Genomic DNA, 131,500 nt, shown 5'->3' on the forward strand with positions numbered 1-131,500 from the left:
TGGCGCAACAAGGTGTTCCTAGGTTTTTTAATCAGTCATATGGGTGTGTTTGGGGCGTAACATCATTTTAAACCAACATCATGACATCTGTCATTCCCTTTAACGGCGCAAACCGCGTATATGTCAAATAAATGCATCGGTATTTTGGCATTCAACGGCGCATTTGAAGGAGGCTGCTTGCGAGACCGTATGGAATGTCATTCTTAAACCATGCTTTACTAAAACCTAGCATAGCCTTCACGCATTTGCACTCGTCTATTATTTGAACTCATTGGCAAAGTGAAACTAGCTTCACCAAGGAGTCAGTTAACGACAAGACAGTTATATGCAGTTACTTTCACTATTGACTGACAATGGGTTACCACCGAACACATAGGCTGGAAAAAGCAACACTTACCCTAATATTGCTCAAATGACTGAATAAAACAATATTTATCCTGCAGAGGAGTTGCTTATATCTCGTGACAGTGCGTCTTCAGCTGTGCTCCATACGTGTCTCTCGCCTCTCCCCTAATCACTTTTAACCGTCATTACCAATTTGCAAATGATGGTGAATAACTACTCATCATGAGATGTACAGTATTTCGTAATATCTTTATTCTAATTATGTTTCCCATTGTAATCGTGCAATTTGTAATGCTTTGCATGGATGTGCGCTGGTGTGCGTTCATGAATGATAGAAGGATGGTGCGTGCACCTGCCAATATGACTGTTGACATGCGCTCTTAAAATAGCATATGAACAACTCGCCATTGACTTCTGACCAGGTTCTGACATTTTTTTTCATTCTTACAGAATCACAGTTAGGCCTATCAATGTAATACTGGAAGTGAATGTACTGGAAGTGAATATACAAATAAAAAGTAAAAGTAAAAATAAAAACAAAAGTAAAAGTAAAAGAAAAAAAAATACTGGAGAAATTGCTATTGAAAAAAAAAGAGCATATTTTGTGTGTGTGTGTGTGTGTGTGTAAGTGTGTGTGTGTGTGTGAGGCGGAGTGCGGGCGTTCTGGGATCCTGCCTTCTGTTCAGATCTGGCCACAAGTCCTCGTCGACATCCACCCTTGAACTGACCCCACCTCAATGTATCTGCATGCAGGTACTGTATGTGGTTGGCATATACATTCTTCAATAGGTTTTAGAAATGGGGAGTAAAGGGGCAAATACAGAACTGTACAAAGATACTCAATGTAAATGTACTCTCTTGAACAGGTACACAATAATTTACCCTAATGTCTGTTTGTTTGTAGTGTTAAGCCTCAGACCAACAGTTTTCTCTGTTTTCCCAATGATAACAGGAGATTTCACTTCTGAACAGTCTAATGTAAGAAATTGTGTGTAATGTTGCAGAATTGCAAACAATGTGCAAAGCAGAAAATGTGTTAAGCTATGGTTACAGGGTGTTTAAGGTTTGCCACAAGAAGTATAGGCTTTGATTCTTATTAGTGTGTAAGCAATGGGCAAAAACTGTAACAGTGGGGTAACAAAAAATCAAAATATGTGACCTATCCTGCTGAAGTCCACCTGTTTACAGGAGTGATGTGAGCTCTTTGGTTAAAGAGGGACGGTAAGAGGAGTCACCTGAGATGGTTTTGTACGGCGCCCGGGAAGGGTCAGGGTAGAGATTTATTTAGGGCAATAGTTTTGTGTTCCCTCGCAGTACTTTTGCATTCCCTCACAATACTTTTGCATTCCCTCGCAAAGATTTTGCATTTCCTTGTGATACTTTTGTATTTCCTTGCAATGCTTTTGCGTTCTGATCACACACAGGAAAGGGAGAGGCTAATGGAGGAGCTTATATGACCCCATAATTGTATACTGTTTGTTGTCTTTCTTAATGGGGTTTTGTAATGTCGGGACAATTTATCTTAGGATAGCTTAATGTTTAAACCATATATTATATACGTTGGAGAGAGATGCCGTTGACACGGCGTGCACTGAGAACGCAATTTAACATGTTGGTTGACGACAGGTAATTTAGGCTTGTTATGTATTGTCCTTTTTATTTTTCTTCTGAGTTGATGTTTATGCTGAGTGAGGCAGGGCTTGATCTGACTTTATCCCGTGCCTTCCTGTTTTGTGTGAACATGTTGGTTGACGACAGGAGCTGCAAACCCCTTAAATAAAAAAGCAGTTAACGCATTGGTGTGAGCGTCTACGTCCTTTGTGGTGGAGCTGGAGAGATCCGCTACAAATTGGTGCCGTGACCTTTGGACACATCATCACCAGTGCCTGTGAAACAAACTCGGTGCAGCTGTCAACATCGGATCACCATCGTTACCAGCACCTGTGGAGTGAACGCTAGGGGGCGTGGTAGGCAGTGTGAAACTGCCGTAATTTGCATGTACGCAACTCAGACATATAGAAAGTGTTAGAATTAGTACACAACGCAGACCTAGGAAAATTATCACAGCTTTCATACACGTAGAGTTATATAAATAATTTTAGTTTAGATACAACACTATATAGGCCTAAGCTACACTGTCACATTCTGATGCTAAAGCTGTAAATGCAATCCCTGATAATGTGGTTAATATAGAGGGTGATGTGTCATGTTCACCTGGGTTTACCACTGGAGTAGGGCAGGATTCTCAGTTGAATAGCATGATCGGGCATGGTGTTTCCATTGTAGGTCCATCAGGATATAATACAAATGGACTAGGTCCGAGCAGTAACATCCCAATTAGTGAAAGTGAGCGCAGGGTAGGCCCAGCAGGAGATAATACAGACGGACTAGGTCCAAGCAGTAACATCCGGGTAAGTAACATCCCAGTAAGTGGAAGTGAACCCAGTGCTTTAGGATATGAACAGGTCAACCAGTGGCAAGTAATGACAGAGTTAGTGAGACAAATGGGTTGTCAGATAGGTGACCAGATTGCATCCAACCTGTCTTCGTCAAGACAAGATACGCCAAGAACAGATAACACACAGTGCTCAGCTCCTGACTTGTCAAAAATGAATGTAGTCTTCAGATCCGACATCAAAAAACCTCCAACCTTCAGAGGAGATAGCTCAGACCGATACACTGCTAGAGAATGGCAAGAGTCGATGCAAGTTTACCTAAATAAGAAGGGCTACAGTACAGCAGAGCAGGGCCAATAAATCCTTAACAAACGAATGGGTCGTGCCAGAGATGTAGTAAGAGCTTGCATCCGTAACAACCCCTTGATTAACATTCAAAGAGACCCACAAGTCATCTTCTCTATTCTCAGACAACATTTTGGGGAAGCAATATTATCCACTACACCAATGAGAGATTTTTATGAAACACTACCTAAACAATCAGAGAGTAGCTTGGATTATTGGATCAGACTCAACAAGGCCATTGATCTGGCAGATGAATCTTTGCAAAGACAAGGGAGGAGAGTAGAGGACGCTAGTCATGTGACATTGATGTTCATAAGGCATTGTCCCGAGCCTGGTCTGTACACAGCCTTCAGGAGTAAGCCATTAGAGGGGTGGAGTGCTACAGAAGTCCAGGCGTTGATAGAGAGCCACCACAAAGACAGACAGTCAGCCAGAATGGACAGATTACAGAGCAATGCCAAATCTGATGAATGGACCCCTGATATGTGTTGCATGACCCAACAGCAGGCCACAAACAGCAACCAGTTGAATGGATTTGACCCAGCGTTGCTTGGGAAGGCAGTATCCCTCCTAGAGCAGATGCTTAGTGCGCAGCATTTATCTCCTGTTAGAACTAGAACCTTTTCTCCCACACCTGTTGCCGGGTCCACAGGCCCATGTAGAATATGCCAAGCCCCTGATCATTCCACAAAGGCACACTGTTTTAAAGAGGGATTGTAGCCTGGCTAGCGCCACCACTTCTCAATGAGACGTGGTCTGGGAACCAAACGTTCATTTTCTCGTATTTGAAAAAAATGCCCAGATCCGTTTATTGGGTGCCACGGATGTCTATCAAATGCGTCTGTGCATAGCTCATCATCGTCTTGCTTTCCCACCTGTTCTGTGATTGGTTCCCTATCTCAGGCGAAAATTTGCTCCATGGTCTCCAGGCTGCCTTAGCAGCGTGAATCAAATCGCGCGCAAGGCAGCATGGGAACACCCAGGCTAGAGGGATTGTGTTTTAAGTGCCACAAGGTAGGACACAGAGGTTTTGAATGTCCTGAGAGAAAGCCAGCAAGACAGAATACAAGGCCCACCGCAACAAGTCTAGAACCCGCTTTAAACAAGACTAAACCGATTCACAGGCACACTGTTTTAAAGAGGGATTGTGTTTTAAGTGCCACAAGGTAGGACACAGAGGTTTTGAATGTCCTGAGAGAAAGCCAGCAAGACAGAGTAAAAGGTCCACCGCAACAAGTCTAGAACCCGCTTTAAACTAGACTAAACCGATTCACACAATTTAAGAGGCTTTGATGGAAATTCTGGCAGACATACCTGGAATACCTTTGCATGTAGATGGGACAAGTATCAAAACAGTGTCTAGAAATTTTATTTGAGACAAACACATTGTACATCTTATTTTTGTACCTATGTACAAAAAATAAATATGCGCTTTAAATATGAAGAACACAGATTATTTTGACTCCCTACTTTTCCTGGCTATCAACATAAAGCAAAACCATCCTGTATATAGTTCTCAAATGTTCCATTTCTTGTGAAATTGACCATTTATATCTATTATACCAAATGTTCAAAGACATACATTTTAGCTGTACATCATAAATGACGTTTTTAGACAAGATAATGAACAACTTCAGAGTTCATAGTCCATTGATCCACAGGGCGCATTAAGACAGAGAAGTTCAAATAAACCATTTGTAGTGTGTACTGATAAATCTATTGAAAGAAGGTTAACATAAATCTGGTAGAGCCTTCAACACTAAAAGATCCTTAAGCATGGAATTTTATCAATTTGTCACTCTCCCAGTAACTGCTTGCCCCTTTTGCATACATCGATAAACTACTAATAATTGTGAATTATACATAAAGCAAAAAAATAAAAAGAATAGTGACGTTTTGTACAATGTGTGCATGAGATATTTAATTACCTTACATTGAATGTAGAGAAATCATAAAGTACTGCAAAGGTTTAAGTCCACCTTGAATACAGTGATTGCATCAGACATTAGGCTGATTTTATAAGATTCCTTAATCCTTATGTCATCTTACTTGAACTTTTCAACTGACCATCCATTTTGCAACATTTTGCCAATTTTAAAACCCAACAAAAACGCATAATAGAGCGTCTTTTGTGGAGGTCCAAGATGCTTTCTGTTTGAATAAGTCCCTTGACAAGTTTCATGACTGCATTTTACTGCAGTCTTACCTCACTTCTGGACACTTGTGAGTTACACTAATATTTTTGGAAAAGGACATAATGAAATACAGAGTAATGAAATGTTTACGGTGTGATGGTCAATTGAAACATGCCTATAATGAAATAAGAGGGTGGTGCAATCTCATGCAATTCAATTACTGATGCAATAACTGCACTCAGGAGAAATGCAAATGTAATTAGGTCTACAACTGGACCATGGAATGTAATTCCATTTTCCATGCTTTGACAGCATTTTGGATAATGGTAATGATGATTTTGAGATTAAATGTTATTCTGAAAGACAGGTCATCATTTCTTCAAATAGATTTCCAGACCTGATTTGAAAAGTGTCAGTGTTCCCTCTAAGGCAAATGCAACAATTATACTGATTGAGTAGGGCAGAGGCTATAGGTAAACAATAGTTTGCGATAGGAAATTATAAGCATTATATATATTTAAAAAAATACAAATAAATAAAAAATAAAAATAAAGCAGCCGCGGAAAAAGACTTCTTGGCCAAAACTAATGCATTTATTGACTGTTGATAACATAGAAGTGACAGGGATGGAACAAGGGTTAGTATGTAGCAGGAAGCTGCTGGTGCTCTAGGCATAGAGGGAACACTGAGGGATTCACTGTTGTCACATAAGGACATCTACATCATCAGCATGGTCCTCATCCTCAGTCACCTTGAGGGACAGCACTTCCTCATTAAGAAAGAGGCCACTGAGACGTTCCTTACGTGCCTGACGCTGTTCTTTAAGCTGCCGTTTTCGCAGAGCCTTCTGCTGAAGCTTCCTTTGTTTTGAGCGTTTCTGGAGAAAATGACAAAAAGAGAAATATAAGGTCCCAAAATTGCTATGCATACAATACATTTATTTCCAAACTGTGTAAATCAGTGAAATAAAATGATCCCACAACTGAGGTTCAGCTGAGTTATGCATGTTTGGAGAAGAGTGATCCATGATCAGCATCCAAGATGACCAAGTGATCCATTTTGAGATGGAATGAATTTCAACCATCACCATCCACAATGTGGAGAATAGCTATAGAAATGTATACGTTTTTGGGTGTTTTTCAGACAATGGAAAAACTTCTGGTGAACTTCTCAAACTAAACGGTAACACCAAAACAAGGGGCTACAATCTTTTTTAGTGAAAAGATCTTTTTTGGTGAAGAGACCTGCATCAATGGGCATCATTGGACCATTAAACCACACAATGATCCAAAACATACAGCCAAACAAGGCAAGAAATGGTTAACTGTGAACAATATCAACTTTTTAGAGTGGCAGAGCCAGAGTCCAGACCTTAATCCATCAAAAAAGTGAGCACAAGGCCAGAGTGATGGCAAATAATCGTTCCTGACTGAAAACCCGGATTGCTGTTAAAAAGGTGTGGTCAAGAATCATTGTGGAGACATGGAGAGGCTTATTAAGTAGATAGTATAAGAACCATTTTGAGAGTTGTGAATGCAAATAACGATGTTTCCATTGATTATTTAAAAAGGGTATGAATCATTTTGGACTTGCCATTTTTCGTAAAAATGTTAAAAAAGATGAAAAACGCTTCTTTTTTTTAATTCCATGTTTCTCCCACATTGTCTTACAAACTTTTGGCATGTGACAGTGTCATTTTCAGTCAGAACAAACATATTGATAAAGAGAAAATCAGCATTAAATCAATATTTGCCAGGGGTATGAATAATTTTGTACAGTTAAGAACAAAATTATATATATATATATATATGAATTAAGGTATATGAAGGTAAATCTAATCAAACCTTAGAGTCACGGATGCGCTCAGCTGCAGTTGGCAGGTTTCCTTCGCTGTGTGCACGGCTTATGGAGTTGTTGGTGAAGTTAGAACCAGCGGAGGTAGCACTGCTGGCTGTGCTTACCATGCTGGCATTGCTACTACTGGTGTTACTCTGGCCACTGGTGGTGCTGCTCACACCACTGGTGCTTCCATTGTTGGTTAAACTGCGCTTCCAGCCCTCTCGTAGACTGCTGTTGCGCTGACGTGGTCCATGATCACAGATGTAGCTCCGCACCTATGCAAAATACAGGCAACTACAGCATTACATAAGCAAGTGAGATCATTACGAAGAATGCCTAAAGTAACACATAGGGTGGGTTGCATCAACAATTATTCATCGGTTTAGGCCTAATCAAGGATTTGTTAACACGCTGTGTTGCACCATTTAATTTTATGCCCAAGTGCTGAGAGGTCCTCTGTAATGTGTGTGCCCAGGAATTTGAAGCTGGACACCCTCTCAAACTTCTCCCTGTTGATGTAGTGGTGCATGATGATCCTGCCTCTTCTTGAAATCGACTATGATTTCTTTTGTTTTCCTGGAGTCAGATTATTTCCTGTGCACCACTCTGTCAGCTTCTGTACCTCCTCTCTGTAGGCAGACTCGTCACCTTTGGTGATCAACCCCACCACAGTCGTGTCATTGACGAATTTGACTGTTGCAGTGTTGTCATGCGGTGGAGCAGTCATGGGTGTACAGAGAGTAGAGGAACAGGCTCAGCACTTGTGGGGCTACTGTGCTGAGTGTCAGAGTGAAGTAGTAGTGAGTGCCCATTCTGACTGACTGTGGCTGCTTTATTAGGAAGTCCTTAATCCATCAGGGGTGTGATTGGCAAAGGTAAAAAAAGGAAAATATACGTAGCACGGAGTGACCCCCCACCCCCCCATGGTTCGAGTACTATTGTGTACTATAGTGTTGGCTACCGTATGCATTTACATCACCTACACTTCATACAATTCATGAGGCAAATCCTATGCAGGGGTGGCACTAGAAAAGGGCCTTAAAGGAAATATGGGCCAAATACTAGGGGGGGGGTCCGGGGGCATGTCCCCCCGGAAGAACATTTTGAAAAATAACCCCTTAAATTATTACATCTGATGACTTTTATGGGAAGTATTGATACATTGAGATACATATATTTCAAACATTATAGCATATTACAATACAGCCTACAGTATAAGGCCTAAAGAAAACTCATTGATGAGAGCAAAGTAGCCTAGGCCTACACAAGACTAAACCAAATATGCCTGAAATATATAGGCCATCATGATCATTTTGCCAACAGTGACGCAGAACCATGGATTTATTCCATTTCTAACATGTTTTGTTTATAACTTAAACCAACATTGAGTTAATGTTGACTCAATTATTTACTATAGGCCTACTTGATGAAAATATATAGCCTGCCCCCTAACAGTCCTCTGGGCCTACTACGTACAAAATAGTGAATCATGTTCACGTGATTATCAGTAATCATGATTATCAGTAATCATGGCCTACTGATATTGATGCTGATTGAAGAGGTTGCAACTTGAAGGTTGTTGATATTTCAGTTCCAAAGATAATCAAATTACATCGATTCCTCTTCTCCCAAAGTAACACTGTAGGCCCTACATCTCTCCTCCTAAAATAAATGGTAGGCTCTAACTGTTTTATGCTACTGCGCCAGGATTGTGTAGGCTACAACACTAGTTTTACAAGTGCACACACTAAATGGAGAGCTAGGGTTAAAATGCGGACTGCGGCTTTAAATAGGCGACTTTTTATCTATCAGCACAATGCTATTTCCACTAAATATTCAGCTCAATATTATGTGCAAGACTAATGTTTACTAAGCATGCCAAAGCTTTGATCTCTTAGCACTGTCACCATAACGTTAGGTTCTCATGGTGAGATGGCATCCCGAAATATGTTTTAGATGACAAACGCGAAATGACGAGGTGTTAACTAAACAATTTAGAAGGCCTAAGGTAGACAGGCTTTGTGGTTAAAACTATGAAAACCAGTAACGTTAGACCAGTGCGCCACAGCTAACTTCAAGTACAGCTTACACACGCAGAAAATAAAATTCAATATCAGCATCTCAAGATTCATTATCGGAAAATCCTGACAGCGAACCCGATGCAAAGCCAAAACGAGAAAAAACAACTTCATACATGAGGTCTTTTTAAATCAATTTGTTGACCTTTACCGTTTCATGGCTTCTGCTGAGAAACTAATTTGCCACACACACACTGAACTTGAATCAAGCATTCTTCAGAACGCAGCTGATCAACCCGTCTACTTTCACTTTCAATGAAATCCACTAGTAAACGGACTAGGCTACTTACGGCGTGATATTCGGAAACAAAACCTGTCGTCATTGTCAGCGGCTTGTTATAGCCTACATAACAAAAAAACCCTCAGCGGATCTATACGAATTGCGTGAGTCTCTTTTTCAGGTCGGAAAAAGAAAAACGGAAAAATAACACCCCTGATCCATAGGCAGGTGTTGTGTTGTATGCCCAGGTCCAATACCTTGAAAAACAGTCTGCTGGGTAAGATGGTATTAAATGCAGAGCTGCAGTACACAAACAGCTTACGTGCGTATATGTCCCCTGCTGTTCCAGGTGGTGTATTAGTGTGGAGGGCATAGGAGATGGCATCTTCCATTGACCTGTTTGCTCTGTAATGGTGGGAGTCCAGGGTGGGTGGCAGAGCAGCCATGATGTGTTGCAGGACCAGTCTCTCCAGACACTTCATGATTACAGGTGTCAATGCCACAGGCCTGTAATCATTGAAGGTTGTTCTAACAGTCTGCTTTGGGACTGGCACAATTGTGAACATCTTCAGGCAAGTGGGGATAGTGCATTGTGCCAGAGAAAGGTTGAAGATATTAGTAAATACATCCCCTAACTCCACAGCACAGTCTCTGAGGACCCATCCTGAGACACCATCTGGGCCAGCTGCTTTCACGTGTTGATTTTACAGTGTCTGTATCCCATCAGCAGACTGGGATGACAAGTGCCTGGCTGTTGGTGGCTGGAGCTGGGTTGATGATCGACTCTGGTTGAGCTGCTCTGCTACTGGGGCGCTGCTGCTGGTCAGGCTGTTGGTGTTATTCTGCCTGGTGATGTGACGTATCCCCTACCATGCCGACAGGGGTCCGAGTGATGAATGGTGGAATCTTTAAATTGACGACATTCTACAACTGTCAATTGTAAACATTTTCAGTAGCTGGGCCCAGGTTGTGGAACAACCTGCCTTTTCATATTAGATCCACACCAACTATTGGTGCTTTTAAAGCCAAGTTAAAAGAACATATGCCATTAATGGCTTTTAAATGAAGAGTGTGGAATGTAATTATATATGCTATATATATATATATACACACACACACACACACACACACACATATATACATATATATATATAGCCTATATATATGTACATATTATTTTAGTTTTATTTTCCTGTTGTGCTTTTTTTGTGTCTTTATTCATTTTGTCTTCTATTATCTATTTTTTTGAGCACTTTGGTCAACCACAGGTTGTTTTAAATTATGCTATATAAATAAACTTGACCATGACTTATTGGCTTTATTACATTAAAAACAGCTGGGCAATTCCACGGAAAATTGACTTTTTGTCACATCCATAACGCCAGTGAAATGCTTTGGCATTTGTATGATGTGAATGATAACATTAATTTTTTGTGCATTTTTTCTCATGTACATTCTTCAGCCAAATATAGCAAATGCTCAAATTTCATGTAATCATTCACATCATACCATACCATCACATTGGATGTTACAAAAAACATAATTTTCCATGGAATTGCCCAGCTACAATTCTGACTTAAGAGTTATTACGTTATTCTGCCTTCATTAGCTACAAATCATAAAATCACAACACTTACAGCAATTTCAGCGTCAAAATGACTAATCAATGCTTGTACCAGATATTAACCCTTAAAACTTACAGCACTTTTGCAGTGTTTTTGCATTACTATGATTTAATGACTTCTTACTGACTATCCTTACTTATATCCTTTTTTTTTTAAGCACAACCTAAGCCGGGGGTGGGCAAACTTTTTGGCTCAAGGGCCACATTGGGTTTTGAAAAATGGCCAGCGGGCCGCACAAGACAAAATGCTCTGCGGGCCAGATGAAAGTGCTTGGCGGGCCGGATCCAGCCCGCAGTTTGCCCACCCCTGACCTTAGCAACGTTAGCTAAGTAACATGTTTAGTATGGTTAACATCATTAGCATAGTTAACATAACTGCTAAAACACATTAACTAAGTTAGCTAAGTAACATGGTTAACATAGGTAACATCGTTAACATAGTTAACATAATTGCTAGAAAACATTAGCGAAGCTAAGTAACATAGTTAGCATGGTTATCATTGTAAGTAGAATTGCTAGCAAACATAAGCTAAGTTAGCTAAGTAATACTATTAGCAACAAACATGATTACCCTCGCAACCATCATAAAAACAGCTTTATTTAGCATTGCAACAACCATGTCTACCTAAGCAAACCCATTGTAACCATCTCTACATTATTGGTTTTAACACTATATTTTACACAATTTTTGCATTTTCATGCACTGGTAATTCCTTGGAATTACATTTCTAGTTTAATATATTGTGCTTTTGACATTAATAGGTTATCCTAAATGTATGCATACACGGTCAGTTAGGCTATTCTCTGCCAAGCAAGATCTCGTTCCTTGGACGCTCAAGTATTGCTCTTTTTTGTTATTACAGCTCTCTCCTCCTCGTAAGCCTCGAGGAGAACTTCACCCCACCTCTGAAAAATACAGTGCTCTTCATTTTGCCGTTTTCACTCATTTTAAAATAACAATAACGTTGGTTCTACTTTATTGATCTGAAAAACACTTAGCTTATCATGATCCCTGAACCCTTCCCTTTCGATAGACACCAGCGGCAGTTCTAAGGGTTAATGGTGTGAGATTGCAGGCTCCTTACCTGTTTGAGCTTCTCATCTGTTAAACGATTCAGCTCAATGATGAATTCACTGTCTGTGGGAGATATCTGTGCCATTGGGTCAATAATCTTTATAATGTCCAGTTGCTCTCGAAGACCCATTTCAGTACTGACTTTGCGGCTGAGGTATTCAATATATTCCACCTAGAAAGCAACACACCAGAGAAAGGTTCATGTACATAACTGAGAATCCATTATAACTAATCTGTGCAGAGGTAGGGTCATTTTTTTTGTGATCACAACACTGTTACTTAACTATTAGAAAATGTTGACATTTTGGCTTTTGAACAAAATTTTACATTGCAGATCTCAGAAGAATCAATAGTTCTCTAAATAACTAGGTACTTTACGTAGTTTAGAATAGTTAGACCTGTTCATCATTGGTCATAGCACTCCATGGAAGTTCATCAAGGTTCCTGTGAAGTTTGCTCCTTCTCTTAGAGATCAGACAAGGTGAGCTTGGTATGCTGGGGATGATGTCAGACAGCACATCACTTCCACTGGCAATGTCACTTCCGGGCAACTAAAACATAAAATCATGACAGGAGTTCACATTTGTCATACTACAGTACAAATACCAGTGTTTACAGGTTCCAACCAGAGGTCACTTTTATCAATCATTACCAATTTGCAAATGACGTTCATGTAGTGTAATGGCAAAGACAACAAAAGGAGGAACATTTCACAACTAATAACCATATGTAAGAATGTGGCCAAAACTGGTACTGCAATCACTTTCAAATTACTGTAGAGAGGTGTATTCCCTCCCCCTCCCCCCTGACTTGAGGTTGCCAACCCGGATGTCGAAACATACTGACTTCGTGATTAGTAGATAGGTGGAAGGTGGCGCAACAGGCCAAAACACAGAATGACATGACAAAACACAACATCAACATCAGTTGAGGGCTGCAACTTCACTTTTTAAATGACAATATCCTGGCCAGACTACTGTTGTCAATGATATAAGTATTTGAAATGAACAGGATTTCTTAATGTCTAGTGACATATTAGGGCCATTTTATGATTAATTGAAATACATTTCTTACATACAGTTCCTTTAACTGGCACCATGATATGGTATAAAAAGACCATCCAAGAGAGGCAAAGCTCAGATAGCTGTATGTATCGGAAACACAGTTACAATTTTAAGCATTTTCAAGCATTTTATCCAAAATTCAAGCACTTTTCAAACCTTGAAAACACAACATTAAAATTCAAGCATTTTCAAGGATTTCAAGCACCCGTACGAACCCTGCTTTAACCCAGGAAGTTAACCCAGAAGCTCCATGGAAGCTCATGTTGTGTTGCTGTGTTCTGCTCAGCTTAGCTTCCTAGCAAGCTATAGGTGTGCTGTATTAGTTCAAGCCATAAAAGGTTGTCGTTAGCATCACACTGCAATAGTTTATTTCAACAATATCTCTAGAGGTGAAATCAACGTGCACACTCTTTCGCTTTCTTTCAGGATACCATCCCTAGAGGCCTCTTCCTCCAGCCTTTCCCTGCTGGTCACCTGCTCGTAAGTAATGTGTAGAGCCTATCAGACATTATTTGGTTTATCTTACATGATCTTACATTACAATTATGTTGTATCCAATAAATTGAGAATAAATATTCTATAAGGTGAATAGCCCATATGATGTAGTGACGCTATCTGCCATATTGAAGCATAATTCCTTGTTGCCTGTGGTTGCAGAAAAGGAGCGCTAAATAGGCTACGCATCATTCAAAAAAATGAGCAGGTGGCAACTAATTTATCTAGTTGACGGCACCTAGCATGGCACATGGCACCTCCCAGCTCCTTTTCTGTCTTTTTAGCAATCCTTTTCCAAGATGGATACTTTGTATCTCTAATGCAGCTTTATGGTCAATACTCTCGTTTGTGCTTTTACATGTCACACACACACCAACCATGTTGCTGCATCTGTAGAATAATAACACTGGCCTGCACTTCCCAACACCAGTCTGCACCTGAGTGCGTGTGCCTCCAAAGGAAGTGAGGTGGTAGTGTTGCTATGTTGCTTGTACACTTTCACTGCCCTCCTAGAACTCTGAGGTCCTCAAATAAACTACTGCTCTCAGTACCTCAGAGTCGTCTAAAAAATAAAGGTGACCGTGCTTTTTCAGTAGCTGGGCCCCAAGTTGTGGAACAATCTGCCTTTTCATATTAGATCCACACCAACTATTGGTGCTTTTAAAGCCAAGTTAAAAGAACATATGCCATCAATGGATTTTAAATGAAGTGTGGAATGTAATTATATAGACTATATATGTACATATTATTTTAGTTTTATTTTCCTGTTGTGCTTTTTTGTCTTTATTCATTTTGTCTTCTATTATCTATTTCTTTTTCTTGAGCACTTTGGTCCACTGTTTTGTTCTTTTGGCAGTATGTAGTATGGAAGGTGAATGACCTACCCATCCTGTGTTTCGGGTGGTTTTCGCCAAACATAGCACTTGGAGTTCAGTCCAAAAAGTTCAATCTTGCACTTGCAATCTTGCAAAAGGAAGCTCTACGAAGTATTAAATCAGGGGGTTGAGGACTTTTCCAACCCTGTTATTCTAGTTTTTCATTTTTTATTAATTTTCAGAACTGTTTTTTGCCTTTTTCCCCATTATTTTGATGTTGTACAGCTAAATTTGTAAATAAAACTGGAAAAAGATTTTTTTTTTTAAATGGGTTTTGATTTCAGGCTGTATGACAAATACAGGGATTAAAGTGAAAAAAAATGAACTTTTTTCAGGCCATAAGTCATACATATCTACCTATAGAGATAGCAACCCTTTTGCGGTCGCGACCTATTGGTTTTTAATGTACAAAAAGATGCAAACAGCAAAGTAAAGGGAGTATTCACCTTATTCACACGGCGGCCATTGTTTAAACCAAAACGAGGCTACAGGGTACACTTACTAGAAAATTAATGCCACCTACAGGTGAATGCATAGAACATAACAATCCTATGGTTTGTGTACCCTGTAGCCTCGTTTTAGCCGCCAATGGCCACCATGTGAATAAGGCGAATTGAGAGTGTTCTTGATTGAGATTTGAGTTTTCCTGATGAACAAAAATATAATTTAGTACCATCCCTGACCATTGCTGATTAGCCATTGCTGTTCTTTTCTACTGCAGCAATATTGTAGAAAGGCTTTAACACACTCTTATTTAATTACTTCAGGCCAAAAGTGTTTAAAGGGGAGATTTTTTTCTTGTTAATATGCAATTCTACACCAAGTAAAATCTATAAAATCAAGTTAAGACTTCCCATTTCCTCATCAAAGTAACGAATCAGAACATTCTAGATATTGTTCATATTTCCATTTGTTGCCTCATCCGCATTTAATGAAAACATGGTAATTTTGAGTTTTACAGACAACTCAGTTTTCCAATGAGCAGCAATACTGTGTGTGCTCATGCAGGAGGTCTGCGCATTTGATAACGACAATCTGGAGATGGTGCTTTTGTCTTCAGCAACAGATTGTATAAGGTTGACAAAAGGGTTGCGATATGGTGAGGGACAGGTCGTGTTGCGCTATGAAAGAACATGCGTAGCCTACTTTCTAACGTAAAAACGGTCAGCCATAGATAAACGTAGCCTACCTCTGTCGTGGTGGCTAGTTGCACCAGGTAGGGAAGATGTCCTGAAGTGCACGAACGTTAACCTTATGGCGGTCTTCTGATTGGTGGCATGCTAAAACGTTTTCATATTGCATCCATAAACAATTTTCTTGCAGCGAACCGCGCAAAAGCAAACCCCTGGCGCTTTAATTTCTTTACACCATGGCTTGTTAGTTCTCCCCCGTTTCCAACAGCTGCCCATCTCCATTTATTTTTTTAACTTTTGACACCTGCTTCCTTTAGCAACAACGCATCCATGACAGTTAGTGGCCTTGCCAAATAGACGCACACAAATCATGACGCTAATATGCGAGGTTCTGGTAGGCCTACTGGTTATGGTTTTGTGCTATGAATGAATAATATTTTATAGCAAAGTTTTAAGTTGACTATTTTAATTGTATGGTTATTTTTTGTCAACATACACTCACAACCTACTGTCGTTAAAAGTGAGGCCTAAGCAAAATAGGCTACAAGGCTGTCTGCGTCACAAACAGACTGACCCCCTTACTCAACAGTTCGCGATGATGACAGTGATATTATTTTTTTTATGCTAACACGCTCAGTCAAAACCTTCTGTCGCAAATTGTGAAAAACATTGTTGTACATGTCATAACAGACGGGATAATAAATTGCATAGGCTACGGTTTATATTGCGTCGCTTTACACATAATGTTAGTTGCATTGATTAAAAACTGTAACAATAATAGTAGCCTACATCGGGTGGCATAGAAGGCTATCTGTTCAAGTCATACTGTAGGTGACACCCAAAATGAATGACCTCCCCTGACAAGAGTTCGCGATAGTAAGAAATTGTCTACATTGATGCACGGAAAGAACACAGCCTACGCTTCTTCTCCGAATTCGCACATAGAGCTCACAATATCATATCCAAAAAAGTTAAACGGATTGGCCAACCTCATCAGCTGTCTCTAATGTGTCACTATAATCCAACTTTTAGACCGTTATAGTCCTCCATATGTGTTCGTGTTCTTTGGAAAAGCAAAGGTGATAGCCACCCCCTCCTATTTTTTTTCTCATCGGATCTGCATCGATCTCAAATATGACATTTCTAAAATCAAATTGACGGAAATCCGTCCTATGACGGAGAACTTTAATCCTTGCAAATAAAGTAACAATTTCAAAGGGGTATGATGATTTTCTATAGGCACTGTATGTCCGACTTCGACATCGTTCAATTAATCCCTTTTGTTTCAAATTTGCGGATAGGCTGATGGTAAGCTTGTTTTTATGCTGGCAACAAAAGGGTTCACAAAAGTTATTCTCTATTCTAAATGCTTACCGCCATGGTGATAAAGAGAAAGAAGTAGGCTATGATATGAAATGTAAGCTGACGGTTGTCAAATTTGCCAAAAAAATACGGGAGAAACAATATGGTTCATGCTCTCTCATGCTGTTTTATTCATGCCGAAAAGGAGGGAGAATTAAACATTAGGCATGTTCCACTTTTGCATAAATAACTCCTGAACGGTTTTGGTCAGGGCTGAAAATGCAACTGTATTTGACAGAGGACAGATTGCTAGTGACAAAATATGAGCTTTCAGTGTGATACGATCTCTTTGTAAATTACGTTTGATTAAAACGTGTGTCATCTGTTCTGGCTATCCCCGCTATTTGGATCTTATCTCACTCAATGAACAACATCTCAACACTATTATTATTTGGAGTATTTGGCTATTACTTGGAGTTTTACGGTATTATTTCTTGTCTTTTTAGGACCTACATTTTTTTTTGCTTTGAAACATTGGTATTTCTTTCAGGACAAGCAAATAATGAAATAATGTTGCAAATCATGTAAACACAATCATACCTGCCATTCAAACTCACTGTCAGACCAGTCCCAGTATGTACTGATGGACGACGACACATCACTGCAGACACTGCCTTCTGGGAACAGATCATAGGAGGTAAACTCTTGGTCATCTAGCAGAGAGAAACTGTCATCCTGGTCTCCAACTGACACTGAGGAGAACAATTCCTCGCTGCATTCTGAACTTGCCACACTTGTGCCACAAGATGTCAGGTTCCATCTGTAAAAAAAAAAAGAAAAAAACAATTTCATTACATGAAATTCCTCGTGCTCAAGAGCCAGCAATACTTTTTAAGTATAAAAACTTTATTTTAAGAATAAAATGCTGTATACTTTTCAAAAATTAATCGCATATATAATTTTGGCTGTGAAAGTATTTTAAATATTTAAATTCAAATGAATCATTGAATAATCAGCATTAGTGACATTAAAGTTCAAAAACTCTTTTATTATTATTTTCACTGTTCAAATAATTGCCATAATAATCTATGATATGACCTAATATGCTGAGGAAATAAATTCAAAGTGCTTCAAATTCAAATAAATTCAAAATCAAGTGCTTCGGGAAGAAGTTTTTTTTCACATACAAGGCATTTCAGGCCACAGATATAACCTAGGGGACACAATGAAAATAAATTAACACTCCCCTCAAGACTTATTTCTTTGCATTGATGTGCGACTAGAGTTGATGAACTCCGGTCATATGCAAATTCCTTGCTGCAGACATTGCAGAGGACTTTATTTTCAACACTTTATTTTTTATCAACACTATCAGGCCATTTTTTAAAAGTAAAATGTTCCAATCAATGATCCAGGCAGCACGTTTTCTTCTCTCTCCTTCATTTTACAGTCTAATTTTTACTGACTAGAATGACTCGTGGTCAAAGGTCATACGGAATCGATTAATCTGCACTAATTTTTTAATCAGTTATTTTTTCTCAAATTAATTAATCGAAATTAATCAGTTATTTTGACAGCCCTACTAAATACACTATATAAGTTAAATTAAGAGGGTGATCAAGCATAAGACGCTTGTAGTGACAGGGCCGGGACTGGTGAGGTGCTAAAGGGAGTGAGTGTCATGGTGAAGGTGCAAAAGGTAGTCCAACATTAGTCCAACAGTGCAAGAGTAAGGTCTAGAGACCAGCATAAACAATATAGACAAATAGGAGAGTAAAGTATAATGTAGACAAGGTAAAATAAAAAAATATTTCAGTGCAAGAACAGGTTGAGGTAACAGGGTTATAGCCAATCATTCATTCAGTATTGTATCATTCAGCATTATTACCGTACAGCAAAAAAAATAAAATAAAATAAATAAACGTACATCAGTGGTTCTCAGGTGTAGGGACCAGGGTCCCAGAGTTAAATTAACATTGGTATCAAAGGGATCTACTACTAGGACCTTGGCCTGAACCTGCGTTCATCTGATGCGGTCTCGTCCTAAGGGTGTTTTGTAAGAATTTAAGAAATGTTTGTATATTTTAATTTTTAAATGCATCAATCGGGTGCACTTTCAAAATACATTCAGAGGTCAGACTTGCTTATCTTTATGCTTATTTTTATGGAAATATTTGTGCTCTAGCAATTACAATTATAATAGCAATGTGTTGCAATTTCAAAACCGGATTACTCAAGAATCACTTATTGCACAGAGGCATGCTGTATATCCTCGTATTCGGTACGGTTTGCTGTTTATTGTGATATTGGGTTTGCCATGTGTTGGGTGTGAAGCGTGCAAAATGCAAATATGATTAAATTGCATGTAAGTTCAATGTTAATTTTCTCGCGAACCATTTATCACAGCAACTTGGCGCTCATATCATTGGAAAGCTTAGATTCCGTTCACATGATGTGTGATATATCTGTATAGGTTTAGTTTAGTTGAACCTCATCTGCCAGGTATTTGACCTACCAGGTTGACACTTCAACGTAAAAAATACTCAATAAATACTCAAAGCATACCTGAAGCTGGGAAAATGTGGGGGGAAATGCGCCTGGGATGACTTGTGAAGTAGCAAATGAGAGAAAATTTAGAAAATTCCACAGACAGGGGGTGCTCTTGAACCCCCTCACCGTCTCTGAAAGCATAACTAGTCGATCATGAGTGGCTCAACAGGTAGATCTATAGATAAACTCATCTTTCAGGCATTTGGCCAACCTGGTACACACTTAAGCGTGAGAAATCGGGGGTGTGGCGTGTGAACCTAATCAAATGTGTAGGTCTCACGGCCAATGCGTGAGAGTTGGCAGCCCTGTGCTAGGCTGGAGATAAAAGTGGTATCGCCGCACTCAGAGAACAGCTGGATGAACTGGATAAAGGTAAAAATTAATTGTTTAACTCAAGGGGGTGTGGAAAATGAGTGTAATTCCCCAAATGGTGGACTATCCCTTTAAGAATAAAATAATAGTAGTAACTAGAAAATGTAATTCCGAGGAATTACCAGTGCATGAAAATGCAAAACATACGATGTAAAATATGCAGAGTTAGATAATGTAGAGATAGTTACAATGGTAGACGTGGTTGTTGCAATGTTAAATAAAGCTGTTTCTATGATGGTTGCTAGAGTAATCATGTTGGTTGCTATGGAAACTGACATAGACTCTTTATATCAATGGTTGCTATGTTGGTTGCCAGGTAGGCGATGGTTTAATATAGTTGGCTGGAGGCATAGTATACTGAGGCATAGGCATAACTGACAGTTGGAATGGCTGAACTGCTAAATAGTTGAGTAGTTTAAACGGTTACATTATTTAATAGTGAATTATTGTAGTGAGGACTTTTATTTTGAAATAGTTGTGTAGAGGAAACAGTTGGCGGGAGTCATAGTTGATGACAACTGACAGTTGGAATGGCTGAACAGTTAAATAGTTGGATAGTTTAAATCAGGGGTCTCAAACTACCGGCCCACGCCCGGCCCGCGACCTACTGTCAAAATAATAATGTAATTCGGCCCTTGAGGGTATTTTTAATTATGACAAACAACAACACGTTGCCATGGCGCCGCCGCGTTCGGACGCCTTTTTGGTTGCTCCGCCTAACTTGTGCTTATATTTACTCTTTTACCTTTTATTAACCCCTAATTTTTTGCACTTTTCCACTGCACTGATTACGTATGATGGCGTTACACTCCGAAACATCGGAAATGAATTGCCTTTTTTGTTTCGGGATGTTTTAATTGACGATTCTACCTGGCCGACTGAGATTCTCCGAGATGCATCAGGGAACCATGGAGACGCATCTCGGCGCAGAAGGAAAAAACACCGAGGAAAACGAGCCGGGGCCCGTAACAGATTGCGGAATAGAGCTCATAGGCCTCCACTGCCTAGCATTCTCCTAGCCAATGTCCAGTCTCTTGTGAACAAGATGGATGAACTAAGAGCGAGGATACAGTTTCAAAGAGACATCAGGGACTGTAACATTCTATGCTTTACTGAGACATGGCTAACTGAACTTGTTCCGGACAGTGCCATCACTCCGGTGGAGTTTTTCTCTGCTGCTCGCTCTGACAGGACTGAGGAATCTGGAAAATCGAAAGGTGGCGGTGTTTGCATCATGACGAACAGCAAGTGGTGTGATCCTAGAAATGTCACCGTTCTCTCAAAGTCCTGCTCGCCTCATCTAGAACATCTAGCGATCGTCTGTCGACCCTTCTACCTGCCCCGTGAGTTTACTTCGGTAATATTCAACGCTGTCTACATTCCTCCACAAGCCAACACAGATGCTGCGGTTTCAGAATTGCAAGAAGTGTTAAATAGACAACAACACACGCACCCTGAAGCTGCGCTTATTGTGGCCGGTGATTTCAATCAAGTACATCTGAACCGGTCCATGCCTGAATTTATTCAACACATTCACTTCCCTACACGTGGTGACAACACACTGGATCACTGCTACACACAGTTCAAGAACAGTTACAAAGCGAAGTCTCTACCAGCTTTCGGAAAATCAGATCATGCCGCTGTTTTCCTACTGCCTATGTACAAACAGAGAAGTCGGACGGACCCCCCAGTGACGAAGGAGGTCAAGCGCTGGACTGACCAATCGGAAGCCAGGCTACAGGACGCCCTTAGCAACGTTGACTGGGAGATGTTCAAGACGAACTCTGCTGACATCAATGAGTTTACGGAAGTATCATTGAGTTACATCAATATGCTAACTGATTCCATCATCCCAACTGTAAAGATCCGAAGCTTCCCTAACCAGAAACCATGGGTGGATAGAGAAGTGAGAACGGCATTAAAGACACGCACCATGACTTATAATGCTGGGCTTATTTCAGGGGATATGACGGATTACAAAGCAGCATCTTATAGTTTACGTAGTGCAATTAAAGATGCTAAGCGGCGCTATAGAGACAGAGTTGAAGCTGATTTCTTGGAGGGTGATCCAGCACGAGTGTGGAAAGGACTCCGAACCATCACTGGCTTTGAAAGAAAGTCCCCTCCTATGATGAATGTGAGTAAAGCCCTCCCTGATGAACTTAATGCTTTTTATGCTCGCTTTGACATGAAAAACACAGACTATATTGGACTAGCTGCAGCATGTGAAGCAAATGAGGATGCACCTTTCTGTGTCTCTGAGGTCGATGTGAGCAATGCCTTTAGGAGGGTTAATTGTAGAAAAGCTACTGGACCGGATGGAGTTTCTAACAGGGTTTTGAAATCCTGCGCTGCTCAGTTAGCTCCTGTGTTCACTTATATCTTTAACACATCATTGGCTCAAGAGACAGTTCCTACTTGCCTCAAGCAGTCTGTTATTGTTCCAGTACCGAAAAACAAAAGTCCATCATGTCTGAATGACTACCGCCCAGTAGCCCTGACGTCTACAGTGATGAAGTGTTTTGAGAAGCTTGTGAAAAACATTATCTGCTCATCCCTCCCTGCCTCCTTCGACCCCCTCCAATTTGCTTACAGAGCCAACAGGTCTACAGAGGATGCCATCTCAAACCTCATGCACACCACCTTAACTCACCTGGAGGAGGGGAATGGGAATTATGTGAGGATGCTGTTCATTGACTTTAGTTCAGCATTCAACACGATAGTACCTCTCACCTTGGTCACAAAGATGAAGGCCTTAGGACTGAACACCACCCTGTGTCACTGGATATTTGACTTCCTCACCAACCGTTCACAAGTGGTTAGAGTGGGGGGTCTGACATCTGACTCATTAACCATCAGCACTGGTGCTCCCCAAGGCTGTGTTTTGAGTCCACTGCTGTACAACATCTACACACATGACTGCAAAGCCAACAGTAGTCATACCTCCATCATCAAGTTTGCAGATGACACAGTGATCTTGGGCCTGATTAGTAACAACAATGAACAGTTCTACTTGGATCAGGTTGATGAGGTGGCACAGTGGTGTCAATCTAACAGCTTGACACTGAATATCAATAAAACCAAGGAAATGGTAGTGGATTACAGAAGGCAGCAGCAGATCTACAGTTACACCCCACTAATGATCAGCGGGCAACCTGTAGAGAGAGTCACAAGTTTTAAATACCTTGGTGTCCACATTACTGAAGACTTAACATGGACTGTTAACACTCAATATGTTCTGAAGAAGTCCAGACAACGACTCTACTTCCTTCGTCAGCTAAGGAAATTCAAAGTTTCTACATCCATCATGAAGGCCTTCTACACTTCAGCGGTTGAGAGTGTTCTAACTGGTAGCATCATCACCTGGTATGGGAACTCCACAGTTAGAGATTGTAGTACTCTGCAGAGAGTAGTGCGCTCAGCTGAACGTACTATAAGAACTCAACTCCCTGCTCTACAAGATATCTATTCCAGAAGAGTACTCCTAAGAGCCCAAAAGATTCTGAAGGACTCTTCTCATCCTAACAATGGATTATTCCTACCGCTGAAATCAAGAAGACGCCTATGTAGTCACAAAGCCAGAACTGAGAGACTCAGGAGAAGTTTTTATCCCCAGGCCATCCGAACTCTGAACTCACACTATACTGACTTTGCACTCATTCACTCCTCAGCACTCATGACCCCCCCCCCCCCCCCCCACACACACACACACCCACACACACCTACAAGACTTTTAGCACTTTTACATCCCTCTCCCTATGCTACAGACCTTTTATTAATTTTCTTATTTCATCACACGTCAAAACACACACACACACACACACACACACACACATATCTGACTTTCTCCAACTTTTGCACACTTTTTATTTATTATTTTTGATTTCTCCTCCATCTACCCATGTCCTTGATTGCCTAGCCTTTCTGCCCCCCCACCCCCCACCCCACCCCCATCCCCAACACACACACTTACATCATCACTGTCATCACTTCACATACATACAGCACTCCTCTACATACTTGCTGCACACTGCCCCCCCCCCCCCCCCACATACACAGCACATTGTCTTTAGGATCTTCTCCAACACACATCCTCTACATACTTACAGCACACTGCCCCCACCTACCCACCTACACACTACACACACACACACACACACACACACACACAGTCACTGCTCCACTCCCGCCCACACACACATCTTCACTGTCATCACTCACATACATTACATACAGTACTCTGCTTGCAATAGTAAGTCCCTTCCTTGTATCCTTGTATCCTTGTATCCTTGTAACACTGATTAAAATAGACGATAGATCCAAGTATGGTGACAAATCCCATTTGTACTCTCCTCCACTAGTTGCTAGACATCCAGAGCATCGATTCAAACCCAAATTCGCTGCACAAAGTTTTCAGGAAATACTTGTAGCCTATTAGGCTACACGGGAGAAACACGAAGACGTACTTTTGTTTGTAATGACGCAATGCACCGATGCAGTCAACAGTTTTGCATAAATTGAAGCAGAAATAGGCCTACACCAAATGTTGAAAAAATGTTCACGTGTGATGAAGTCTTGGGTAGGCTATGTTATTCACCTATTCTCAGGGTGCGATTTGTGTAAAAACCAGAGGGGGATGATTTTGAATAAGTTTGTAACCCCCCCCCCCCAAAAAAAAAAAATGAACGAATGATTCATAGCCTAGTAATGTCATGGCTAATAATAGCCTATATTAATTTTGCCACCTTTGTAACATTTTAGTTTACCGTGGTATATGACTTTAATCAGTGAGTGTGCTTGGTATGATGATCAGCTCCTCTAATGCAGGGTAGGACTACGTTTTGACAAGCATACAAATTCACCTTGTTCTTGCCTCATCTGAAATGACTCCTACTTTTGCTGCCTCCATCCTTTCTGTATTTGCTGTGTAAAAAAACGTTGTATATGATGGCACTGAAGTCTTAAGTTAGTGAATTGGCTAACAGTGTTAGCTGGCAACCAAATAGCCTACACATTGCGCTACACGCTGCGTAGGCTACGTGCATTCTCTCTCCTGCTGATTTGCGTTCAGTAGCCAAGTGCGTAATATTGCAAAAGTTGAAAAAATAAATGTGTTTATTGTAGCCTACAGAAAATAAATAGCCTACTATTATACTGTCAGTTAATTGGCTACAGTGCAGTGAAGAGTTTAGAGAGTAAAGTTATAGGGCAACTTGAAGTTTTATGAAAATAATTTACGAACCAGAACATAAAGACCATGAAGCTTCTATTTCTTGCAGCTGTCAAAACACCCGCTAGATAGTTTAAATACCCATCAACATTCGTTTTTGCAGTACAGATTATTTCTGAAAAAGTTATTTGTCTACTAGGCCTAGCCTACTGGCTGATTTATCAAATGAGTGCTTTCTCGTTCGTCCTCCGCAAACTACAGGTGTTTCGGTAGAGAGCCATTGAATAAGCGATGCCAAGCAATTTCTGTAACACTTTTTGTGACATTCAGCAAATATCTCCTCAATTAATGTAAGTTCCTTCGGACAATAGGCCTACGTTCTACTCTACGTGCAGTTGTCCTCCATCTCAGTTGCATCAGTTTTCTAATTTTGAAGGTTCTAAAATATGACGATATGCTTCACTGAATCCTTCTCGTTTTCTTTCATTTGTCCAGCTAACTTTTCCATTGAAACTAGCCATTTATGATGGATTACACACTCGACATTCTGAAAAGTCCTGTACGATCAAGGCCAAATTAAGTTATCACGCAGCCACTGTGAGTGCTGTGCATGAGTGCTGACGGTGACGGTGCGTTTCTGATGTCAGATTATTATGTAGGCTAGCATACTAGACTGTCTCACGTTGCAGCGCTTTACTTATATGAAGTAGCATTAATCAATATGAGGGGCACAGGGGGATAAATGTTGTCCCCACCGGGGATAAAAATAATTTAGCAGAGGTAGGGACAGGAAAACCAGAGGGGGGGAAATCCCCACCATCCCCCCCTACAAATCGCACCCTGCCTATTCTGATTCTGAAGCAGAATATCTGCCTTTTGGAGATTATGATCGATCGTCTATTGACAGTGATAGTCACGGTGCGTCTGTGATGGAGGTGCGTCTTTGCTTGTATACGACGGTGTCCATTAAGCATACCATGCTTATTTCGACCCTCTGCCCAATATACCTGGAGGTGGCAGTGGTAATCGTGATGATGGTGTCCGTAATGGATGTGGTACAGACAGCAGGGGTAGTAAAAATAGGGCTCTGAAGAACTACAAAGTCACCCATGATAGGAACTGATTTGACCAGGCTACTTTATTGTAGGCCTATAATAACGGTTTGTGGTTATAGGCTAGTAATAGTTTACTATTGTTGGTTTACATCTTAGGCCTACTGTTTTCCTGTTCATTTGTTATGTGGGTAATATGACAAAAAAGAAAGTAAACCTGCTCAAATATGTTCCAACATCAGAGGCGATTGCTCGAAGACTACAGGTGAAGCTCAGCCTCCTCTAATATCACGGAATATCGCATCAAATAACACTATTACATTAGCTTCTAGCCTACTATTCCAACTACAACATGCTGAAAACACGTTAATTTTCATGGCTAGTTTGTTCAGCAATAAGGTTTTGCCGGTCATTAATTGTGATTTTGCACCCGTAATACATTGCTGTGACGACACAATCCATCAAAAAACCATGCAAAAAAAAAACATAGACGCTCGGCTTCACTGGACTTTCAATGGCACTACAGAGTGGGCTGATCTCAGTGCAGAAAAGCTAGATCTTTATTGGACAAACGCCACAAAATCGTCATTTCCAGGGAAGCCCGGCGTCTCTGGGAGTGAATGGGACAGTGGGATGGCCCGGACGCCGAGTTTCTGTATGATGATTGGAGGAACAGTCATAGAGGCTGGACTTTTTTTGATGGACAGCATATTTCGCGATCTGACAGGAAGTGGTTCAAGTTCAAGGGATGCGTTAACGTTAGTGTTGGCAGGTGAAGTCAAGAGGCAAAGCAAGTTGCAGCTCAAATTCTCATAACTTGTGAGCAATACAGTCGGTTTCTATTTGTCTTTGTAAATAGCATACTGTAAATAAAACCGTAATGTGGAGTTACAGAGTTTGTGACTTGCTTTTGTTTCAGTTGTGTATTTAGCTTAAGTTAGGTAGCGTGCTATATAACGGTGTAGGCTACATTATGCTAATGTTTACTTGAATTTTAAAAGCCCACCAGGGGAGATAAAAAATAAAACAGCAAGGCAGATGAACGTATACAAAGAAGTACAGTGGGCAGTGCATCGACTCGGCCAGCTTCCCTCGCGGTCCGCGCGCAGGATCACACGGTATCACGCAACTTTAATTTGTATTTTTCCAGTGACGCTGCAACAACCCAAACAACCGGCAGATGTCTCAAGTGAGCAGGGTGTCTCGTAAAAAGAAATGGAGCCTGGAAAACCCTACACAGACTTCACTACAGACTTTAGCAGACTGGTTTAGAAATAATTTAATAGCCAGAAATATGCCTGCCCTGCCCTAATAAAGAAATATTTGGTTAACTGCGAGTGAATCCCGTTTGCAGCCGTAGAAGAAACACAGGACAAATTAAACATTCCGGTTTTCTCCGAGTGCAACGATGATAGACAGACATCATTTGGACAAAATATAGAGCATATTAACCTCCGTTGCTCAGCCAAAGGCCTTCCTGTTACGTCCTGTTATCACGGAGTTACAGGCGATAAACAATTTTTGATGGTCACAAGTTTACTTCATTAGGGACTGTTCGTTATTTATTTAAGGGGCTACCGGAGGAGTTTTGGGAGCATTAGTCAAAAAAGACGTGACCCTCCCTCGCCAGCAAGAAATTTTTCTATGACCCTCCAAAGTGATTATGAAAAAACGCATGACCCTCCCCTTCAATTTATTGATGCCTTCTGTAGGCTACTGGGTCAATTTGGGAGCTTGCATGCTACCACTCCTTTCTTAAAATGCCTTGAAAAGGCTGTCATTTGCACAATTTCATAAATAATCACTGGGACCGAAACATAGCCTACATAAGGCTACTTTGAGAACATTTCCTAATTCACCCGACACTAATATTCAAAATGTTGAAAACTATTTCGGCATAGCCTATAAGCAGTTTAATGCAATGTTAGTTGTAAACTAACAACGGGCTACTTGGTGAGGCTTGGCCTCACAGATGCGCTCGTGCCTTAGATGGCAAGAAAAATCTTCACGATATAGGCCTATTAACTGACCGCCCGATTCACGTTGGCTGGGGGGCAGCGGGGGCCATCAGACATTTGTGCCAGTTAATCCGGCCCTGCCCCCAACAAATCACACCTCTGTGACAGTTTAAAAGAAGTCGGGAGGACTCCTAACTCACAGACCTATTCACAAACCGGTTTTGTGGCTTTTCGCCATGTTTTGAAATCCTATGCGGCTACAGGAGCTTCCAATCGTGAGGAAGCAATTTTGCATTGTAGGCATAACTAACATGCAATAACGTCACCAACAACAACCAAAACTAGGCTACTCATTGTCAACATGTAGCCTAAATTAAATGTAACATTATTGTGAATCAAATTAAAACGTTCCCTTTTGCAAACATAGGCATAGGCATAGTAACAGATTAATTTAATAATGTTACAAAGATACTACATCAATCCCCATGTTTCATTAGGCTAGGCTATTTGTTTTGCCTTACTCTTGATTCATTTAATCATTATTCAGTTATTCAAAATCTTCCGTCCTTGTGTAGCGCACGCGGTCACCTGCCACTCATCGTAAGGGAGGTGTTTGGAATCATTCCCGCGTTACAATCATCAGCCAATCAAGGTGGTCACTTCAGTCAAGCTCGTGCATGAGTAAAAACGTCATCCATAGGCTGTTACAGCTAGCTCAGGGGAGATTGTATCACTAAGTAGTAGGCCCTACAGCCTGAGACATTCACAATAAAAAAATTGCCTTCTGCATTTTTTATTTGCTTTTCCCTCCATTGTACCAAACTTGTACTGAACCGTGATGTCTGAACCGAGGTATGAACCGAACTGTGACTTCTGTGTACCGTTCCACCCCTATTCTCTACATCTGACTTATGCATTTATCATGTATACAGACCTTACTGTTCTGTAACTGACCCTAGGCAGATGGGTCAGGCCCTTGAGTCGTGGATCTGCTTGAGGTTTCTTCATATATGTATCTCCAATTCTAGGGAGTTTTTTCTTTGCCCCAGTTAGTTTTGTTCCCTTGTTCAAAAGGATCCTTGAGGCACCACTCTGCGTGTTTAACACAGTAATTGTGAAGAAAGAATACAATCCCAGTGTTTTGACTTTACAGGAAGCAACTAAGGGAAACGGAGGTATGTGACTGCTTGTACCAACACTGGATTTATACTGTTTCTTCACAATTACGGAGTAAAACACACATAGTGGTGTCGTGAGGATCCTGTTCATGTTGCACAGTAATAACATTTTAAGTCTGTTAAGACGCACAAACACAGTCTAAAATCTGCCCCCATAGCATAACTTTGTAGCCATCACTCACACGCCACACGCCAATTATGGGCAAAATGATTATCACGATTATTCATCACGATTCATTGATTTTAGTAAAAAAAAATAAAAAATTGTTGCACTGTCACAAACATTTTGGACCGCTATCTGGCTCACCGCTTGGGAAGCTCCCAATTCTTTCACCTCTTCTTTTTCTGCTCTTTTTTTGAAGGCCTTTATGCTCACTCCCTTTAACTCTCTTGCAGGTAGTTCTTGCAAAGACTCAAAGTTAACGTGAGGAAGAGCAAGCATGTGTGGCATTATGTTTTGTGAGATCTGTGAATTACGTGTCTCCTTTTAACAAGAGTTGTGTGCCCTGCTTATCTTATAATTTGTTCTTAGTTAATTTAGGTAAATCTGAAATATTTCCGAATAACAGATGATCCGCCTCAAGGGACAAGCTCCTTGCCTTCTGCTATGTCAGACATATGCTATGTCACTCTTTTAACAGAATGCTGCCTGCCCACACTGATCCACATGGTCAGACCGGTTTAGGGAGCGCTTGACTTATTTTGTTCTATGCACTGCAAAAACTGCTTATCTAATAAAATCTAACCAAGTGTTATTAATCTTATATCAAGATGAAAAAATCTAGTTAATATTGTTTTCAGTGTAAAGAGACTTACCTAGCTCTTTCACGTAAAATCATTTAACTTAATTTAAGAAGAATTTGACTCCTTTTAAGACGTCTCATCCTGAAAACAAGCAAATTTGTCTGCCAGTGTGTTAAGCAAATTTGTCTGCCAGTGCGTTAAGTAAATTTGTCTTGATAAGACTCCTTAAAATAAGTCAAAGTCTTCCTAAATTAAGTCAAAATGATCTTTCGAGAGTGTGCTAGGTAAGTCTCTTCATACTAAAAACAATCCCAAATAGATTGTTTGATCTTAATATAAGATTAATAACACTTGGTTAGATTTTATTTTTTGCAGTGTGGGCCAATTTTATTATGGGTTGACAATGTTCATTTAATTGTGGGAGGCCAAAATTGTGATCAAGGTCAAAATTCGATTAACTGTGCAGGCCTCATTGTTGGAAGTTAATCTCATGTAGGTACTGCATTGATACAGGTTTCAGGTGATGTTCGAATGTGGTAACCTTTCATTACCTGTTGGTGTTGAAACGATGCAGTGGATCTGTGCGATGACAAGAAGACAACTGACATTCAAACTCGCTTATATCCGGTGTGCCATCATCACTCAAGTTTACCCTCTGGGACAGAAGCGGGTAGGGATCCTCAGGTGTAAGAAACTTCTCATAAAGGTCCTCCGACATTAGGAACAGCTGAGACAGCACTGAAAAGAACAAGCAAAAATGTTTAACTTAAATGTACAAACCTTTTGCAAAGAATGCAAAAATGACATGCTAGTTGTTGACATCAAATGTCATACTGTTTAGAAATTCCTGAGGGTCCTTATTGGTCATTATCTTGGGTTCCGGTTTCCGACCGACCCTGTCAATTTATGTGCGACCCAAATTTATTTTATGAGCTTGGGGAAGAACACTAAATACATTAAATAAATCCACAAATAAAAGGCGAACTATAATTACATTAATTATCCCTTGCGTTATGTATAGGGATGAACGTATTCTCTCTTTTACAAAGTAGCCTATGCACAGCTGTTCACGAAGACGATTGTTTTCGTCACTTACCAAGGCACTCGCAATTTTGTCCAAACACCGCAATTTTTTCGCAAATTTAACCAATCATCGTAGTTTCACCGTGAAATTTCACCTACCACAACAGTCCCTCACGCAGAATATTGAGCTAGATGGCACACTTACTTCTGCACCTTCTGCATATGACACCAAAGACTGCCCTAACGTGTTCGTTCCTCTACAGTTTTGATGACAATAAATAGAAGACTAACGTTAATGATCTGCTTACTTGCATCTCTCAACCTGGTGTTGCTAACCTACCAAGGCTATTGTGAGTTCTTGGAGAGTTTCTGCTTTAATGTCTTTGCAGGATGTCAGAATAGCCTCCCAGAGCTGCTGCTTGGATGGGAACTGCCTCCCACCCTCATAGATCTTTTGCTTGATGATGCTCCAAAGGTTCTCAATAGGGTTGAGGTCAGGGAAAGATGGGGGCCACACCATGAGTTTCTCTCCTTTTATGCCCATAGCAGCCAAGTATCCAGAGTTATTCTTTGCAGCATGAGATGGTCATGCATAAAGATGATTTTGCTACGGAAGGCACGGTTCTTCTTTTTGTACTTCGGAAGAAAGTGGTCAGTCAGAAACTCTACATACTTTGCTGAGGTCATTTTCACACCCTAAAGGGGCCTACCAGCTCTCTCCCCATGATTCTGGCCCAAAACATGACTCCGCCACCTCCTTGCTGATGTCTCAGCCTTGTTGGGACATGGTGGCCATTCACCAAACATCCATTACTCCATCCATCTGGACCATCTAGGGTTGCACGGCACTCATCCGTAAACAAAACTGTTTGAAAATTAGTATTCATGTATTGCTGAGCCCACTGCAACCATTTCTGCTTGTGAGCATTGTTTATTGCACTTGCAAACTTCTTGAGGATCCTATACCTTGAGGTTCGCAGGACTCCAGAGGCACCAGCGGCTTCAAATACCTGTTTGTCGCTTTGCAAAGGCATTTTAGCAGCTGTTCTCTTAATCCTAATTTGTCTGGCAGAAACCTTCCTTATTATGCCTTTGTCTGCACAAACTCTCCTGTGCTCTGAATCAGCGACAAACAGTACAACAGTTTTAACAATACAATGATCACGCATAAGTTTTCGGGAATTATCCCGAATATATATGTTTTCATACCTTGTCCAAGGTAGTGCACAATTTCACGCTTTTCAGCAGCAAAGAGATCCTCTTTCTTTCACATATTGCTTGAAACCTGTGGCATGCTTAACTCATTTACAGTAATGCCAAGCTGTTTTCGGGAGCTTTGTCCTAGAGTGCCAGCAATCTAGACCATTGTTGATGATTTTTGCACAGCCACAGCATATTCTGTGTTATAGCTATAAACACATGCAATAGCTCGATTAAAAGGTGAGACTTTAAGCTCTCGGTGGGTGCAAACCGTGTATTTCTACACGCCTCTGTTCCTGAGAAATCCCAAGCTAAACAGTGGCTAGTTTTCACCAAAATCACTGTTTTTTTCCAGAAATGGGAGATATAACGTCTTTCCTGAAATATAAAGTGTTGCCTGTTACTTACTTGTGTGAACTTTCCGGGAAGTGATCAGCGAGACCTGGCGAGACTGCCACCTAGTGATAGACCCATGAAAATGGCCTGGTTTTGACCTGACGTGCATGAGTCACTGATTCGACCCAAAGCGGGTAAACCGAGTTATGATAAAATGTCCAGATAAAATTTCAGATTGTGCGAGTTTCACGATTGTCATATATTTCATTTCCATTCATCACAGAGTTCCCAAAATCTCACATAAGGTGTGTTAGAGTGTCTAGTTTCATAATTAAAAAAAAAGAAGCTAATAACGTAATATTGCGTTTTTGGCACTCAATGAGTTAATAATGTGGAACATCCTTCTTGAGTAGTTTTCCTTTGATTGGGCTCACCTGGCAAACTAATTATCAAAAAGTGTCCGAGATTGATTTCAATGATCCAAAGAGCCCTGAGACACAATACCATCCATGAGTTTAATTGAAAAAAAATATATAAATGTTTATGACGCTTAAATCCAATTTGCCTTCTCACACCCCAACACAGGTTTGTGGATATGAGTGTCACGATTTTGGTTTTAATATGCATATCATTACAGCCCTAGTAAACGACAAAAAACGATCAACATTAAATTCTCCCACTTACAGAGTATTTTCTGCCAGTGCGTGGATGAACAAATGAGTCGCCCTTTATCATTGCATTACAGCAGCGGTTTTCAATAGGTGAGGCGCGCCTCCCCTGGGGGGCGCCAAAGAGTCACAGGGGAGGTGCGACACATGAAGGAAAAAATAACGGTCCACATCTGTATGCAGCTCTATTGATATGTGTGCGTGTATTAGCTACATTGAAACTAAGCACACAAATGTAGTGAACACGCCAGTTGAGTTTTTTGAGGTGAAGCGTGATGATTTGCAGTCACAAAAAAGCATAATAAAGTCATGACACTTTTAACGTGAAGGCCACAGAAGCATCGTGTTGCCCTATACGTAGCATAGGAGAACAAAAGCAGCCAAACCCCATAACATTGGCGAAACATTGCTAGCCTACTCCCTGCAGCTAGAGCTATGTGTTCAGTGAGAAGCAGCTGCTGCTATGACGCGAATGAAGGATTCTATTTATAGCCGGACCTCGGATAATAGCCGGATTGGGGTCGATTCGGACAAAAAAAAGGCAGGTTACCAAATACAAGCTAGGGTAATAATTGCCTACCAGTAGGGCTATCAGTCCATGAGCACTAGAAGACATTGTTTTGATTTAACTCAATGAAAGAAACTAGCTCTTCTAAATATTTTATATTGTTGGTTGGTTTAATAGGCCGCAAAGTAGTCAGCCTACTGTTGCTAATGAAAAGTGTCCAACACGTCGCTCTCAAGCTACCAGTCGCTTGCCGCCCCCTTCTTAGCTTGCCAGGGGCTGAAGCAGTTACTAGGCCTACATTTAAACACAATTGTTGACGCGAGGCATTTCAGCCTACGGATTTAATAAATAAAAGTAATCAAAGAATCATTTATAAATGCATTTTTAAAAAAGTTGTGGAAATAAAATGTCTTCAATCAGTTATTGAAAGTCATCATTGCCTGGAACACACAAAAGATGGCATACTGCAGAGGCGTGTGAGGGTTAGGGCCGGCGGACGGGATTTTGGGGGGGCTCGGCTGTCCTTACCTACTCTAAGGGGAGGCTCACATTCACCCAATTTGAAAACCCCTCAGTGCATACAATTTCGGCAAGGAAAATTACCAGGGGGAAGTTCAGTGAGCCATAGGGTTGTGCCGATGGACGATATCATCATCCATCGTGATGGTTGACAGACATCACGATGGGAAGCAACCAGGCTAACAGGCTGTAACAGGCTAAAACATAAAAAAAAAAAAAAAAATTGAGCCTATTTTAAAGGCTGTCAGTCAAACAGTTATGTAGGAGATAACGGCCGCTGAGGTGTCCTGTTAAACGAAATTAATGGACGAGGCCTCCGCCGGAGTCCATTAGGCCGTTATCCCGCTTATCACCCGGGTTGCTACTGCAAAAGCAAAGGAAACACGCGGTTCCGTTTAAAAAGAAGCTCACTAGTTCAGCTTGTTGTACAACTTTCGTTGGCCCTATAACAGCGATAGCATGGACAGTTAGCTTGTTTACAGTTGATTCCATTGTTGTGAATCCTGCCTCCAGGCTCAACCGTCGTCCTACTATTGTTGTTATAGTTACCATTCATAAGCATTGATATGGAACAGCGATTAAACTTTTTTTTACCAGATCTACTTCATAGGTGTCCCGTTATTCAGAATTAAAAGCCACCCCGCCAGCCAATCAGAAAAGAGCATTTCTTGTCTCCGGGTGATAATACGTATTAGTCTACCGTCTTGTAAAATAAAAGACTTATTAGTCTACCGTCTTATTCAAATAATTCCTGACTGTGACGTGATTGTGTAATTGTCTTTTTGTAGCCTACGTCTCGCAGGCCTGTAGCCTACATTGGATGTAAAATATGTAGCCTAATGTTTTAGCTTAAAATAGTCCTATTGAATTATTATTGTTAGGCTATGACTAGGACATTCTAGCGCTCAAATATTTTTGCGAGGCTACAGCGAGCGCCAAATAGGTCCTTCTCCTCTGTGTTAAAATAAACCTTTTATTTTGTTAATTATAGGATCAGAAGGTAGCCTATCCATCTTTCACTGTAAGGCTTGTATTTCATGCATTTAGCAAAAGTCCCAGACAGCAGCGGAGTGGTAATCGTGATTCGTTATTTGTAAAAGTTTTTTTACTTCGCTCTCCTATAGCCTGGACTGCGCGATCACAGCCCTTTACTTTCACTTCCCGCCGCCCTCATAGTCAGCATAGACGGTAGCCTGATAACGTGGGATGCTGCATAGCGTAGCCTACTACTGAAGATTTTAAATGAGTGACCACGATAGTAGTCTTAAGTAGCTTTTTTGCTAGGCCCAGCGAAGGCTGGCAATGTGTAATATTCCACTGGTTGGTGCACACGCAAGTGTTCAGATTGATTGTCTATCCGTATTTCATGACAATTTTCTTGGAGCAGATCTTCCACACAACTTAGCCTGGTCAGTATGTCTCTCTTAGCTGTCCACTTTCATCAGGCCGTATAGCCTATATAATATATTTTTTATTTTGTTATGTAGAAAATTATAAATGTATTTCTGTACAGACATATGGTAACTAATTATTACCATATGTCTGTACATATACCCCCCCCCCCCCAGGGAAGTCCCGATCCAGCTTTTTGCACTTCCGATCCGATACCAATATTGTAACTTTTAGCATCGGCCGATACCGATACCGGCCGATCCAAGCATGTATTAAAGATTAAAGATATTTACTTTATATTTTGTTGTTATACTCATGTTGAAAAGGGTTTTACTCTTAAGAACAATTAGCCAACTTAATTAGGTTAGTTTGAATAATCCACAGTGGTTGGTAATGAGAAGCTGACCTGTTTATTCTTAACAGGGTTAAATAAACACAAAATAATAAATAGTCAATTAACCACACAAACTGAATTGGCATCAGTGCTCTGCTCAAGAGTGTAAACCAAGGCTTAAAAAGCCATCAGTGCAAACAATATTGTAAACTGTATAAAAAAAGCAAAACACACAGAAAAGCTGAGTAGAAAATAAATAGTCAATTAACCACACAAACTGAATTGGCATCAGTGCTCTGCTCAAGAGGGTAAACCAAGGCTTAAAAAAGCCATCAGTGTAAACAATATTGTAAACAATCTAAAATTATATATAAAAGCAACACACACAAAACCTGAGTAGAAAATAGTCAAATTACCCCACACACACTGAATTGGCTATAACAACCCAAATAACTGTCACCCTTATACAGTATTGCTATCTCCTCCACACTTTACTGCTCCATCTCCATACTCCCTTCAATTTCTACTGTTTGCCCTGGCTGAGCATGATGGAGAGATTCTTCTTCTATTCACAAAGGTGATCATTTCAACATGCTCAGGTGTCAGCCTGCTCCTGTGCTCATCAATGATAAGTGAGACTGCGCTAAAAAGCCTCTCACTGTTGCGTTTTAAAAGCGAAACTGATGCCACAACTGGTCTGGGTTTGCTGAAGTAACCTAGGCTACAGGCTGCATTTATTAGGCTACAGAAAATTAAGCAACATAGCACGTAGGCCTATCTACACTATTTAGAGGAGCTTAAGTTTACCGCGACAACAGCCGTCACTAATTCACATCGTCGTAGGCTGCGCCGATGAACAGACTAAACGGTAAAAAAAGTTATGATCGCCTACTGGAAGCTTCTACCCTTTTGGTTTGGTGGAGTTGTAGGCCTAGGTGCACTTAGTTGTTAGCGATTGACCAGGTAGCTTTTTGAAATGAAATGCGTTTGTTAGGCTAGCCGATTGTAAAAATAGGGAAATTAAAGTGCGTGCTGTGCCTATACATTACACAAACAATCTTAAATCGCGGAGATAACATTCGTTAGACAGGCAAAGCTGTCAGCAGCAACATGCATAAGAGCCTTAATAGTAAGAGGGTCTCGCGGACACTCGCGGTTAACATTAGGCTATATTAATTCAACTGTGACATGAAATGTTTGCTCGATAACTTTAAATTCTTAGTGAGACATGCACAGACAAGTGGGATGCTGGACAGGTCGCTAGGTGTGCTGAAAAACGCGGACCGGATTTGGGGGAAAAGCTGAAAAAAACTGGAATGGATTACCTACATCGGTGCGCTGGAAAACACGGACCGGAGTTTTGAAAACAAACTGGATCGGGAGTCCGGATCAGTATTTTCCCGTGCAGGCCGATCCCACATTTTTTGCTAATATCGGCGGCCGATCCGATCCAAATATTGGATCGGGACATCCCTACCCCCGCCCCCCTTTACCGTACACATCGTCAAATGCCAATTTAAGGACATCGCCCAACCCTAGTGAGCCAATTAGAGGTTCCGGTTCAATCATCCGGTTCCGGCGCAGACAAGAGTGGCAGCGTGTCGAGGTAGCTCCGTGTCTGTGTTTTCTTCTACGTCTTTTGTTTACTTTTTACTTCGCAACCTTGAATTTCCCCTTGGGGATCAATAAAGTATCTATCTATCTATCTATCTATCTAGAGGGTGGGGTATACGAGTGTACTTTAACCATAGTGATTATTTAATCTCGTATGAGCAAAATGTGGAGGGTTTGCAAAAGAATGACCAACTTGTGGATCAGTAGACAAAATATGCCAATGCTTTTTGATAATTAACTTGAGGTCGCCTGACAATGGAGAGAATGTATTGACCATGGTCAATCGCGGCTCATCTTGCCTGACCACTCTCTTCTCCAATAGCGCAGTGTGAACAGTGCACGCCTTCTGTAGGCAAGAATCGAGGTTAGCCTTTAGAGAGAAAACTATCATGAAATTTGGCTTGGATTTCAAATTATATGTGCTCCTTTTCTTCAGTATAACCATTTGGAGTTTTGTTTTTATTTTGTAGCACATTGAGCATCATTTGAGTTTGTGGTCTTTTTCCTTTTTTTCCCCTTTTCTCCACTCAATCCTGTGCCAATTTGGCAATTAGCTGGCGTCACATCTTACCTGCTTAAAGGGATATTCTACCATTTGGGGAATTACACTCATTTTCCACCTCCCTTTGAGTTAAACAATTGATTTTTAACGTTCTCCAGTTCATCCAGCCATTCTGAGTCTGGTGATACCACTTTTAGCTCCAGCCTAGCATAGATCATTGAATCTGATTAGCTTCTCGCCTGCTAGCATCACGTTTAACCCTTAGAACCCCAAGCTGTTTTTAGGGCATTTTCACTACCTTTATTCATAAGGATTTATTCTAGTCATTGTGAGTGCCACACACACATATTATATATTGTTTTTTTCTAGGCTATCCAGATCTGCCATTTCATGTATTGGTACTAGCATTGATTTTATTTTGATTTTTAAAGAATTAAAATATAAAAATCATATTATAAAAATGCATCTCACCACAGCAAGCTCATAGCTCTACATGCATTTTATGTGTGTGTAGGGCAGACTGTCCTGAATCGGGCAATATAATTCCCATGTTGGAGAGATACTCTGGGGCTGAGCAATTTACAGAAATATGTAGTGTGTGATTTACGGAAATAAATGACATTTTTTATTTAGCGATGAAAAATGACCTTTCTTCGCTCCATATCTGTGACACGAACGGATTTGACCTGACTTGACCCAAGTTTGCGTGTTAGCATGTGTTACTATGGTGTATGCACTCATGATGATTCTCAACTTTTTACTGCATTGCCATGAACAAAGTAAAGGCAAAAAAGGTGTTTCTTTGTTGAACAAATTGGGATGCAATGTGAGCCTTGAATTGGATGCCATGCAGGAATTTGCTAGGATCTCAAAACCGGATTATGAACATGCTTTGCCATAGAGAAACACACGATAGCGTTGGATTATAAACATGCTTTGCCACAAAACAGGGGTAAGTCCAGCTATATGAAGTTATTATTTTGCTGTCACTTCGTCTGTTTTATAACCCAGAAGGATGTACTTAGTATCAAATGATAGCTCTGCGTCTCCCCTTTCATCTGACATACGTGGTCACACCTCCCGGCTTCACGGGTCCGCTAGTAATCCAAACGAGAGTAATGGGTGTGCAGCGTTGGTTTGTGTACATGACCTTAATATTTTGCAGTCACTTCGTCTGTTTTTATAAGCGAGAAGGATCGATATCCATGGTACCAATGGATAGCCCTGTGTCTCCTCTTTCATCTGATATGCTTGCCATATCTACGCGATCACGGGTTCGCGAGTAATTCAAACGAGAGTAATGGGTGAACGCAGAGAAGTATAGACTGTAAATGTGATGCAATTTGATTTAATTTCATGATTTTTTTTAAATTTTCAGACTTGATCGTACAGACAAGTGCTCTTTGGAAAGCCCCCCTTCTTCTCTGTCATGCAATAAAGGTTTCATCTCGCTGCGATGAACAGTCGCGGAGTAATGTAACAGAGAAGAAAGGGTGTGTTTTTTGACGCACTTTGCGTCAATCGGGTTCTAAGGGTTAAAAGTGACTAAGATTTCCGGTCATTTTCCTATTTAAAACTTGTCTCCTCTCAAGTTAGAAAGTGTAATAAGACCAACGGAAAAATTAAACGTGGCGATTTTTCAACGATTTGACATGGAACTATACTCTCATTCCAGCATAATAATCAAGGAACATGATATCATGCAGCACCTGAAAATAGTCCCCGTAGGCTAACTTCCAGCAACAAGGTTGAGCTGCAGGGTTCGGAGTCAGACGAAAAGGTCTTAGATGAATAGTTATCAGAGTCAGGTTTCAGGGATCACGTCATAATACTGGTGCCTGACTGGCAGCCTGTTACAGTAACTCCATTACATTTGTACAATTTTTCGCTATTTTCATTGTTTTTTCTCACTTTCTCACTCTAGTTTTGCGCAGGACTGTGTAAGTATATAGTCTGATAATTTTGCTTCAGTTTTCAGTGCGTTTTTGATCAGTTAAGATAGTTTAGATAACTTTTGCATTTTTACGCTCCTAAGTTGCCAGGCTGCGAGCGCTCCCCTGCCCAATACACCTGCAGAGATACAAAGGCATAGATGAGGTACCAGAGCTGGAGTGAGAGTGAGACGCAAACGAGGGGCTAAGGTACAGAGTCAGAAAACATCTGGACATTCAAAGAGTGACCATAGATGGAGAAGCTCCGTCACCATCGCCAGGTTCAGAAAGCGGCCCTATCGTCCGGCCTTGCCAGCTCTACTGCTCCCCAATGTAAGATCTATCAGGAATAAAATGGACGAGCTTTTACTTCAGACCCACAGCAACTTGAAGTACAAGGAATGCTCTGCTATCTGCTTGACTGAGACCTAGCTGGATGAGTACACCCCGGATGCGGAGGTCACACCTCCCGGCTTTTCAACATACCGGGCAGACAGGTCAGCTAATCGATCACTTAAGACTAAAGGTGGTGGTGTATGCTTTTTAGTCTATGATCAATGGTGCACCAACTCTACCATTGTAACACAGTTCTGATTCCCGGATCTGGAGTTTCTTATAGTCACATGCAGACCCTTTTACCTAGCACGAGAGTTTGCGTCTATCGTGCTAATTGATGTTTACATCCCACCACAAGCCAATGCTATCACTGCCACCTGTGTACTAGAACAACATAGCCGCAACTGACACACACATTCAGACTCTGCCGTAACAGTTCTGGGGGACTTCAACCACTGCAATCTGTCTGACGAGCTCCCAAACTACACTCAACAGATGACATCTGACAAAAGGAGATAACATTCTGGATCACTGCTACACCACTTTGGCTTACCGTGCATTACCGAGTGCTCCGCTGGGAAAGTCTGACCATGCAACACTCTTCCTCGTCCCAGAGTATCGTCAGAAATTTAAATCTGTGAAGCCGAAGTCCAACATCGTGAAAGTATGGTCCACAGATGCTATCGATACCCTGAAAGGCTGCTTTGAATGCACTGACTGGAACATCTTTAAACACACGTGTCAGCCTAGATGATTACACAGAGGCTGTGACCTCATACATCCGGTTTTGTGTAGATGACTACTTTGGGACCAAATGCATCAAGTCATATGCAGGGCTCTCAAGTTTTGAGGGACAGGTAAGAGTGACATTCCCCGTCGACAATCACCCCCGTCCGGGGGTCAAAGGGGTTGCTGGTCAGACAGGTTGCTACACGTTTTTGATGTTGTTATTAATATGCCTTCAGATGTTCCAGTGTAACAGAGGTCATTTCGTCCGCCACTCACTGCCCTTGAACCCGCCACCTCAACACACACCGGCATGGGAGTCGAGCGCTCTAACCACTGAGCTAAAAGCCCAAGCTTCCAACTCAGTGGTTAGAACCGTTCTTAAGATTAGGGGTGTGAAGATTTACACACGCAACTAGCATCACCATAGGCCTACAGCAGCTAGCATACACCAGCCCCAGGTCGGTTACCAATTTATCCAATATTAGTTGTGTAGATATATAGTCCATCTTATACACACCAATTAAATTGAAATAGAAATTCTAAAGATTTGTATTTTTGTGTAATTATTGCATATTTAGTGTAGTCATATCAGAACCTGAAGTACAATCCAAATGCAAGCATGAAACTTCAGAGTATTAGCTTTCAGAGTATTTGAGGCCAAGCTTATGCTTATAAGGGGTTCATATGCAGTAAGCATTTGATTGTCAGTATGCATTTTGAATAACCAAAAGTCCTATGGGGAGTTTTCATAGGGCATTTTACAAAATGAATGAGCATACCTTGGCAAATAATGGTCTAAAGTACTCATATTGTCATTATATTAGTGCTGTCAAACGATTAACATTTTTAATCACGATTAATCGCTGAATTCCTATAGTTAATCACAATTAATCACATATTTTATCATATGATCAAAATTCTATTATTTTGCATTTCTGAACTTTCCAGGAGTCCATATTAACAATAAAGCAATTATTGTTCATCTTGATTGGGATTCAAATGAAAGCAAAGCGAGTTACTTTATTAACTGAACTTTAAGACATAGGTCTATTTGATTATTTCAAATCAAATTTCAAAAGATGTGCAGCAGACCTGAGGCAACACAATATATTCTTCAGAAATATAGCTGATATAAACTGAAATAAATGCTACTGCAGAAGTGCATGCACAAAATGTAGGCCTACACACATTATAAAGGGCATAACAAACAGAAAATATTATATTCATACTATATTCATTATCTTTGAGTTCAGTTGAAAATAAGGAACTTTTCAACATGAGTGCATTGCCATTTTATAGGCTTACAGTCTATGGTGCACGGTCACTTGCCACATATATCAACGCCGAAGTTTTTAACAGGCAAACACTGGATGAACAATGGATTTTATGGAGCAGCGACCAAATATAACTGAATCGTGATTTACACGACTGCAAAGTGCGATGCTGGTGTGCGGAGTTGTATTGAAAAGAATGGAATCTAATGTAAATGAATGTCGAAAGCAGAGTGCATCGCAAATAGTAGCAGCCAAAGAGGAATGTTCATCATCATAAAGATACATTTGATCTGCATCACGCCCCATTTTAGCTGAAAACACATTAACATTATACCATTGAAAGACAGCTAGTAATCACACGTTGACGTTATATCTAGTTATTAATTCACAGGACATTCAATCATTTTACTAACACGGCAGTTATGAAGAATTGTGTTTATGTAACTTACTCATGTCGAAACGATGTACATTACCAACCTTATTCGTTTGCAATACCCCATGTATGATACAAATTTAGCATGTACACTTACCATAATATCCCATGCAAAACGGTTAGCTTGCTAGCTAGCTAACTGTGGAACTTCAGTATAACATAGCCAATTATCTCACCTAGTTGTAGGAAATAGGCTACGTTCATATAACAAGTGATAGAATGAATGTGTGACTTATGTTTAGTTGATGTTGACATGTAAAGTTAAGCTTGCTGAACTTAATTAGTCAGCCACGGGCAGTTTGACTGTGCCTATCGATACTCGTGACAATCCCGTTAGTAAACTGGAGAGAGCAAAACATAGGAAAATGGTCACATTAATCCCATAAACACACAGATAACTCTTACACCAACCTTATTTTGTGCCTTTTATTCATGTTTGTTTCAAGATTTAGTAAGTTTACTATAAGCACATTTCGCTCTCCACTTTGATGCAGCATAGATTTCCATTATATCAGTCATCTTCCCCCTAAAAGGGGGCATGTATGCAGCACATACAAGTTCTGTTCCATTCCATTCGTCAGTTTAGTTTCCGGTCTGGCTAGATCGGTGTGGTGTTGTAGTTGTTCTAACGTTACTAGTTGTTGCAACAGCATGTGAAAAAACTACAAAGTTTGTTACACCAAAATGAACGTTAATCTCGCGATAAAAAAATTGACGCCGTTAAAATAGGTTTCCGTTAACGCCGTTAATAACGTGTTTAACTGACAGCACTACATTCTATATTGATCTACTTTTGCACACAGCTTCACAAGACCTAATGCTAGGACTCAAGTCATATCAAGTCAAGACCTAGAGGGCTGAAATGTGGTCAGTTCAAAGATGCTTGTTATCTGGTAGAAAAATAAAAGAATATTCTAGCCTCTGTAACTTTGTGTCAGTACAGCACACAGTTATTCTAGTTGTTTTCCAACAGTGGCTTAGCTTTCCAAAGAGATCAGGCATTTAATTATTGGCTAAAGTATGTAGGAGCGATGCCCTCCTAAGGCAAAATTATAATTGCTCAGATTTGCAGAAGAAAAGATTTGACACATGGCACTGACAATTCAATAATGGGCCTTTTCACCACCTCTGAGCATCCACTAACCTGAACTTTTTAAGGGGCTTTCCTCTCAGGGTGAATGAGAGGATGCTTAATTGCTTTTTACCTGACATTTTTGAAAGACAGATGCATTGATTAATGCATCCATAGCCAGGATATAATTATATAATATGACATGATTTTAAAAGTGACCTATAACAATAGGCAATACGCTACACTTTAATTTGTTTAGTGCTACTAAAATGATTAAGCATATTTGGAGAGAGAGATGTTTAGAATGTGACAATATGTCAGTCATCGTGTGGACGAAAATATGAGCATAGTTGTTCTGAGCAAGTGTTGTCAATGAACAGGCTGTAAAACGGTTGGCTAAGTTACAGACACTCATGAACTGATTCTAATTATCTGGGAAACATTCTCTAGCAGCAGTCCCGTTGTCATTGTTTGTGTCAAACAAGTTGTGGATTTGTTGTAACATTAAAAGATGACTCCAGTGGTCCAGTGGTTTCCTCTGAAGGTGAACGAAGAAGTAGGTAACAGTTTCACGTGAACAATTCCAGGATACACGTTTTTTCATTGGCTGTTGCGCTAAATCTTACCCAGATACAATAGTGCTATTTTCTGATTGGCTATTGTGTAGCCCCTCTCGTTATTTTTGATTGGCTGATAAGTGGCAGGCTCAACTCCAGGGGAGACGCGCTTGATTCCTGCCGGTTTCATAGTGAGAGCGGTGCGGCCAGAGACATTTTGGGCGCTGCGGCATATTAAATATATAAATATTTTTTCTGCGTGAGAAATACAATGTGTGGCGGGAGAGCGTGACAAAAGACTGAAATGAGTGACTGTCACGCTCAATGCGTGATACTTGAGAGCCCTGCATGCCAATGGTAAACCCTGGTTCACCAAAGAGGTTGTTGCACTCTGCAGGAAAAAAAGTTCTGCATTCAAGACTTCGTTCTGCTATCAGAAAAGCTAAAGCTGATTATGCGTTGACACTGGAGCATCAACTGGCCACCAACAACCCCAGGTCAGTCTGGAAAAGGCTGAAGGAGATGACTAATTTCAATAGAGGGCCTACTTCACCACCAGATGAGGACCCTGAGCTTTCTGATAGACTCAATGCATTTTATGCCCGGTTTGAGGACAACCAGTCACCAGCAGTCCTCCCACCTCCCCCACTCCTCCCTTTGTCATCCAGGAGGCATAGGTGTGCAAACATTTTAAAAAACAGAAGGCCAGGAAAGCAGCAGGACCAAATCAGCTTTCCCCAGCTGTTTTTAGACACTGTGCAGATCAACTGGAAACTGTCTTCACTGACATTTTCAACTCCTCTCTGCAGCAGGGACAACAACTGGGCTTAATGACTTCAGGCCCCTTGCCCTCACTTCAGTGGCTATGAAGGTGTTTGAACGCGTGTGTAGCCTACGGGTTCAACATGTTAATTAGGGGTTTGCACATGGTAACCCAGCACACGCGGCCATATTGGCAATACTCAGTAATGGAGTATTATGCACTTTGGATATCTTACGCGATTGTAGCCGTGTCTAAACAACAGAAAAGCTCATCAAAATGCGTCTAAGATGCAAAGGCATATAGGGCAGGACTTGCAGCGCAGATCCATATGAGTTGGGTGAGGGAGACAAAGTACCAACCACAACCACAAGCGCCCCCCCTTCCTCTGATAACTTCTGGCATTATTTCCTTTCTCCCTGGTTTTTTAATAACTTTTGGAAGTCGATACCTACACCAGATTTTTTTCTCAGTCGGACCTATTGGTAGAACCTAAAACACGGCAATAATTAACCATTTTCCTTGATGATGTTAGGGATTTACTTCAGTGCCTAATGCTTTCTAATGAGGCGAGTATCTCCAATATGGCGACGTCCAGATCTGATGACACTCCGTGCAAACCCCTGATAGGAAAGGGACAGCACCTGCGACATTATCTTTAAAATTGACAACACTAAAAACAGGTTGCAGACACGTTTCTGTTTTATGGCAGCTGTTTACTGTTGTTTTTTCAAGCTTCCAGCTTGGTTAAACCTGTGTTTCATGTCACAACACTATGAATTGCTAATTCCCTTGAATCCCATAGTCTGCATAAATCCTGATTTATGGAAAGGCCACAGAAAGGGTGCGAGCGAACCCTCGTGCAATTCACAATTTCACCGTGGGACAGCCCTAGGCGCACACGAAGTCTGTGAGTCCGTGTGGCGTACATTGAGACTCAGGCAAAGTATGTAGAACTGGTAGCAAGTAAGGGAGCGTGGCTGGCAAGCAAACACAATACCAGTGGACGTGTCTAGACCCTTCTCATCTCTTTCCCGTGACGTCGATTCAACATGGCGTCGATCGGATTGCAAAACAAGAACAGACAAGTTATCTCCGTTTTAAGCGTTTAAGCTTTTTCATTTTACATTTAGAGATAACAATACAGGCAGCAAGTGCTTAATATCGAGCATACATTTTGTATCTCCGACTTCAATCGCGCAAATTACTGTGTAGGAACCTAGCCTACGTCATATTCCCTGCATGGGGGGAAAACAGTATGATACTGTGATTCGTAGCCTAATCCGCAGTATGTTTAAATACATAATCAACTATAGACCTTCGTGGATGACAAACCTGCGTTTGATTGTAGTCTGCTGGCGATTTATAACTGGACAGAACAGCTGCTGGTAACTCCTTCTGATACTGCAGCTCCGTGCGTGTAACCAGCGTCAACGGAAATTCTAATATGGCCGTCATTCATTGTTTTTTCTTCCAAAATAAAAGTCGGAATTTTTTCGTTTTAATTATACAACTACATGGGCAATAAAAAAAAAGGTCATCCTTACCATGAGAAAAAACTTGTTAGCATACAAATAGAACTGTTGCTAAAATGTTCATTTATGGCTATGAGATTTGGCAGACGCCTATCCAAAGCGACACACAATACAACAACAACATATTTAAAATTTAACAGGGTACAAATTAGAAAGTTGGTCAAACTATAATAAGGAGAATAGCAATAATAAACAACAATGTCAATTCAATCAATAGCCTAATAAAATAAGCAATGAAAATGAGGGAAAGCAATAATAAACAATAAATAATGTCCATTCAATCAATAATACATGTATTAAAACAATGACATGGTAAGACTACAATGAATATCAATAATAAACAATAATGTCAAATTAATCAACAGCCTAATGGAAATAAAACAATATTATACAAACCATAACGCATAAGAAGCGCTTAAAGAACTAAGTGTATGTTGAACAGGAATAGACCCCTCTTAAAGGGACACCAGGCAACGTTTTCGTGTTAATTAATCATCTTCGTAAGTCGGTATAGCCTATGGTTAAATTACTCATTACGTGGCGAATGAAGGCTCTCTCGCCCGCCCCTACTGCCTGTAGAAAGAATATCCTACTTGCAAGTTCGGTGTATCCTACCCGCCGACCGAAGCATGATCAGTTTACAGCACAGAGGCAGGCTAACGAAACGCTAGAGATTGTTGCAAACGTGTGTATAATGGCAGAGCCGGCGAAGAAGCAGCGAAAACCCTTGACGGAAGATGCAAAGAAAAGGAAAAGAGCTTCAGACCGAGCGAGGGAGAGTTTCGTAGAGAAAAAACAGTGTCCCTTTAAACGACCCAAAACTACCACAGGAACGGAGAGCACTGGGCAACTTATTCCACCAACATGGAACCACTGAGGAAAAGAGTCTTGAATTAGACCTAGTGTTAATGACTGGTCAACACAACAGACGCTCATCAGAAGACCGCAGTGGGCGGTTGGGGATGTACGTCTTGATTATTTAGGCCTATTTATTATGAAACCTATCTGATTGAATTTGATAGAAAATTGCACTCTTTCATCATAATGTGTAGCCTACAGTCATACAGAAAAAAAGAGGATAAATGGATTTAAATGTAGCGAGTACGATGGGGGACACTGGGAATGCAGCTTGGTGCCCTGCTTTCAGGTACCCTGGCTAACGCCAAACCTCATCTCATAGGGAGGGAAAGTATTCCACCTACTGGTTGTTCCTAGAGTTTAGCGGAATGGATGGGATTTTTTTTTTTTTTTTTTAAATATATCTCGGTGCACATTGGGAACTTAATTTAATGCCTTCCATTTGCTATGCACTTATGTAATTGTCAACAATCGAAATAAATCACAGAAGAGATGTATACTAAATCTTTGGGATAGTGGAAAGTATTATTGATCCCTATCCTGTGTGAGAATGTATTGTGCCAAACCTCATAACGTAACTTAGCAACAGTGCCACCAGCCGAGCTAGCTGCAAGTTACCAGTGAACGGTTAGCCCGAGAATTCTCGTCGGCAAATCAAAAATTCCACTGGAGCTCCAAGCGGATTTGTACATGCAGCCTTACAACACTGTTTACAGCTCTTTGAGTCACGGTAAAATGTAATTTTTGGTACATAGCTAATTTAGATGGTGAACTTATGGTGTGGGTGCTTGCGTTTCTTTAGGAATCCGCCGCCTTGGTTTGTATAGAAATGAATAGGGAGGGAAAGTAATCTCATTGCCACCTACTGGTTGCGTTCCTAGAGTTTAGCTGAGTGGATGGAATTGTTTTTTAGAAAAAATATATCTCGGTGCACATTGGGATCTTAATTTAATGCCTTCCATATGCTAGGCACTGGGGTCACCTCTATTGCTTCTAGTGGTCATACCTTATTTTTAGGATCAGTTGAATTGTTTTGAGTTTTTGTCGTAACATAGTGATAACAAACTACAGTTGCATGTGACGTCACAGGTTTGGGCGCTTAGTCTCTAACTATTCACCTTATTCCGCGCGCAAACATGGGGGCGCTAGCTTTGCCCACATTGTCTCCGAACTTCCGATTGAGCAGTACATCCATTGCGATACATTGAGATAGCAGAGCTCTATTGAGATGACTGGCATCATATATTATGGGTCATCCTAAAGTTAGGAACGTTTATTTAGGATTTTGGTGACTTAAGACATTTCTGTTATACAGCTTTCCTATCTGAAGTTAGGAAAAAACTGACTTTGGAGCGGCTGTTCTGTAATGACTTTCTAAATTAGTTACCATAGTTTCCAAACAGATAAGGATTTGCGAGTTTCTCCATACGATACAGCGGCCACTGCCGCATCGTCTACCCACTCCGTAGGGGTGAATAGCCTTGGGTAGCGAAGTACAATATTGCAATCTGACCTCCTGATGGTATTTGTCGTTTTCCTCCCAAGTTAGCCTGTCTATCCTCTTCTGCCGTGTTATCCCAATGAAGCTAACTAGACGTAGCTAGCCGACCGGAAGTTTAAAGACAACGTGGAATTTAAAAAAATGGGCGGGGCTGAATAAGGTGAATAAATAGAGCTGGTAAGTCCTGCCCATCCGCTAAACCCCCAGTGGACCTCTAGATTGAAAAATCGTCAATGCAAGTGAATGTGAGAAAAGAAATATTTTCTGGTCCCGTTTGAATTGTGCCATGAATGTGAACATATGTTGTCTGTGAATTTTTTATATAATTTTTCATGTTACAAGTTTGACAGTATATTGTATGATTCTTCTTCTAGCAGTTGTGGAAAAGACATAACGAGAAAGACATATGTGACGTGAGCTAATTGCTAACATTAGCTGAGATGCTAGTTTTTGTAACGGCAGGACTAAACACTCAAGGTAACAAAAATATTCGGAACATGTCCAACTTCACTCAACACATTAACACTATGATACAGTGTAATTGTCAAGTTGTATGGTTCACTGTGTTCAAAGTCGATCTTAATAACCCTCTTCATCTCGACCATCTGATGGTTGTTATGGGAAACTAGTTAGCTGTCGTCTAGGGGAAAGTTGTAGTCCACAAAGTGCTCTCACACAAAATCTAACCGCATCAAACTTCTACCCGCTAAATTGTAGCATTCTTTACACGAAAATTTATATTAAAAAAATTCACAGACAACATATGTTGACATTCATGGCAAAATTCAAACGGGACCAGAAAATAATTATTTTCTCACATTCACTTGCATTAACTATTTGTCAACCTAGAGGTCCAGCGGGGTTAGCGGAAGAGGCGGGACTTACCAGTTCTATACGGCAATTTGCTTAACTGGCTTAACATATTTTTGTAATAACGGAGCGTAATGTAAACCGCGTGGTGATTACTGTACCTTTATGTCTGGATAACTGGTGTTGTGCTTCTACTCACATGAAGAGCTGGCAGTAAGTGGTAAGTGTCAATGCTAACCAGGCTAAAACAAACCATGCTACCGTGAGTAACGTCAGAGAATGTCTAATAAGGGGAGAACTGCCACTCTCGGAAAACTTCCGGTTTCTGAACTGGTTGCAGTTCATTCTGTGGTTCCACATGAGGGCGCTCATCCACGAGTGCAGAATGCATGGAGGTCTATGGAGCTGTACATCTCAAAATCCACTTTTCTCGGGATATAATTTTTTTTCAAGTAATTTGAATATTGTATTCGAAAGGGGAGGCAAAGAAAATACACTTGGTTGAGTATTATATTTTTTAAAGTCATTTAATTGTTCTAAAAAGCCTTTCAAATGTGTCAATGACGTAATTCATTAGCACAATGGTAGTTTGTTATGAGCAACAACGACCCAACCTGTAAGAAATCAAAAGGACAAAAGTACTCGTTCATTCAACTTTTGACCTATAACCCATGTTGAAGTTATACAAACTACAATAAAATCTAAGATTTGTCAACGACAATCAGGTGAAAGAGACAAATGTAGCCGTCTAGCTCCATTGACTCCCATTCATTCTGCACTCATGGCGATCGCCCCCAGTGGAACTCTGGTGGAACTGCAACCAAAATTCGGTACAATGGGATACGGAGTGGCCAGGCTCTCCATAGACGGGCTCTGGTAACGTCGAAGGGTAAAGTCATGTGACCTCTTTTGTAGTCCGTTTATGAAACAAAAGGAGCAATTTCGATTTTTTAAAATAAGGCAAAATAGGGCCTGACATTTTCACAGTTAGAAGATTATTACTGTATACACACTAAAAAATATTTTTGGTGGATAACTGATTTGAAGCTGATTTGGCTTCACAATATTTTTTTACAAATAGGTCTATGGGACTTAACATTGGAGCTGCTCTTCGATAGGAACGCAACCACTTGGGGCACTGGTTTTCACTTTCCCTCCCTATTAAGTGACACATACACGTAAGAGGTTGGACATACGTGACTGTTGGTAATATGTGACGTCCCGATAGCTAACTTAACTCATTGAGTGCCAAAAACATAATATTACGTTTTTAGCTTTTTTTTTAAATTACGAAACTAGACACTCTAACACACCTTATATGTGATTTTGGGAACTCTGTGATGAATGGAAATTAAATATATGACGATCGAAAACTCATGAAAACGCACAATCTGGACATTTTATCATAACTTGGTTGCCGCTTTGGGTCGAATCAGTGACGCATGCACGTCATCTCAAAACCAGGCCATTTTCGTGGGTCTATCACTAGGTGGCAGTCTCTCCAGGTCTCGCTGATCACTTCCCGGAAAGTTTACAGGCTTCATATTTCACTAAAAGACTTTATATCTCTTATATCTTTAGCTTGGGATTTCTCAGGAACAGAGGCGTGTAGAAATAAACGGTTTACACTCACGGAGAGCTTAAAGTCTCACCTTTTAAACGAGCCATTGTATGTGTTCATAGCTAAAACACAGAATATGCTGTGGCTGTACAAAAATCATCAACAATGGTCTAGATTGCTGGCACTCTAGGACAAAGCTTCCGAAAACAGCTTGGCATTCAATGAGTTAAAATGGACAGATTTGTCACAATCGCTGCACGGCCCGAGCCTGATATGGGCAACAAAGCCAAACATCGAAAATATGATGAAAACTCATTGCATTGCATAGTATAGCATAGTATAGCACCGATTTAAGTGGCTTAACTGTCGGGGAGGGGAGGGGGGGCGGGGGCGCGCGGAGGTCTCACTGTTTTTAGAGGGGAGGCCCACATTGATGGAGTTTGGGAACCCATGGCCTATGGTGATGACACAGCCTTTATAACATTTATTTCACTCTCGCTGGAGTGAACGCAGAACGGGTTGTAAACAAATGAATTAGGGTGATGATCTGCATCTCCGTTCACCAAAAGCTATGGTTTTGTTAACCCATTCGCAAAATAAATCATTTCTGAAAAGTTCTCTCCATTGTTAACATGCAACATTTCTCCATGTGGGGTAGTGTCAAGCAGTGAAGTTATGATTATGGTTATGGGATTTGGCAGACAAATACACAAATACAAAAACAACATAATATTTAAAATTTAACAGGGAACAGAATGTTGGTCAAACTATAATAAGAAGAATAGCAATAATAAACAATGTCAATTCAATCAATAGCCTAATAAAATAAGCAATGAAAATAAGGGAAAAAGCAATAATAAACAATAATGTCCATTCAATCAATAAAGTTTTATGAATAAATGAAGTGATAGCCTATTACAGGTAGGCAATGTTCAGACAGATGAAGGGCACTGCTTTCAGACAGATGATGGGCACTGCTTTCTCTGTTAGTATTTCTGTCCCTCCGAATAATTGTGTTTTTAGCAGTCAAAATACCACGCTCACATCATCCGCATCACCTCTCAGACAATCAAATCTCAGATTTCTCAATGACAATCAGGTGAAAGAGACAAATTTAGCTGTCTAGCTCCATTGACTCCCATTCATTTTACACTCATGGCGATTGCCCCCAGTGGAACTCTGGTGGAACTGCAACCAAAATTCGGTACAATGGGACTTAATACGGAGTGGCCGTAGACGGGATCTGGTGGTGCGCTACCGTGCGCTACACGGCCACAATCCTGGCGCGCCAGAGATCTCTACATCATTTTGACGTCACATTGTCGCGCTACCAATCAGAAACGTTGAGTATGTAACACGTTCAACATTGGAGCTGCTCTTCGATAGGAACGCAACCACTTGGGGCGCTGGTTTTCACTTTCCCTCCCTATTGAGATGGGGTCTGGGACATTAATGCGCGGGTCCGAGGATGATCGGCCCGCCCCGCCCTGACGTTTTCAACTAACCCAACCGCAAAAAAAAATTATTAAAATACTGTACCCGACCCGCTTATTGTAAGAAGTAGTCTATGCTCTTGATTAACTTAATCGTAGCGTTATTGAGCTACGCAAAACTGGTATCCAAGAGAGTCATATGCATTTAAAACAAAGTAGGCCTATTCAAATTGTATAGTGATTGCTCAGCAGTTGGGAAACCTGCGTTTAGTCTTTAGGCTATATGACTCAACATTGAAAATAATTAAGGATTTTCCACTACAAATTCTGTTACAGCCGTTCGTCACATGAATGCCTAATTGAAGCTCTCCTAAGCATAAAATGCAGGCATAGAATATTTTTAAGAAACTCTTTATTAACGTCTTCATCAATGGACCAAAACAGGTAGCCTAAGACCTAGTCCTATAAGCTACAATGTGCAGAAATGAAAATATTCACAAAATTATATTCATAAAACTAAAAACAGGGCTTAAAAAAAGAAGGCTAAAAGGTGCCGACTGTTGGTCAAAATTAGCTTTTAGCCTAACACAGAAAATAAACACAAAAGATAGCAGTGCACGCTGCATGATAGGCCCAATTGCATTCAATTTTGTAAGAAAATGAAATAGGCTACAGTAGCCTAGGCCTACTCTTCTTTAGCTTTCCTCGCGCTGTGGAGAAATAATATTACGTCAACTGTCTCTGGGTTGAGGCGTTTTTTTCTAGCCTCGATGACACGGCCTGCAGAGCTGAATGTGCACTCACTGGCTGCACTTGAAGCTGGAATGCAGAGGATCCTCCTTGCCAATGCACAGAGCCTCGGGAAGGTGTGCGCCTGTCTCTCCCAAAATTCAAGCAACCGGTCCTCGTCACAGTCATCCGGAGTAAAGTGCACTGCAAGGTACCTCTCCAATTCATCATGTAGGCCTACATCAGCACAGGAATCATCGGCCCATTCTGCAAAGTCCACTCTGGGTCTTTTCTCTCTCTGATTTCCGTCAGTGACGTCTACTGTATGGAAGACATAATAGCCAAACTTTGTCAATAATGTCATTTACAAGCCTCAAATTCAAATACACCATTCATCATTAATAACACAGCCCTCGCCTGTAGATCTCCGTGGTGCTGAAGTGCTTGTAGTCGGAATCTCAGGAGAGTCCGCTGCTTCATAAGAGATAGGGTGTATGAGGTCGCCCATGGGCGGACTGGCCATCTGGCATACTGGCCATTTTCCCGGTGGGCCGACGCACCTTTTGGGCCGATAGAATAGGCTATATATAATTTAATCATTTTGGCCAATGATCGGCCCAAAGGAAGGATAATCAGCGGCCCATTGGTTACATTTCCATATTGACACTCGACTGATCCAATAACAGCTCATGTCAGGCCCCACCTCTCCCATTTTGGCTCAGAGCCAGGATTCTGTGAGCGCATCAAAAGTTAATCGAAGTTGCCTACACGAAATTGCGGCGGGTGCCGGTAGTGACAATTGTGCAAAAGTAACACCAATGTAGAAGCTTCAAAAATACAATATTGCAAGTAGGCTAGCATATGTCAGCAACATGTTGAAGTTCGTTGAGTTTGAACGAGGATGTAAGCAAGCATACAGAGCAGAGGGCCAGTGAGCAGGTGGTGGAGAGAGCCTAGTTGAGGCTACGTGATAAGAACTCAGTTGTGGAGCAGGTAGGCTATGTGTGACATGCCATGCTGACGATGATGATTATTATGAGATATGAAATGCTATAATGTAATTATATGGTAGGCTAATGAATGAATGATTTGCAAACCAGGACAGCAATAGAGTATAAAATCGATGTTAATTGTTGGTCAGATTGATCAGTTTACATCAGACACCCAAAATTCAACATCGATGGGATGAGTGGTGGTTGGTCTCTCAAAGTAAAGTGTCGAAAGGGTTCTATCTTGGAAGGGTTATCATGGTAAAGATGGGCTAAAAGACTGTAGACTGACGGAAATGTAGGCTACAAAATGTCAAGTCTTATTCATGCACAAGCGAACTAAGCTCTATATAACCTATAGGCTACTGGAAGACATTAGTTCATGTAGCTATACTGTTTCAAAATGTACCAGCAATGTAGGTAGGTAGTAGGCTATAGCCTACAGGAATAAAATATTTCCAGCAACAGCCCTGTTTATTTGGTGTTGTTTCAGTTGTCCTGATAGTTGGTATAAATCACTATAAATTAATGTCTACGACAATCTAGGTAATTTAGCTATTTACACATAGGCTTCAGTAATTGTTTGGTGCTGCTGCCAATTGAGCGTTGTATAGTTTAAATGTATCCTATTGAATAATTTGAGATGATACTTTGAATTCAAGCAGAAACTCTTCTTTAATAATTGCTTGTGTAGCCTACTTAAATATGGAGATCATGTGCTTTATGGCTACCTCTGATTGATCAGAGCGATAGCCATGGTGATAGCCAATGAGGCCTACATCACTTTCAGTGCTCCATGACAGAAATATGCATATTTAAGGGTAATGCAAAGATTGTGTATTTAATTAGGTGTGCCCGACCGATTTGAGGGCCGCTTGGGCCAAATATGCCAGGGCCGATTTTTGGTCCCAGTCCGCCCCTGAGGTCATCAATGATGAAAATGAAACGTGGCGATTTTCTAGGCTGATTTGACAGAACTATATTCTCATTCCAGCGGAATAATCAAGGTAACGTTGCGAACGTACCATGGGCGCAGCAGCACAATGCAATGATATCATGCATCTGAAAATAGTCCCCGTAGGCTAACTTCCAGCAACAATGTTGAGCTAAATAGATAGATAGATAGATAGATAGATAGATAGATAGATAGATAGATACTTTATTGATCCCCAAGGGGAAATTCAAGATTAAATTCAAGCTGCAGCAGACGAATAGGTTAGTGACTGGATTATTACGCCTGAATGAGAGTATAGTTCCATGTCAAATGTCAGACAAGTTTTAAATAGGAAAATTACCGTAAATCTTGGTCACTTTTAAGCGTGATGCTAGTGGGCGAGATGCTAATGGTCTAATCTGATTCAATGATCTATGCTAGGCTGGAGCTAAAAGTGGTATAGGCAGACTCAGAGAACGGCTGGATGAACTTGAGAAAGGTAAAAATCAATTGTTTAACTCAAGAGGGGTTGGGAAATCAGTGTAATTCCCCAATACACCTCTGAAGTTCGCCTACAAAAAAGAACCAAAACGGCCATCTTTGCCCATATAAGGAGATCCGGTTGTTAATTGAAGCTAACTACCTACTGTATGGCAAGTTGCATTGCAAGTTAGCTCTGGGGTAGGAAAAATCTAAGTGTGCCGCTTTCACATACCGGAGATCACAATATCCACTCGAAGGCAGAGGACAAAAGTGTGTTCAGGAAAACGTCTGTATTTCAGACTTTTTCATCCCCGCGAGAGTTTAACAGGTGCGATAATTCAAAATCCCCATGTTATTTTCCCATAGGAAAAATTGAAAAAAAGATGGCAGCTTTTTTGTAGGCGAACTTCAGAGGTCTATTGGTGGAATATCCCTTCAAGTTGTTGGCTTTTAGGCTGGGTATCCAGTAAACAATTTCAAGTTTAGAGGGCAAATTCTCTCACCTAAGAGGATAAACAACTTTTTGTTTTTCATGAAATCTGCATTTTGAGTTGATGGTCTACCAACGAGGCTGTACAATCACAAAGCTACCACATCAAACTTGAAAAGATATGCTCAAGAGATCCATAGCTTTCAGAAAAATGTTTTACTTTTGTTGTGGATGTTGTTATTGATGATGTTTTGTTTTTAGAAAGCTGTAATTTTCATTCATGTCAATAAAATGTTTTTCTCATAATTAAAATGTAATTTGTCATGAAATAGACTAGGTAGGAGAGTACCAATAGTACAATTCTAAATCATACTAATATTATACTTAAATTGCATGCCTTTATGATGCTTAAATTATCATATGACTATACTGTTATGATCATAATTGCAAACTATCAAGGCACTTATTACAGTCAGGAAGTACATTTGAAGTTAATTTCAAATATTACAGAAGCATGCTAAATTAATAGAAATGAGGATGATAAGAGTGTATTCAAAATACACTACTACACTATTAGTTATACTGTAATACCTTTTTAAGTACATTTCCAATACACTTGTGATTGGAAAATTGTACTGCGACTGTGTTCTGAACACTTTTAGCTCATGAATCACTTTTTGTATAATGTACTTAAAAACACTTAAAGTTAAAAGTTGTTCCATTTTAGCATACTATTTACACTTGAAGTGTAGTCAAGTAGTTATTAAGTTGTACTTAATACATCATTGAATACACTTCAGTACACTTGGATTTAACAAATAAAGTACAAACTATACTTAATACACTTTATAAAAAGTATAATTTAAGTAGATTTTTTTCACCTGGGATGTCAATAACATATTGAAGAGATGAGTTTGAAAAAGTAAAGCAGATAGAAAGAACTGTGCAGGGGAGAGAGAGCGTGCACAGGTATTTTATGATTCTTGACTTCTGATGTTATCTTGTTAATTCACTGAAGCCTTATGATTATGGATAGAAGAAACATTCTGAAAAGGAAAGGATTAAGGCAATAAGGAACAGTGCTATAGCAGTGTTAGACTCATGTTGCTGTATCAACAGATGAGAAGGACCTGAGAGTGCCACTGGCGTGACTACCTCATAAGCTCACAGGTTGGTGAAGGAGAAAGCTACATCTAGCTAGCTAGTTGAGCAGTGACTATGTTTTTGTGATAAGGCACACCATTGAAAGCTTGAAAGCAAGAATATCCCTGGCAGACCTTCACAAAATATGACACCATACCTGTTACACCACAGTTTGAGAACCACTGCCTCCATTTACTGTCGGCTAATGCACTTTTAGCTGGAAGTCTGGTTGGATAGGCTATATCTTGTTTTTTTAACAGTGTGATGTCCCCACAAAATGTAATTTCTGTTTATAAAAACAAAGCAAAATGTTTTTCTTCTAGTTTGTGGTCAATTTCCCTTGTGAGTTAAACTGTTTTTATGCATATGTCTGGATAATGGGAGAGTGTTTAGGGAGAGTCAAACGACGGATCATGCATGCGTGTTTTATGCATATTGCAGGTCCTATTCTGTGACTGAAAGTGCGCAGAAAGTGTGCCTTTACTTAACAGCATTTAAGAAATGTCCTCGGGGGTGACCATGCTTACACACAGTTGCGTGCAATGCAGTTCTGGAGACGCATCTCGTCCAATTTACATGAGCTTACGTCATCCGTTGCCGAACTGAACTGTGGGTCCGTTGATTCGCATTGCTCCCATCGCCCCCATCGAAAAATTCAACTTTTGCTGCACCAACGGAGAGCAATGGAAGGCACCAGCCAATCAAATTACGGTTATAGGCCTACTTCAAGGCATTTGCATAGTAGGCTACACACCCCCGACCGTCTGGAACACCCACTGGCATGCAGTGACGGAACGCATTTGTATGTAAGCACCTTGACTCCCATGGACTCCCGCAAAATATTTTGCTGTTTGTGTGTGTGTGTCGGCTGCTGTTGATTTCCTAAGTAGTACTTTCTCAAAAATTGTACGGCAACAATTCATGCACTATGTTTTTTGCATGTGCTTTATTTTGGACTTTGGTATTGGGCATTTAATTGCAATTACCCACCGATGGAAACATAAATCAGTGCCTATGGCTCAAGGGGAATCGGCTAGTTGAGCAGCCAGACAGCTAGAGTCTAGATGCGTAAATCCAGCAACATAAATCCAACAGCATAAGTCCGGTAACATGGTCTAAATCCAACAGCGTAAATCCAGCAGCATAAGTTCAACAACGAAAGTTCATATCGTTAGTCCATTGTTCCAAGGCCCCCGCAGCCCGGTTCCAAACCGTTTTTGATCTGGCATAAATTACTGTAAGCAAGCCGCAGGTGTGCCACTCACCTTCAGCCAGCCGGAATCAATCAGCCAGCCAGTCAGCAGGGGCGTGGTCAACACAGCCAGTAGACAGAGTTTACTACAGTACTATTGCAAACAATGCGACCCCGCTTAGAGTGAGGCCCTATTAACAGTTACTGTGACATCAAAATGATTTTGGAAATGTTATTTTCAGGTTAAATAATAATAATAATAATAATAATAATAATAATAATAATAATAATAAGTCTGCTTTAAAAGGCATAAAATTGAATCACATCAGTGTTTCCGCTAGATTTTTTTTTAACAGTGACATGTTTTTTTTTACTCTTAAGAACCCCTAGAACAAAGATATAATACTCTCCAAAAATTAACATGTGAATCCCACAAGCCCCCAAATTAGACACATACGACCCCCACTACTATAACCCATGCATTAAACCCATCCATGTCACTTGAACGCTTAAACATACCGGTAGTTCACGTTGACAATAGAGAAACGCTTGGCTTACTTTGTTTATGACAGAAATTGAGTTTTGTGCCAACATGTTGTAGAAACACAATCCACAACACTGCCTTTGTTTGGTGCAAATCTCCTTTACTTTATAGTCCGCAATTCACATTAAGCCTACTAGGCCATCACCGCGAGTGCATATAAAATGTTTTTGACCAAGTTTTGCCATTTACCTTCGTTACTAACAGTCGTTGGCATTTTTACTGCGTCGATTCACGATTGAGTGCGCATCTAATGTAACAGCGGTGTCTTCGCGGAGACATCCACTCTCCAGTTTCATTTTTGCTGTTGTTGCGAGCAAGCTAATAGGCTACGATTTGGGAAATACTTTCAATACGATCAGCTTCAGAAAGGAATGGGTTTTCCTTAGCCTGTGCTACACCTTTCCACCAAGTTGTGCGAAAATTGTAGTTTTTGCGATGTTGACAAACATGCGTAGCACATGGAAGCTCTTGATGGCGCATGCCACTAACGTCTATAAAAAACAATATATTTATGGAATAAAACTAGACAGGTACCTCGGTTAAGAATTGCTGTTTATTGTTAAACTGCAATTTTCAGCAGCCAGCGGAGGGCATTTAGCCTATTATGCTTCCGGACAATATTTTGCATCTCCCCTAATTCTGAAGCAGTGGCACCGCTAAATGAAGAGGAAACACTGAGAAGAAAGTTAATGTTTCAAATAGGCTACATCAATACAATATATATAATATGTGAAGTGAAACTGGATGGGCCATAATAACCTCTGAATAGTTTTAGGGTACTTATTGTTAAATTGCAATGTGAGCGGCAGCCAGCAGGGGAGGATACGTCTGATACGATTATTTAAAAAGTAACTGCAACTATTGTGCGTCTATTGTGCGTCTGCCCTGATTCTGATACCGTGGGGGTATTAATTAAACCGTGGCGGGCCGCCATGCTGAAATAAACGTAGAGGAAACACTGCACATGGACCTCACAGCTGTAATCTTCCCCACCCACATTTCATGACAGACAATTGTTAATCCTAATATATAATGTTTCTTATTACAGGACATAAAGTTACAATACAATCGATTTAATATGTTTATTGTATTTGCAAAAATTAAAACAGCACATGATCATACAGTGGATTTCTGAAGTGTTTGTCAAATATTTTTTGTCTGTTATATACATCTGTCATGTAATATTTTGCTGGTTACACACATTTTTTATCCAGGCTGGTTTTCAGGACAATGACATGGCATAGCAGGCAATTGAATTGTTGAAAAAGTAATGTTTCAGTCTTGAATCTTGAGAATGTTTTTTCTTTCTAGGTCATTCATCTCCTTTAGAATGAGTGCAACATTATAGCGCAATTCTTGGAACTTCGAAACAGGAATCTGGAAAAGAAAAAAAACAGGTTATAAAATGATGCAAAACAAAAACACTTGATATGGTAATGTTAGTTTGGTTTCTGATATATGCAAGGTGTGGTTTGTGGAATGGGGGATTTAGTGGCAGCTACTTCGGAGCGGTCGCTCTCTCTCCAGTTTCTCTCAACTAGTTTTGATGGACACGTCAAGATGACCTGTGCCGCGTTTGGGCATTGGGCAAAGGGGCTGCTGCCCCGGGCCCCGGCCACTAGGGGGCCCCGGCGCGGGACATTTAAAAAAGAAAACAAGTGTCTTATCTTCACCCGTCTTTGCCCGTATCAATGCATGCCATCACAGACAACAATGGCTTCGCATGAGAGAATTAAGAAATATGAAAGCAGATCTCGAAAAAAGAGAGAGCTTCAGCCAGACATTCTCAGTAAGGCGCGCCAAAACCACGGCCGTACGCACTGTGTGTATCAGCCAGGCTACTCAACAACGAGAGAGAATTTCCCCTGTGTGCGTGTATTCACACCAAATTGGCCTAGGCTACCATAACTTCTCAACTCTGCACAGTAGCATATTCCATTAACTGCATGCCAGTAGGCTATTTACAATTTTCTGTAAAATAAAGTTTGTAACTTTATCAAAATCAACTTAATGCAGAACTATGCACGCGCACACCTTTTGTTTGAGCAGGAGAGATACACAGGCATGCTACAGAAGTTGTAGGCTAGCTTGTTGTTTTCTATTACTATCAGTGCTGGTTATCAGCACACAATGGTATAAGCGAATTCATTAACTCGACACTCATCATGGATATACCGTATTTTCCGCACTATAAGGCGCACTTAAAAGCCTTTAATTTTCTCAAAAAACGACAGTGCGCTTTATAATCCAGAGCGCCTTATATATGGATTAATTATGGTTGTTATGGCTACCGTACTCAGGGGCGTCGCGGAGTAGGCCTAATACACGTGCTTTACCATAACATTAGGCCTACAGTGTGTGTATAAAGACCCCAAAATGGCACCTGTCAAGAGACGCACTTACAACGCAGAATTCAAACTCAAGGCCATCAGTCACGCAGTAGAACATGGGAATAGAGCAGCTGCGAGAGAATTCAACATTAATGAATCAATGGTACGGAAGTGGAGGAAGCAAGAAGATGAGCTGCGTCAAGTAAAGAAGACCACACAGAGTTTCCGAGGGAACAAAGCGAGATGGCCACAGTTAGAGGACAAAATTGAACAGTGGGTTATTGAACAGAGAGCAGCAGGTAGAAGCGTCTCTACAGTCTCTATTCGACTGAAGGCAACAGCGTTAGCACGGGACATGAATATCGATGCCTTTCGTGGCGGGCCTTCTTGGTGCTTTCGTTTTATGAAAAGACATAATCTCTCCATCCGCACACGAACTACAGTCTCGCAGCAACTGCCAAAAGATTACAAAGAAAAGCTGGCCACTTTCCGCGCATACTGCAAAAACAAGATCACTGAAAAGAAGATCCAGCCAGAGCACATCACCAACATGGACGAGGTTCCCCTCACCTTTGATATCCCCGTGAACCGCACTGTGGAGACAACAGGGACCAGGACGGTGTCTATACGCACCACAGGGAACGAGAAGTCATCCCTCACTGTAGTTCTCAGTTGCCAGGCTAATGGCCAGAAACTTCCACCCATGGTCATTTTCAAGAGGAAGACTTTGCCTAAAGAAAAGTTTCCAGCCGGCGTCATCATCAAAGCTAACCCAAAGGGCTGGATGGACGAGGAAAAGATGAGTGAATGGTTGAGAGAAATTTACGTCAAGAGACCGGATGGCTTTTTTCACAACTATCCGTCCCTATTGATCTACGACTCCATGCACGCCCATCTCACCGATGCTGTCAAAAACCAAGTTAAGCAAACTAATTCGGTGCTTGCCGTCATTCTGGGTGGATTAACTAAAGAACTCCAGCCGCTAGATATTGGTGTCAACAGGTTGTTCAAAGCTAAACTGCGAGCTTCATGGGAGACAGTTTTCTGTGAATATCTCGAGAACCGTAGGGCCTAGGAGGTCCACCTTTTTTATGTATGTTGGTCTTAAGGGGGCATGTCAACCCATCTCATTACCACTTATTTCATGTATAGCGCCACCTAGTTCAAAATTAAAAAGCAAAAAATTAGGTGTTTTCATCACAATATCTCTGGCTGACAAGGTCAAAACTGCACAAAATTAAAAGTGTAGGATCATTATGACACCCTCCGAATGCATGCCAAGTTTTGTGTACTTTCGTTCATGGGGGGCCTTACAATAAAATAATTTATGTGTACATTTAGTGACGTACACCAACAAGGATTCCCGGGACACTGAAAGACCGGGGTACACAAAACTTGGTGGACATGTAACCCCACATGGATAGCATGGAACCGTCGTTTTTCGTTTTGATCTGTAGCCCCCCCGCTGGACTGGACCCCCCGAAAGGAGGGTAGGGCAGACACAGTTCTCTGTGAATATCTTGAAAACTGTAGGGCCTAGAATGACCATTTTTTTCCGTATGTTTGCCTCCAGGGGTCCTGTTAACCCATTTCATGTGCACAAACAGATACACACGCACACACATACATTCACAGTAATCATACGTATGACACATACTCACACAGTAGACATACGTACGCATGCATGCACAGGCACATACGCAGGCACACACACAAGCACACACACACACACCCACACACATAACATAAACATGTACATGCACACAATTCAAGAATTTCTCAGAATTATGAACAGGCAAGATGGAGGTGGGGTTGTATAAAATGAATTTTACATATGAAATTTATGAACTAATCATGTTTTGGTACTTGTTGTCTAGCAGATACCAGTGAGAATTGTGTGTGGATAATGCAATTTAGTGAGACAGTTAGAATCATTTAGGCCTTTCAGTGTGATTTATTTTTGTGGACTAGGCGGCGGTCATATTTTGTACTGCTCTGCGGTACTAGGGATGTTAACCGGTAGCCGTTTAACCGGTGGTTGACCGAATCAACGTTGACCGGCTAAAAATGTCTGCCGCCGGTTAAAAAAAAAAACACTATTTTTAAAGCTCTCGAATGCCAGCCAGCATCTGTTATTACACTGCGCACACACGTGTTATTGGTGTTGTATTGTATGGGGCGATATGATCACTCACAGTTTTTCTTTAGCTTAATGTAGGCCCTTGGCCTATTTCACACGGTGTTTATATGTTCATGTTTGCCGTTTTAAACATGTTTCAAGTTCAAGTTCACCGTTGAGTCTCTTGAAAATAAAAATAAATTTAAAAATGTAGAAATGGTTCTGATCGTTATTACACCATTCTCACAATCATTTTGACGTGAGAAGTTAAGTGTTGCGTGTAGCCTATTGCAATCCTGACTGCAATATTGTGACAAACTTCACTGCTTGTTAGTGGCTGCGTGTTGACTATGGCATGATGATAATTGTAACAATGTAATGGCAAACGAAGACACGAAAGACTAACTTAGCATATGCCTACTTGTTGTGTTTTATTATTCATCTGTACTTAAATGGCATGACGACAGGAACTTATTGCAAAGGATTTTGTGCAGCACGCTACAGAGGCTGTTGGCAATCGGTAAGTTGTTTTACGAAGACTTTGGTTAATATACTTTCCTGTAACACCACCAAATGTAGCATTCTGTTTGTGACTTTGTAACGTGAGCTTTTTATAGCCCGAGCTCGGTGCCTCGTTGCATGGAAGGTCGACGTTGTGCGTAATGTGTGCCTGTGCGTGGGTGCGCAGGGAAAGCAATTATTTTTCTCCCCAAAACAAAACCCTTATTCCTCCACAAGTAGTGGACAATGATTGGGGAAAATGTATAATACAAAGGGCACAAACTAACATTGTGTGACGGGAGCCTAACCATTCTAAAATGGGGGGATAACTTGTTTCACGGGCAGAGAAAGACGCGCGACAGGACACGGGTATCATAAATGGCAGTTATAGAATTTTCGGTGACCGACTTTAACCGGTTAATGAGGCTCAGTGGCCGGTTAAGATTTTTTTTAAATTTCGCCATCCCTATGCGGTACATCTAGTTAATATTAGGATAGTTCCACCTCCGCTAATGTGGTAGCATCATCACCTCAGAAAAGCGTGGGGATGTGCACAGTAGTGTAACATTTATTCACCATAAATGAATAAAGTTGAAGTGGCTCTGCAATGTAGGCTATGTTTCCATTTATTTGCAGTACCATATTCCTTACATGACATGACCCAGTGTCCTTGTAACATGCATGCAAGTCTATCTAGCACAGCTAATATTAATATCAGTGAATCACACTCGCCTACTGTCTCCTAAGTTTGTCACCCAACATTACATTAATACACAGGATTAGATGTTATAATCCCTTGTGCCAAAATCCAAGGTAAAAACACATTCAGAAGCCCCTACTCAAATGGACTTTAAAAATAAAGCACGCTAACCACAAATCTGCCAACCAATGGTCACAAACACAAGACAAATGGCCCATCCAACAGCAGTATATAGTATATGGCATGTCATTGGGGTTATCAAGTGGGCACCCTTATTCACCGATGTTTCGTTAAGTAAGGACCACGACACCTCATGAAGGCTTAACAGTGAAACCAGCATCCTGGAGACACTCCCCTCCATGCTGCCACCATATTACCACATTGAAATATCCAATACCCAAAATACTTTTAACCAGCCTGGGCATGGTCTAGGTTGGCTAGGTTGGTCCGTCCCGTTGATGCGGACTGAACCATAACCATAAAAACCCTAGCCAACCACCATCAACCTAGGCACAGTCCATCACAAACACAAAACAAATCAAATGAGCCAGTTAGCTTACGCCCCATGTTGCCACCATATTACCACAATAAAATATCCAAATACTCTTAACCAACCTAGGCATGGTCTAGGTTGGCTAGGTTGGTCTGTCCAGTTGATGCGGACTGAACCATAACCATAAAAACCCTAGCCAACCACCATCAACCTAGGCACAGTCCATCACAAACACAAAACAAAACAAATGAGCCAGTTAGCTTACCTTAGCTTGCGCCCCAGTAAGGGTAACTTCTCCTTACCCACAACCATTTGCTTGCTCGTTCTGCTGCCAAGGACATGTTACTAACCACCTGCCTTAGACTTCGTCCACAAATGGCCAATTCAGACAGCAAGCTAATAGCAGACCTGGTCCCAGTCTCCCGATAACGACGGAGACACGCTCTTCCGAAGATTTTCTACGATTCATCTTACGATCGTTCGTTTGTTTTTTCCGACTGTTTCCCGAACATGCTTGTAGCGTGAACGCTCGTGCACTGCTCTTAAGATGCTCTTAAGGGAAGCTGTCCACGTTAATAGTTCTGAAATATCCTCTAATTTGAGGGTGATGTGACTGCACGTCACAGCTATAGGCCTACCGTTTACACTTTAATTCACATCAATGCGAAAATAGAAAAACTTTGACATCCCCATGTAAGCATCCCAAGTAGGTTATATACCACACACAGACATGAATAATAATTATCTAAGATTAGATTGTTGCACCGTTTATGTCTGTCACTTAAGAAGATATTTGAAGATAAGAAAGAGGTCGAGTAGGCTAAGAAAGTGAGGAAATGTGTAGGCTTAAATAACATAGTAGGCTTAGATTTTGACGCAGCACTAGCACTAACCACATGTTCCTTTCTCTGTTTTTACCTCATAGGCCTAATAAAATATAGCCTTCACTTGGCAAAGATAATGTCAAACTATTCTGGCAACATCTCGTTTCGTAACTTGATTGCATTTTTTAATCACATTATTATGACCATTAAATGTATGCTATTTTGCACGCTAAAATCTGATTCAGCACAAGTAAACACAATAAAGAATGGGAACGTAAGTTGGTTAATGTATTCTAAGTTGTAATTCCCCTGTATGTCCTGTTGGTGACCTCAGTGAGAAGTGCCTGTTAAGACGCGCTCAGCCGGTAACGAGAACTCTGGAGCACTCGTAGATCTACGAGTGTTTTCACGACGCTCTTAAGCTACGATGGTTTCGGGAAACAGTCGGCAAATCTTAAGACTTTACGATGCTCTTAGGCTTACGATGCTTTCGGGGAACTGGGCCCTGGCCACAAACCCTCGTGCACCGATTTCAATAGGCCTTAATCATGCACTCCAACCTCGCTTGGCTGCCTCCTCTGCTATTTCAGTGTATTTCGCTCTCTTCAGCTCATTGGCCTCTTCCACTCCGTCTTCCCAAGGGACAGTAAGTTCAATGAAGTAAACTATCTTCTCTGAATCCAACCACAGAATTAAGTCAGGTCTTAGTTTAGTACTCACTATATGTGGAGGTACCACCATCTGCTGGCCAAGATTCGAGCCAACCTTTGTTTCCCAGCTCTCTTCAGCTCATTGGCCTCTTCCACTCAGTCTTCCCAAGGGACAGTAAGTTCAATGAAGTAAACCATCTTCTCTGAATCCAACCACAGAATTAAGTCAGGTCTTAGTTTAGTACTCACTATATGTGGAGGTACCACCATCTGCTGGCCAAGATTCGAGCCAACCTTTGTTTCCCAGCCCGCTCCATTTTCCAACTGGCCGGTTTTACACCTGGCTGTCACAAAATGAGGTTTATCCCCCTGACGTACAAAGTTAATTTGCCTAACCCCTTTACTAGCTGCTAATGAATTGACTTCTCTCCTTTTATCCTCAATTGCCGCTGCCACACATTTCAATACTTGGTTATGACGCCACCTATACCGCCCCTGGGTGAGACTCACCTTGCACCCTGATAGGATATGGTGGAGGCTGCCCACACACAAACAAAGTGTGCATTCATCATCCTCACCAAACCATTGACTTAAGTTATTGGGAGATGGGAACAAATCATATGTAGCACCTAACATAAATCTGATCCTACCAGCTTCCATACCCCATACAGTGGGTCCCAGTTAAAAATTGACACTTCATTCACGATCATGGTGAATGGTGAAATGTAAGTACAACTGCAGCCGCTTGGGGGCAGCATAGTCCGCTGTGGAGTTCCACGGTCGAACCAGACGGCGCATTCGACAGCAAGGGCTGTGATTGGCCGAGTTTTCAGTGCGTTTCTCTGTGTTTTTAGCAGCCCCTGCAACATGCTAGTCCACTGTAGCCTAAGCCTTGTACATAATGTTAAACATAGCTTTGGATTCAGTGGCAAGATTTCTTGATTGTACAGTGTCTGTCTCTCGGTAATGTTTTAAAATGAGAGCTTCGTCAGCTGGCAGTAGGCTACTTTGTCGGTAGTCATAAGAAGTTCGCTTGCTAACAGAACATAAATATGCTGCCCAGAAACCTTGTGAATAGTTCTGATTTTTTTTACTACACTAACAAGGTTGAAATATAGACTTTGCCTACAGCATCTCCTTAACAGTAATGTTAACAAAATGACAGCATTCATATGACAAAGAAAAACGAATTCGGTCACTCAAGACTGTGCCACAGCAACCAATGTAGGCTACAGTCCTACCCAATAGGCCTACTCGAAGCAGATAGCGTTGTCTGACGGTCGAGTGGGTTAATGCACGTACTTCCAGAAAAAGGTCTGCAACTTTCAGGTAGTTCTGAGTTCGAATCTAGGCAGGAGCAGAGCCATATAAAGGCCTAGGCCTATTGTTATCATTTTTTGCAAGGTGTTGCTCCTGGCAATACTTGTTTATAAGACGTTTGGTGATTAATTGATAGCTGTTTTTGGGACACGTTAAACGTTCTTTATAATGAGCGCATCCGGGGAGTAAAACGACTGTTACGCGCTGTTACAACTGTAGGCTACAATGATTGCAATACAAAAATATTTGCGTGTTAGTTTAGTTAGTTTTGTGATGTTTTGCACTTTTGCCTCATGTGTTTTCAGGTTTGAGGGCTTTTTTGGCAAGATTGACCTTGGTTAGACTCTGCATATGTTACTTCTCCGTATGGAAAATAAAGTCAATTTTCGACACACGTCTGTTATTAGTTCAATAACAAGTGTTGCTTGTTAAAACATGTGACTAGTGAAACTCAAATGATTTTAGAAATATTTAGCCAAAGCCAAAAAGTGTTAGAGAGAAGGAGAGACGCCGGTGCAGCTCAGATGTCTTCTTAATTTTCTTTATTCTTTAGTAAAAGGTGCAGAACATTATTAAACTTTGACTAACGTTTCGATGTTCGTTAGTCAAAAACATCGACACATCGAAATGTTAGTCAACGTTTAATAACGTTCTGCACCTTTTACTGAAGAATAAAGAAAATTAAGAAGACATCTGAGCTGCACCGGCGTCTCTCCTCTCTAAAATATCTGTCCTTGCCTGGTTGCAACGGATTGTGGCCAAACGACAGAAGCGCGGAGAACTCTCCTTTGTCTACCAAAAAGTGTTACTTTGTGCCCCGCGCTCCCCCACTGCTTGTGAAAGAAGGGGGTGGGGGAGGGGGGCTTAACGTGAAAAAGCTTAATGTCACAAAACGGCAACGAGTCGTTTTAGGCTACAGGCCTTCATAATGGTAGGCTACAGGAAGTGGGGGGAGGGTATGGGATGACCAGAGCCGTCATCTATCGTCTTTCCAGGCACACAGCTCGTTATATAGCCTATCGACTGCCTTAACAGATAGGCTTTGCTCTTGGGTTTGGCCTTACAGCGAACTCAATGCTCTTGTTGCTTGCAGTTTGTTAAATAAAGCGATGCAGATTACATTATTTATTTCTGATTAATTGCGTCTTTTGATGTATTTTGCAACATTTGCTTGTTAGGCTGGGCTACTGTCAATGTCCTGTACAGGTCAATGTTCAACAATTGCTGGTGTAGGCCTAGGCTATTAATCAATTAGGGACTGTTCGTTATTTATTTAATTAAGGGGCTACCGGAGGAGTTTTGGGAGCGTGACCCTCCCTCGCCAGCAAGAATTTTTTCTATGACCCTCCAAAGTGATTGAGAAAAAACGCATGACCCTCCCCAGTCCCAACAATTTATTGATGCCTTAGACTACTGGGTCAATTTGGGAGCTTGCATGCTACGACTCCTTCCTTGAAATATCTTGAAAAGGCTGTCGTTTGCACAATTTCACAAATAATCACCGGGACCGAAACAAACCTGTCAACTTTTCCCGGGTTTATCGCGTATTTTAACTTTTTCCTCGCTGTCTTAGGAGGAGCTGCAGGGCCATCGCAAGGGGATGCGAGGCCCTGTGCGAACTTGACAGATGCAAGGCCCTTTTCACTTACGTGCATGAAATCATGCGATAGCTTACTTTACACATAGCCAAGGCTACCGTCGGTGTATTTTAATAGTAGCCTAGTCTAATAAGCTACACCAGCTTGCCTTTAAGAGGGGAAATTCAATTGTATAGCCTATAACATTAGCTGAGTCACATATTTGGCCATATGGTGTTTATCATAGGCTACATCACGAAACCAAATAGTGTAACAAAGGCGAACACTTTAACAGGGGGAATTAATTGGGCATGAATCATTGTGCTGAACGGTATTTGTCAATGAGCAGAAACACACACGACATTCAAACTATTGATAAGATGTAGCCTACTGGTCTGTATCTATAGGCTAACATTGGACAAATAAATGACACTGACTCGCCATATCCTGACTCAGGAAAAAAAACATTTTCTTGCTTTGCCGCAAACAAAGTTCGGAAAGCTTCATCTTTTTAAGTTTTAAGTGCAGTGGCCCCTATCTGCCCCCTTTGGAATTATATCTCGAGCCTATTATAAGGTCCAGTGTGTTATGTCCTGGGATTCGGATGTGCTCAAAAAGAAAAGAAAAAACACTTTTTTATAGATGGTTATGAGGAGCAATGTGAGAGAGAAATTTGATGATCATTGATCGTTGTTTTGGGACGTTAAGCCTTTTCCATAGGCGTCAGTGAAGGAGATTGAAGAATGACCATTTTTTTATACGAAAATATTTCTTAACTACAAAAACTCAATGTCTAAAAACTCAGTGTCATTCAGACTCAACCCTCTTGTTGTTTTATTATCTTTTTCGTTGTCGTTTGAACGTTGGCAAGCAGGCATGTTGCGGTTGCAATTTAAGTGAAATTTTTACAGTAGGCCTACAACATGCTGTTAGGCTGGGCTACGGTCAATGTACTTGTACAGGTAAATGTTCAACAATTGCTGGTATACAGGTTATATAATCAATTAGCTAAATCATTTGTCCAGCTGTTTAAAAAAAATTTTTCGTGCTACATTCAAACGCAAAAGGTGCTTTGATATATTTTTCGTTTGAACGTCGGCAAGCAGGCATGCTTTGGTTGCAATGAATGAGGATAATTGCTTTTTTTTGCATTATTTTGAATATGACTCGCTCCAGTCTCAACAGCACGTACTTTTTCCACACGCTAAGTTCTAACACACATAGGCCTATCCCCTTGCTTTCTCTCTCTCCATCCCTGCACACGGTGCTTTCTTAAAGGAGCTGCACCATTTTACAACAATTGCATCTACATTTTCATATTAGAATGTTTTGTCAAGTGTAAGCTTAAACTACTGTGATCAATTTAAGTTCCCGTGCCCCCGCTGAGTCATGGAAGCAGTAAGTCAATCGCATCAAAAATAGTAGTGGCACCCAAGTGACACCTTGTGGTTGTTTGTGTCAACTGCAGTTTGTGCCATTTCTGCTGAGAAAATGGGGTGCGTGATTCATGAAGGAACCCGTCCAAACTTAACGGGGACCCACCGTAGATCTTTCCATCTAATCCGTTTTGTTTCCACGCCTTCCCAGTTCACCCACTGCCCTGTTTCTCCTGCAGAAGCCTTGTTCCACAAGGGTTTACTTACGTCCACCCTTAGACCGCCCCGCCCATGCTGCACATGGCCCATTATATCCCTATGCCTCAATGCTGATTGAGCTTGCTTGCCTGTTCTGGGTTCCACTTCCTCCCTGCATTAACCCTTACAAGCCCGACCGTTCTAATTTCGTTAAAAATTTGACAATGACCAATCATCTAATATCTCAGCTGTCCAATGACTGATTTTATTTCTGAAATCTTCCCCGTAATGCTGACAACATAAGCTTCAATTTGATATGATTGGTTAAGGGGTTTATGGCGCGAAATGTTTTAGATACTTGAAGATGAGTCGTGAAAAAAACTTTTCACTTCAGTCGTACATTTTGACATGGACCGCCAGATGCCACCTGCACTTCGTTGGAGTTTACCTCAACTGGAAACCACACAGCTGGATAAACTGAGGTAATATATGTTTTTACATCGTTTCTAGTTATGGTTAATCTTAATTTGTAGTCATAAAATCATGTTATTTGACAGTAATATGCTTTCTCATCAGCGTCAACATTATGGCATAGCGGGGGCTAAGTGCATCATCATGTAACTTTAGCTAGCTGCATTACTCTGAACCGCTTGCAGTATTCTCGTTTGCTTTTGATATCAGTTATTTTCATTTGACAATATCATTTAAAAACCTGTTAGTATATAACCTGTAAGTAAGTTTGTTTTCTAGTACCAATTTGCTTGTTAGGTAAGCATTATTACATTACATTACATTACATTTAGCAGACACTTTTTGACCAAAGTGACTTACATATGTCAGCTATATTACAAGGGATCACATTGTCCCCAGAGCAACTTGGGGTTAAGTGCCTTGCTCAAGGGCACAACGGTGGAAGCCGGGAATTGAACCGACAACTTTCAGGCTACTGCACGCTAGCCCAGCTCCTTAACCACTACACTACCACCGCCCATTATATGGGCAAGTCAGTATAGCATACCAAAGCTGAATAAATCAATGGGTGCCGCGTTTCTAAGTTTCATTCTCTTACATGAAATAAGTTGAGCGATATTTTTACTCCTCTCAATATGTAGAAAACAAGACGTGAAATCACGGATTCTGTCAGAAATGTAGTGCTAATTAACTTATTGCCTCTCCTCGGGATGTTACCTCGCTAGGCAGTTTGTAGTGAACTGTTTTACTTTGCTAACTTCTAAATTACAAACATCAGATGTGCTTGTCTCAACATTTTCTAAGATGGCATGACTTGATATTCTACTCTTCTCAATATGTAGTTATAGAAAACATAATGTGAAATCACATATTATGTCAGAAATGTCATTATTGCATTTCAGCAGTTTCACTAGGTGAAATGTAATCGGTCTTTATCTTAATGCCAGCCAGGCAATCAGATTTAGGGTAGCTAAACCCATGTGTAATAAAATGACTTTTCATACTTCTAAATATTTTTGAGTTACTCAGAATGCTTCAATAGTTTAGGCTACCTCTTCTTGTGTATGTATGTGCACACATGCACGCATCTGTAGTTTTGCGATTTAATTTTTTTAATTAATAAAGGTATTCAATTTGTATGATTTTACTGTTGTTTCAGATGGAGGATGACAAGACCTACACAGACCTCCTTGCAGGCCTGTGAGCTTGCGCTCACAATGTTGAAGACCATGTGAGGAAGAAGGAATAGATTTAGGTGGCGTGGGTAGGGTGGTGTAGACTGCCACTAAAACACTGTGAAATAGACTTATGTTGTTTTTTATATCTTGTTGTCCCAGGCATATGTGGTTTTACCAACTGGAAGGGGTGGGAGGTTGTGCTTAGTAGGCCGTCGTATGCAAACACACAGTGCAGGGGCATGGGACGAAGAGACCCCAGAAGAGTTTCACAGTTTTCTGGGATTGATCATTGACATGGGACTTCGCTTCCCTCCCTAATATCCATTGCTACTGGGGAACCAAGTATCTGAAGGGATCAGGGAGCGTTGACCAAATGAGAAATACATATTGTGTACACTTTTTCTCCATTGACATTGCCGTTGTCAGTAGTTTCTTAAATCTAAAATATGTCGTTATCGCGATATCAACATTTGCGATGGACATACCGCAAAGATTACTTAATTTTCGATAAATTTCGATACATTTTCTGTCCCGTGCGCATTCCATACAGTCTATGGTGTATTCACATTCTGAATGTCAACATATTTTACCAAACCGATGCAGTCATGCTGCCCTAGAAGCCTGTCCCCTACCAGTTTAGGTGTGTGGTGTTTTAAGGTGTTGAGGCGGGAGCTAATGTCGTGATGGCTGAAGATAGTGAGTCGAGCGAGGTAGGTTACACGTGGGTGAAGAGGAATTGGTGACTAAAAGGAAAAGCATGTCTGTTCTATGGAAATATTTTGGTTTTATTAAGGATGACGTGTTACAAACACAGCGCCAAATGCGTCCTCCACCGTGTTAAAATAAACAATTTCTTTCGTTATCGTTATAGGATCAGAAGATATCTGTCTTTCACTGTAAGGCTTGTATTTCATGATTTGCATTTAGCAAAAGCCCCAGACAGCAGCAGAGAGGTAATCAGGATTCGTTATTTGTAAAAGTTGTTTAGCTTACTTCGTTGGACTGTGCGATCGCAACCCCTTACTTTCACTTTCCGCTGCACTCGGCATGCCGGTAGCCTAATAACGTGGGATGCGCAGCGTATGAGGTTGAAATATTTACATTAAATTTTTATTGCAAGTTTTAAATATTGCAAGTTATATCGTTATCGCAGTACTCAATAATGTTATCGCATATCGCATGTTTTCCTAATATCGTGCAGCCCTAATTTCAAGTTTGCCAATGCAGAATCTGGTGTTGAACCTAGGTTTGGTAGCTACAGCCAGAAAGCTGGCAGGCATTTCCGTCAAAATTTCAGCCTCGCCTTCAGCTTCTCCAACTACTACTCTGTCGTCTTTTCATCAAGTACATATTCCTGTACAGCAGGAGCCAAAGAAAATGTGTTGGCTTTGTTATAAATACAATACAGAATAACACTAAAGTAGCTTGTATGGCCTGGAGTTTAGCGGTAGGTGACTGTTTTTTTGGTAAACAAAATTGCTGTCAGATTTGGCATTCTACAGAAGGGGATGCGTTTCGTTATGAGTCATAGGTCTTGTGTGTTTAACCTTCAGATTCCCCACCCCACCTTTCCCTATCCTCCTCTGTGTGTGTGTGTGTATATATGTGTATGTGTTTATTCTCAACATGCTTGTTCTATGTAATCCACTTTCAAATGTTTAGAACACATAGATTTTTGAAGTTGATTGTATTCCTAGCTTTTCATAAATAATAGAGATGCACCGATAGATCGGCTGGTGACCGGAATCGGCCGATTTTCACGTGATCGGCCATGACCGGCGACCGGCCGGTCAGTCTGAGACATGCCGATTTTATCCCGGTCAAATGCACTTGTGCGCCACAATTGTAACAACACCCAGCTGAGTTTGCAAAGTTTGAAGAAGCTAGCAATCAGGCCAACACTCAGGGCTGGATGTAGGGCTACAAAGAAAGCGCTAATAGGCTACTGAGTTTTTCTATGCAGCAAACGCTGTGCTTTGCCATTGGCCTACTGCGTGGAATTTACTAAGCTGTCACTTCATTAGGCTACGTAAACATCGCTCATCACCGCCCGTCACTGCCGCTAATTGCGTGCCCACAGCTGAACCACAAGCGCTGCTGAACGGAGATAACCGATTGCGACATTAGAAATAATCAAAGTTTAGAGATCATAGGCTACATAATAAGATGTCAACAAGCAGCAACATACAGTAGCCCTAGTAGTTCTACTCCACTTAAAAAAAAAATACTCGGAACTATTTACTGCAGTAGACTAGGGCTTAAAATACCCTAGTAGATTGAGAAGTGGATGTCGTGAAAGTGAACAAATGATAGCCTATTAGAAAGTCAAACAAACGTTAAAGTTGCTTTTGACATAGTAGCCTACAATGAAGAAAACTGAATACTGAATCAGCCGTCTCTGAAAGTTTCTATAGCCTAATTGATGCATTTAACCGGAATTTGGATTTAATTTTTTCACCGCAAAACAGACGTGCACTGTTTTCATATATGGTGGAGCACCTAATCGCACTTCTCCTCCCCTGTGTTTGGTGATAGCCTAGGCTACAACCACTTTTCCCTCGCCCTCCCATAAATTCATCAATGCATATGAAAATATGTTACATGGTAGCATGTTCAAATGTATCATGCCCATTTTTGTTATATCTTTAGTTGGATATTGGATGTGAGAAGAATAAAATGGGTGTTCCATAACTTAACTTAATCCATAATTTGATACTGCAGCTGAAGTTAGACTTGAAGAAGAATCTGTCTGCTCACCAGTTCCATTTTTTTAACAGCCATTTCATTATTGATAAGTTGATTACATGTCTATATTAACATGTTCTATCAAAGAAAAGATAGAAAATAACTATTTGTGTGTGTGCTGTAAAATGGTTAGAAGAAATGAAATCGGAATCGGCTAAAATCGGTATCGGCAGGTCAAACTCTATGAAAAATCGGAAATCGGTATCGGCCCAGAAAATTGCAATCGGTGCATCTCTAATAAATAATACATTTTATAGATGTATATAATTTTCATATTACACTAATTTATATAAGGACGTTGTATCTATGTATGTATAAAATGTATTTTATGTCTCTATTCAGAATTGATCTTCAATAAATATACAGTATACTTACTTCCTGTATTACTGGTAAGGTACATGTTTTTCTTTTATATATCATTATTATTGACTGTAGCATTTGCTTATATACAAATAAATGGTTTATTCTTATGGACCAAATAAATCTAAACCATTGTGTCTGACTTCATTATTAGTTTTTATGCATACTTTTATGTTTTTGGTGAGAAAGAGAATGTGAATTCTGTCAACATTCTAAATCCCGTTTCCTTTCATCATAACTTTTGAAAGGTTAATGATATTCCAATTCAGTCTTTTTTGTTAAATAGCCCACAACTTGCGGAACATGTCATACACTCTATATTTTTCTCTATCTCGTATAGAAATATGATAAAAATTCATTTTTATGTGAATGAAATTAAATTTTAACGAATTTCGGTATACATTTGGAGAGGATTTTCAAAGACTGTTCATTACTATATCAAATCCTTCTGATTACAATGGTATGTATATCCCATTGATGGTATGTATTATACTCAAGAAATAAGTTTTTTTGTGTAAGGAGGTCATCCAGCACCAAAAATGGAATGTTTGGCACGGGCATGAAAGGGGTAACTGTGGGTGCAACTCTCCTCATCACTGGGTCCTTGGAATGAGTAAGAGTCATTTCCAATCTAACCTTAGCACACTTAAATTCCTGTCAGACTAGATATTGGCAACTCTGTTGGAACGGCTAACGTCCGCTTCAAAGTCACGCTACCATAAGGCTAGTAATAGCTGTGTCCTCACACTATCGCACGTGACAATTTACTTAAAAAGGTGATTTTCTCCTCTTCTGGCGTATCGTAACAGGAGAACCATGCCAACTTTGGATGCGGTTATCTTAGCGATACTTTTTGCAATACCCTCGATATACATATCGTTGGAAAGCTTAGTCAATGGCCGTTCATGTGAGCACATTAACTTAATTTTGTAAATTTGACCAAAACGACTGGTTTCGCCTTGCAGGGTCACATTTAGGCCTAAACTGTTCGCCAAAGGCCATCATCTCTGGCCCCAGTTTGATACAAAAAAGTAGGCTCTGATTTAGCCTAGTCTACTGTATGACTTCAACGAGGTGATCTTTAGTATCATTCTGTAGCTTACAGCAGTGTTTCCCCAACCTTTCTGGGGACCCACTTTTTAAAAATGACAGACTATCGCGACCCAATTCAGTTCAGATCTAACATACAACCACCAATATTGCCCAAAACGTCAATGTTTTAGGCCACAGGTTCTCAAACTTTTCTATAACCATTCTACAGTGCCATATCTAGGTGGTTGGATAGATAACGCCTACTAGGTCTGGCCCACTACTATTATAGGGTTTGGTGATGCACTGACTCCTCAGTTTTCCCACAATTCTCAATCTCAATTACACTCATGAAACAATGTTAAATACGTTCAAAGCTGTTAAATTCTAGCTCACACACACACAACCTCAGGTTGTCCTCATCCTGCTTTGAACATGGTTGTGTTGCATTTTGAGCACCATCAGCTTGTGAAGTTGGAAATGACTAGCCTACCGAAAAGATCAATTTTAATGTACATCTGGGAGTTTGGGGATATTCTGGCATGCTACGCAGTAATCACTCTTCAGCATATGCTCCTGTATTTCTTAAGATAGATGTTGTTGTAGCCATGTTGCGTTGCAGATAAATGGACCCATAACACCGTGGACAATTCCGATTTAAACAGCAAATAACTCAAGTCGTTATATTGTAGCCTATTTGTTGGTGTTGTGTTTATGTTGTTATCAGAACAAGAGGCTTTTGCGAAATAGCCGAAAGATAAACGATAATGTGCCATACTGTAGCCTATAGTAGGCCTAGGCTAAAGTTTGCGAGATGGAAAGAAGAAAATAGAGTTTAAATGTACATTTAAATTATAGCCTAATCTAATGCACTGTTGTTAAATCCGAAACAAGAAGGAATGTGAGGAAACTGCTATTAACTTTAAAGAGTATAGGCCTATCTACAATTGAAACTACCGGTAGGCTATCTGCAGCCTATGACACAAATGTAATAGCCTTATCCATCAAATAATTATATAAAATTAAAAATAATTGAATTGCTAATTGAAAATGGTAATTGTTATCTTTGCAAATTTCACAGTGGTTTACCATTACACAGATAACCTTTACATCCTTAACAACTTGTGAACTTGAGTGCTTGGCGGAAGAATCATCACTGCATTGGGTGTTAGATGAGAACCAAGACTTGTGTTGCGCTTGGCGCCATGATGCACCAGGTGTAAAATGTATAATGTTTCATTTCTTTAAGACTGTTTAAGCATTTTTTATTCCTGCGCAAACGTGCACAAATGATACACAATGTGTCCACATACTTTTATTCGTATTTTCTTTAAACCCGGGTGGCAACTTCACATGAGATCAATCTCTCCATCTATCTACATCAATCCATTCATCTCTTATCCTAGCAACCATTTCAATTAACCTAGCAACACCCTAGCAAACACTTTCATAATGTCAACCGATCCACCATTACCAAGGGAAATATTCTCATCCCGATGTATTGTCTCTCTGTTTCGAGGGACAAGGGGGAAGGGGAAGGGGTAAGAATGAGAAATGGGATTGGTCCTTAGTCCCTTCTGCACAGTGAGAGGGAAATCATATTCTGAGAGACAATGCAAAGAGAATATATGCATAGATTATATGAATAAATGCATAGAGAATATAACACCACAATACTCCTTTGTGGACGGATAAAGTAACTTAGCCATCTAGTGATACCTGCAGAAAAATTTGGAACCAAAGTTTACCTCAAAGCAATGTCTTGTTTCATCTGAGAGCTTAATCTGCCCAAGTATTGAAGGTTGAAGAGCCCGGGAAATAGAGCTTTATAGAAGGAAACAGACAGTTTATTATAGTACTTAAAAGCACTTGTAACAAAAACCTTCAATCAAAGCCTCTGGCTATTGAAATTAGAGAAGGAAAATATACGGCATGATTTGCACATGTTCATGTTGAAAGTTAAACATTTTAGATGACTATACACAAACATCCTATGTAGTTATGTTAGAAACATTGGACTATACCTTGTAGAAATGGCAACATCTACTCTCCATGTGAATTCCTTGATGCTGGGTAACTGTGTAACCTGATGAGTGCCTATAGATTCCAGAACCATTCGTCTAAAAACAAATAACATAAGTTGTCATCAAACAGTCAAGATGTATGAATTAAATAATTCTGGTGATTTTTCACATAGATCTCTGTTTCTCAAGGTCACAGACTACTGTCTGTAAAAAAAAAACGGTTCTGAAACATTCGGTTCTACCTAGCTCGAGTTGCTGCAGCTAACAGCTGCCAGGCAGCTACAGTGCTACACTCTGGGGGCATGTTCCTGAGCCCCCATGAACATGCCCCTAGAGTGTACACTGCAAAAACTGCTTATCTAACAAAATCTAACCAAGTGTTATTAATCTTATATCAAAATAAAAAAAACTAGTTGATATTGTTTTCAGTATAAAAAGAGACTTACCTAGCGCTTTCTTGTGAAATCATTTGACTTAATTTAAAAAAAATTGACTTATTTTAAGACATCTCATCTTGAAACAAGCAAATTTGTCTGCTAGTGCGTTAAGCAAATTTGTCCGAAAAACAAGCAAATTTGTCTGCCAGTGCGTTGAGCAAATTTGTCTTGATAAGACTCAGTGGCGTAACTATAGTAGGTGCAGCAAGTGCAGTCGCATCAGGGCCCGTGACCTCCCGGGGCCCGTCGCTACCCCCGCCCCGCCTCCTTTTTTTTTGACCAGGCCAAGGCTACAGCGCAGACGCTCGCAAATAAATGGGGGGGGGGGGGGTTCAGAGTACATTTGAAAATGTTAGAGCACGGAGAGTGAAGCGTCATTTTGACGAACTATCGGAAGATGAGCGCTTAACCGATGCAGAGAGATACTTCAAAGTGCAGGTATTTAATGCAACTCTGGACATCATAATCAGTCAGCTCTCCCAAAGATTTGCAAGTATGCGGGAAACTTGTCATGTGTTTAAGTCTTTACGTCCTATGACCCTTCAACTCGCAGGTGATGATGAACTGCTTGAAAAGGCATTATAGCAGGGACATTGCACCGACATTCCCAACACAACTCCTCTCATTCAGGTCTTGCTTTTTTTTATTTTTTTATTTATTTATTTATTTATTTAATAGGACAGTGCACATTGATCAACATTTCTGTAAATGTGCCAGTGTTAGCCAGCAGGCTACTTTTCAACTGTAGTCCATTGGCAAGATGTTATACTAGGCACATGGTGGCTAAAAAAAAAAAAAAAAAAACATTAAATCACATAGCAATTGACATACAGCAATAGAACATAATGCCATAATACTAGCTCCAATAAAACATTTAAAACATAAGACATATAACCATACAGCCAAACAACCCTTAAGGGATCAATAAAGTAACCACCTATCCATCTATCTATCATACATACACCATGGGTTACAGGACAGCTAAACTATAGAGGCAGACCTACATTAATGTATTATGAGAAGTGCTCACATTTTTGTATGCTCAAAAGCCAGTCCTTAACATGGTGTGTGAATGTATGGTGAGAGGTGGAGTTTGTAATGTCCACTGGCAATTGATTCCATAGTTTAGAGGCTCTCACAGAAAAACATAATTGGCCAAAGGAACTGGACCTAAGAGGGACTACACAGTCCCCTCTTAAGGCAGACCTTGTGGTTCTGCTGCTAGATGACTATTGTTGTATAAAAGTGCTGAGTGGAGGGGGAGCCTTCCCATTAATGATCTTAAAAATTAGGCATGCATCACTGTGTTTTAAAATATTTTCCCAACTGAGTAGGTTATATTTGTTAAGAATGTTACAGTGGTGGTAGTTTGTTTTTTTTGTCCAAGACTTTAAGTGCTTGTTTGTGGAGAGATAAAATAGGCCTTAATGTTGTGCTACATACCTGGGTCCAGCTTGTCATACAATATGTTAGGTGAGGGATTATCGTAGTATTCATGTATAGCTTTGCTACAGGTGTTGTCAAACAGTTCCTTATATACCTAAAGTTCGCTAGGTTATATTTGGTTATTTGCACTACCTTTCTCACTTGATGTTTAAATGATAGGGTAGAGTCAAGAATAATGCCCAGATATTTAAACTGTGTAACTGTTTGAATGACCTCCCCAGACACACAGACATTGGGTTCACAGTGAGATACAGTGTTGCTTTTGCTAAAAAACATACAAACTGTCTTCTTAACATTGAGATACAACTGAGAGCAAGTAAGCCATTTACGTACATGTACCATTATATCGCTGAGCTTGGGCTTTAGTTTTTGCATGAACATATATGACTGCATCATCAGCATACATCTGTACCTCACATCCAGTGCACACTGATGGCAGGCCATTTATGTAGATGCTGAACAGAATAGGGCCCAGGACAGATCCCTGGGGTACACCAAGTTCGTTCCTCAGGGGTGGTGATGTCTCACCACTAACTCTCACACGCTGAACTCTCTTTGACAGGTAAGATCTCATCCAGTCAGTAACACTGGATGAGAAATTAAAATAAGACATCTTGTGGATAAGTATTTCATGGTTGACCGTGTCAAAAGCTTTTTTCAAATCTAAGAAAATTGCTCCAACTACACCTCCTTTGTCCAATTTTGATTTAATGTTTTCCACAAAGAAACAATTAGCTGTCTCTGTGGAGTGATTGGCTCTAAAGCCAAATTGCATGGGGTGCAGTTTAAAAGGACTACTGTTAAGATGCTCAGTCATTTGCTCAGCCACACATTTTTCAGCGATCTTAGACATGATGGGTAAAATACTAATTGGCCTATAGTTATTCAAAAGCAGAGATTTCACAGAAGTCATCTATTTTTCAACTTGCCAAAATGCTGGTGGTAGATTATGACAGTGTAACATCCACATTCGGGGAAGTGTGTACTGCTCTCATGTTGTTTCTGACATTGCCTGTGACTGTGGCAACAGCTGAGCGATCTTTTTCCAAACTCAAACTTATTAAGACCTACCTAAGGTGCAGCATGGGGCAGGAGAGTCTCAGTGGGTTAGCTATCCTGTCCATTGAAAATACGAGAGCCAGAGCATTAAATATTGGGAACATCGTTGACGATTTTGCACAACGAAAGGCTCGTAAGATGGCCTTCTTCTAATGGCCTAATTCACGCATATTGGGGATTGTATGCATATGAATGATTTTATTTGGTTTCTGCATGGTTAAATAAGTTAGGCTACATTAAGTTTTGTTTCTGCGCAGTGCGAGTTTATAAGCAAGCAATCTACGCTTGCGGTTTTAGCAGAGGGTTGAAGAGGCGCATTGAGCGCATTGAGTGTTCCCATAATTCAATGCGAGTTGATGTTAATGCAGTAATATTAGATTACCCTGGCCTGCAGGCTGTTAATAAAATAATTTTTTAATGTTTTCACATGTAATGGATCCTGTAGTCGTGTGTTTTTTTATTTGAAATTGTAATCTGTAACTACTAAACTACTTCGGTGCCTCAGGCCCTTTGCATAAACAATTGAAGTCACCCTTAATGTGTATTGCATGCATCAGAGCTAATTCATCCTGGGCCAAAGTATGTCGGTATGGGGCCCGCGTAGCGCTCTCGCACCTGGGCCCACCATTGGTTTGTTACGCCACTGATAAGACTCCTTAAAATAATTTAAAGTCTTCTTAAATTAAGTCAAAATTATCTTTTGAGAGGGCGCTAGGTAAGTCTTTTCATACTAAAAACAATACCAAATAGATTTTTTAATCTTAATATAAGATCAAGAACACTTGGGTTAGAATTCATTTTTTGCAGTGTAGTACTATGGCTGCCTGCAGATCTAACTGGTGGCTGAAGCAACTCGAGCTAAGTAATCTGAGTGCGTTTTTTGTTTTTTTCCATACCAAAAGTAGATCTATGTGAATAATCGCAGGAATTCTCCTTACCATAGTACATGTAGTAGTAAGTCAGGGACAGACAACTACAATTTCAACCACTTGCCAACAAGCTGCTGGTTCTCATAAACACTGTACTGTAAACAAGTTTATAACCCCTCCTCCAGCAAACGTTTTTAATTTCTTTAACAAAAGTAAACCTCATGGCTAAGTATTTCTGGAACCCTATCTTGACTGACTTGTGAGAGTCAGAAATATTTTCCAAATATTTTTTAGCTCCAGCTGCAGGCGTTGCAGTGTTTCCTGCAGTAATTTGGATGGGGGCCTTTATTGATACATTGATAATCAATTGATATACAGCCCCCCTGATAACGAGTTGTGGATTATGAATTTTGTGCCACCATCACAGCCAATTAAACTTTAGACAGCCGAAGTAACTTCAAAGATTACTGGGCCAAATGCTTCAGACATGAAAGAAATAAGCAGTTTATCAACAAGGCTATCACGATTTTAGTGGTTAAGTTAAATTCTTAAACTAGAACATAAAACTTTCATGGAGTACTTAAACATGTATGACTCCTTTCTGGCCAAATTCCACAGTTTTCAAGTCTAACTTCTTTGTGTGGAAATGGAGTTTTAACGGAGAGAATAGAAAGTGTTACGATTGTGCCTGTTCTCCCCTACTCTCACATAGTAAACAAATGGAATGTTGGAACATTGCGCTCCCCAACACAAACGCAAAAGGTTGGGTTTGTTTCATCTTTTGATGATAAGTTTTGAAAACCTTGAATCAATGTCATAATTCCGGGTTGAAAACGTATCAGAATCAATTATAATCAAGAGAAGACATTCCACATTTTCCAGTGTATCCAATGTTTTATGGCGTTTTAATATTTATTGTGTATTGTGTTTTTTCTTTTCTCGATTTCTTTTTTCCATCTAGGGCAGGGGTCTCCTAACCTGACTCTCGCCAGATGAATTTCGTTCCGCCTAGCTCCACTCATCCATCTGGGAGCAATCCATTGGAGTGTTGCTTCAGAAGGCTGGGCCTAATCAAAAAATGCTTGCATATGATTGAATAAGCCACTTATCCGTCATCTATTGACGTGCTACTTCAACCACTCACATCGAAGCCAACCCGTGACGCTGATAACAGTCTCACAGTGGCTTCTACGCTTTGACCCTTTGATGCACCGTTTCTTGTCCTCAAACTGCCAAACTGCCACAGACACTTCCTAGTAGGCTTCTGCCTAGCCCTCCTCCTCCTGTAGTCATGGAGATAATAAACACCAACGTAGTTCTGAACTCCCGGTTGGCTGGATGGCGCTTTAAAGAGCTGTGGACGCCGGTGTCGACATGAGTGCAGTGCACTCCGTTTCGACATTCAATTAGATTATGTTGTTCTCAATACAACTCCACACACCAGCATCGCACTTTGCAGCCGCCGTTGTGTAAATTACGATTCAGTTCTACTTTGTCGGCGCAGCTCCATAAATCCATTGTTCATCCCGTAGACTGTATATATAGTCCATGGTTCATCCCATAGACTGTATATATAGTCTATGGTTCCTCCAGTGTTTGCCAGTTAAAAACTGCACTTCAAGTTTAAGCTATAATCTACGAGCTAAACATTGTTTACACTCCTACACTGTTACACGTGAACTGAATATAGTTAATGGACTAGGCTATTTCTGTTAGCAATTCATTGAAATGTGCTGTAGGCCTATGCTACATTTTGCACATGCAATTTTGCATATTTCTCATATATGAAAAGTTCCTTATTTTCAACTGAACTCTAAAGATAATGAATATATAGAGTTTTTTTTATTTGTGTGTACATTTTGTGCATGCACTTCTGCTGTAGCATTTATTTCAGTTTATATCAGCTATGTTTTTGAAAAATACAATGTGTTGCCTCAGGCCCGCTGCACATCTTTTGAAATTTTATTTGAAATAATCAAATAAAATATGAAGTTCAGTTAAAGTAACTTTCTTCGCTTTCATTTGATTCCCAATCAAGATACACTGGTAAAAATGGCTCCAGGACATATCTCGTACCAACACACCAGCAACACATGTAATTAATTAAATTAATAATTTCCAACTGCATTTAAACAGAAATCAGACGCATTTTTAGGCAAAGCGACTTAAATCAATGTAAATCAGGTTTAATGGCCAAGTATACTTGCATATACAAGGAATTTGTTCTCTGGATTTTACACATCAACACACCCACACACACTAGTTGTATAGTGCTACGAGAGGAGATATTCTGGGTCCTGAAGAGCTGGGTCTTCAGGAGTTTTATGAAGATGGAGAGGGATGTCCCTGCTCTAGTAGGAACTGGTAGCGCGTTCCACCAATGAGGAACAACAGATGAGAAAAACAGATGAGTTTGGATTGGCCTTAGCATACCGGTGGCAGAGCTAGATGTTCGTCTGAGGAGCACAACGGTCAGGAGGTAGGATATGACTGTATGAGGGCATTCAAGTAGGTGGAGGCAGAACTGGAGTCTGCTTTGTAGGCAAGTGTTAGACTTGAATTTGATGCGAGCGGACATAGGTAGCCAGTGTAGCTGGATGAGCAGCGGGGTAACATGTGCCTTCGGGGTTGGTTGTAGACCAGGCACACCGCCGCGTTCTGGATCATCTGAAGGGGTTTCACTGTGCAGGCTGGGAAACCTGTCTGGAGGGCGTTACAGTAGTACTCACTAGAACTAAAAAATATGAACATATTTCCCCTATCCTAGCATCTAGGATAGGGGACACTGGCTGCCTGTTAAAAGTCGAATTGACTTCAAAATATTACTTCTAACATACAAAGCCATAAATGGCCAGGCACCAGAATATATTAAAGATCTCCTAGTCCAATATACTATCACAGAATATTCTTCTAATTCCAAGAATCTCAAAAACTACAGTAGGAGGAGCTTTCTGCTATCGCACACCCCTCCTCTGTAATAATCTTCCTCCCTTAATAAGATTAGCAGACACCCTCCCTATTTTTAAGTCTAGACTTAAAACATATCTCTTTACTGCCTCCCATAGTTAGAGTAGGTATGGTGCGGTGTGGAACTTCACCCACCTCAGGGATTTTTGGAATGGACCACCCTGCTGTGTCCAGTCATGCGTGCGATGGTGGTCACTGACCACACCTGCGCTGGTGTCGATTACCCCTCATCTTGCCTATTCTCTATGGCAGAGGCGTCAAATGGCGGACCGCGGTCCGAGTCCGGACCTTGACGTGATCCTATCCGGACCATAATAGCCTAATTTAGATTTTCACGTAAGATTTCAAAGCTGCGCTGAATGTTTCATAGGTTAGGATAACAGCATTTACTTCAGTAGCTTCAGGAACCATCATTTCGCTTCCTGCTACTCAGCCAGTGAAATCTGTGCATTCTGATGAAGTCGAGTCAGTGAGTAAAGCTACTATGGTGAAGAGACTCACTGATAGCCTGAAACGAGCGAGGAGAGGAGACGGGACGAGAAACAATCAGATGGATATCTAAGTTAGCGATAAGTAAGTTATTTTCAAATCATGGATTACTCAGGAGAAAGCTAGACAGCGAGAACAGAGCTTTATATAATGATAACGGGGTCAAAACTGTCACGTCCATAATGCCAACTAAAACTACCATGGCATTGTGTTGCCGTTATGGATGTGACAGTTTTGCGCGGAATTGCCCTGGATCGACTCTGAGACCACAGAATATTTCAGATTTAAGAGGGCAATATGATTAATCCACCACAATCTAGTTAGGCCTAGCCTACATCCATTCACTGCCCAACAACGTAATGTTCCTGGGTTTCCCGGATTTTGGGTCAACATAAAAAAAAAAAAATACAAAAATAAAATTAAACTTGCTGATTGATGGGTTCAAGGAACCAGCTGTGGAATATCCATCCTTGTCTCAGCTCAAAGTTTAAGTTCACGTTAAGATCTTAAACTAGCCAAGGCTATTCAGTTTTTCTCCCCAATTAGGCCTACTCTTATCTTGTCTTATTTCTCCTCATTTCGAATGTTGCCTTTTAGGCTACTTATTTTATTTCACATTAAACATCAGGCCTAGGCCTACAACTAGTCTTCATCCATCCAAATACATACCTTATATATATATATATATATATATATATATACACACACACACACAGTTAAGAACAAAATTATTCATACCCCTGGCAAATATTGATTTAATGCCTATTTTCTCTTTATCAATATGTTTTGAGAACATATTGAGAGAACCATTTTGAGAGCTTTGATGGCAAATAAAGATGTTTCTATTGATTATTTTAAAAGGTATGAATACTTTTGGACATTTGGACACAAGGGTATGAATAATTTTGGACAATGTTAAAAAAAGATAAAAATTATTATTTTTTTGATTCCATGTTTCTACCACATTGTCTTACAACCTTTTGTCATGTGGCAATGTCATTTTCAGTCAGAACAAACATATTGGTCAAGGGAAAATCAACATTGCATCAATATTTGCCAGGGGTATGAATAATTTTGTTCTTAACTGTATATGTATATATAATATATAGATACATATAGAATATGTATCTATACACGCACGTTAAACATTATGATGCTCCAGATCTTTGCTTGAGGAAATTTTCCGTAACTGGACCTCGCTGAAGGTTAATTGAATAACCCTCCTCTATGGTATACTGTAACAATATATAGTACCATTGATTTACTTATTGACATTAACCATTTAGATTTTTAGTAATACTAACCCACATCTCTCTTTCTTCCCCCTTACCTCACTTGTGAGGTATACCATCACCAGTCATCAGCCATCCGTGTCTCACTCATCTCACCTGAAGTCCCATTCCTACGACTGCCCTATCATCGCCTATTACCGTCCCCCTACCTGGATTCCTGGCCCGTACAGCCTAGCGACCCACCACCTGCCCTATGACAAATCTGCCCGGATTCCTGGCCCGTACTGCCTAGCAACCCACCACTTGCCCTTTGACATCTCCTAATCCCCTGGACAATTCCATTTCCTACGCTGGACTATTTGAACTTTCTGACACTAAATTATGATTAATGCATTATCATACTGGATATGTAACCATCCCACCTCTTGTAACATTCACCTCAGGTGGCTTTAAACACCATGTTCTATTATCTACACCTGACTAACTTACGCATTTGTCTTTCTATATGTGTCTCCAATTCTAGGGAGTATTTCCTCACCCCTGTTACCCATGGGCCTTCTTTTATTTTATTTTCTCTGATTGTCTGCATGACCGGGCGACTGAAGCATCATGATTGGAGAAGGTTATTTGGTTGTCAAGCATGACTCCTAAATTTCTTGCAGCCCTGGTTGGTGCAACAGACAGGGAGTCAATTTTGATGTTGATTATGACTATGATGTATAGTAGGTTTAGCTGGGAGGACCAGCAGTTCGGTTTTTGAGAGGTTAAGCTGGAGGTGGTGTGCCTTCATCCATGTAGATATGTCTGAGAGGCAATCAGAGATCCGTGCCGAGATCAAGGGGTCATTAGGTGGAAAGGACAGATAGAGCTGTGTGTCGTCTGCATAGCAGTGGTATGAGAAGCCGTGCGAACGGATAATCTGTCTCAAAGAGTTGGTGCAGATAGCAAAGTAAAGGGGGCGCAGCACTGAGCCCTGGGGGACCCCTGTGGTGAGAGTGAGGTGCGGACAGCTGTCCAAGCCATGATTTGTTAAAATGAGCGTCCTGTGAGGTAGGATTCAAAACAGGAGATAGATTCCTATATTTGAAAGTATAGGAGAGAAGAATGTGGTGATTAACAGTGTCAAAGACAGCCGATAAATCAAGCAGAATGAGCACTGATGACCGTGCGGTTGCCCTGGCTTCCTTTAAGGCTTCTGTTACGGACAGCAGGGCCGTTTCGTTTGAGTTAGGGCTGAAACGATTCATCGAGTTACTCGAATAACTCGATTACAAAAATTACTCGAGGCAAAAACCCTGCCTCGAAGCCTCGTTAAATTTCTATGACGCGCACTATACGCACAGGGATCTGATTGTTCCACACGGACCGTTGTTCAGGAAGCACACCACTAGCGCGTGAATCGTACATTCTGAATTTAGCTGGCGCGATGGTGGAGTCAAGATATCCATAAATAGCAGAGAATGTCTAAAGTTTTCAAGTAAAGTTTTGGGATCATTACATACTCAAAAACGAAAAGAACAAGCATCTGAACCTAAATATCCACTCCATGCTGTTTCACCAAGCGTCAATAAAGTAGGCTAGGCTATTTATCAATCTATCTAGCCTATCTATCATCTATCTACATAGCCTATAGCCTACATTGATGTTGGCTGATTTTAATCACATACTGTATTTGTAGCGATGTCATGATAGCTTGTTTAGCTTTAATGTTTTTAAGTAAGTAAACTTATTCACGTTCAATTGCAAGACAGTATGCCTAAAAAAGAACCCCTCACACACATGCATGCACCCTCATCTTTCCTCACGCACCGCACACGTGCACACACACACACACACAGGTTGCTAGGTTACCATAGCAAATAGGCTCACCCCAGAAATTATTTTTTAGTAGCCTAATGGTAAAATTATTTGTTAGTAGCCTAATGGTAAATGCTGCAGGTGTAGAAATCTACAGATATTTATGTTGATGTCAGGTCTAGATTACAGCATGAAACTTGTTGTAGGCTACACATTAAATTGCTTTCCCTCTTCTCCCTCCCAGCACTTCACAACATAGCTGGGCGAACAAAGCTGCCCATACTAAGTCATGCACAAGAGGCTGCAATTTTACAGAGAGCATTTTGAACATTATTTAATTGATGGCACTGACACTTAAAAACACTAAATGGGTAAATTGCCATAAATGGGCTTAGTTTTGTAGCCTAATGTTGGAGTTAGAATAAATACCTCTGTGCCAATTACTTGATCATTTTACAGCCATGTCATTCTCGTTATGCATTATGTGTTTTGGTTGTTTAAAAATGCAAAAGACCTGTTTGGAGACTGCTCGTTCGATACCTTTGGATAGGAAAGGTAGGAGTGGGATAGGAAAGGTAGGATTGAGACAGGACCGTAGTTCTCAACTTGAGCAGGGTTGAGAGAAGTTTTCTTGTGTTACCCGGGCCGCATTGAATGCTGTTGGAAACGTGCCAGAAGTTAGCGAAGCATTGATCACATGTGTGATAGCTGGTGTGATGATCGGGCTGATGAACTGAAGTAGGCTCGTAGGCAGGGCTTTGAACCGATTTTTTTTTCCAATCGGTTCGTTCCGAACAGAAACGGAATTATAACGTTTCCGGTTATGAGTTCCACCAATAAATTGACGTTCCCGAACCGGTTAGAACAAAAAAATACTGTTCCCGGAACGGTTCATTTCGTTCCTGTCAGCTGTTTAATGCTATAGAATTATGTCACATCTTTCTCATCCAGCTTAAACCAAATGTAATAATATTACAACCATTCTTAAATAATAATAATTATATTAATAATAATAATAATAATAATAATAATAATAAAATAGGCCTACAATTATTTCAAATGTGTAGTTTATTGTTAAAAGAGAAAATTTCCACACAAACGTAACGACATTATTAAGACACGTGGTTATGCCACTCGGGCAACAACAAATTCCAACTGTCGGGGGGGAAAGGCTATCCAGTAGGCCTACTCATACCGTAACAAGCCATCTGTGCATTAGGCAAACAGAGGTGTTGGCGCCATTTAGCCAAATGTTCGCTAGTCCATCATTAACGTGGAGTCGACAAATATAGCTATTGTTATTGTGTTTGGAATGAGCGTTTTAATTAATGATGGATCGTAATTTACCTCTTATTTAAGATGTGGAGTGGAGACTTTGTAATCCACCGCTCTCTCTCCATTCAGTCAGCGAATGTCTGATGTGATGTCACACAGGAAGTGAACCTCAGCCGTCATGGTAACGTGCGCAGGAAAATAATTACTTTTTTTTTTTTTTGTTAATTAGGCAACGAAAACTTTGAGGAACGAAATAAAACCGGTATTAACCGGTTACCATTATTTTTAAATAAGTGTTCCTGTTCCAGAACATAAAAAATAATAACGTTTCCGGTTTCGTTCCTGTTCCCTGTAAAATACAAAAAGTTCCCGGTTTTCGTTTTCGTTCCTTGAACCGGTTTAAAGCCCTGCTCGTAGGTATAGGGTCCAACGAGCATGTGGTAGGACGGCTACATGTCAGGAGTCTAGATACCTCACTCTCAGAGAGAGGCGCGAATGCAGAAAAAGATGTGCCAGCAACCGTCAGAGGCTGTAGGAATGCAATATCTAATTCTGTTGCGTCTTGTGGACATGTAGAGAATTGACTCAGATTGCTGATTGCCGCCATTTTGTTTGTAAAAAATGAGGGTATCAGCAGTAAGGCTGGATGGAGGAGGCGGCGGCCGAGGGTTGAGTAGCGATTTGAAGGTTGAAAAAAGTTTCCAAGTGTCTGTGACGCTGTTGATTTTGCCATTGTAGAAAGCGGTCTTAGCAGCAGTGATGCTGGCTGAAAAGGAGGACAGGAGTGTCTGGTAGTTTTTGAGGTCATCAGTTTGTTTAGATTGCCATTTTCTCTCCGCAGCTCTGAGTTTGGTGCACTGCGATCGGAGGGTATCATTTATCATGGGTGAGAGTGTTTGGATCGAGCTGGCCTTGTAGTAAGAGGGCACATTTCATCCAACACAAGCTCAGTGTTAAGCAGAGCAAGTCTGTGGCATCATTAACCTCCAGAGAGGAGAAAGTGCTGAGTGGAGGTAGACCAGAGGTGACCACAGAGGAGAAGTGGGTTGGAGACAGGTTGCAGATGTTGCAGTGGAACAAATATACAAATTATATTGTTTTGTATTCGTATGTCGCTTTGAACAAAAGCGTATCCATAACCATATCCATAATCATAAATAAATTGACATTGACATTTTTCCCACCTGATGATGCCACGGTCTCGGCACGGATCTCGGATTGTCTCTCTGACATATTCGCTTGGATAGTAATTACTATCCAAGTAAACGAACCAATTACCAACCATTTCGTTTGAAAATTCTAAAACAACGATGTCTTTTAATACTTCAAAATAATATTTGATAAATTAACCTTATATTTTTCCAGTAGCCATAGGTGTATAGATTTGAACAAAATCTGGTTTGGTTCTTACCGGGGCTTTTACTGCCTGAAATATCTGATTTTGTTAGTGCTGGCCTGGTGGGTCGCCGATTTCCAACCTTTCTCACGGCACATCAACGGTTAGACCAAGAATTCTCGTTGCAAATCAAAATTCTACTGGAGCTCCAAGTAGATTTGTACACCGTTTTTACAGCTCTTCGAGTCACGGTAAAATGTAACTTTTGGTACATAGCTAATTTAGATACTTATGGTGTGGGTGCTTGCGTTTCTTTAGGAATCCGCCGTCTTGGTTTGTATAGAAATTAATATGTGACACAAACACGTAAGAGGTAGGTAATAGGTGACGTTCCTATACTAATCTACCGAAGGTCTCCTCTGCACTGTATCTTGAATGCTATTCTCTTGGTGTAAGTCACTTTGGATAAAAGCGTCCGGTAGCGTCTGGTAAATTAATAAATGTAAATGTGACTGATATTTCCTTTATGAATATTATTATTACAATTATTATTATTATTTACTCGATTTTGCATCAATTTTGTTGTTATTTACCTTGATCATAACAGTGGTCCCTTCCCTTGTAGCAAGGTGACATTGATATGATGTTGATTTTCCATCCAAATCATCATTTTGGTTGAGATTGAAATCTCAATGGTAAATAGACATTGAATCAGCATTACAATCCTGACAAAAACCCGACAGTGCATGAATATCGATAAGAGAGATATCGAAACAAAACATTGGTTTATAGTTTATGTTGCCATAATCGATAGAGCATCGATACATAGATAGTTCACTAAAAGCTATTGAAAAGTCATGGATTTGTGGTTGACTGGGAAATCTTAACGTGGTGATTGAAAAGTAGTGGATTTATAGTTGACCGCGCAACGACGTTTGAACTGTCCAGGAGATCATTTTCCGCAACAGTTCAGTCAGACCAACGGGGGTGTTCAGCTCTCTGTCAAGTTCACTCCTCCTTAATGGTAAGCAAGCATTTATTTATCAAACGATAATGTTTTATTGTAAAAGTGTACTACATTAAATTCGGTCATGTTTCGGTCTATGTACATCGTACTGTCTGACTTACAAACTCATTCAAATGCTAGGCTGGCTAAATTTACTTGCTGTTGTCAAATTAATGTTTAGGCTAACTTACGTTATGGCAGTTCATCATAATGTTAGGTTAACGTTACTTGGCAGTCTGATTAGGTCCTACCTTTGTTGTCAGTAAGTTACAGTTATACTCATGATAATAAAATATGAAGTAGGCCTAGTGCTAGGCCTACCGGTAACGTTAGCTTCTAGGCTACTGTCAAAATTATAGGCTGAAGATGTGCTGCTGGTTAACGTGGAGATTTAGCTAACATTTATGTAACTCCTGGTGATCATATTTTTGTGAGTTTAATAGGCTAACTTTAGCAATACTGATATAAGTTAACTTTAAGTCATCTGACTAGACTGCTATCATTAACCGTTCATTGGGCAGCAAAATTGTTCGGACGAACAGAGCTGCCCGAATGGCTGGTGCTGCTAGCAAACCCGGCATGTTCAATGAGCTCACCCAGCTTGCGAAACTGAATTATTCTAACACTAACTTCAGCCTGGCATTTTGACAGCAAACTCAACAAACATATAGAATATATATTCTATGATTATTCTAAAGTTTCAATTATAAGTAGCCTTCAGTTTCAGTTGAACATATTTATCTAACACTGTCTATCTCTTTTTCTTCTGTTTGTGTTAGGTGCCACTTCACTCTGCTACTGAATGGTGGAGGAGGGCTGACTGCGAACGGGTGGTCTATGAATGCTATACTGAATGGATGGCAGGGAAGCACAACACACATGAATTTCTAAACGAAGAAGAGTTAATAAATGCACTTGATTTTCAAACTGATAAGTTGTCAATGGTTATTTATGCACGATTGTGTAGCCTAAACCAGCCATAGGCCTAGTCAAATTTATCCTGGCTGTATATAAAGCAGGATGTGAATTTCCCAATATTTTTCCAGATTATAAGTGGTTTACTGACGTTTAATATCAATTGAAATACCATTGAAATCGCATTGATCTTTAGTTTGGTTGTAATTTCAACATTGTTTCAATATTCATTTTAATTGAAATACCATTGAAATTACGATGATCTGCAGTTGGAATTTCAACATTGCTTCAATATTAATAGAGGGTGCAAAATGTTATAGGATCAATTTTGAAGTGCAACGTTGACTCAATGATTTTAACGTTGACAAAATAATGTTGATTTAACATAGATTCAATGAGTAACTGCTATCTGGGAACAGTGTACCACCTTTTAACTTCAATACATAGAAGGAAATAGAGATCTCTGAAGCCTGAAAGTACCTTACCGGTTTCCAAACACAACACTAGAAAAGTCTGCTATACACTCCTCTGATATCCTGCAAATAAGAAGATAATAATTTAAACATTGATCAAATGAATTTCAGACCTAGATATCTTCACAAATTGGAAAAAAATGTATACCTAAGTGCCCGCAAGTCCTCTTGGAACACCTTTAAAGAAAAGACATATTGCATAAGACAATAAAGATGAGGGTGATTGTCCATCAGACCACTATCACTAAGTGTATGATTGATCTATATTGATTACCTCGTGCTTTAACGATGACTTAGGTAGACGTAAAGCTTCTTTCAGCAGACCAAACATTCCTGCAATGATGTGACTTAATTTCTCTTCTGTAACAATGCCACTTTCAACAGTAGCCTTCAATGCTTCAGAGCAGTCCTTTCCTTCGATTGCATTAACCACAGCTGTGAAACATTTGGGGGGGGGGGGGGGGCAGACAAGAACTATGTATTTGTGGCTTGAAATCTTTGCAGGGAACAATGAAATCTCTAGAAGGCATTCTGCAGCGCAACATACAACTGGGGCTTCAGCTTCAACTAGGGGTTCAAACAAAACAGAGACATAGCTCGCTACTCCCTCCCATGCAATTGAAACTCTCCTAAACGCGCATCTCATCGGTGATTGGTTGGAACGCAATTTATTTTGGTTTTGATTAGTAGCACCAATTGTTTTTGTGTAGTCTACAGATCTCAGAGCCATAGGCTGCCAACAGAGACGCGTTTTTTAAAAACATTATAATTAACGCAACTTGTCTGTGCTTTATTCTGAATAACGGGTCATATTTCTGACTTTATTTGTATTTATGGTATATTTAAATATTTAACTAGTGCTATAGACATCTGTTTTATTTGACTGCTTCATTTCCACTTTAACGTTAGCTAAGGCCAGCTGCTCTTGTGAACAAGTGTTCAGCGCACCACTACTTTTTGTCGGCCTTGAACTCACACCTGAACGTGCAGAAATCGTTGCAAAACTGTGACAACTGCGTTTTAAGTTGTAATTAAATAGGCTATTTTCTCAGTATCCACTTTCCTTTCCGATCTCATTGCGATAACATAAGCTAAGTTACTTGGACAACCAAATATTCAACATATTCAACAGCCTAAAGTCAACGTTACAGGCCGAAAATCGGTCATAGACTAGGGCAACGGCTAACGTTACATTATATTTTACATAGGCTACGTTAAAAAACAACCAACCAACCTTTAAGTATGTAGCGAAACCGTTCCTTATCCAGTTCTTTCAGATATTTTGACATGATCTCAACCTCCGGGAGTACTCCACTGCCTAGAAAGGTGACATTATCGCCCATCGCACACCCCGCTTTCCCATATCCTGATGCCATCACTTCCCACCTCTAAACGTGGAAATACAAACACCTATATGGTCACTTGAAATAAAATAAAAATAAGCTATGCAATTGCTTCTCGAATTAACATAGCAAACCTACTAAGAAACCTCAGAGTTCAGCCAGAGCCCGTTTAACATTCTCTGGTTCAGCCTCTAGTTGAATTCACTGTCATGTGATCACTGAAAACGAAGCGCCGCCTATTTGGGGCACGTTCAATCTCAACATGTTTTGCACCGTTTTGCTACGATCCCCGATGTTTGCTCGAAAATGCGTTCAACAGTTTTCTCGTTAAGGGCATAGCATTTTTTGTCAGCGTAAATCATGGCTCGCTGTCTTTTACACAAGCACATTCAAGAATCTACGAAACAAGCAAATTGTGCAATAGGCGAGAAAGAAGAAATAGGCTGCATGCATGGGGAATAGGTTCACTATTCACTATTATTTGAGGGCGTTTTTGATCGGTTACCAGGTACGCCATGCTGCTAGGTGCAAACAAACGCTGCCATTGAGATCAAATAGGGCTAAGGAGCTGGCTCAAGGGTTATAAAAGTATTTTGTCTTGTTTAGTTGTATAATGAAAGCACAGCTTTTATAGCCATCCATGCATGTTCACTTATAATAATAATAATAATAATAATAATAATAATAATAATACATTTAAAGGCCTTTCATGACCCCCATCTTTCATCACATCTCAGTGAGCGGGCAGGGGTGTAAACTTCCAGGACATCAGTGAGGTAGGTGGGGGTATAATTGTGTAGGGCCTTGTAGATTAGATTAGATTAGATGAGATGAGATGAGATTAAACTTTATTGTCGTTGTGCAGAGTACAAGTACAGAGACAACGCCTAACCAGAAGTGCAAAAAAGTGGAATGTGATATAAAAAATAGTTGGTGCATAGACAGGACAAAAGGTATAGGGTAGTGTAGACAGAAGTATACAGTTGTTTTCAGAAGGTGTATGTGCAGTGTATTAGCAGTAACTTTATAAGAGCAGAATAAATGGCTATGTAATATGAACAATATATGAACAACATGTACATATATGTGCAATGTAGTGGCAGTACCATTGTAGTAGTAGAAGAAGCTTCCTCTGAACCTGCTGGTTCAGGTGCGGAGAGACCTGTAACGCCTCCCTGAGGGAAGTGGGGTCTGTGGTTGGGGTGAAAACAGTCTTTGATGATGTTGCGCGCCTTATGCAAGCATTGCTTGTCCTGGATGGCCTCGATGGAGGGGAGTGAGGAACCGGTGATGCGTTGATCAGTTTTCACCACCCTCTGCAGTGCTTTGACGTGTTGTCTGAACACCATCCGTATGGACCACAGAGCGGTAGCACAAAACCAATACGTCTTACAAGGCGAAAACGCAGAAAGGCTAGATTCAGCGCTAGCTATTAAGGTAATCTATCTAGAAAATATGATTAGGCAAATTAGGAAAGAAACTGACCAGGAATTTAATCGTAATGTTAAACCAATGACTTTGCAACCTACTCTTGAATTAAGTTTACCTGAAAGTGTGGAAGTGAATGAATGTGCTGTAACAGATGTTGAACAATGGGATTACTAATCCAGATTACCCTGACCTCAGAAATACTTGATGATTATTGAATGTGAATAAAAGAATGGAAAATGAGCCACAACTGCAAACAATGACCTCATAATAAATAGTAATGTGTGATGAATGAAATGTATCAATACAAGTACTTTAGTAGCCTGACATTGTAAAGTTTAGGGAATTATGTACTTAGGGAATTGTATGTCTCAAATCTGTAAAATGTGTAAAGTGCCTTAAACTGTTTAAATGAATGTATTCAGATTGCATTGTGTGAGGGGTTAATGCCATAAGTGTTTGTAACTTGTTAAAATGCAACCGAACTCTCTTGATGACTGTAAAAGTGTACGTTGCTACATGTAATGTGTCACATTGTTATAATTGTCGTTGAATGTAAACTGTCGGTGTAACTTCTGGAAATTATCTGTAAACCTGCGGTACTGAATGTAATGTTAGCATCTCCGAAATGTAACCCGGAGAAGTAATGTGTGTCATTTTAAATTGTTGGGTAAGATCAGTGACTTTCTTGAATGTATTAGCTACCGTGAGAATATTCCCAGCTACCGTGGGAATATTCCCAGCTATCGTGGGAACCTTCTAGAAGGTTCTAAACTGTCGTGGGAAAGATTGATTTGCCTTAGGAATGTGTGGGGGAGGATTAGTCTACCTAGTATAAATAGGGGTCGACTAAATGAACGGGGCTGCTGCTTCTTTTTTCCTTCCTTCAACTCGTTGGGTTTTTGCTTTATGATGTCGCGTGCGGTTGTTAGAATTCGTCCTCCGAAATTCGTTGAGAAGCAAAGTGTTGGACGTCGTGCCAGGCTGAGTCGCAGACCGAAACTCCGTGGAACCTGTTGCAGATATCAGACCTGCTACTCCGACAGGGAGTGACTACAGAATGACAATCAGCTGATTTTTCCCCTTTTTGAGGACTTACTTCCCATTCTCTTTTTCTCCAGTTGTGGATGTAGCCTACAATTTTGATTGTATTCTCTTTTCCTATTTGTGGATTTACTCATTTTTCCTATTTTGTGGATTTACTCTTTTTACATTTTCTACAACATTGTAACCTGCAAGTGGATATTACGCCGCATTTTGTAACATCACCAAAGTGCTGAAAAGTAAAGAACTCATTTAACCTTGGCATCCAATTCTTCAAGCAGTATTTTTGTCTTTTCTTGGTTTTTCTACGAATTCCAGCAGGAGGGTAAGATAACTTGACTGTTCTGTGGTTATTCATCTGCTCTGTCTAAGACTCGGGTTAGTTGGACTTAAGTACTGCAGGACGGTAATAAAATCTCCATCCTTATAAAACCTGAGCGAGAAGTAGCCTATAACCTGTGTCTCTAGATAATCTTTGGTCAAACATCTTTGCACGTTAGCCAACTGTCCGAGACCTAGGCGTAGCTGCTCCTTATTTTATAGCATCCCAATAAATCCTCTACGGATCAACTTCCAAGGGGGATATTTATATAAAATAGGAGTAATAGGTTATCTGCGCCTAGGGTTGCCACCTGTCCAGGATTTTCCTGATTGTCCAGGATTTTCATGGTCTGTCCAGGAAAATAAAAATAAAAATCCTGGACACTGAATGACATTATTTGTTTTTATTCCACAAAAGCAAAAAAGCAGAACCTAATTATGTATTCCCCTTTTTTCTCAATACTGCCCCCAGGTGTCCACAACTAAAAACTGTTGAAAATATAGCAAAATAATAAAGGTCTGCTATTAAATAAAGCAACTAACTAAACAAATAACTAGAAATTGTCATTCTTACTAATTTTAGCTATACAATTGTCACTTAGTTGTGCGAAAGGCGCCGTTGCTTACAAACAAAAAGGTCGATTGGATGGTCAGAATGTCCAGGATTTTTGTCAGACACAGATGGCAACCCTATCTGCGCCGCAGAGGGAAGACGTGCAACTTCGACAGTAGGTCCCTGCTACCTGCAATAACCTCTTGGGGGTATCGTGGGTCCTTAACTGCCTAGGCCTAGGATTATGTCTGAGAAACGTCTGATGTTGACTAGGTTCTGGGGGTTACCTGCAGGGGGCAACACAGCTTTCCGGTCATGGGCAGAGCAGTTGCCATACCAAACTGTGACACAGTTGGTGAGGATGCTCTTGATGGTGCAGCGGTAGAAGTTCACCAGGATCTGAGGAGACAGATGGACCTTCTTTAATCTCCTCATAAAAGAAGAGACACCAGGATGTATGCCAGGAGCAGGACTTGAAACATATTCTGAAGGCAACTGGAAGCCAGCAGTTGCATAACAATGGTGTTACACTAGTTGATTTGAAGCCTATTATAATCCTAGCTGTAGAATTCTGAATCAGTTGGAGCCGATGGAGTAGCTTATTAGGGATTCCAGACAAGATGGAATTACAGTAGTCAAGGCGGGATGTCACATACGCATTTACAAGGACTTCTGCACTCTGCTGAGTGAGCACTGGGCGAAGCCGTGCAATGTTCCTTAGATGGAAAAAGGCACTTTGAGAAATTCTGTTTATGTGCCACTATTGTCCAGTATGACACCAAGGCTCTTGACCTGGTTGGAGCAAGGGATGGTGCTGCCATCTACACAAAGAGTGAAAGGTTCCATCTTAGCAAGAGCTGATTTGGAGCCAACCACTAGCAGCTCAGTCTTACTGCTATTCAGCTTCAAGTAGTTTTGTGTCATCCTCAAATTTATGTCATGGAGGGAGGCAGTAATTGCAGCTGGCGGAAGAGTGGCAGTGGGTTTTGTAGATAAGTAGAGCTGGGTGTCATCAGCATAGCAGTGAAATTGAACACCATGTTGCCTGAGGATAGTGCCAAGTGAGAGAAGGTAGATAATAAACAACAGAGGGCCCAACACAAACCCCTGGGGCAATCCTTTTGTCAGAGCACTATTCTCAGACTTGCAACTCAGCATTTGTACATACTGTTTCCTTCCAGAGGGACAGGAGGTGAACCACTGGTGAACACTGCCCCGCACTCCAATATTGGCTAAACATTCCAGGAGAAGAGGGTGGGAGATGGTGTCAAAGGCTGCACTGAGATCAAGGAGAATCAGAATGGAAATAAGTCCATCAGCAGCTGCACAGAGGAAGTCATTAGTTATCTTAATCATGGCCGTTTCAGTACTGTGCATAGGACGAAATCCAGACTGGAATTAGCTCAAAGAGGTCATTGTCTTTCAGATGATCCTGGAGTTGAGTTGCCACTATCTTCTCAAAAAATTTGAAGAGAAAAGGCAAGTTGGAAATAGGCCTGTAGTTGTTGAAGTTGTCAGAATCAAATCCAGGTTTTTTCAGCGTTGGTCTGACAATAGCAGTTTTAAAGGATGGTGGTACAGTGCCAGAGAGAAGAGAGGTGTGAAATAGTGATGTAATCATCGGAGCAATAGATGGCTGGCAGCTCTTAACCAGGATGGTTGGAAGAGGGTCCAGCTGACAGGTGGAGGAATTGCACTTTTTGATGAGGCCACAGATGGTACTTTCAGCAGGAAGACTGAATTCACAGAGTTCATTGATGGAAGATGAGCCCAGAGTGCTCAGTGAGTATGGTTGTTTCATCTGAGTAATGGAACATTCTAATTGCTGGTGGATTGCCTCAATTTTGGTATTGAAAAAGTTCAGGAAGGCTGAGCAGCGTTCATCAGAGAGTTCCTGGTGGGTGATGTTATCAGGTGGCTTAAGGAGACCATTAATAGTGGAAAAGAGAGCCCTGATGTTTCCTTGTCCTTTACTGATTATCTTTGCATAGTATGACGTTTTTGCAACACAGAGTGCTTCTAGCTCTTTGGGTATGAATTTGGTAACTCTAGCGGACTATTTGATCACTAAACATATCGGAGGTGTTAATGTTGAGTTGCTCCAGTTTAATTTTTGACGTAATCACTCCTTTGATGTATTGCTATTGTCAATCCAAAGTAAAATGCCTGTTGCAAAGTTAACTGATGGTCAAATAAACCAAAAATCCGATTGTTTGCACCTCCAAGTGGTCTGTGACGTAGGCATCTGTGACGTATCACCTATTTAAAATGCTAATATTGGACCTTTATTTTGATAGGATTTATTTGTATATAACAGATCATGTTAGACATAATTTTAGCGGTAAACTCAAGATGACCCTGAATATTTGTATAAGTAAGTATATAAGTATGATATGGATTCACTTATTATAAAGAGATACAAATTAGTTATTGATATGAATTGTGGCTTCTGTCACATCTGTCCAGAAAGTTCTGTAAATTTGTTTTGGTGCTTACTTCCCAGCAAGCACCCGACATTCCGGGAACGTTCCCTAAAGGTTAGCTGAAGGTCACACAAAACCTTTAGAAAACATTCTGAGGACATCCTCTAAAGCAGTGTTTCCCAACCTTTTTTCCTTGAAGGCCCCCTTGCCTGTGACAAGCCAGAGCCCCCTACCCAAACTCCTACCCGCATACACACACAAAAATAACTAGATGTACTGCAGAGCGGTACAAAATATGACCGCCGTTGAGTCCAGCACATTTTTTCCACAAAAATAAGTCACGTTTGTCAAATTGTGTTCATTTTCTACTTTGTTCCTTTTTTTGTGTGTTTGTAATTGAGTGTGTGCAGAGTGTGTGGTTGTTTTTGTGTATATGTGTGCTTCTGTGTGTGTTTATTGAGTGTGTGCCTGCATGTAAGTTTTTTAAGTTTTTTTTTTTTTTTGTGTGTGTGTGTGTGTGTGTGTGTGTGTGTGTGTGTGTGTGTGTGTGTGTGTGTGTGTGTGCATGTATGTGTGCATGTGTAGTGTGATATTCAACTACTTTACCAATAACCTAGCCCATCTATTACAATAATGCATACAGAACTGGTACCTTCCTTCAAAATACTGTAGGGGAATAGTGAATCACCATCATGTAACAATGTTAACAAATATCAAATGTAAAGTGTATATATATATATATATATATATATATATATATATATATATATATACAGTACCCTCCAGAATTATTGGCACCTCTGCTAAAGTTGACTAAGAACCTGTATCATACATAATCTGTTGGTGATTTATTGTAATCTCACAATGAAAAAAATAGGTAAAATCCAACCTTGAAGCGAAGCAAATTTATTCTGAGAAAAAGGAAAATCTCATAAAGAAATAAATATTTTTATCATGTTTAATCATGTCGCTCACAATTATTGGCACCCCTCATCATTGTTTTTTATACCTGTTTTTAGTCAACTTTACCAAAGGTGCCAATAATTCCGGAGGGTACTGTATATATATAAGGGGTAGGGTGGGGTGAGAAGGGTTAATGTAAAAACAACATATTACATTTATAGCACTTTCCTTGACACTCAGGGCCAGATGTACGTACATTTGTGTACGTAGCGTTATCAGCACCATGGACAAACTGCAGATTGCGAACGCTGTCAGACTCAAGTTTCTGTCGAATTTATCAAATTTTCAATCCATAGTGTAAACTGCGCCTTTCTCTGCCTTCCTCCGCCCATTATCGCAATTTACGAACGTCCACAACTGAACGGCAGAGCCTACAAGTGCAGTTGAATGAAGTTAACTGATGACAACATTAAAAAGAATCAAACGTTTAACGATCAACTATTTAAACTACTTGTGCACGTAGGCTATGGAAGATTGGTCAAATCTAGCAAGTAGGTGAGTTTAAGTGAATGACGTGAAAGTGAAAGTAAGACATTCGAAAGGCCAACGAAAGTTAGCTTTTGCTTTTTTTTTTCTTTTGGGCTTTTTATGCCTTTTAATTTGATAGGACAGTAGAGAACGACAGGAAGCAAGTGGGAGAGAGAGCCGGGGCGGGATCCGGAAAGGACCACGGGGCGGGAATCGAACCCGGGTCGCCAGCGCAGGCGCCCCAGCCAGCCGCCCCACAGCCGGGGCCAATTTTTGCTTTTGATAGTACAAATACTTACAAAAATGCTGCTCTAAATAGCGATTCTGTCTTTGAAAGGATCAGTCTTTGTACATACCACGGAATACATAATTAGGCGCTCTTTACGCTTCCCCTCCCATCCCTTTATGCCAAACTCCCTCTTTCCCCTTGACCCTCCCATGAATGCATGAGCGCAATTTGCCATTTTCAGCTCCCGCGACAGGTAGTCTGTGCTTTTATCTCAGTGTGGCCTGTGTACATACCTCGCCATGATTTTACACGCACGTTGCGAAACAAATACGCCTGAAGTGAGCGCAAAAGCGTTAGTACATCTGGCCCCTAGTCTTGCCTCTGGATTGTGCCGCAACATGTCCAAAGTTCAAACCTTTGACATTTAAAACATCTTAATGGGGGTGGCATGTACTCTCTTACTGGATAGCTCACATATCCCAGCTGAACTTTAGTAGACATTTCCACCTTAAAATAGCAAGATTGACAAACTCTCAACTTTCTCTTTTCCTTTAGTCAGCCTTTTTGCATCCATTAGTTCACCTCCTTATAGACTATTTTTGATTTCTTCAATGGAAACTGATATCGGTATTCCTGTTATCACTCCTCTTGATTTTGATGTTGTACCTGGTACAGTGTGTAATCTTGACCCCATTTAGTGTTTCTTTGTTTAATACTTTTGTATGCTGTTCTTCAGATTCTGCAAAGATAAGCAATTTCTGTGACTTATTTTTACACAATCTTAGTTTTTATCGGAGTTCAAGTCTTTGCCTATAGAACGTTGAGGCAACACTGGGATACTTTGTAACAAAACTCTGGATACAGCTGCGCTGCAGACAAGAATAAGAAAACGCTTTTACAAAAACGTAAGCTAGTGTGACAGATGTAAATTATATTTACTTTTAAAATATTTTAATCGGTAACCAATCAGCATTTAGAAATACCATAGAAGAAGTGTGGAGTAGATCTGCACCGGAAGTTGGAGGGAGAAGGGGAAGATACGTGGAGAGAGAGAAAAGCGGTAACGTGTGAATGGCTGCGATAGGAAGATATAATTAAGAAGAACGGTGTTAATGTTCAGTATTAGTAAAGTTTAAGTGAGTAGCGCAAAGTTCTGTTTGCCTCCTGGCTTTTGGAGTGTGTAAGCTTACGTGCGAGTGTGAGGCTCAGTGCACCTGCCGAGGGAAGGAGAGTTAAACTATCGTTTGCGAGTTGGCTAGCTGATATTGGGCTCCCCACGCTGCTAAGTTCACCGGTTCCCTGCCAACCACAGACTGCTCCACGACGTCAGCGGCCGGGTGAAAGTTAAAGTGACAACGTGAGGTGAAGTAACCTATTTTTGTGTCATTTGCCAGCAACTATATTGCGAGTGGACTTTCATTTTTGTTTATTTTTGCTACTGTGGAATAGCTCCTGCTAGAACTGAAATCCTGAAGCCTAAACTATTCTATTCATCTAGTGAAAGCAGCATAGGTCTGAGGCGAATTGACTTGGGGGTTAGGGACACAGATCTTGTAATTTCCAGTCATCCAGGGAACAGGCGTAACCCTTACTATGCGGATGTAGATTCCGTCCGCTACATATTGGCGTCACGAACAGGATTAAATCCTTAACATTGAAACATTGTAGTTTATTGGCTATTTCATAATGGACATGGAAGAGTTACAAAAGCAGTTTCAAGATCTTCAAACAACGGTTGCAGAGCAGACAGCCCGGCTAGGGGAACAGGCAGCACTCCTTGATCAAGCTAGGCAGGATCAGAGAGAGGCGTTGTCGATGGCAAAGACCGTTATTGAACAACAAAACAAAACTCCAGCAGCCTTGTATATTCCAAGGGAAAGAAAATGTTCTGATTTCACCGGCAGTCCGTCCCAGGGTGAACCATGTGTAGAGGAGTGGATAGTGTCCATGAAATCCTGCTTTAAGATTTCCAGGGTCCCTGAGGAAGATAAGATTGAGTTGCTAAGACAGCACCTCAAGGGTGAGGCAAAGCTGACCGTCAAGTTTATGTTGAGGGAAGACACTACAGACGTACAGAAGGTCTTTGAGGTGCTTGAGAAGACATATGGAGACAAGGTCCCCATTGGTACCCGTCTTAAAGAGTTTTATGATAGGAAGCAATTGCTTGGTGAGAAGATACGTGCGTATGCCTATGATCTGCAGGAAAAGCTGCGTAGACTGAAACGGCGAGACCCGGAGCGCATTCGAGATTCTGAAAAAATGCTAAAAGGACAGTTTGTGCTCGGCCTCCGAGATGATTTCTTACGCCGTGAAATGAAGAGACAAGAAAAACAACAACCGGCTGAGACTTTCCTCGACCTTATGCATGCTGCCATTATATGGTCTGAGGAGGAAGAGGCCCCTGCAGCTGGTGCGGCCAAGGGTCCAGTGCGAGGAGCTGTTCATTCTACAGTTGCTGAAGAAGCATCTTCCCCACTGACACTTAATTCGCTCCATGCAGCTATTCAAAGTCTTGCTACCCGCCAAGAGGAGCTCTTCAAAATGGTTCATGGCATGGAGCAGGCTACAACGCCTAGTAGATCTAGCAGGCCACCACTAAGGGATGGTGAAGGAAGACTTGTTTGCTACACCTGCAACCGACCAGGTCACACAAGCCGCACATGCAATCAGGCCAAGCAAGGTGAACATAGAGTGAAGATGGCGGCCCTTACTACAACAGAAGTGGGCCAGGTCGAGGATATTATACAAAACCCCGGTGCCTCGACTTCTGCTGACATCAAGACAGTGTCTCAAACAAATGGGAGAGGTTCAGTGTGTTCTTCTAGTAGTGCTTTCGGTGATTGCTTCACAATTGATGTTTTGATAGATGGGGTGAAGACCAGTTGCCTTCTTGACACTGGTTCTGAGGTTACCACCATCCCTGAAAGCTATTTCAGGGAACACTTTGGAAAAACAGAATCTTCGCTGTCGCCAGCTAAATGGGTTTGCCTCACGGCAGCTAATGGCATTGAAATTCCAGTTGTTGGGTGCCTCGAAGCAGACATTGAGTGTATGGGTAAGGTGTTGAGAGGTCGATGTGTTTTCGTGCTGAAAGACAGTTGCAGTAGTGCAAAGGAAAGGAAGGCAGTGCCTGGTATTTTGGGTATGAATGTGGTAGGAGAGCTTAAAGGCCTTTTCACTGATTTCAAAGGTATCAAGAAATTGGACCGAGGTACAGCCAAGACAGGGGAGGCTAGTCTTAGTCGTGTACTGGCCACTATTGAAGAGGGTGAAAGGTGTGTGGGCCCAAGCGGTTGGATTGGATATGTAAAGGTGGCAGGGAAACGAGCCGTTACCATTCCTCCTTTCAGCGAAAAAGTAATTGAGGGGCGCTGTAGGATACCCCCTAAGGTAAAGTGTAAGGTTCTGGTTGAGGCCTCTACCAGTATGAGTCTCCCTCGTGGTCTACTAGTGGCAAATGTCCTAGCTCAAGCTGCTGAAGGGAAAGTACCAGTACGCCTACTCAATTCAAGTGAGAAGTCCATCACATTGTTCCCGAGATCCAGAGTGGCAGAGCTGAGTAAACCAGATGAAATTGTACCAAGGGAAGTAGTGACTGTGGAGGAGGTGGAGGGAGGAGTCTATGTGAGGGAGATTAGACACGGAAGTGTCCAGTCGACAGAGGGAACTGGACCACTCTCTGTGCCGGTGCAGGCCAATCTCCAAGGGCTGACGCCACCTCAGGTGCTGAAGTTAAACAACCTATTGGAAAAACATCAAGATGTCTTCTCCCAACATAACAGTGACTTTGGATACACCACCACTGTGACTCATCATATCCAGACTGGAGATGCAAGACCAATCAAGCAGAGGCATCGACGTGTTCCGCCACATATCTTTCAAGAGTTCAAGAAACATGTGCAGGACCTTGTGGCACAAGGGGTTCTCAAGGAAAGCTGCAGCCCATGGGCCTCCCCTGCTGTGATTGTCATCAAACGAGACAAGTCGGTACGATTCTGCTGTGATTATCGAAAATTTAATAGTGTGACGTTGAAGGATGCTTACCCTTTGCCGAGGGTGGAAGAGTCGTTAGATGCCCTTGGTAAAGTAAAGCTCTTTTCATCCCTTGATTTGACAGCAGGCTATTTCCAAGTAGCAGTTCATGAAGATGATCAGGAGAAGACTGCCGTCACTACGCCATTTGGCCTATATCAGTGGACTCGGATGCCATTTGGCCTATGTAACGCCCCCGCCTCATTTCAACGGCTTATGGAAGTGGTGTTGGGTGATTTAGCATTTGATGTCCTACTGATATACCTTGATGATGTGTTAGTGTTTTCTAGTGACTTTGATAGCCACTGTGAGAAACTAGATCTTGTGTTCAGTCGCCTTAAGGAACATGGGCTTAAGCTGAAGCCGAGCAAGTGTTTCTTGCTGAAGACGGAGGTTAAATTCTTGGGCCATATTGTGTCAGCAGCAGGTGTTCAGGTAGATATGGAGAAGGTTAAAGCGCTCCAAGATTGGCCTACTCCTAAGAATGTGAAAGATGTACGGCAGGTTGTTGGATTTATGTCATACTACAGGCGATTTGTCCCAAATTTTGCTCAGTTGGCTAAGCCGTTGCATTCATTAATGGGAAAGATAAAGAGGGGAAAGGGAGAACATCCTGTCCCTTTTGTTTGGAGCGGAGAATGTCAGGGGGCTTTTGATAATCTAAGGGGATGTCTTATGTCTTCTCCAGTACTTGCATACCCAGACTTTTCGCTTCCCTTCACCCTTACTACGGATGGAAGTTTACTTGGATTGGGAGCGGTGCTCAGTCAGCGGCAAGATGGGGTAGAACGCGTTGTAGCATTTGCTAGTCGGGGCCTCAGGGGTTCAGAGCGAAATGACAAACATTATAGTGCATTTAAGCTCGAGCTACTAGCCCTTAAATGGGCAGCTACGGAAAAATTTCGGGATCTCTTAATGTATTCCAAGTTCACTGTCGTGACCGATCATAACCCGCTTCGGTATCTGGAGACTGCTAACCTTGGTGCAGTAGAGCAGAGGTGGGTCGCTCAGCTAGCGGAGTATGATTTTGATGTGCATTATAAGCCAGGAAGGGAGAACACGAATGCAGACGTACTGTCCCGGATTCCCCAGACACAGGAGCCAGAGGTTGCTGACAACGACAAAGACTTCCTGGTCATACAGGCTGATGAGGTACGTGCCTGTCTATGGCCTGGACAAGAGGTGGGCACAAGAGGGCCTGATGTGCATGCTGCCTCTCAAGCTGCCGTCACAGCAAAAGTTTATGGACATAGCTGGGAAGAGCTCCAGCAACTCCAGGCCGATGATCCTAGCGTGGGCCCACTGGCAATTGCGGTAAAAAGAAATGCCCGTCCCAATAGGCACCAACTACAGGAAATGCCACCTGCACTGAAAAGGTTATCTTCTCAATGGGAACGGTTGAAGATACGCTATGGTGTGTTATTCCGTTGCTTGTGTGACCCGAGGGATGGAGAAGAGGTGCACCAGCTGGTGTTACCGGAGTGTCTGCAGAAACATGTGTTCAGTATGGAGCATGAGCACGGAGGTCACTTCAGTGACAGAAGCACACTTGCACGAATGAGACGGAGTTACTACTGGCCTTCGATGAGCAAGGATGTCCAGGGCTGGGTAAAGCAATGTAAACGCTGTGCATTAGCTAAGGATGTCTTTCCAAAAATCCGAGCCCCAATGACATGCACCAATGTGACCACACCATTAGAGGTGTTAGCCATGGACTACACCTTCCTGGAGAGGTCGGTGGGAGGCTTTGAGAATGTTTTAGTTTTAACTGACATGTTCACGCGTTTTACCATTGCTGTCCCGACTAAAGATCAGTCTGCAAAGACTACTGCCAGGGCCATTGTTAGACACTGGTTCGTGTATTATGGCTGCCCAGCCAGGCTTCACTCAGACCAAGGGCGCAACTTTGAAGCAAGCGTCATCAAAGAACTCTGTCGCATTTATGGCATCTCCAAAAGTCGCACCAGCCCGTATCACCCCCAGGGCAATGCTCAATGCGAGCGATTTAATAGGACGATGCACGATATGCTTAGAACTTTGCCATCAGAGAAAAAAGCCAACTGGAAGGAGTATCTCCCCGAACTAGTGATGGCTTACAATAGTCACGTTCATTCCTCGACTGGATACTCCCCTTTCTATCTCCTCTTTGGAAGAGACGCTAGATTGCCCCAGGATGTGTTGGGGGGAAAGGACTTGGAGCAGGGTGATGTTGATAACCTTGATAATTGGGTGTTTGACCACCATGAGAGGCTGAAGGTGGCGGCAGAGGCAGCCAGAACTGCCGCTCAGGATTCCTCTTGGCGGCGCAAGCGGCTCTATGACCGGACGTCCCGTGCTGCACTTGTCAGGCCAGGTGACCGGGTGCTGCTGAGGAACCACCGACCAAGAGGAAGGAACAAGATTCAGGACAAATGGGAATCAGGGGCTTATCTAGTTGTCAAGCAGAATCAGCCTGACTTGCCGGTGTTCACAGTCAAGCCAGAAGCTGGGGGTCCTTCCAAAGTAGTGCATCGTGATCAAATGAAACATTGCACCTTTCAAACACCAGTTAGAGAGAATATTGCACCCAGGCACAAAAGGGTTGAATGTCATTCAGACACTGAACCTGTAGATTTAGTGTACATTCCTCACACACTTCAGGACATACCAACACCGGATGAGGGTACGGGAGGTAGTCTGGGGGAATTACAGGATGTAGGGCAGGAAGCAGTTTATGATGCTAGTGGGGGAGAGGGGTCCGCACCTGGGGATTTACCTGGGGACTTATCTGGGGAAGCAGATGACTCAGGGTCAGATAATGAAATTGACAGACCGAGACGCCCACAGAGAAGCACTAGGGGTCAAATACCAGTGAGGTATCGTGAGGGATATGTTATGAAGTGAAATACTTTTTTTTTTGGCCTTATTGATTTGAGACTTTACGTTTGTTTTGTCTGAAAGCATACAGTAACTGAAATGTGTGTGAGAAAAAATGCTTATTTAGACCCAATGTAATCCCTACATTTCTGCTGTATTGATTGACTGAATTCTGTTCTATTCTTGTAGAGTCCCTGGTGCCGGTGGAGAAGTCTCTGGTATGGCAGGGTTTGAAGGGGGGGAATGTGACAGATGTAAATTATATTTACTTTTAAAATATTTTAATCGGTAACCAATCAGCATTTAGAAATACCATAGAAGAAGTGTGGAGTAGATCTGCACCGGAAGTTGGAGGGAGAAGGGGAAGATACGTGGAGAGAGAGAAAAGCGGTAACGTGTGAATGGCTGCGATAGGAAGATATAATTAAGAAGAACGGTGTTAATGTTCAGTATTAGTAAAGTTTAAGTGAGTAGCGCAAAGTTCTGTTTGCCTCCTGGCTTTTGGAGTGTGTAAGCTTACGTGCGAGTGTGAGGCTCAGTGCACCTGCCGAGGGAAGGAGAGTTAAACTATCGTTTGCGAGTTGGCTAGCTGATATTGGGCTCCCCACGCTGCTAAGTTCACCGGTTCCCTGCCAACCACAGACTGCTCCACGACGTCAGCGGCCGGGTGAAAGTTAAAGTGACAACGTGAGGTGAAGTAACCTATTTTTGTGTCATTTGCCAGCAACTATATTGCGAGTGGACTTTCATTTTTGTTTATTTTTGCTACCGTGGAATAGCTCCTGCTAGAACTGAAATCCTGAAGCCTAAACTATTCTATTCATCTAGTGAAAGCAGCATAGGTCTGAGGCGAATTGACTTGGGGGTTAGGGACACAGATCTTGTAATTTCCAGTCATCCAGGGAACAGGCGTAACCCTTACTATGCGGATGTAGATTCCGTCCGCTACACTAGCATTACAGCTGCACCTCAGACTGAGACTCAGTGACTGTCGGCACAGCGGAGAAGGCGGTGTCTGCGGCACAACTCTTCGTTGAGTTTGTGCTTTCCAGGGATGAAGGTATTCCGATACTCTGCCCAAGAACTTCTGCAGTTCACCTTAACCCACGGCAAGATCAGCGACAGTGACTCCCCAAAACTTCATTGTGAGATCACTACAGACAGCGCACCATCCTCTCAACTCGCTGAATTTCGGCATATGAATCATGCGGCACTGGTGAGACCTGATCCAAGACTGTGCCCTCCACAGCATACTACAGGCCTATCTGTTCTGAAGATGGCTCTGTTAAATGGTGCCAGTTCACTGCAACAATCAACAACGCGGCGAGACCCTGCCTTTGACCCCGGAGAAATGTTGGACGAGGTCGATCGACATCCGGATGCCACCACAGCCTGGTCCGCAACACTCAATGCTGATGTCACAAGGTCGGTTCGTTTGCCGCTCACAGGCCTTGAACCCGCCACCTTTACACACACACCGGCATGGGAGACGAACGCTCTAACCACTGAGCTAAAAGCCCAGGCTTCCAACAGAGGTTAGAAGCATTTTTAAGGTTAGGGCTGTGAGGATTTACACGGGCAACTAGCACGCTAGCTCAGTCTGCCTCCGTTACACTGAGCCACCACATCTGAGAGCGCGGCCACGAACCAGCGAGACAGATGTCCAGTATGGGCCAGCTCGGCGGAGTTCCCCCTCAGGTGATAGCTCTCCCTCTTTGGGTGTGAGCCATGGACAACGGCCTTCCATGTCGGCGCTGCATGCCACCACTACCGACAACTTCAGTCGGCAGTCCCACCAGAGCTGCCTGTGATGCCATGTCCTGGCTGTCTACGGACTGCAGCTGTTTCGGCCAACTCGGGATTACGTGATACAGACTTAAAGTATGCTTCTCTAACCCACAGTACTAGACCACGAATTAGACTGGCACTTTTAAATACAAGATCACTTGCCAACAAATCACTATTAGTCAACGATCTAATCTCATCACCAGGGCTCCGAACCGGTTCAAGGAACGAAAACGAAAAACGAAAACGAACGGAATTTTACGAGGAGCGGAAACGGAAACGAAAACAAAATGGTCTTCAACTGTTCCGGAACAGAAACGTTATTCTGAAATCCACAAAACCGGTTAATAACATTTTTTTTTCGTTCTCTATATATTTTATAAAATTTCGCAAAAGCATATCCTATGCCAGGGAGACTATTTCCGGTTGTGCGAAAAACAAGCCTGCATCTACACTGTTAATGTGAGATAACAAGCCGCTATGTAGCCAACTACTGTAGGCGAACAGCCTAATAATTTGATTTCTGCAGTTTGAAAAAAAAAAAACGAATAAATGGACCTTTGGTCCAAATGTGTATATTTTGTCTTACTGTTGTAATGTAACCTATCTGTCTGCCACTTCGGATCTTAGGCCAGCTCGTAGCGTAGGCTACTGAAACTGATTTGGAAATTGTTTGTAGCCTATGCGTAATAGCCTATTTTGCCTGTCCACGCTTTGTCGTTTTAAAGTCGGGATTTGAAATGTTTGCGCAATTATAGCCTATTCTATGTAGAAGAATTAAACAGGAAATTTGAGATTGACCTTGTCAGCAACAGACAGGTTCGTTTAAAAAACAGGGTTGGAATTATAGCGCAAGCCTTTGAAGATCTCCATATGGATAAAACTTAGGCTACAACCAGGTAAGGAGTTTAGCACGTATCCAGAAATATTTTTGATAAGAAATTATTTATAGGCATAGGTTAGGCCTATAGTAAGTCTGTAGGCTATGGGATGGATAGCCCATCTGAATGTTTTTGGATGCCGCCTGTGATTTATTATTTTTGGGCATAGCTACGATATAGGCTAAATCAAGAGGAAATAATGAGTATGTCTATTCTAAGGTAAAGTCCACAAAAATAGACTTGATAGGCCCGCCAAACACTGCCGGAACTTTAAGAAGGAACGATATTTTGCGTTTCGAACCGGTTCAGGACCGATATGTTGGTGGCGGAACGCATGCAAGAACGAAAACGTTAAACATAGGCCTACCTGAACCGTTCGGAACGGAACGTTTGAAAAATAATTTCGTTTTCAAGCCCTGCTCATCACAGCAATTCGATTTTTTGTTCTTAACTGAAACATGGTTAGAGAGTAATGGTAGTGCAACAGTTCTCATTGAGACAGCCCCCCCACATTTTAATTTTCAAGAGGTCTCCCGTGTTGGCAGGAGAGGTGGGGGTGTTGCTGTTTTGTTCAAAGAGACTTTTGAATGTAAACAAATCTCACTTGGGGAATTTAATTCTATTGAGTATCTCTGTACTGTGCTGAAAAGTGTGCCTAAGGTTTTACTAGTTGTTTTATACAGACCCCCAAAATATGGCTCCAATTTCATTCACGATTTCTCAGAAATGCTGTCAATAATATCTACAGATTTTGATTCTTTAATCATTGCTGGTGATTTTAATATTCAGATTGACAATCCTACAGACATCTCTTCTAAGGAGCTCACTGTTTTATTTGATATGTTTAATCTTGTACAACATTAACAGCCCCACTCATATCAAAGGTCACACCCTGAATCTAGTTATCAGTAAGGTTATCTGTATTTCTTCAATTAATGCTATAGACGTAGCACTTTCTGATCATTTTTGTGTATTCTTTGATGGACAGGTCTCTCCAATTAGCCAAACTCAATCGAAAACTGTCCCTAAGAGGTATATTAATGAGAATACCTGCCGTCTGTTTAAAGAAGTCATGGCTATTATTATACCATGCATAACAACTCAGGGTGTGGAGGATCATCAAGCTTCAGGTTGACAATAATATATTCAAAGACAAACTTCAATCTTACAACTATGAGTTAAGAAAGGCTAGACAATGTTATTTTTCTAACATCATTAACAAGAACAAGTTTGCCACTGTTGATAAGTTAACAAATCCTCCAGTAGGCCTACCTCAAGAGTTTATGTCATCTGATAAATGCAGTGAGTTTGCTTTCTTCTTCCAAAACAAAATTGAAAATATTAGAAAAAACATTAGCTCCACCTGCTTATGTAATGTCTTGGTTAAATCATCAAATACACATGTAGCCTATTTATCTGAATTTACTGCCATTGATAGCAAAACTCTTAAAAACAGTGATGCAGCTCAGCTCATCTAGTAAGTAAGTTAGTAAGTTTAATTTATAAGGGCACACAACACAGACATACATAGGATGAGCAGAAGTACAGGGTTAGGGAACAAGGAAGGCCATGGAGTAAAGATGGGTTTTTAGCCTGGATTTGAAGGCAGAAATGGAGGGGGCAGATCTAATATCCAGGGGGAGCTGGTTCCACAGACGTGGAGCAGCAACTGCAAAGGCTCTATCACCCCTCTGTTTGAGCCGTCAGCGGGGCACATGCAGAAGCCCTTTATTTAAGGATCTCAGGGACCTTTGAGCTGAGTAGGGCTGTACAAGGTCGGTGATGTAGGTTGGGGCCTGCCCATTAAGTGCCTTAAAAACAAATAATAAAACTTAAAACTGAATCCTAAAAACAACTGGGAGCCAGTGCAAGGAGGCCAGAATGGGGGTGATATGTTCACGCCTTCTGGTGCCAGTTAGAAGACGCGCAGCTGCATTTTGGACCAGCAACGTCTAAGTGAGGACTGGGGGAGGCCAAGGTAGAAGGAATTGCAATAATCCAGCCGTTATGTAATAAAGGCATGGATAACTATCTACTTGCTGTCTTGACACCTTGCCCACAAGTTTCTTTAAAGGTACACTATGCAGTTTTTTTAGCTGAATATGCACGTTTCTTAGCTTTATTTACCTTCATTTAACAGCTTCAGAGTCATTGGAATTGTTACAGTGGGCATCGCTTTCAAATGACCACTTCATTCGCGCATTACGCGGCGTGAAGCTGCGTGAAGCTTTAGTACCACTTTCAGCCACTGTGCGTCGCTCTGCCACTGTACATCGCTCTGCCTGCCGTCCCTTACATAATTGTTGCCGAGAGTAATCCCAGCCTACGAATTCAATAACAAAATAAATCAGGCATAATTAAACATTACCTCGATTTAGGCTACTTGGGTATGGCTTAAGGCTTGACTACACGAAAATCTAAATTTGCTGTCTACATTATTGTCAGTGTTGGGGTTAACGCAACTACGCAAATCAAAACAGTGGTGTGATAATTGAGCCAGTAGAGAAATAACTGTTCAGAATTAATCTGTAGCCTTGGGTAGGCTTCTGCAGAAAACAATGTTGTTGCCGATTTAATACTATCTGGCGACGTTTTTAACAGGCTACGCAATAGAGGCTTAGACAACTATGACCCACGTTTTGGTTTCGTAAATTAATTTGGCCTACTTCTTGACTGCAATGTAGTCAATTGACTGCTTGACATGTCATTTTTATTTTTCTGTACAATAAACAATTACATCTGCTTTATGCCGCAGAATTACATTCATATTTGGCTGACTACAGACGCGCCACTTCCCTCCCCATATTCCAAGATTAAGATAGTATGAAGTGCTTTTTGTAAAAAAATAGTTAAAACGAATAGCTATTTGCAATTTGACAAAACACTGGTCCTCATTTTGCGAATGCGAGGACGATATGAGCCTGTTGCATTTAGTTAGATGTCCGAGTCACGCATAATGTTTGAAAACCACTGGCTCGTAATCACAATAATTTAACACACGACAGTTGGATAACCTACTTCATCATGTCCCCATGCCTACATTTTTGTGAGTAACATAGAGATCGTTAAAAACAATAAAGTATGGCTCTCCGTTTGGGACATCGAAAACTTATATTTTTAATAGACTACCGTCGAAGATGCTGACTTGCAAAAGCCTCGGGATAACACGTTATCTCCACTATCATCAGTCATGCCCCTTGATCAAAGTGGGGAATGAAATAAAAGTTTGAGAACCACTGGCTTAACAAGTTACCTACAGTCCAGAACACAGAATCTGTTGCAATATTCTGATGATCGGCGATGATATCGGCAAATGTTTGTTTTCCAAAGTAAGAATTTCACTTCACCATGCACCTTCGACAATACCTGGCCTACCTGGTATCATTACAAACATTATTCTGTGTCCTAAAACTGGCATATTTTATGGCATTGTGTCATGTAAATTCGTTGCAAAATCTAGAGAAATGTGTGAGGTGGTCAGCGGGGGACAATTGAGACACACATTGGATTGTGTTATTACTTGAACACTCCACACTATCCACAGCTGTGGTAGGCCTATCAGGGGCAGGAGGATTACTGTCAGCGCAGGCTTTATATAAAATTCTTCAACAGAAGGCCTCGAATGTTGTCTTGTTTATGGAGCGCTTTGCTTCGCTTCTGTAATTTCGGCTTCATTGAAAATGAGGGCTTCCCTCAATGACCCGAGAATAAATAAAGGTTGAATGAATGAATGAATGCAGGCTTGCCCAAAATAAAGGCATGTGGTTTGCGCAGCCTACAGTAAATAACAGACCTGCCAGAATGTGCGTTATGATGCTTTTTTACGAGCAAGATGTTTTGGTACCCTACGCACACTGCATGTTCTTAAATAACAATGATCATCAGTAATATTCGACCATTAATTTGGGTAAATGGGCAAGCGTGACCACCTTGATTGGCTGATGATTGTAACGCGGGCATGATTCCAAACACCTCCCTTACGATGATGAGTGACAGGTCTCAGAATGCGTGCGCTACACAAGGACGGAAGATGATGAATAACTGGGGTCGTAGGCTATTCACAAAGGCTTTTATCTTACTACTAGGAGTAGGCTACTCCTAAATCGCACTTAAAGATTTTAGATTGGAGTTTTCTCTTAAAAGTTATTCACAAAGCCTTTCAGACAACTCCTAAACTAGGAGTGAGTCTTCGTGGCTATGGGTGACGTCATTACTCATGCACGAGCTTGACTGAAGTGACCACCTTGATTGGCTGACGATTGTAACGCGGGAATTCCAAACACTTCTCTTCCGATGATGACTGACAGGTGACAGGTCGGAGAATGCGTGCGCTACACAAGTAGTGCGAAGGACGGAAGATGATTAATAACTGAATAAAAAGGCCTAGCCTAAATTAATAAAGAGTAAGGCAAAACAAATAGCTTAGTAGCCTAATGAAACATAGGCCTATGGATTGATGCAGTAGCCTACCTTTGCAACATTATTAAATGAATCTGTCACCATATCCCTAGGCTACGTTTGCAAAGAGGAGAACATTTTAATTTGATTCACAATGAAACGTTACATTTCATTTACATGTTAACAATGAGTAGTTTTGGTTGTTGTTGGTGGCGTTATTGCATCCCTTTTATGAATGCAAAATTGTTCCCTTGCGATTGGAAGCTCCTGTTGCGCATAGGCTATTTCAAAACATCGCAATGTAAAATGCCACAAAAAAGCTGTTTATGAATAGGTCTTAGTGAGTTAGGAGTCCTCTCGACTTAAGCTGTCCCAGACTTAGGTGCTACATTTAGGTCTAAAATGCTTCGTGAATTACTTTTTGTGAAAAATTAGGAGTCCTGAAGTTAGGAGTGACACGCCCATTATTTTTAGGAGTTGCTCCTAAATTCGCCAGTTAGGAGCTACTTTTAGCCTTAAAATTCTTTGTGAATACGGCCCCTGAATAAAAAGGCCTAAATGAATCAAGGCAAAACAAATAGCCTAGTAGCCCAATGAAACATACGGATTGATGTAGTATCTTTGTAACATTATTAAATTATTCTGTTACTATGCCTACGTTTGCAAAAGAGAACATTTTAATTTGATTCACACTAATGTTACATTTAATTTACATGTTGACAATGATTAGCCTAGTTTTGGTTGTTGTTGGCGGCGTTATTGCATGTTAGTTATGCCTACAATGCAAAATTGCTTCCTCGCGATTGGAAGCTCCTGTAGCTGCATAGGATTTCAAAACCGCAGGTTTGTGAATAGGTCTGTGAGTAAGGAGTCCTCTTGACTTCTTTTAAGCTGTCAGAGGTGGGAAGGTGTGATTTTTTGGGGGAAGGGCCGGATTAACTGGGCACAATTGTCTGATGGCCCCCCTTCCCCCCAACCAACGTGAATCGGGTGGTTAGTTAATAGGCCTATCGTGAAGATTTTTCCTGCCATCTAAGGCACGAGCGTATCTGTGAGGCCAAGCCTCACCAAGTAGCTCGTTTGTTTACAACTAACATTCCATTTAATTAAACTGCTTTATAGGCTATGCCGAAATGTATATGACTTTTTTCGGGTGGAATGGTGGCCGTCTCACTTCCCCCTAGCGCCTGTGAGCGGAAAAACCACCCTTGCAACTGTGGGCCGGTGGGCCGACGGCCTCAGTGTCAAGAAGTATAACGAGTGTAACGAATTGCTTTACTGCATTCAAATACACATACACGCCAGGCACCGGCTAGAAAAAGGTAGCGATGGAGTTTCTCAGACAGTCGTCATGACAGAGCCAGCGAAAAATAAGCAAAAACTGAGAAAACAGTAAGGAAATTGCCAATACTGCATAGTTTACCTTTAAAAGCATCTTTGATTGTGTGGCATTTGAGCTTCTAAAGATTGTGAATGGCTCTCTTATTTCAGGCATTTTCCCAGCCTCTCTTAAGACTGCAGTTATCAAACCCCTCATAAAAAAAGAAACCTTAATCCCTCTGTGTTTAACAACTACAGGCCCATCTCAAACCTCCCCTTTATAGGCAAAGTTATTGAAAAAGTTGTATTCAACCAAGTCAATAACTATTTAAATACAAATGGCATCTATGATCAACTACAATCAGGCTTTCGCCAACACCACAGTACCGAAACTGCACTTGTAAACGTATTAAATGATATCCGCCTGAATACAGACTCAGGTAAAACAACTGTCCTGGTAATGTTAGACCTTAGTGCAGCTTTCGATACGGTTGATCATGTATTACTTCTCAACCGACTAGAATGCTGTGTAGGGCTTTCTGATACTGTCCTTAGATGGTTTAAGTCTTATTTAGATCACAGAGAGTATTTTGTTTCTATTGGTATCTATGTATCTGAGAAACATACTATGCCACAGGTGCCATTCTTGGGCCACTCTTATTTAACTTGTACATGTTCCCCCTTGGTGAAATATTTCAAGGGTACAAGATTGCATATCATAGCTATGCAGATGACACTGTAGTAGTATGCAAACACTGCTCACCACTGGCGGAGTTTATGATCATAAAGTGCCGTCCTTTTTACCTGCCAAGGGAAATTACTGCAATTCTGCTAGTGGCAGTATACCAACAATAACAGCGATAGGAACACTCTTAGTGAACTGTACCAGGCTGTCAGTGAACAACAGACGGCACACCCAGACGGTTTCACCATCTTCGCTGGATATTTTAACCATGCAGATCTTAAAACTGTTCTTCCAAAGCTACACCAGCATGTTGATTTTCCAACAAGAGGAGACAACATCCTGGACCTGGTCTACACTACACACAAAGGAGCATACAAAGCCACCCCCCTCCCCCACATTGGACTTTCTGACCATATCACTGTTATGCTAATGCCCGCATACAGACAAAAAGTGAAAGCAAACAAACTGGTTCGCAAGCAGGTAAAAGTGTGGCCTGAGGGAGCCTCTGATGCTCTTCAAGACTGCTTTGACACAACAGACTGAGAGATGTTTAAGCAGGCAGCCACTTACAACAACCAGACAGATATAGAGGAGTATACAGACACTGTAAGCTCTTACATCACCAAGTGCATTGATGATGTGACCCACACAAAAGACATCATCACTCGGGCTAACTGGAAGCCATGGCTGACAGGGGATGTCCTCAGGCTGCTGAGGGCCAGAGACAAAGCCTACAGAGCTGGGGATGAAACTGGTATAAGAACAGCGAGAGCCAACCTGTCCCGTGGCATCAAGGAAGCAAAAAAGAAATACACTCACAAGATAACCACCCACTTCAAAGACAGCAGGAACGCACAAAGCCTATGGCAGGGCATTCAGGCCATCACGGACTACAAGCCCGCGCCACAGAGCTGTGAGAGCAACATCCCTCTGCTCAACAATCTGAACCGTTTCTTTGCTCGCTTTGAAGCACAAAACAGCACTTGCCCACAGAAGACCCCTCCCCCTCCAAACGAGCAGCCCCTGTGCCTCTCTGCCGACAGCGTGAAGAGGACACTTGCTGCTATCAACACCCGTAAGGCAGCAGGCCCAGACAACATCCCAGGTCGTACGCTGAAGGACTGTGCTGAGGAGCTTAAGGATGTCTTCACAGACATCTTTAACACTTCCCTGAAGCAAGCCATCGTCCCATCATGTTTCAAAGCTGCCGAAGAAAACTGCTCCATACTGCTTCAAGGATTACCGCCCCGTGGCACTGACACCCATCATCATGAAGTACTTTGAGCGGCTTGTCATGTCACACATCAAATCCATTCTCCCCCCCACCCTGGACCCCTTCCAGTTTGCATACCGAGCCAAACGGTCCACAAAGGATGCAATCTGCTCTGCCCTCCACCCAGTCCTCACCCACCTGGAAAAAAGAGACTCATATGTGAGATTGCTGTTTATAGACTTCAGTTCTGCATTCAACACCATAATACCACAACAACTCATCTGCAAACTTGACAAACTGGGACTCAGTAGATAGATAGATAGATAGATAGATACTTTATTGATCCCCAGGGGAAATTCAAGGTCTCAGCAGCATACATACAAGACAAACACATTCTTTAACAGCAGAAGAGTAATTAAAGTATATAATATAAAAACACAACTAAGCAGTAAGGACAGTAGAAGATAAAGAATATGCTAAATATACTAAAATACAAATTATATTAACACTTAATACAATATATAAAAATATACTAAAATACAAATAACAAAATTACAAATTATACTAACACTTAATCTAAATCAATTCTAAAAACAGTATCCACATAGTGGTGATTAATAAATCAGAGGCGCTTGCAATGACTGAGGCAGGGACTGAGCCTGTGATTCTCTGTGCATAGTAAGGTATGGTAAGGTGCTCTAAGGTGCTCTGTGTGAATGAGTGTCATGGTGGTAGTGCAATGGTGATAGTGGTCATGGTGATAGTGCAAATGAGTAAGTCAACAGTGCAACAATGCAGAAATAAAGTAAAGTAAAGTCTATATATCTATATATTTAACTATTTAAGAAAATGTATAAGTGTGGCCACAGTTCGGCTGTGGCATGGAGGGGGTGGGGTTATGCATATGTGCTAATGTGCTAATATAGCACGCAAACAGTGAGGCATAAAGACAGTGGTACAAGTGGCTAGTGGACAGACAGTACCAAACATGGAGGGGATGAAGAGGCAGACAGACTATGCAGATAAGTCTATCTCTCCTCTTCCCTTAAGTGAGGCATTGAACAGTTCAATGGCCCTGGGGACAAATGACTTTCTCAGTCTGTCAGTTGTGCAAGGCAGTGAGCGAAGTCTCCAGCTGATCAGGCTCTTCTGTTTAACAATAGTGCTGTGGAGTGGGTGACACTCATTGTCCAAGATGTTGATCAGTTTGTTCAGGGTCCTTTTGTCAGATAGTGAAGTGATACACTCCAGTTCAGCTCCCACTACAGAGCCAGCTTTCCTTACCAGCCTGTCAATTCGCCCCACATCCTTCTTCCTTGTGCTTCCACCCCAGCATACTACAGCATAGAAGAGGACGCTGGCAACAACAGACTGGTAGAACATCCTGAGGAGCTTACTGCACACATTGAAGGACCGCAGCCTCCTCAGGAAGTACAGCCTGCTCTGCCCTTTCTTGTAGAGTGCATCAGTGTTGGCTGACCAGTCCAGTTTATTGTCCAGGTGGAGACCCAGATACTTGTAGGTGCTAACCACCTCCACATTGACCCCATCAATGTGAACTGGTAGCAGAGTGGGCTTAGACCTGCGGAAATCCACCACCATCTCCTTGGTCTTTGAAGTGTTAAGTTGAAGATGATTGAGTTTGCACCATTGCACAAAGTCCTCCACCAGGCTCCTGTACTCCTCCTCCTGCCCGTTTCTGATACACCCCACAATTGCAGTATCATCAGAAAACTTCTGCATGTGGCATGACTCGGTGTACCTACCTCAGAGTACCTACCTCTGCAACTGGCTACTGGACTTCCTCTGTCAGAGGCCTCAAGTAGTACGTGTTGGCAACAATATCTCAAGCAGCATCACACTGAGCACGGGGGCCCCCCAAGGCTGCGTTCTCAGTCCGCTGCTCTTCACCCTGCTGACGCATGACTGCACTGCAACCTACAGCAACAACCACATAGTGAAATTTGCTGACGATACAACTCTGGTGGGTCTCATCACCAAGGGCGACGAGACTCAATACAGGTTGGAGGTCGACCTTCTGACCACGTGGTGCAGGGACAACAACCTCCTGCTGAACGTCAGCAAGACCAAGGAAATTGTTGTTAACTTCCGGAGAGGTCACACCCAACACCTGCCACTGACCATCGACGGTGCTGTGGTGGAGAGAGTGAGCAGCACCAAATTCCTGGGGGTGCACATCAGTAAAGACCTCTCCTGGACCACCAACACTGCATCACTGGCGAAGAAAGCTCAGCGCCGACTGTACTTCCTGCGGAAACTCAGGCGAGCAAGTGCTCCACCAGCCATCATGACCACATTCTACTGAGGCACCATTGAGAGCATCCTCTCCAGCTGTATCGCTGTGTGGGGCGGAAGCTGCACTGAATACAACAGGAAAGCCCTGCAGCGCATAGTGAACACAGCTGGAAGGATTATTGGTGCTTCACTCCCCTCCCTGAAGGACATTTACACCTCCCGCCTAACCCGCAAGGCGACCACAATTGTGAGTGATGCGAGTCACCCCGCTCATTTGTTTGATCTACTGCCCTCTGGGAAGAGGTACAGAAGCCTGCGCTCCCGCACCACCAGACTCACCAACAGCTTCATACACCAGGCTGTTAGGATGCTGAACTCTCTCCCCCCTCTCCCCCCTCCACCCTCAGCTACATAACATCCTGGACTTTGGACCCACAATGGCTGCCTTGCACTACTCCACTTGCACTACTCCACTTGCACTACTCCACTTGTACATGTACAATTGCACACTTTGCAACTTGTTGTTGTTGTCCTGTTGTCCTGAAAACATTTCTGAACACACTTCTGCTGCTCTTACATAACTTGCACCACTACGCCACTTGCATACTTAGGTCAAACAGAACTACCTCAGCCATTTATTGGCCTGACTTTTGCACTATTATATTGACTGTCTACTGTATGCACAATTGCACAATTTCAACCCAAATTTTGCTGCTCTTATTTCTTCATTGTATGTGCCTTCTTATTTACTTTTTATATTGTTTACTTGAATGTTATGTTTGTCTGTGGACCTAATTGGTAAAATATGTCTTGTCTCCACCGTGGGATAGTGGGAAACGTAATTTTGATTTCTTTGTATGTCTTGACATGTGAAGAAATTGACAATAAAGCAGACTTTGACTTTGACTTTGACACACAGGTCTACCTTGCATTGTCACCAAACGAATTGAGTCCTATTGACTCCTTATGTCTTTGCCTTGAAAAAGTAAATACCTGGATGCAGCAAAATTTGTAATTCTTAATTTTAATTTTTAATTCTTAATCAGAGCAAAACTGAGATTATTTTATTTGGTAACAAAGAGGATAGAGCACATGCTTACTTAGAATCTAAAGCACTTACAACTAGGACTCAAGTAAGAAACTTGGGAGTCATCTTAGATGGGGACCTGACTATGAATGATCACATCAAAAGCATGACTAAATCAGCATTCTGGCATCTCAGAAACATAACTAAGATCAGAGATTTTGTTTCTAGACAGGATTTAGAAAAGCTTATTCATGCTTTTATATCCTGTACCGTAGATTATTGTAATAGTCTCCTAACTGGCCTCTCCAAGAAGTCCATTAGACAGATTCAATTAATTCAAAACGCTGCTGCTAGACTGTTAACCAAGACTAAAAAGAGGGATCATATTTCACCCATTCTTAAATCTTTATCGGCTCCCAGTTAATTTCAGAATTGATTTCAAGGTTCTACTCCTAGTATATAAGTCACTGAATGGACTTGGCCCAAAATATTTTTCTGAAATGCTTCCCCAATATACACATAGTAGAGAGCTTAGATCTAGTGGAACTTGTCAATTAATAGTTCCCAGGGTTAAATCCAAGCAAGGAGATATGGCATTTAGCTATTATGCCACACAGCGCTGGAATCAGCTTCCAATAGATATGAGATTTTCCCCAACACTAGTGGGGTGTGTTTTAAAAAGAAACTAAAAACTGAACTGCATTTCATTCTGAACTTCATTCTGCATTTATTAATATTTTTTTATATTATATTATATTAATTAATTAATTAATTTATTTATTTATATTTTACCTCCTATTCATTCAGTCTTTTTTCCCCCTTGATCTATTTAATTATTTTATTGTATTAATTACTATTATTACTATTAGATCTTGAACTTGAACTTCCGTTACATGAATTGTGTGGACCTCCATACTGATCAAAAACTTTAAATGTTTCACTTTTTTTTTTTTAATTAGCATTATTCCTCCTAGTTCTGCTTTCTTCAGTCTTACTCCGTTTAACAGTGTCTATTGACTCCACGCTGCTACTGGATTCCGACCTTTGTCTAACCTGTTTTATTCTAACTTCTTCCCAAAACATCTCATCATCTTTATCAACAATCAGTGGATCCTCTTTGAGATCCTTTAAATAACCATCTGAATCTTCTGCCATCACTCACTCACTGTACAGTAGGTCTACTGCCAGTGGCGGAACAAGTCAGAGCCGGGCCGGGGGCGGGGCACATGACCGGGCCCTTTATTAAACTCATCATACAACATACACATGCCCGCAACAGAGCGTCTGACGGAGAGCCACGGAGAGCAACTATGTCATTTTGAAGTCCATCGAACGTACATGAAGTGTAACCAAGAGAACAACAACAAAAACATTAGGCTACATGACCCCTAATAATAAAACAACAATAATACGCAGCACTATTTGAAGGGCATACGACGAGCCTTGCGCTCCGCGAACTCGTCCACGATGCTCTGTGTATGTCCATTTTCTTTGCTCTCTCATTCTCTATGGACAACATGACCATGTCCACTCAGTCTCTCCTGTCCCACTGTGCTCCTCAAGTGTTTTTTAATGATCTTTAACTTGGAGAATGAACGCTCAGAGGTTGCAACGGTGACGGGAAGAGTCAAAAATAAAATTAGGGCGGTGCAAATCTCACTGAATGCAGAAGTTACTGCTGGGTGGTTGCATTGGCGGAGCGAGGGGGTGGCTTCGGGGGCTCAAGCCCCGAATCTTTTTTTGTATGTGTTTTCAATTTCCAACGATTCTAATTTCTAATTTAACTTCCCCTCGGTTTCTCTATAAATGTTACAAAATATAGCCTGCTATTACTGAGCAAATATCCCTTACTTTCAAAGCCCAATATTGACAGATAATCTGATTTCCCACACGATGAGTTTAGGCAATGCCAGAGCCGAGATGTAGCGGTTTACGTCATAAACCTGGCAGGAAAGTTCAGAGCGGCGCAGTCAGTTTAAACAGCAAGCCGGTAAGAAAAACTGTTGTCAAGACATTAGGCAATTAGGCTATAGTGTACCCCGGAATACAAAAATAAACTTCAGAAAGACAGAAAGTTTGTTGTACTGTATTCTGTAGTCTCAATGATCGAATCAGTAGATAGTCCTATACCTGTTGTCAGTTCGTTCAATTCATTTATTGTAGGCCTAGGCTAGTAGCAAATATGAAACGGAGATGTAACGTGGCTACCAGCGGGATTTTGAACTTGCATGTTTCATGCATTTTAGGGCAAAAAATACCATGGGATTGATGTGTTCTCCATTTGAGGAACGTAATCAACTGCGGACGTGCACAGACAGCTCAGACACAGAGCGCATATAGGCCTAGGTTAGGCTACTTTCACTTTCTAGAGCGCATTCATTAGGCTACGTAAAAGATGCTTCATACCAAAACAACGATCAAACATTATCAAATGTATCATGACGTGTTGTCACAAAGACTTACTCCAATTAGGAAATCGAAACCAAAATCATGTAAGTGTAAGTGTTCTCTCATTGACGCCTGTAGGAGACAATATCATTGATCCAATTTTGTAAATTTGCACGTCGTAAAGTTCAATATGAGAGTTAAAATAAAGCCAGTCATACAGCAGAACATTTTATTCAATATTTTACACCTACTAAATCATCAAAGTAAACTTGAAAACATTTCAGCAACCGTGAGTCATAACTCGTCCTGACTGGGGCAACCTATAAGCCTAATACGTCCCACTCTGATGAAAATGATTGAAAAGAAACCGTTTGCATGATCTTAGCTCCTCCGGCCTTGTGCCGTGGAAGAGGCCCGTTCCCCCTTACCCGGAGGTGGGGGAGGGGCGCCCTCGCACCGGGCCCCTGCGGGTCCCGGGCCGGAGGCGTGTCGCACCCCCTCAAGCTCCGCCCCTGCCTGCTGCTTTTAGTTACCAACTCCGTATGATACGAACATGTCTCCAACAACAGCCACCCAGGGGGTCGTTTCTAGAAAAGTTAGAAACGAAGTTGCTCAACCACCATGGTACGACGCAACTTGCGACCAAACAACGACATTGTTACACCTGTTTCCAGAAAGCATCGTACCTGTGTCGCAATTCGCTACCTCCGACGTTCAAACGTTGTTGATGATGCAGCGATAGATATCATTGGTGGAAACAGTGGCAACGTGTAATACCCCACCCCCTAGAAATTCTCTGCCACAGCCTATATTGACAATTTTCTCATTTAAACCGAGTGAATAATGCTGGCATTGTCATTATCATCTGCAAAAATCTAAACCTATTAATTGCAAGTATATAAAACATTTTACTGAAGCCGACCAATATGTGCCATTATTTGTGTTAAATATCTATGTTGGAAAAAATATATAGCCTGGACGAATCTCTGGGTATTGCAAAAGTTATCAATTGTCTCGTGGCTTAACGGCAACGCATCAGTGCACTATGCGCTCGGCCGGAGTTCGCATCCTGTCTCTTCTTTTCATCTCTGAGTAAGAGTAGGCCTACGATACACAGTAGGTTTTGACCATACATATTTATGTATATAGTTACTCTACATCGAGAGACCATAGGTACAAGACATCAGTCAAAAACAATTTAATCTACGTGTCACACTAGTTCACCTGCAGGTAGCGAGAAGCAAGAGGACAATCTCACATCATAAGAAAATTGAACCTACAACGTTGGGATAATAAGTCTGCTTTAGCCACTACACCATTTATCACTACTGTTAAAAGGGTCTGGGAAGATTATAATACTAAAAGCAAGGCAATACTTGAATTAACATAAATAGCAAGAATGAGCCAAGTAGGGGAGTCAGTGTCTTAATCAAAATTAAGCTACAGGATAGATCAATCACTGAGTCACGAGATAAACATCCACTTCGCAATTTTTGGTTAGGCGGTTGTGGTTTTTGGTTGGGCGCTCCGGACACCAACAGGAACTACCAAGGAACGACACAAGTGCGACTGCCTAGGGGCAGTAGTTCAAACGACCAAACTTTGCATCCTTGTTTGCGATTGAGAGTTCGAACTACCCTTTCTAGAAACACCAAATCCAAGAACGATGGAGCGAACTACCAAGGTTGCGACGCAAGTTAGCAAACAATGCTTTCTAGAAACGACCCCCAGAACCGGAAACCCTCTCCCAGTCAATACTTTCAGCCCTATGCACAGGTTAAGGTGTTTTAGATGGTCATGTACTTGATGGTTTGTGGTACCAACAAATACTTACACAACAACATGACAACAACAGTATAGCCTTTAGTGTCATTGTCATGGTTATGTATTTTTTTATTTCAATATTACAATTCAGTAAGGATTGATATGTGATCTTTTTAAGAATATGTTGACTGGGGATGTGGCATTCTGGGGAAAAAACGGCCACTCAAGTTAAATTAATCTTAATCTAGGAGCAAAAGTAAACTCACAAAAATTATAAATATGGCCAGTAAAATCATACTGAACCCCCAGAGGCAGCTGGTGGAACTGTACACAACACACACTAAGAGGAAAGCCCTACAGATAGTCCAGGATCCTTTACATCCACTACATCACACTTTTGAAAGACTCCCTTCAGGAAGAAGATATAGAGTACCTACATCAAGCAGAAACATTTTTAAGAAATCTTTTATACCATCATCTATTAATTTGCTAAATCAATATAATTAATGAGATTTATGATTAACTGATTAACTTATATTATTTACTGCATTTTATTGACAACTTCTTTTGCACATTTCCATGTCTCCATATGTTGTACCTGCTGTGTAGTCTTGTTTGTGCTTGCTATGTCGTATCTGCTGTATAGTCTTTGTGTATGTTTGCATTATGTTGTTATTGTTGTACCTGCTGTTAGTCTTTGTTTGTGTCTGCTTTATGTTGTACCTGTTGTGTAGTCTTGCTTGTGTGTGCTACATGTTTGGTGGGGCCAAAGACGAATTTTCACAGTAGTGGACAATAAAGACCTCTAATCTAATCTAAGTCACATTCACTAAAAATGATGTTGTGTTGACAAAGCCTTAGTTGATTGAATTAGTCTGATTAAGAAGATCAACATGCTATCTTTATTTGATGAAACTTCTTCTTATATGATGTTCAATCAACTTAGAATTTCAAAGCAACCAGGTTACTTTTTGGAAAAGTTAATACAACACATTTTATGAAGTTGATCTAAGTAAAAAGTTTGATCAATACGAATTCAATATATTACAGTAATCAGTACCACTTTATATAGTTAGGGGAATCGTGTAATTTTAGGAACGGTTCATATAGATTTTTGCAACTGGTGATTTTTTACTTGCTAGGACCCCATTGAATACAAAACAACCTGTTTCCAATTTTTTTCTTCATTTTCACTGCCAGAATTCAAGATGATGGACAATATATGCGGAAAAATAATATAAAGGTTTAAAGTGGTCGACTTTTTGATAAATATACACCTAATAAGGTAGATAAGTGAGATACAGACTATTTTAAAAAGATGTATTTCATCATTTGCCAAAAAAATGGGAGAAAAAATGGAAAAAAATGAAAAAAACAAAACATTGTCATTCAAGTATTTATCCTCACCACTGTCACTGTCTTTTTAATATTGGTGCACATCTCCTCAGAGCCTTCACACCTGCAAAGTTGCGTGAATGGTAAGCTGTTACTCTTGCAAGAACACCTTCTACTGCATTGGCTGGCAAGACAACAACACTTCACAAGTTCCACAACAGCCTCTGGTGCTGGTGGAAGTTTTGACAGAACAGGAGCCCATTGCCCATCAACAATTTGTCTCCATCCCAGTGATAGTGAGTCAAGAATCTTTGGAGCAGACACTGTAGCTTGTGCCCAAACATTTGCTTGCCTGCGCACTGTAAAAAATCTGCAGTGGCAGTAACTTTTCAAAAAAAGTCAACATTATGCATAGATATTTTTGAGTAAACTGAACTTTTGTTTCAAAACTCAGATTGTTGAGTTTACATTAAGCTAAACCACAAGTTGATCAAACACATAAAATACAGCTACAACAATGGATTTATAAGTTCCCTGAACTTAATATTCTAATTTAGTGTAATGTCATAATGCATGTTTGTAGGCATTGCAAATGGAGGTTTGTATGGCTTAAAAAAATGTGTTGTATTTAGAGCTCATCTGAGGGAATACACTTTTATTCTCAACGTTTCGTATTTGCTGAATGCATCTTACTTTTAAATAACACTCAAGTTATTTACATGTCAGCTTGCACACCAACTGTCATGAGCTCTCTCTCTGCCTGGTAACACGTGCTGATTGAAGTCTGATGACCTCCACCTGTTCCTGCTCTGCTCTGCCTCACCCTCGTTACCTACCAGCTGCACTGCATTCACCACTCATCATGCCCTCTATATAAAGCCTTGCTTTTCAGTCCACACTTGTCAGATCGTCTGCAACCAGCACCAGTTACCTGCCTGTTTATTGAAAACGCCTCTGACTCTTTGCCTGTGATCCCGGACCCGCTCGACTACTTCTGTGTTCTCCAGCCCCGGTAATCTTGACCTGCCTTCCGTCCCTCTTCTACGAATACCGCCTAGTCCTTGACTGTACTGCTGCTTCGTTTCAATTGCTGTTGTGTGTGTGTTTCCCCCAGGACTTCCCGGATCATCCAGCTCCTGCCTTCGCTGTTCGGCTACTGGGGGAACACACACACGCAGACTCTTGGAACTCCTGTACCCCCCCCGGAACCCCTGAAACCCCCAACCCTTAAATAAACTTTTGAACGTGACGCAATTGTGGTCCTCGTCCTGTTTGGTGTCTGACAGTACGATCTGACCAAACATGGACCCAGCGCACGGTCGAACCAGCATGGAAACCGACGAACCAGAACCACCCACCGCCATGCAACGCCTGGAAGAGACAGAGAGAGAGGTAAACCGCAACACTGCTGACATTGCCTCCCTACTTCAAGCCGGCTTGAGCCAGCGTCAGCAGTTCCAGCAGCAACAGCAACAACTTGCAATGATCATTCAACTTCTCACCAACCTTTCTCCTCTGCCTGCTCCCACCGGCCCAGCCCCAGCCAGCCTGCTCACCGGCCCAGCACCCGAGTCTCCTGCCCAGTCCACTGCTACCGTGGCTGCCGGAGCCCCAGAACCCAGGATCGGCAATCCAGAGCGGTTCAGCGGCGACCCAACCCAGGTACGGGCGTTCCTGACGAGCTGCCGTGTCCAGTTTACCCTGCAACCCAGGACTTTTGCCACTGAAGGGGCGAGGGTCGGTTACGTGATCACTCACCTGACGGGCCGAGCTCGACTCTGGGGAACGGCGGAGTTCGAGCGCCAGACCCCAGCATGTGCAACCTTCAACCTATTCGCAGAGGAGATGCTCAAGGTATTCGATTTGGAATCCACAATAGCCGAGGCATCTCGGATCCTGATGAGTATTCGCCAAGGCAGAAGGACTGTTGCGGATTACTCCATCGACTTTCGAACCGTGGCAAGTCGGAGCTCCTGGAACATGGAAGCATTGGTGGATGCTTTCCTCCACAGCCTGGCGGACTACATAAAGGACGAGCTGGTTTCCCATGATCAACCCCCCCACTCTTGATGAAGCCATTGCTCTGGCTGTCCGCATCGACCGCAGGATCCAGGCCCGCCGTCATGAGAGAGGGCGCCAGAGTCCATCCACCAGCACACGGAGTGTCCCAACTGCCCTTCTGTCCGCACCTGCCACACCATCTAGCCAGCCGGACCAGTCTGAACCGATGGAGATCGGCCGCACCTCCCTAACCCCTGCAGAGCGCCAGCGACGCATCACCTCCAACTTGTGCCTGTACTGTGGTGGTGATG

At 41.3% G+C, this 131,500-nt stretch overlaps 2 protein-coding genes and 1 long non-coding RNA gene across 4 annotated transcripts; 1 reads left to right on the plus strand and 2 right to left on the minus strand.

Moving 5' to 3' along the window:
* Positions 1–4,439: 4,439 nt before the first annotated feature.
* fam199x (family with sequence similarity 199, X-linked) lies at positions 4,440–46,610 on the minus strand. Its single transcript, XM_042074571.1, has 7 exons — positions 46,474–46,610; positions 30,502–30,688; positions 17,527–17,746; positions 12,456–12,608; positions 12,068–12,229; positions 7,066–7,335; positions 4,440–6,098 (listed from the first exon to the last, which is right to left on the minus strand). The coding sequence occupies exons 2-7, from the start codon at positions 30,666–30,668 to the stop codon at positions 5,925–5,927; spliced, it is 1,146 nt and encodes a 381-aa protein (XP_041930505.1). The 5' UTR covers positions 30,669–30,688; positions 46,474–46,610; the 3' UTR covers positions 4,440–5,924.
* Positions 34,799–61,343, plus strand: LOC121694416. Its single transcript, XR_006025750.1, has 3 exons — positions 34,799–34,898; positions 48,570–48,577; positions 61,333–61,343. It is a non-coding gene; the product is annotated as an uncharacterized LOC121694416 (long non-coding RNA).
* On the minus strand, positions 60,349–96,033 carry commd5 (COMM domain containing 5). Of its 2 annotated transcripts, XM_042074575.1 has the most exons (8): positions 95,958–96,033; positions 95,711–95,864; positions 94,751–94,911; positions 94,625–94,653; positions 94,489–94,539; positions 79,176–79,271; positions 78,900–78,975; positions 60,349–60,657 (listed from the first exon to the last, which is right to left on the minus strand). In XM_042074575.1, the coding sequence occupies exons 2-8, from the start codon at positions 95,850–95,852 to the stop codon at positions 60,556–60,558; spliced, it is 657 nt and encodes a 218-aa protein (XP_041930509.1). In that variant the 5' UTR covers positions 95,853–95,864; positions 95,958–96,033; the 3' UTR covers positions 60,349–60,555. The 2 variants fall into 2 exon arrangements, with proteins under 2 accessions (XP_041930509.1, XP_041930510.1); XM_042074576.1 differs by lacking the exon at positions 60,349–60,657 and adding an exon at positions 78,352–78,754 and having other exon boundaries at positions 95,711–96,022.
* Positions 96,034–131,500: the final 35,467 nt, after the last annotated feature.

Source organism: Alosa sapidissima, chromosome 20 (genome assembly GCF_018492685.1).
Source record: "Alosa sapidissima isolate fAloSap1 chromosome 20, fAloSap1.pri, whole genome shotgun sequence".
NCBI classification, from domain to species: Eukaryota; Metazoa; Chordata; class Actinopteri; order Clupeiformes; family Clupeidae; genus Alosa; species Alosa sapidissima.

Bases quoted from the DNA above. Each gene is read 5' to 3' on its own strand.
- fam199x (XM_042074571.1), bottom strand. From the start codon at position 30,668: ATGTCGGAGGACCTTTATGAGAAGTTTCTTACACCTGAGGATCCCTAC. The intron at 12,609-17,526 runs GTATGATTGTGT...TTTATGTTTTAG, and splicing joins ACAGTGAGTTTGAATGGCAG to TTGCCCGGAAGTGACATTGC. The intron at 6,099-7,065 runs GTTTGATTAGAT...CATTTTCTCCAG, and splicing joins AGCGCATCCGTGACTCTAAG to AAACGCTCAAAACAAAGGAA.
- commd5 (XM_042074575.1), bottom strand. From the start codon at position 95,852: ATGGCATCAGGATATGGGAAAGCGGGGTGTGCGATGGGCGATAATGTC. The intron at 78,976-79,175 runs GTATAGTCCAAT...CCTTCTATAAAG, and splicing joins GATGTTGCCATTTCTACAAG to CTCTATTTCCCGGGCTCTTC. The intron at 60,658-78,899 runs GTAAACTTTGGT...TTTCTTTTCCAG, and splicing joins AAACAAGACATTGCTTTGAG to ATTCCTGTTTCGAAGTTCCA.